Source organism: Procambarus clarkii, chromosome 45 (genome assembly GCF_040958095.1).
Source record: "Procambarus clarkii isolate CNS0578487 chromosome 45, FALCON_Pclarkii_2.0, whole genome shotgun sequence".
NCBI lineage: Eukaryota > Metazoa > Arthropoda > Malacostraca > Decapoda > Cambaridae > Procambarus > Procambarus clarkii.
The window spans coordinates 37,194,717-37,314,716 of record NC_091194.1 but is presented as its reverse complement, the minus strand read 5'-3'; the positions used below and the strand labels follow the sequence as shown (position 1 = coordinate 37,314,716).

At 44.9% G+C, this 120,000-nt stretch overlaps 2 protein-coding genes across 2 annotated transcripts; both read right to left on the bottom strand.

Moving 5' to 3' along the window:
* Positions 1-45,831: 45,831 nt before the first annotated feature.
* LOC138350348 (loricrin-like) lies at positions 45,832-95,617 on the bottom strand. The gene is made up of 8 exons (XM_069300974.1): positions 95,443-95,617; positions 95,251-95,355; positions 94,987-95,115; positions 94,315-94,443; positions 93,763-93,867; positions 92,808-93,099; positions 46,200-46,419; positions 45,832-46,065 (listed from the first exon to the last, which is right to left on the bottom strand). Exons 1-8 carry the CDS (start codon positions 95,615-95,617, stop codon positions 45,832-45,834), a joined length of 1,389 nt encoding a protein of 462 aa, XP_069157075.1.
* Positions 95,618-95,952: 335 nt separating this feature from the next.
* LOC138350347 (putative proline-rich protein 21) lies at positions 95,953-96,639 on the bottom strand. Its single transcript, XM_069300973.1, has one exon. The coding sequence runs from the start codon at positions 96,637-96,639 to the stop codon at positions 95,953-95,955; it is 687 nt and encodes a 228-aa protein (XP_069157074.1).
* Positions 96,640-120,000: the final 23,361 nt, after the last annotated feature.

The window sequence follows — 120,000 nt, the reverse complement described above, 5'->3', positions numbered from 1 at the left end:
TTAGTGCGCTCGTGTTTATATCAATTATATTTACAGGGGTTTGAATATCCCGCATAAAGAAATTGTCTGGATCTTCCACCTTCATTAGAAAAATATTTCAAACATCTTTCATTCAAACGATAGACATTCACACTGTTCCTCTTGCTTCCAATGCTGTTGGTGTCTACTCTATTTACTGTTTGTCTTCTCTTCTCCAATGCTTTAGTGAATTTGGCAGTACTCTACAGGACAAACGTAAGGAACAGAAAAGAAGTGTTAAGTCTGCAGACACAAACAATGCTCCCTTCTCTCACGTTAGGGACTCTAATCATCCTATAGATTGGTCTTCTTCTAACATAATCTTTTCTGCCTTCTCACTTCCCAGACGCTATCTTGTCGACTCTGCTATGATACACAACATACCCAAAACGAACCTTAGTTCTGGTTTGTTTAGTGTTGAGTTTTTCACAGTACATACTTAAATGTTCTCATCTTTTTGACCCACGTGATCTGACTTAAGCTTTGCCCCCCTCTGTCCACTCTTTTCCTTCTATCTCGTGTGTTATTAAGTTTTATCTATTTACCATTTGACCTCTTGCAGTTTGAATTTATTTATAATAACTTATTATCCACCCTTACTATATCCGATTCTCTCATTGTATCATTTTATCTTATTCCTTCCTTTTATCTTATTCTTATCTTCATCCTAAATCTTACCTTCATCTTACTCATACCTTTCAAAGTCAATTTCTTACCTTGCATAATATTTGTATTCTTACCTTTCATCTTACCCTTACATATTGCTTTCTCTTACATGCTTCTTACTTTGCGTCTCACTTTCTTGCCTTATTTATGTCTCTTTCACTCCATTTCGATTACCGGACTTGGTAGTGGTCCGGGGCTCACCGAAATGTCTTCGTTTCTGACTTTTCTGATGTGTGGTTTGGTCATCACGGTGCTGTTTAACATTGTCTTGAACATTGTTTAACAGTTCCTTGAAAAAAGCAGGTTTCATCTGTTTGTTTATATAATAAACTTACACAGGTATTGTGTATATTTTAAATAATAAAATGTAAGCTTAAATGATACACTTACACGAGTATTGTGACCAGTGTTAAACGGGTCACTTAATTAATTCAGGAAACCAATTCTTCAGTACTTCCGTTGGAATTAGCAGTATTGGGGTAAGCATGTAACTGAGGACCCTCGAGAGTGACTGAGGTTGACACTCAACCTCATCAAATGTTGACTATCTCTCAAGGGTGAGTCTGAGTGCTGCTCACCTCATACCTGAGAGCTGGAGGGTGAAGGCTCAAATCCAAGTTAAAACTTTGGGTCATTTTGCAGATCAAAGATTCTCTCTAATTAGATCCAGGTGACAATGGATGGTGTACGTCCTTGACAAGTAAAACACCAGCTGTGCTTTCCTGTCAGTGGATGAAGTTCCTCCAGAAACATGTAGTTAATTGTAAATTCACTCCAGATCTTCCTGAAAAGTTGTGGTCCAGCTTGGTGCTCACTGTCCCGAAGCAAGGGAGTGTGCTGCATCCTTCCCATTGAAGGATGAATTCATTAACCGAGTTTTCAACTAGTTTAGGGACCTAATTAACACTGCAAGCCATCCATATTAATCCTTCCATCACGCGTTATTTCATTTATAACGATACCCGATTAGGTCAAGGAGTGTATCTAATGATTTCAGAATTACGTTCGACACATTCCGGTCCACATGTATGTGGGTTCGTCTCTCGTACCACCTGGGAACTGCCACTTTCTCGCCATTCCAGGCGCTCATTTGTCTGTTTCCACGAAATTCAGTCAAATAAGTTCATTGTGTCACTGAATTGCTTACATGGACCTTGTCATTATATATATTTTTTAGAATTCGATACTAAAATAGTCAATTCATCAAATTATATCCTTGTCAAATCTTGACAGTTTGATCAAAGTGAGTTAAGTTGTCCATGCTTCTCATATTTTCTTCTTTAGTACTCTTTCCGTTGTCTTGTGTGAAGGCCTTAACAACATTTATTACCCCTTTTGGAGACGTACATATCTTATGTACTTATAATAAAATTAATAAAATAACTACTTACTAGAATTTGTATCAAAGTGTGTGAACAAACTATGAACTGCAAGTAATCAATATACACGTTTCATAATCGAATAGAAAAAAATAACTATATACAATTAATTTTGTTTATCTATATAAATAAAAATGTAAATGTTCGTTTGTTCAAAATGGCTAATCTCTGAAAGTTCTTCACCTATTGCTACGAAATTTTTACATACCATTCCATTCTCATCCGAGCGGGTTTTTATATACATACTATATAGATGTCGCGTCTTTGATGGGAAAAAACATGTATAAAAAAAATGTGTTTTTCATGTGAGGGAAATCTTCGAAACCTCAAAACCAAATGCTTTGAAATTTTGACACAACGTTGCATTCGAATAGGCGCATGTTTTTATATACCAACTATATATATGTGTTACGGCCCTATTGGGTCGCAACTGGGTTCTTCTCTGATGTTATTAGAGTGTGGGTATCTGGCTCCAAGCTAGTGGCTTTCAAGGGGTGCGTTCCGTAACACAAGTTAAATTAAAGGGGAAGGGATACAAATGCACTGCTTTTGTATATATATTGCTACCACCACCATAAATATATCACAGTCACACGCGGGGTTGCTATAACTACACTTATTATATACAAATTAGTCTTCCTCTGAAGACACAGAATGCTCCACGGTGCTCAAGATGAGTAGACCTGGTTCTCTTCGTCGTGGCCCACGATGAATCCTCTGATTCTCTAGGCAAATCTACCCTGGCCACAGGCCAGCCAAATCACAGTCCCACTGGGTGCACCGTCGTGGAGGCCTTCAACCACAAATCCAGCCTGTAGCTGGTAGGTTCCAATCAGCTCCGCTGTGTAGGCCACTCCACGATCGATACTAGGGTTGCGAGCCCTAGGCAGGAGCCTCGTGTGATTCTGCAGATCACTCTCCTCTCTCCACATCACAGTGGCTAGTCTCTTCCACCAGCCAGCCCCCAGATAAGACGATTCCTGGTACTGCCACGTCACAGGCAGGCTAACACACTCAACAGTGCCCCTCCGGGATGACTCACAGCTTCCTCAGAGCAAACTCGTGGAGAGACTATGGCTGCCTTGGGTAGACTGCCTCATCATCCAATACAGCAGTCCCAAGTCGACTCTGTAATCAGACATGTCATTAAAACTGATTACACTCTAGGGCACCTCACTTAGCAGCTCAAACCTCAAAGCAGACTTAGACACAAACGTCCACCTATCCACTCCATAGATGGCGTTGCTGTCTAAGCGCCACCTCACCAGAGGTCAGCAGTGGCTATGTTACGAGCTGATTAAGACGGGAAACCAGCCCCTGTGGCCGGTATATCCTGTCTTCACTAGATGGTGCTGTCACCTGTGACAGGAAAAAACTTTTTTTTTTAAATGGCGCCATCTGTTGCTCGAAAGTTGCAACATTCAATTATTTTTTTCTCAAAGGAGCAACACACACTATACTAAATATGTTACAATTCCATTTCAGTGTTTCCGATTGCATTGCCAAATTTAATTTTTCATATTTATTTTAATTTGTATTTAATTATTTTATGTGACATTGCATTGGAATTAAGCTGTGTTGTTTACCTTACCGATCATTTTGTGAGTATAAGTAAAATGCTATGCCCAAGATTACTATCCGAGTGCCGGTGGTGGGGTGGTTCAAATAGCCTCGGCTATCACCTCATTATGTCCAGTCGTGATGGTCAAGTGGATTAAGGTGTCTTGCACATACCAGTTGCGTTGATCCTGGGAGTATGGGTTCGAGTCACTTCTGGGGTGTGAGTTTTCAGTTGCATATTGTCCTGGGGACCATTCAGGCTTGTTCGCATTTGTGTTCCTCACGTGTGCCCCAAAGAATGAGGTGATTTGGTAAAATGCTATGCCCAAGATTACTATCCGAGTGCCGGCGGTGGGGTGGTTCAAATAGCCTCGGCTATCACCTCATTATGTCCGGTCGTGATGGTCAAGTGGATTAAGGCGTCTTGTACATACCAGTTGCGTTGCTCCTGGGAGTATGGGTTCGAGTCACTTCTGGGGTGTGAGTTTTCAGTTGCATATTGTCCTGGGGACCATTCAGGCTTGTTCGCATTTGTGTTCCTCACGTGTGCCCCAAAGAATGAGGTGATTTGGTAAAATGCTATGCCCAAGATTACTATCCGAGTGCCGGCGGTGGGGTGGTTCAAATAGCCTCGGCTATCACCTCATTATGTCCGGTCGTGATGGTCAAGTGGATTAAGGCGTCTTGTACATACCAGTTGCGTTGCTCCTGGGAGAATGGGTTCGAGTCACTTCTGGGGTGTGAGTTTTCAGTTGCATATTGTCCTTTACCATTCATGCTTGTTCGCATTTGTGTTCCTCACGTGTGCCCCAAAGAATGAGGTGATTTGGTAAAATGCTATGCCCAAGATTACTATCCGAGTGTCGGCGGTGGGGTGGTTCAAATAGCCTCGGCTATCACCTCATTATGTCTGGTCGTGATGGTCAAGTGGATTAAGGCGTCTTGTACATACCAGTTGCGTTGCTCCTGGGAGTATGGGTTCGAGTCACTTCTGGGGTGTGAGTTTTCAGTTGCATATTGTCCTGGGGACCATTCAGGCTTGTTCGCATTTGTGTTCCTCACGTGTGCCCCAAAGAATGAGGTGATTTGGTAAAATGCTATGCCCAAGATTACTATCCGAGTGTCGGCGGTGGGGTGGTTCAAATAGCCTCGGCTATCACCTCATTATGTCTGGTCGTGATGGTCAAGTGGATTAAGGCGTCTTGTACATACCAGTTGCGTTGCTCCTGGGAGTATGGGTTCGAGTCACTTCTGGGGTGTGAGTTTTCAGTTGCATATTGTCCTGGGGACCATTCAGGCTTGTTCGCATTTGTGTTCCTCACGTGTGCCCCAAAGAATGAGGTGATTTGGTAAAATGCTATACCCAAGATTACTATCCGAGTGCCGGCGGTGGGTTGGTTCAAATAGCCTCGGCTATCACTTCATTATGTCCGGTCGTGATTTAAGGCGTCTTGTACATACCAGTTGCGTTGCTCCTGGGAGTATGGGTTCGAGTCACTTCTGGGGTGTGAGTTTTCAGTTGCATATTGTCCTGGGGACCATTCAGGCTTGTTCGCATTTGTGTTCCTCACGTGTGCCCCAAAGAATGAGGTGATTTGGTAAAATGCTATGCCCAAGATTACTATCCGAGTGCCGGCGGTGGGGTGGTTCAAATAGCCTCGGCTATCACCTCATTATGTCCGGTCGTGATGGTCAAGTGGATTAAGGCGTCTTGTACATACCAGTTGCGTTGCTCCTGGGAGTATGGGTTCGAGTCACTTCTGGGGTGTGAGTTTTCAGTTGCATATTGTCCTGGGGACCATTCAGGCTTGTTCACATTTGTGTTCCTCACGTGTGCCCCAAAGAATGAGGTGATTTGGTAAAATGCTATACCCAAGATTACTATCCGAGTGCCGGCGGTGGGTTGGTTCAAATAGCCTCGGCTATCACCTCATTATGTCCGGTCGTGATTTAAGGCGTCTTGTACATACCAGTTGCGTTGCTCCTGGGAGTATGGGTTCGAGTCACTTCTGGGGTGTGAGTTTTCAGTTGCATATTGTCCTGGGGACCATTCAGGCTTGTTCGCATTTGTGTTCCTCACGTGTGCCCCAAAGAATGAGGTGATTTGGTAAAATGCTATGCCCAAGATTACTATCCGAGTGCCGGCGGTGGGGTGGTTCAAATAGCCTCGGCTATCACCTCATTATGTCCGGTCGTGATGGTCAAGTGGATTAAGGCGTCTTGTACATACCAGTTCCGTTGCTCCTGGGAGTATGGGTTCGAGTCACTTCTGGGGTGTGAGTTTTCAGTTGCATATTGTCCTGGGGACCATTCAGGCTTGTTCGCATTTGTGTTCCTCACGTGTGCCCCAAAGAATGAGGTGATTTGGTAAAATGCTATGCCCAAGATTACTATCCGAGTATATATATATATATATATATATATATATATATATATATATATATATATATATATATATATATATATATTTATATATATATATATATATATATATATATATATATATATATATATATATATATATTATATATATATATATATATATATCCACCTTCCTGCCCCAGTCCACAACATGTATAGGTATATGGTTGGCTAGGTGTTGGCTGCCAGGTCCGACCACCATGGCCTACTCTGCCAACTTATATTTATATTAATAAGCATATAAATTAACGTTAATGACCTCGTTGGAACATCGCTCGAGTAATTATTTTTCACTGAAAATCTCATATAATTCGCAGTCAGCTGTGAAACATAAATTTTCCAAAAAGCAGGTAAGATCAATGTATATTATGCATGTAACTAACAGAAGGAAAATATTCTTTTGTATTTTATAGAGAAGTTACTTCTTTTTAACAAAGGGGGAGTTATAGATGATTCAATGACCTCATCGCTGGTGAGGTCAAATTCCTCAAAGTTTGCTTGGTTTGCCTCCTCCTCATTTAGTGCAGGGGCTTCTCGTTCTATTGTGAAGACCTCCTGGAATCTCTTGTTGAGTTCTTCACACACCTCCTTGTCATTCTCTGTGTATCTGTTCTCCCCTTTTCACAGTTTCATCACTTGTTCCTTCACTGCTGTTTTCCTCCTGATGTGTCTGTGGAGCAGCTTTGGTTGGGTCTTGGCTTTACTCGCTATGTCATTTTCAAACTATCTCTCTGCTTTCCTCCTCACTCTGAGATACTCATTTCTGGCCCTCTGGTATCTGTCCCTGCTCTCCGGTGTTCTGTTATTTCTGTAGTTTCTCCATGTTCTTTTACTCAGTTGTTTCGCTACCTTGCATTCCTTGTTGAACCATTGGGTTTTTCTGTTGGTTTTCGTTTTTCTCCTATTGGACGGGGATAAACCTGTCTGCAGCTTCCTGGCACTTCTGGGTGACAAAATCCATCATGTCCTGCACATTCTTGTCTCTAAGTTCTGTTTCTGTTTCCCATGGTATTCCCCCCAGGAAGATCCTCATCTCGTCATATTTTCCTCTTCGGTAATTTAGTCTTTTTTCCCTCCGATCCCATCCTTGGATAGGTTATCCCTACCTCCACCAAGCACTCAAAAGTCAGTACACTGTGGTCACTCATTCCTATGAGGGCTTCAACTTTGACTTCCCTTATTTCTGACACATTCAGGGTGAATATCAAGTCGAGTCTAGCAGGTTCATCATTGCATCTCACTCTTTTGAGTTCCTTGATATGCTGGCTCAGAAAGTTTCTTGTTGCCACTTCCAAGAGTTTAGCTCTCCACGTATCTGCACCACCATGTGGGTTCCCATTATCCAAGTCTATCTTTCCATGGTTGAAATCGCTCATTACTAAGAGTCTTGAGCCATTCCTGCAGGCAACTGAAGCTGCTCTCTCTATTATATTAATGGTTGCCATGTTGTTCCTATCAAACTCCTGTCTAGGTCTTCTGTCATTTAGGGGAGGGTTGTAAATGACTGGCACTATCATCTTAGATCCACCCATTGTTATTGTTCCTGTTATGTAATCTCTGAACCCGTCACAGTCTGGAATTCCCATCACATCAAAACTCCAGTCCTTCCTTATTAGTAGGGCCACTCCTCCACATCCTCTCCCATCCCTCTCTTTCCTTACTATATAGTAGCCCTTTGGAAACACAGCATCAGTTATGACTCCTGACAATTTTGTTTCTGTGAGTCCTATTACATCAGGGTTTTCTTCTTGTGCTCTTTCTGCCAGTTCACTCGCTTAATTGGTAATCCCATCAATGTTTAAGTACATTACCTTGAAGCTCACTTTCTTATATCCAATTTCACCCTCACTCCCCACAAGTGTAGGAAGTTGTTCCATGGTCATTGCTACTTGGGTAGGCTCATCCTCCTGTGAGGTAGTTGCCAGGGGTTCAGGGGGAGGTGGAGTGGGGGATGGAAAGACTTAGGTTTTGCTCAGGCCTGCTTGGGGCAGGAAGAAGACTAGGGGCTGGGAAAGCAGGGGATACTCAGGGTAAGGGGAGAGGGAGGATTTAGGCTTCATGATAGGCATTGTGCAGGGGCAAAGAAGGGTTTGTGCTGGGGGATAAGGGGGGGGCCTTTTGGGTGGTGAGCTGGGGTGTTGCATTCCTCCCTGGGGTTCCTGAGTTGCTGGATTGGGGTTTCCCACTCCCCTCTGGGATTACCGGGTTGGAGGCTGAGGTTCCCTGGCTCTCTTCCTTCTCCTTGTGCCTTTTCCTTGCATCTGCTGCCCTTACTATCTCGTCTCTGGTCATGTCCCTCTGAACATATACCTCTTTGTAATTCCTTGCATGCCTCAGATTGCTCCTCTTTACTAGGATGTCCTCTTTGATGTCCTCGCTCTTGAATACTACCTTGATCAATCTCTTTTTGTCTCTGTTGTACTGGCCAATCCGGAAAAACTGTTCTATGTCTTGTTCAGCCCCTTACATTCCTAGGTCTTTTAATTAATATCCCTGCCTCTGCAACTTTGTCTTTAGTCCTCAATTCATCCCTTGTGGAACCCTTTTGTTCCTTCACACCTATCACTACTACAGCTCTTTTCCTGTCCAATAGCTGGCTTGTGCATCTAGCTGCCTCCTGTGAGGTTACTGGTTTCGTTACAACTTCCATGGCTGTTCACATAGCATTTGGGCTCTTCAGCATTTCAGCAAACGTTGGACCAATTGAAGGAGTCCCTGCCATTGCTAAATCTCCTGGCACCTGGGGGTTGGTTGCTTGGGCCAGAGTCTGAGGAGAGCCTGTTTTTAGGCTTTTTATCTCCTCTTGTGCTGCACTTAGTTCTTTCTGCAGCTTACATATAGTTTCCCTCAGGTCCTACAATTTCCCAATGATTTCCTTCCATGCCTTAGCAATCATCTCCATGAATGACTCGTCCAGTCCCTCTCTTCCAGTTTTGTTCTGTTGTCTTACCATCCCGCTTGTCCTGTACTCACCTATTTGTACTCACCTAGTTGTGCTTGCGGGGGATTGAGCTCTGGCTCTTTGGTCCCGCCTCTCAACCGTCAATGAACAGGTGTACAGGTTCCTAAGCCTAATGGGCTCTATCATATATACACTTGAAACTGTGTATGGAGTCAGCCTCCACCACATCACTTCTTAATGCATTCCATTTGTCAACCATTCTGACACTAAAAAAGTTCTTTCTAATATCTCTGTGGCTCATTTGGGCACTCAGTTTCCACCTGTGTCCCCTAGTGCGTGTGCCCGTTGTGTTAAATAACCTCTCTTTATCTATCCTGTCGATTCCCTTCAGAATCTTGAATGTGATGATCATGTCCCACCTAACTCTTCTGTCTTCCAACGAAGTGAGGCTTAATTCCCGTAGTCTCTCCTCGTAGCTCATACCTCTCAGCTCGGGTACTAGTCTGGTGGGTGACTTTTGAACCTTTTCCAGTTTAGTCTTATGCTTGACTAGATATGGACTCCATGCTGGAGCCGCATACTCCAGGATTGGTCTGAGCTATGTGGTATATAATGTTCTGAAAGATTCCTTACACAAGTTTCTAAATGCCGTTCTTATGTTAGCCAACCTGGCATATGCCGCTGATGTTATCCTCTTGATATGAGCTTCAGGGGGTAGGTCTGCCGTGATATCAATCCTCAGGTCTTTCTCTGTCTCTGACTCCTAAAGTATTTCGTCTACCAAATGATACCTTGTATCTGGTCTCCTGCTTCCTACCCCTATCTTCATTACATTACATTTGCTTAGGTTAAACTCTAACAACCATTTGTTCGACCATTCCTACAGCTTGTCCAGGTCTTCTAGAAGCCTCAAGCTGTCCTCCTCTGTCTTAATCCTTCGCATAATTTTGGCGTCGTCAGCAAACATTGAGAGGAATGAGTCTATACCCTCCGGGAGATCATTTACGTATATCAGGAACAAAATAGGTCCGAGTACAGAGCTCTGTGGGATTCCACTGGTCTTATCTTATCTTATCGAGGTCTTATCCCTCACTGTAACTCTCTGCTTCCTATTGCTTAGGTACTCTCTTATCCACTGGAGCGCCCTACCAGTTACTCCTGCCTGTTTCTCCAGCTTATGCATCAGCCTTTTATGGGGTACTGTGTCAAAGGCTTTCCGACAGTCCAAAAATATGCAGTCCGCCCATCCTTCTCTTTCTTGCTTAATCTTTGTCACCTGATCGTAGAATTCTATTAAGCCTGTAAGGCAAGATTTACCCTCCCTGAACCCATGTTGATGGGTTGTCACGAAGTCTCTTCTCTCCAGATGTGTTACTAGGTTTTTTCTCACGATCTTCTCCATCACCTTGCATGGTATACAAGTTAAGGACACTGGCCTGTAGTTCAGTACCTCTTGTCTGTCACCCATTTTGTATATTGGGACTACATTAGCCGTCTTCCATATTTCTGGTAGGTCTCCCGTTTCCAGTGACCTACTATACACAATGGAGAGTGGCAAACAAAGTGCTCCTGCACACTCTTTCAATTCCCATGGTGAGATTCCGTCCGGCCCAACAAATTTTCTCATGTCCAGCTCCAATAGGTGCTTCTTGACCTCATCTCTTGTAATTTCGAACCTTTCCAAGGTCGCCTGGTTTGCTGCCACCTCTCCTAGCGCCGTGACTTCTCTTTGTTCTATTGTAAAGACCTCCTGGAACCCTTTATTGAGTTCTTCACACACCTCTTTGTCATTCTCTGTGTACCTGTCCTAACCCACCCTAAGTTTCATCACCTGTTCCTTCACTGTTGTCTTCTTCCTGAGGTGACTGTGTAGTAGTTTTGGTTCGGTCTTGGCTTTGTTAGCTATATAATTTTCATACCTTTTCTCAGCTTCTCTTCTCACATTAACATACTTGTTCCTGGTTCTCTGGTATATCTCTCTACTTTCAGGTGTTCTGTTATTACGGAAGTTCCTCCACGCCCTTTTGTTCAGCTCCTTTGCTCTCATACATTACTTATTAAACCACGGATTCTTCTTTTGCTTCTCTGTTTTTTCCTTTCGGGCCGGGACAAACCTGCTTACGGCCTCCTGACACTTCTGGGTGACATAGTCCATCATGTCTTGTACGGACTTGGTTCTGTGTTCTGTGTCCCAGTGTATATCACTTAGGAATTTATTCATCTCCTCATAGTTTCCCTTTCGGTACGCCAGCCCTTTGTTTCCCAGTTCTTTTTTGGAGGAGATAATTCCTACCTCAACCAGGTACTCAAAGCTCAATACACTATGATCACTCATTCCCAGAGGGGCTTCCAACTTAACTTCCCTTATATCCAACTCATTTAGGGTAAATATCAGATCAAGCAAGACTGGTTCGTCCTCTCCCCTCATTCTTGTCAATCCCTTCACGTGTTGACTGAGAAAGTTTCTTGTTGCCACGTCCAGCAGCTTAGCTCTCCATGTGTCTTGTCCTATATGTGGGTCTCTGTTCTCCCAATCTATCTTCCCATGGTTGAAGTCTCCCATAATTAGTAGTCAGGATCCGTTCCTGCTAGCCACAGAAGCTGCTCTCTCTATTATATTGATGGTGGCCATATTGTTTCTATCATATTCCTGTCTGGGTCTTCTGTCGTTCGGTGGGGGTTATATATGACTACTATTATAATTTTCTTTCCTCCAGTTGCTATGGTGCCTGATATGTAGACGCTGAAACCTTCACAGTTCTGATTTACCATCTCTTGAAAACTCCAACCTTCCTCAATACATAGTAGTCCTGTGGAAACACTGAGTTTGTTATGGTTTTCATTAGGTTTGTTTCTGTGAGTGCTATTATGTCTGGGTTTTCTTCTAGTGCCCATTCTCCGAGTTCACTTATTTTATTTGTAATCCGATCTATGTTAGTGTACATTGCCTTGAAGCTCACTTTCTTCTGTTCATTTTCTAGTGTGTGTGTGTGTGTGTGTGTGTATGTACTCACCTAATTGTACTCACCTAATTGTGCTTGCGGGGGTTGAGCTTTGGCTCTTTGGTCCCGCCTCTCAACTGTCAATCAACTGGTGTTCAGATTCCTGAGCCTACTGGGCTCTATCATATCTACATTTGAAACTGTGTATGGAGTCAGCCTCCACCACATCACATCCTAGTGCATTCCATTTATTAACTACTCTGACACTGAAAAAATTCTTTCTAACGTCTCTGTGGCTCATCTGGGTACTAAGTTTCCACCTGTGTCCCCTTGTTCGTGTCCCACCCGTGCTGAAGAGTTTGTCTTTGTCCACCCTGTCAATTCCCCTGAGAATTTTGTAGGTGGTTATCATGTCTCCCCTTACTCTTCTGTTTTCCAGGGATGTAAGGTTCAGCTCCTTTAGCCTTTCCTCGTAGCTCAATCCTCTCAGTTCCGGGACGAACCTAGTGGCATACCGCTGAATCTTCTCTAACTTTGTCTTGTGTTTAACTAGGTATGGACTCCAGGATTGGTCTTACATAAGTGGTATACAGGGTTCTGAAAGATTCCTTACACAAGTTTCTGAAGGCAGTTCTTATGTTGGCCAGTCTAGCATATGCCGCTGATGATATTCTTTTGATGTGGGCCGATGTGTGTGTGTGTGTGTGTGTGTGTGTGTGTGTGTGTGTGTGTGTGTGTGTGTGTGTGTGTGTGTGCGTGTGTGTGTTTATTGTGGGGGTGGCACTGTGGGGGGGGGGGGGTTAATTGGTAGAGGGAAGGAGGGAGAGGGAGAGAGAAGAGAGCAAGAGAAGCCTAGCCATATCAGCAAGAGAAACCTAGATATATTTCACCATGTGAAATATGATGAAATATAATGAATGTTGGCTAGGCTTCTCTTGTAGATATGGATAGGCTTCTGTTGCTGATATGGCTAAAATTCTCCTGTTGATATAGCTAGGTTTCTCTTGTTGATATGGGTAAGCTTCTCTTAATGATATATTTTATCATTAAGAGAAGCCCAGCCAATATCAGCAGAAGCCCAACCATATCAGCAAGTGAAGCCTACCTACCATATCACAAAGAGAAACCTAGTTATTACGTAATCACCAGGTGTAGCGGATCCATATTATGATGAGAACACAATATCACGAGGAGAATCGTAGCTATTTCAACCACAGAAGGCTAGAAATATTATTTTGAAAAGCCTAACCAGTTCGAGAGAAGGCTAGTCATATCGTCAAGAGGAGCCTCCAGCTGCGGAGGCTGAGCTGTTGGGTTCCGCACCAAGACAACCACAGCCCAGTCGATAGAGCTTCCGCCTCACACACGTGGGGTCCTCGGTTCGAGTCTCCTAGAGTTAGGTGAATTGAATGTTTATTTCCACGGAAGTGTGGATGACAATTTATTATTATTAATAATATTTTTTCTTGACACAGTCTTGAATGTAAAGTTGAAATAAAAATAATAATTGTACTACATGTCAAAAATGCTTCAATAATATTAATTATTATATACGCATGGAGGCTCGCTCTGACGATTCAATTTCCAATCATTTTTTTGATTAGAATTACATTCCTAGAGGAAAAATATAAAACGCAGCTGGAAATTAATTCTGCAAATGAACACCAAAAAAACGTAATAGCACCTGCAACACCAACATCCATCAACAGGTGATCGACTTCTATAAAAACTCATACGTTTTCTCCTTGATATTTCGCTGGGCGTTCGCAGATAGGCTCTGCATGCCGAGTATATAATGGTGTCCCTAAATACCCGGAGTCACCGTCAGTATTGTAGCGGCGGTGTGATGCTCGCGGCTCCCTCTCTCATGCCTCCACTCTTCATACATATAAATATATGTTTTACATTTTGTTGTTGAACTACAATTACTCTGCAGCCAACAGTAAAAACACTGATCCAATTATGAGGAAAAACCATATGTGAAAAATAGAGAGAATGCTAAAATCGTTTTCGGCTCAATTTGCCTTCATAAGAGCATTTTAGAATGAAGGAAACGTAGATGGCAACCTTATATCCGCCAGGGCAGGTCACCTGACCACCAAGTTTGTAAGAATAAAGGCCTATTGACATATACAAGTAAAGAAAGGTGGATGAAACCTACGGATAACAACCTGTCCTCTTAAAAGTAACGTCGTTTTTCGCTCGAATGCGCGCTATGGCCAAAAATGGACGTAATTTGAAATCAAATCGGCTCACGAAAGTGATATACTGTCCCGTTTTCTGTTTGAGTCCTCCGGCTTACTCGGAAAGGTTAACAGATGAAATTTTCAATTAACGTTTTATTGACGTTTTGAAACTTTAGGACAATTTCCTGCCCTCCTAACCTACCAGAGGACCCTTTACTTGCTGTTGTGGAAACAAAAAAATAGAAAAATTTATTTTAATTTATTTTAAATTTTAAATTACGTCCATTTTCGGCTATACGAGCAAACGGCTAAATTTAGACGTAATTTAAATGAGGACAGGTTGTTTAACGAAAAAAGGGTTAAATGGATGCTATATTCAATTGACGTGCTATATTGAGGCTTATATGGGGATCTAATTTCTACATGCCAGAGCTTACATCAAGGCTGTTGTTACATTGTTTGATCAGAGCAGACAGACTCAGTCACATTTTATTCAACGAAACTCTTACTTTTAACAATACATTTCGTTCCTCTGAAGTCGATAGAATGATCATATAAACTGGAATGTAAACATAATGCACTGGAGTGCTGGGCTGTACGAATAGCATATGAATGTTGTTTTAAACGTGAGGAAAGAGATTTACCAGTCTAGTCGATGTAAACATGTTCACACTCATTACAAGTGATGGAGTACACACAACCTGCTACAGACGAGGGCGAGTTTTTAATTAACATGGACTTAACTATATTATTATTTTTGAAAAACATGGGTTTTCTGCATATATATATATATATATATATATATATATATATATATATATATATATATATATATATATATATATATATATATATATATATATATATATATAAGGGGGTACCACCACTGGTGTAATTATAGGGACCCACAGCCTCAGAGAAGGGAACACAGAGCACTCAGGGAAAAACTTGACATTTAACTCTGAATACGAAAGAGTGTTCACTTCTCCTACCACCCCCTTTTTTTTTTATTATGATGTACACTTTATTATGCAAGGTTATACAGTTACATATCTGATTTTATACAAAAAATGAACATTAAGAGGACACAAGAAAAAGTTCGCTTCCTAGAGGCTGTAGATTTCCTCGAACTCCTTCGACGCCGGGCAGGAACCGAGGATGCAGCGGGCATTTCCCCTCTGGATCGCGACACTGAGGCGCTGAAAGAGAAAACTTGCTGCTCTAGGGTCTCTTGTGGTGTCAATGAGCTTGGAACCAAGATCCTTAAGAAACCTTCTTGCACTCTCACCCCATGGGCCTAGGGTCTCAGACCCTATTGGAACGAAATTGTACCTTTGATCTAATTGCCTGTACTTGACTGACTTTTGTTTTTCTCTGTGTGTCGCTGCGGCTCCTGCCGTGCCGGCAGAGAGGGTGATGTATGTCGTTGCCAGGGTGGATACGCAAGTATAGTCCCATGCTAACTGCCTGCCACCCTTCCACGGACGCAGTGTGATTCCGTCTGGTCGGCCGGCAAAGCTAACAGAGTCACGGTTCAGTAGGTTGCGGGGCTCTCTCTCCGCTGGACACTGAGCAAAGGCAAGGCTTCTTTTAATGATGTCGTTGACTTCGTCGTGTCTAGTGTGCCAACCACCCGATTTTCCACAGTGCAGGCCATGCAATCCATATTCGTCAGCATCTGCCTCGCCGCAAATACACCTGTGAACAGTGTGGATAGGGGCAGCAAGGCGGAGAGCGACTGCAATACGGAGCTCCTGCGGATCAAGACGTGTGCCTGTCGCAGACATAGGGACTGCCAGAAGGAAGTCCCCTGTATGGGGAGCCTGCACAGCTGTGAGGCGTGCACGATCACTGGGGGTTGTTGCTGCCTCCAGCAAAGCTGTGGCTTCTTTGTCTACAATGGGGCTGTCCCAACTGGATTGTTTCTTGGCTTTCGGCATGGCTGGTCTGAGTGCTGGGTCTGTCATGGCACCCCATTTCGTGTCACATTCCGTGTAGTGGGGGTCCTGTATCCCCGCTACATCACTCAGGGTGTCAGGTAGAATTTCCTTAACCAGGTCATCTGATGCTGAGGAGGAAGACAGGAAGGCTGGGACTGCAATTTGGGTGGCGGTGCGGACACCCAAGCCACCGAGCCTGACAGGAAGAGTGGCTTGTTTCCACTGGCATTCGTTGAGAGAGAGGTTAACAACTTTTTCCAGCATGGTCTTCAGTAGGAGGTCATACTCGTCAAGCTTTGGGTTGTTGTAAGATGGGGCGCACCTCAGAAAGTAGGTTAGCCTCGGAAGGGATAGGCATTTGGTGAGGAGATAAAAAGCATCGTGGGCATCGATGTCACCTATTCTGTCTTCCATCCTCCTAAGGTCTGCGATTTTCTTGTCGAGGATCTCCTCAATGGCGTTAGACCCGAGGGGAGCTCCAAGGAGGGTGCTGTTCTCGGCCCTAATGACATGGGCTCCAGGCAAGGCAGACCTTATTCTAGCTACGATGTCTGGGTTGGAGGAGACTACTTCACACTTGGAAGGGTTCAGGACGAGACCCAGGCTTACTTCTTGCTCCCTTATTTTCCTGATATCTGACAAGAGGTGGTCTACGGTGCCAGCTATAGTGCCATCATCCAAAAACCAGATGTTGAACTCGCTGGACAAGCTTTCGGTGATTTCTTTTAAGACTAAGCAGAAAAGAAGGGGAGCAAGAGGATCACCTTGCTGAACACCTTCACATGATCTGATTTCATGTTCACCAAAGAGCAGTTTTGACTCGCCACTGTAGCACGATAGTATGAACGGGTAGAGGGGCCGGAAATGGCGATGTACGGCACAAAGTACTGCATCTCTTCTTACCATGTTGAAGGCATTCTTAAAGTCCAGTTTGAGCAGGGCCTTTTCATCAGAAATGTTTGTGATGTATGCTCGTGCTGCATGGGCAGCCGCTTCACAGCCTTGGGGGATTCCAAATCCTAGCTGGATTGTATATATAAAATATATATATATATATATGTATATATAAAATATATATATATATATATTTTTTTTTTTTTTTCAAAAGGGAAGGGAGTACCATCTCTGGCTGGAAGAAGGGGGACCCATAGCCTCGGAGGAAACCACACATAACGCATTGGAGGGAATGTAGGTCCCCTTCAATACAGTTTCTGTGTGCTTTTCTCCTACCACCCCCTTCCCTTTTTTTTTCCTTTATTGTGTATTTAAAATATATATATATATATATATATATATATATATATATATATATATATATATATATATATATATATATATATATATATATATATATATGTCGTACCTAATAGCCAGAACGCACTTCTCAGCCTACTATGCAAGGCCCGATTTCCATAATAAGCCAAGTTTTCCTGAATTAATATATTTTCTCTATTTTTTTTCTTATGAAATGATAAAGCTACCCATTTCATTACGTATGAGGTAAAAAAAAATTATTGGAGTTAAAATTAACCTAGATATATGACAGAACCTAACCAACCCTACCTAACCTAACCTAACCTATCTTTAAAGGTTAGGTTAGGTTAGGTAGCCGAAAAAGTTAGGTTAGGTTAGGTTAGGTAGGTTAGGTGGTCAAAAAATCATTAATTCATGAAAACTTGGCTTATTTGGCAAATCGGGCCTTGCATAGTAGGCTGAGAAGTGCGTTCTGGCTACTAGGTATGACATATATATATATATATATATATATATATATATATATATATATATATATATATATATATATATATATATATATATATATATATATATATATATGCACAACTCTCCTAAACACGAGAGTTAAGTATACAACTTTAGAACACTTTCCCACCAGGAGACTCGAACCCTAGCCAGCACAGAAGCCTTCCAGCAACTGGCATAACAGGTACGCCTTAACCCGCTCCACCACCCGCTCAGACCCTTAAAAGAGATGGTAATTTCGGAGTATTTAAATACCCCAAAGATCAACACCTCCCAAGAGCACCAGAGCAAGTGAGGGGTCATTTATACGTTAATTTCATCAAGTCCCTGTTAATATGGGAAGACACAGTGTCTCTGCTTAAGGCACAACTCTCCTAAACACGAGAGTTACGTATACAACTTTAGAACACTTTCCCACCAGGAGACTCGAACCCTAGCCAGCACAGAAGCCTTCCAGCAACTGGCATAACAGGTACGCCTTTACCCGCTCCACCACCCGCTCAGACCCTTAAAAGAGATGGTAATTTCGGAGTATTTAAATACCCCAAAGATCAACACCTCCCAAGAGCACCAGAGCAAGTGAGGGGTCATTTATACGTTAATTTCATCAAGTCCCTGTTAATATGGGAAGACACAGTGTCTCTGCTTAAGGCACAACTCTCCTAAACACGAGAGTTAAGTATACAACTTTAGAACACTTTCCCACCAGGAGACTCGAACCCTAGCCAGCACAGAAGCCTTCCAGCAACTGGCATAACAGGTACGCCTTAACCCGCTCCACCACCCGCTCAGACCCTTAAAAGAGATGGTAATTTCGGAGTATTTAAATACCCCAAAGATCAACACCTCCCAAGAGCACCAGAGCAAGTGAGGGGTCATTTATACGTTAATTTCATCAAGTCCCTGTTAATATGGGAAGACACAGTGTCTCTGCTTAAGGCACAACTCTCCTAAACACGAGAGTTAAGTATACAACTTTAGAACACTTTCCCACCAGGAGACTCGAACCCTAGCCAGCACAGAAGCCTTCCAGCAACTGGCATAACAGGTACGCCTTAACCCGCTCCACCACCCGCTCAGACCCTTAAAAGAGATGGTAATTTCGAAGTATTTAAATACCCCAAAGATCAACACCTCCCAAGAGCACCAGAGCAAGTGAGGGGTCATTTATACGTTAATTTCATCAAGTCCCTGTTAATATGGGAAGACACAGTGTCTCTGCTTAAGGCACAACTCTCCTAAACACGAGAGTTAAGTATACAACTTTAGAACACTTTCCCACCAGGAGACTCGAACCCTAGCCAGCACAGAAGCCTTCCAGCAACTGGCATAACAGGTACGCCTTAACCCGCTCCACCACCCGCTCAGACCCTTAAAAGAGATGGTAATTTCGGAGTATTTAAATACCCCAAAGATCAACACCTCCCAAGAGCACCAGAGCAAGTGAGGGGTCATTTATATGTTAATTTCATCAAGTCCCTGTTAATATGGGAAGACACAGTGTCTCTGCTTAAGGCACAACTCTCCTAAACACGAGAGTTAAGTATACAACTTTAGAACACTTTCCCACCAGGAGACTCGAACCCTAGCCAGCACAGAAGCCTTCCAGCAACTGGCATAACAGGTACGCCTTAACCCGCTCCACCACCCGCTCAGACCCTTAAAAGAGATGGTAATTTCGGAGTATTTAAATACCCCAAAGATCAACACCTCCCAAGAGCACCAGAGCAAGTGAGGGGTCATTTATACGTTAATTTCATCAAGTCGCTGTTAATATGGGAAGACACAGTGTCTCTGCTTAAGGCACAACTCTCCTAAACACGAGAGTTAAGTATACAACTTTAGCTCACTTTCCCACCAGGAGACTCGAACCCTAGCCAGCACAGAAGCCTTCCAGCAACTGGCATAACAGGTACGCCTTAACCCGCTCCACCACCCGCTCAGACCCTTAAAAGAGATGGTAATTTCGGAGTATTTAAATACCCCAAAGATCAACACCTCCCAAGAGCACCAGAGCAAGTGAGGGGTCATTTATACGTTAATTTCATCAAGTCCTTGTTAATATGGGAAGACACAGTGTCTCTGCTTAAGGCACAACTCTCCTAAACACGAGAGTTAAGTATACAACTTTAGAACACTTTCCCACCAGGAGACTCGAACCCTAGCCAGCACAGAAGCCTTCCAGCAACTGGCATAACAGGTACGCCTTAACCCGCTCCACCACCCGCTCAGACCCTTAAAAGAGATGGTAATTTGGGAGTATTTAAATACCCCAAAGATCAACACCTCCCAAGAGCACCAGAGCAAGTGAGGGGTCATTTATACGTTAATTTCATCAAGTCCCTGTTAATATGGGAAGACACAGTGTCTCTGCTTAAGGCACAACTCTCCTAAACACGAGAGTTAAGTATACAACTTTAGAACACTTTCCCACCAGGAGACTCGAACCCTAGCCAGCACAGAAGCCTTCCAGCAACTGGCATAACAGGTACGCCTTAACCCGCTCCACCACCCGCTCAGACCCTTAAAAGAGATGGTAATTTCGGAGTATTTAAATACCCCAAAGATCAACACCTCCCAAGAGCACCAGAGCAAGTGAGGGGTCATTTATACGTTAATTTCATCAAGTCCCTGTTAATATGGGAAGACACAGTGTCTCTGCTTAAGGCACAACTCTCCTAAACACGAGAGTTAAGTATACAACTTTAGAACACTTTCCCACCAGGAGACTCGAACCCTAGCCAGCACAGAAGCCTTCCAGCAACTGGCATAACAGGTACGCCTTAACCCGCTCCACCACCCGCTCAGACCCTTAAAAGAGATGGTAATTTCGGAGTATTTAAATACCCCAAAGATCAACACCTCCCAAGAGCACCAGAGCAAGTGAGGGGTCATTTATACGTTAATTTCATCAAGTCCCTGTTAATATGGGAAGACACAGTGTCTCTGCTTAAGGCACAACTCTCCTAAACACGAGAGTTAAGTATACAACTTTAGAACACTTTCCCACCAGGAGACTCGAACCCTAGCCAGCACAGAAGCCTTCCAGCAACTGGCATACAAGGTACGCCTTAACCCGCTCCACCACCCGCTCTGACCCTTAAAAGAGATGGTAATTTTGGAGTATTTAAATACCCCAAAGATCAACACCTCCCAAGAGCACCAGAGCAAGTGAGGGGTCATTTATACGTTAATTTCATCAAGTCCCTGTTAATATGGGAAGACACAGTGTCTCTGCTTAAGGCACAACTCTCCTAAACACGAGAGTTAAGTATACAACTTTAGAACACTTTCCCACCAGGAGACTCGAACCCTAGCCAGCACAGAAGCCTTCCAGCAACTGGCATAACAGGTACGCCTTAACCCGCTCCACCACCCGCTCAGACCCTTAAAAGAGATGGTAATTTCGGAGTATTTAAATACCCCAAAGATCAACACCTCCCAAGAGCACCAGAGCAAGTGAGGGTTCATTTATACGTTAATTTCATCAAGTCCCTGTTAATATGGGAAGACACAGTGTCTCTGTTTAAGGCACAACTCTCCTAAACACGAGAGTTAAGTATACAACTTTAGAACACTTTCCCACCAGGAGACTCGAACCCTAGCCAGCACAGAAGCCTTCCAGCAACTGGCATAACAGGTACGCCTTAACCCGCTCCACCACCCGCTCAGACCCTTAAAAGAGATGGTAATTTCGGAGTATTTAAATACCCCAAAGATCAACACCTCCCAAGAGCACCAGAGCAAGTGAGGGGTCATTTATACGTTAATTTCATCAAGTCCCTGTTAATATGGGAAGACACAGTGTCTCTGCTTAAGGCACAACTCTCCTAAACACGAGAGTTAAGTATACAACTTTAGAACACTTTCCCACCAGGAGACTCGAACCCTAGCCAGCACAGAAGCCTTCCAGCAACTGGCATAAGAGGTACGCCTTAACCCGCTCCACCACCCGCTCAGACCCTTAAAAGAGATGGTAATTTCGGAGTATTTAAATACCCCAAAGATCAACACCTCCCAAGAGCACCAGAGCAAGTGAGGGGTCATTTATACGTTAATTTCATCAAGTCCCTGTTAATATGGGAAGACACAGTGTCTCTGCTTAAGGCACAACTCTCCTAAACACGAGAGTTAAGTATACAACTTTAGAACACTTTCCCACCAGGAGACTCGAACCCTAGCCAGCACAGAAGCCTTCCAGCAACTGGCATAAGAGGTACGCCTTAACCCGCTCCACCACCCGCTCAGACCCTTAAAAGAGATGGTAATTTCGGAGTATTTAAATACCCCAAAGATCAACACCTCCCAAGAGCACCAGAGCAAGTGAGGGGTCATTTATACGTTAATTTCATCAAGTCCCTGTTAATATGGGAAGACACAGTGTCTCTGCTTAAGGCACAACTCTCCTAAACACGAGAGTTAAGTATACAACTTTAGAACACTTTCCCACCAGGAGACTCGAACCCTAGCCAGCACAGAAGCCTTCCAGCAACTGGCATAACAGGTACGCCTTAACCCGCTCCACCACCCGCTCAGACCCTTAAAAGAGATGGTAATTTCGGAGTATTTAAATACCCCAAAGATCAACACCTCCCAAGAGCACCAGAGCAAGTGAGGGGTCATTTATACGTTAATTTCATCAAGTCCCTGTTAATATGGGAAGACACAGTGTCTCTGCTTAAGGCACAACTCTCCTAAACACGAGAGTTAAGTATACAACTTTAGAACACTTTCCCACCAGGAGACTCGAACCCTAGCCAGCACAGAAGCCTTCCAGCAACTGGCATAACAGGTACGCCTTAACCCGCTCCACCACCCGCTCTGACCCTTAAAAGAGATGGTAATTTCGGAGTATTTAAATACCCCAAAGATCAACACCTCCCAAGAGCACCAGAGCAAGTGAGGGGTCATTTATACGTTAATTTCATCAAGTCCCTGTTAATATGGGAAGACACAGTGTCTCTGCTTAAGGCACAACTCTCCTAAACACGAGAGTTAAGTATACAACTTTAGAACACTTTCCCACCAGGAGACTCGAACCCTAGCCAGCACAGAAGCCTTCCAGCAACTGGCATAACAGGTACGCCTTAACCCGCTCCACCACCCGCTCAGACCCTTAAAAGAGATGGTAATTTCGGAGTATTTAAATACCCCAAAGATCAACACCTCCCAAGAGCACCAGAGCAAGTGAGGGGTCATTTATACGTTAATTTCATCAAGTCCCTGTTAATATGGGAAGACACAGTGTCTCTGCTTAAGGCACAACTCTCCTAAACACGAGAGTTAAGTATACAACTTTAGAACACTTTCCCACCAGGAGACTCGAACCCTAGCCAGCACAGAAGCCTTCCAGCAACTGGCATAACAGGTACGCCTTAACCCGCTCCACCACCCGCTCTGACCCTTAAAAGAGATGGTAATTTCGGAGTATTTAAATACCCCAAAGATCAACACCTCCCAAGAGCACCAGAGCAAGTGAGGGGTCATTTATACGTTAATTTCATCAAGTCCCTGTTAATATGGGAAGACACAGTGTCTCTGCTTAAGGCACAACTCTCCTAAACACGAGAGTTAAGTATACAACTTTAGAACACTTTCCCACCAGGAGACTCGAACCCTAGCCAGCACAGAAGCCTTCCAGCAACTGGCATAACAGGTACGCCTTAACCCGCTCCACCACCCGCTCAGACCCTTAAAAGAGATGGTAATTTTGGAGTATTTAAATACCCCAAAGATCAACACCTCCCAAGAGCACCAGAGCAAGTGAGGGGTCATTTATACGTTAATTTCATCAAGTCCCTGTTAATATGGGAAGACACAGTGTCTCTGCTTAAGGCACAACTCTCCTAAACACGAGAGTTAAGTATACAACTTTAGAACACTTTCCCACCAGGAGACTCGAACCCTAGCCAGCACAGAAGCCTTCCAGCAACTGGCATAACAGGTACGCCTTAACCCGCTCCACCACCCGCTCAGACCCTTAAAAGAGATGGTAATTTCGGAGTATTTAAATACCCCAAAGATCAACACCTCCCAAGAGCACCAGAGCAAGTGAGGGGTCATTTATACGTTAATTTCATCAAGTCCCTGTTAATATGGAAAGACACAGTGTCTCTGCTTAAGGCACAACTCTCCTAAACACGAGAGTTAAGTATACAACTTTAGAACACTTTCCCACCAGGAGACTCGAACCCTAGCCAGCACAGAAGCCTTCCAGCAACTGGCATAACACATACGCCTTAACCCGCTCCACCACCCGCTCAGACCCTTAAAAGAGATGGTAATTTCGGAGTATTTAAATACCCCAAAGATCAACACCTCCCAAGAGCACCAGAGCAAGTGAGGGGTCATTTATACGTTAATTTCATCAAGTCCCTGTTAATATGGGAAGACACAGTGTCTCTGCTTAAGGCACAACTTTCCTAAACACGAGAGTTAAGTATACAACTTTAGAACACTTTCCCACCAGGAGACTCGAACCCTAGCCAGCACAGAAGCCTTCCAGCAACTGGCATAACAGGTACGCCTTAACCCGCTCCACCACCCGCTCTGACCCTTAAAAGAGATGGTAATTTCGGAGTATTTAAATACCCCAAAGATCAACACCTCCCTAGAGCACCAGAGCAAGTGAGGGGTCATTTATATGTTAATTTCATCAAGTCCCTGTTAATATGGGAAGACACAGTGTCTCTGCTTAAGGCACAACTCTCCTAAACACGAGAGTTAAGTATACAACTTTAGAACACTTTCCCACCAGGAGACTCGAACCCTAGCCAGCACAGAAGCCTTCCAGCAACTGGCATAACAGGTACGCCTTAACCCGCTCCACCACCCGCTCTGACCCTTAAAAGAGATGGTAATTTCGGAGTATTTAAATACCCCAAAGATCAACACCTCCCTAGAGCACCAGAGCAAGTGAGGGGTCATTTATATGTTAATTTCATCAAGTCCCTGTTAATATGGGAAGACACAGTGTCTCTGCTTAAGGCACAACTCTCCTAAACACGAGAGTTAAGTATACAACTTTAGAACACTTTCCCACCAGGAGACTCGAACCCTAGCCAGCACAGAAGCATTCCAGCAACTGGCATAACAGGTACGCCTTAACCCGCTCCACCACCCGCTCAGACCCTTAAAAGAGATGGTAATTTCGGAGTATTTAAATACCCCAAAGATCAACACCTCCCAAGAGCACCAGAGCAAGTGAGGGGTCATTTATATGTTAATTTCATCAAGTCCCTGTTAATATGGGAAGACACAGTGTCTGTGCTTAAGGCACAACTCTCCTAAACACGAGAGTTAAGTATACAACTTTAGAACACTTTCCCACCAGGAGACTCGAACCCTAGCCAGCACAGAAGCCTTCCAGCAACTGGCATAACAGGTACGCCTTAACCCGCTCCACCACCCACTCAGACCCTTAAAAGAGATGGTAATTTCGGAGTATTTAAATACCCCAAAGATCAACACCTCCCAAGAGCACCAGAGCAAGTGAGGGGTCATTTATACGTTAATTTCATCAAGTCCCTGTTAATATGGGAAGACACAGTGTCTCTGCTTAAGGCACAACTCTCCTAAACACGAGAGTTAAGTATACAACTTTAGAACACTTTCCCACCAGGAGACTCGAACCCTAGCCAGCACAGAAGCCTTCCAGCAACTGGCATAACAGGTACGCCTTAACCCGCTCCACCACCCGCTCAGACCCTTAAAAGAGATGGTAATTTCGGAGTATTTAAATACCCCAAAGATCAACACCTCCCAAGAGCACCAGAGCAAGTGAGGGGTCATTTATACGTTAATTTCATCAAGTCCCTGTTAATATGGGAAGACACAGTGTCTCTGCTTAAGGCACAACTCTCCTAAACACGAGAGTTAAGTATACAACTTTAGAACACTTTCCCACCAGGAGACTCGAACCCTAGCCAGCACAGAAGCCTTCCAGCAACTGGCATAACAGGTACGCCTTAATCCGCTCCACCACCCGCTCAGACCCTTAAAAGAGATGGTAATTTCGGAGTATTTAAACACCCCAAAGATCAACACCTCCCAAGAGCACCAGAGCAAGTGAGGGGGGGTCATTTATACGTTAATTTCATCAAGTCCCTGTTAATATGGGAAGACACAGTGTCTCTGCTTAAGGCACAACTCTCCTAAACACGAGAGTTAAGTATACAACTTTAGAACACTTTCCCACCAGGAGACTCGAACCCTAGCCAGCACAGAAGCCTTCCAGCAACTGGCATAACAGGTACGCCTTAACCTGCTCCACCACCCGCTCAGACCCTTAAAAGAGATGGTAATTTCGGAGTATTTAAATACCCCAAAGATCAACACCTCCCAAGAGCACCAGAGCAAGTGAGGGGTCATTTATACGTTAATTTCATCAAGTCCCTGTTAATATGGGAAGACACAGTGTCTCTGCTTAAGGCACAACTCTCCTAAACACGAGAGTTAAGTATACAACTTTAGAACACTTTCCCACCAGGAGACTCGAACCCTAGCCAGCACAGAAGCCTTCCAGCAACTGGCATAACAGGTACGCCTTAACCCGCTCCACCACCCGCTCTGACCCTTAAAAGAGATGGTAATTTCGGAGTATTTAAATACCCCAAAGATCAACACCTCCCAAGAGCACCAGAGCAAGTGAGGGGTCATTTATACGTTAATTTCATCAAGTCCCTGTTAATATGGGAAGACACAGTGTCTCTGCTTAAGGCACAACTCTCCTAAACACGAGAGTTAAGTATACAACTTTAGAACACTTTCCCACCAGGAGACTCGAACCCTAGCCAGCACAGAAGCCTTCCAGCAACTGGCATAACAGGTACGCCTTAACCCGCTCCACCACCCGCTCAGACCCTTAAAAGAGATGGTAATTTCGGAGTATTTAAATACCCCAAAGATCAACACCTCCCAAGAGCACCAGAGCAAGTGAGGGGTCATTTATACGTTAATTTCATCAAGTCCCTGTTAATATGGAAAGACACAGTGTCTCTGCTTAAGGCACAACTCTCCTAAACATGAGAGTTAAGTATACAACTTTAGAACACTTTCCCACCAGGAGACTCGAACCCTAGCCAGCACAGAAGCCTTCCAGCAACTGGCATAACAGGTACGCCTTAACCCGCTCCACCACCCGCTCAGACCCTTAAAAGAGATGGTAATTTCGGAGTATTTAAATACCCCAAAGATCAACACCTCCCAAGAGCACCAGAGGAAGTGAGGGGTCATTTATACGTTAATTTCATCAAGTCCCCGTTAATATGGGAAGACACAGTGTCTCTGCTTAAGGCACAACTCTCCTAAACACGAGAGTTAAGTATACAACTTTAGAACACTTTCCCACCAGGAGACTCGAACCCTAGCCAGCACAGAAGCCTTCCAGCAACTGGCATAACAGGTACGCCTTAACCCGCTCCACCACCCGCTCTGACCCTTAAAAGAGATGGTAATTTCGGAGTATTTAAATACCCCAAAGATCAACACCTCCCTAGAGCACCAGAGCAAGTGAGGGGTCATTTATATGTTAATTTCATCAAGTCCCTGTTAATATGGGAAGACACAGTGTCTCTGCTTAAGGCACAACTCTCCTAAACACGAGAGTTAAGTATACAACTTTAGAACACTTTCCCACCAGGAGACTCGAACCCTAGCCAGCACAGAAGCCTTCCAGCAACTGGCATAACAGGTACGCCTTAACCTGCTCCACCACCCGCTCTGACCCTTAAAAGAGATGGTAATTTCGGAGTATTTAAATACCCCAAAGATCAACACCTCCCTAGAGCACCAGAGCAAGTGAGGGGTCATTTATATGTTAATTTCATCAAGTCCCTGTTAATATGGGAAGACACAGTGTCTCTGCTTAAGGCACAACTCTCCTAAACACGAGAGTTAAGTATACAACTTTAGAACACTTTCCCACCAGGAGACTCGAACCCTAGCCAGCACAGAAGCCTTCCAGCAACTGGCATAACAGGTACACCTTAACCCGCTCCACCACCCGCTCAGACCCTTAAAAGAGATGGTAATTTCGGAGTATTTAAATACCCCAAAGATCAACACCTCCCAAGAGCACCAGAGCAAGTGAGGGGTCATTTATATGTTAATTTCATCAAGTCCCTGTTAATATGGGAAGACACAGTGTCTGTGCTTAAGGCACAACTCTCCTAAACACGAGAGTTAAGTATACAACTTTAGAACACTTTCCCACCAGGAGACTCGAACCCTAGCCAGCACAGAAGCCTTCCAGCAACTGGCATAAGAGGTACGCCTTAACCCGCTCCACCACCCGCTCAGACCCTTAAAAGAGATGGTAATTTCGGAGTATTTAAATACCCCAAAGATCAACACCTCCCAAGAGCACCAGAGCAAGTGAGGGGTCATTTATACGTTAATTTCATCAAGTCCCTGTTAATATGGGAAGACACAGTGTCTCTGCTTAAGGCACAACTCTCCTAAACACGAGAGTTAAGTATACAACTTTAGAACACTTTCCCACCAGGAGACTCGAACCCTAGCCAGCACAGAAGCCTTCCAGCAACTGGCATAACAGGTACGCCTTAACCCGCTCCACCACCCGCTCAGACCCTTAAAAGAGATGGTAATTTCGGAGTATTTAAATACCCCAAAGATCAACACCTCCCAAGAGCACCAGAGCAAGTGTGGGGTCATTTATACGTTAATTTCATCAAGTCCCTGTTAATATGGGAAGACACAGTGTCTCTGCTTAAGGCACAACTCTCCTAAACACGAGAGTTAAGTATACAACTTTAGAACACTTTCCCACCAGGAGACTCGAACCCTAGCCAGCACAGAAGCCTTCCAGCAACTGGCATAACAGGTACGCCTTAACCCGCTCCACCACCCACTCAGACCCTTAAAAGAAATGGTAATTTCGGAGTATTTAAATACCCCAAAGATCAACACCTCCCAAGAGCACCAGAGCAAGTGAGGGGTCATTTATACGTTAATTTCATCAAGTCCCTGTTAATATGGGAAGACACAGTGTCTCTGCTTAAGGCACAACTCTCCTAAACACGAGAGTTAAGTATACAACTTTAGAACACTTTCCCACCAGGAGACTCGAACCCTAGCCAGCACAGAAGCCTTCCAGCAACTGGCATAACAGGTACGCCTTAACCCGCTCCACCACCCGCTCAGACCCTTAAAAGAGATGGTAATTTCGGAGTATTTAAATACCCCAAAGATCAACACCTCCCAAGAGCACCAGAGCAAGTGAGGGGTCATTTATACGTTAATTTCATCAAGTCCCTGTTAATATGGGAAGACACAGTGTCTCTGCTTAAGGCACAACTCTCCTAAACACGAGAGTTAAGTATACAACTTTAGAACACTTTCCCACCAGGAGACTCGAACCCTAGCCAGCACAGAAGCCTTCCAGCAACTGGCATAACAGGTACGCCTTAACCCGCTCCACCACCCGCTCTGACCCTTAAAAGAGATGGTAATTTCGGAGTATTTAAATACCCCAAAGATCAACACCTCCCAAGAGCACCAGAGCAAGTGAGGGGTCATTTATACGTTAATTTCATCAAGTCCCTGTTAATATGGGAAGACACAGTGTCTCTGCTTAAGAGACTGCAACACCTCCCAAGAGCACCTCTGGTGCTCTTGGGAGGTGTTGATCTTTGGGGTATTTAAATACTCCGAAATTACCATCTCTTTTAAGGGTCTGAGCGGGTGGTGGAGCGGGTTAAGGCGTACCTGTAATGGCAGTTGCTGGAAGGCTTCTGTGCTGGCTAGGGTTCGAGTCTCCTGGTGGGAAAGTGTTCTAAAGTTGTATACTTAACTCTCGTGTTTAGGAGAGTTGTGCCTTAAGCAGAGACACTGTGTCTTCCCATATAAACAGGGACTTGATGAAATTAACGTATAAATGACCCCTCACTTGCTCTGGTGCTCTTGGGAGGTGTTGATCTTTGGGGTATTTAAATACTCCGAAATTACCATCTCTTTTAAGGGTCTGAGCGGGTGGTGGAGCGGGTTAAGGCGTACCTGTTATGCCAGTTGCTGGAAGGCTTCTGTGCTGGCTAGGGTTCGAGTCTCCTGGTGGGAAAGTGTTCTAAAGTTGTATACTTAACTCTCGTGTTTAGGAGAGTTGTGCCTTAAGCAGAGACACTGTGTCTTCCCATATTAACAGGGACTTGATGAAATTAACATATAAATGACCCCTCACTTGCTCTGGTGCTCTTGGGAGGTGTTGATCTTTGGGGTATTTATATACTCCGAAATTACCATCTCTTTTAAGGGTCTGAGCGGGTTAAGGCGTACCTGTTATGCCAGTTGCTGGAAGGCTTCTGTGCTGGCTAGGGTTCGAGTCTCCTGGTGGGAAAGTGTTCTAAAGTTGTATACTTAACTCTCGTGTTTAGGAGAGTTGTGCCTTAAGCAGAGACACTGTGTCTTCCCATATTAACAGGGACTTGATGAAATTAACGTATAAATGACCCCTCACTTGCTCTGGTGCTCTTGGGAGGTGTTGATCTTTGGGGTATTTAAATACTCCGAAATTACCATCTCTTTTAAGGGTCTGAGCGGGTGGTGGAGCGGGTTAAGGCGTACCTGTTATGCCAGTTGCTGGAAGGCTTCTGTGCTGGCTAGGGTTCGAGTCTCCTGGTGGGAAAGTGTTCTAAAGTTGTATACTTAACTCTCGTGTTTAGGAGAGTTGTGCCTTAAGCAGAGACACTGTGTCTTCCCATATTAACAGGGACTTGATGAAATTAATGTATAAATGACCCCTCACTTGCTCTGGTGCTCTTGGGAGGTGTTGATCTTTGGGGTATTTAAATACTCCGAAATTACCATCTCTTTTAAGGGTCTGAGCGGGTGGTGGAGCGGGTTAAGGCGTACCTGTTATGCCAGTTGCTGGAAGGCTTCTGTGCTGGCTAGGGTTCGAATCTCTTGGTGGGAAAGTGTTCTAAAGTTGTATACTTAACTCTCGTGTTTAGGAGAGTTGTGCCTTAAGCAGAGACACTGTGTCTTCCCATATTAACAGGGACTTGATGAAATTAACGTATAATTGACCCCTCACTTGCTCTGGTGCTCTTGGGAGGTGTTGATCTTTGGGGTATTTAAATACTCCGAAATTACCATCTCTTTTAAGGGTCTGAGCGGGTGGTGGAGCGGGTTAAGGCGTACCTGTTATGCCAGTTGCTGGAAGGCTTCTGTGCTGGCTAGGGTTCGAGTCTCCTGGTGGGAAAGTGTTCTAAAGTTGTATACTTAACTCTCGTGTTTAGGAGAGTTGTGCCTTAAGCAGAGACACTGTGTCTTCCCATATTAACAGGGACTTGATGAAATTAACGTATAAATGACCCCTCACTTGCTCTGGTGCTCTTGGGAGGTGTTGATCTTTGGGGTATTTAAATACTCCAAAATTACCATCTCTTTTAAGGGTCTGAGCGGGTGGTTGAGCGGGTTAAGGCGTACCTGTTATGCCAGTTGCTGGAAGGCTTCTGTGCTGGCTAGGGTTCGAGTCTCCTGGTGGGAAAGTGTTCTAAAGTTGTATACTTAACTCTCGTGTTTAGGAGAGTTGTGCCTTAAGCAGAGACACTGTGTCTTCCCATATTAACAGGGACTTGATGAAATTAACGTATAAATGACCCCTCACTTGCTCTGGTGCTCTTGGGAGGTGTTGATCTTTGGGGTATTTAAATACTCCGAAATTACCATCTCTTTTAAGGGTCTGAGCGGGTGGTGGAGCGGGTTAAGGCGTACCTGTTATGCCAGTTGCTGGAAGGCTTCTGTGTTGGCTAGGGTTCGAGTCTCCTGGTGGGAAAGTGTTCTAAAGTTATATATATATATATATATATATATATATATATATATATATATATATATATATATATATATATATATATATATATATATATTAGTGTATTTTGGTAGCAGTCTTTTTTGTAAACATGTTGTTAAATATCACCGGAAAAAGTAAGGTTAATAATTCTAACACGAATTTTCTCAATATTTCTTATGTTTATTTTCACTGTCGATGGTAATTAAAAAATCAATTCTCAAAAATTCATTTTTATTTCTAGTCTGACGCGACACTTGAACTCGTTTGTAATAACTTACTACATTTTCAAAGACTTTAGTTTACACATACACAACTATAACCTGCAAACACTAAACAGAGTTATACTATGCTATCATTTAAACAGCTTTTATCATATATACTCGCATTTGGGTGAGGAGATATGTTACTACAGTTTTGGGTAAGGTGACTAAAACTTTCAACACAAGACAGAGCAAACTTTCAACACAAGACAGAACATGGTGCATTGGGTATAAATTGGATAAATTAACGGGAAGAATGGAAGTAACTGCAAAGGGCCTATTGGCCCATATTTCCTCTTGATGCTTCTATATTGGTGCGGAGTCATGAAGTGGGTAGAATATAGTTGTGCATTAATTGGCTGTTGACTGCTGGTGTTGACTTCTTGATGTGTCATGCCTCGCAGATGTCAAGCCGCCTGCTATCGCTGTATCTATCAATGATTTCTTTGTTTGTTAAGACTTCTCTGGAGATGGTCTGGTTGTGGGAAGAGATTATATGTTCCTTAATGGAGCCCTGTTGCTTATGCATCGTTAATAATCGCCTGGAAAGAAATGTTGTTGTCTTGCCTATATACTGAGTTGTTTGAGGCTTACAGTCCCCAAATGGTCATTTGAAGGCATAGACGACGTTGGTCTCTTTTAAAGCGTTCTGCTTTGTGTCTGGAGAGTTTTTCATGAGTAGGTTGGCCGTTTTTTTGGTTTTATAGTAAATCGTCAATTGTATGTTCTGATTATTGTCTGTAGGGATAACGTTCCTATTAGCAATATCTTTCAGGACCCTTTCCTCCGTTTTATGAGCTGTGGAAAAGAAGTTACTGTAAAATAGTCTAATAGGGGGTACAGGTGTTGTGTTAGTTGTCTCTTCAGAGGTTGCATGGCGTTTCACCTTCCTTCTTATGAGGTCTTCAACGAAACCATTGAACAAGCCATTGTTGACTAGGACCTGCCTTACCCTACAGAGTTCTTCATCGACTTGCTTCCATCCTGAGCTGTGGCTGAGAGCACGGTCGACATAAGCGTTAACAACACTCCTCTTGTATCTGTCTGGGCAGTCACTGTTGGCATTGAGGCACATTCCTATGTTTGTTTACCTAGTGTAGACTGCAGTGTGGAAACCTCCGCTCCTTTCCATGACTGTTACATCTAGAAAGGGCAGCTTCCCATCCTTCTCTATCTCGTAAGTGAAACACAACACAGAATTCCACTCAAACGCCTCCTTCAGCTCCTGCAGAATGTCTGACATCAGGTACCTGTGTAAAAATGTCGTCAACATACCTGCAGTATATGGCCGGTTTCAAGTTCATGTTGACTAAGACCTTCTGTTCGATGGTACCCATGTAGAAGTTCGCAAACAGGACACCTAGGGGAGAACCCATGGCGACCCCATCTACTTGCTTGTACATGTCCCCATCCGGGCTCAAGAAAGGTACAAGAAACAGGAATTTCCTTAAGTTCTTTCGTATATTAATATACGAAACTCCTTTATTAAAATACCACTCCTTCTGAAGATGTATTAATATACGAAAGTGTTTAAAGAAATTCCTGTTTCAATTTTCCTCCGTGGTCTGACAACCTATTATAGGTATAGGTTAAGTAATAATTGTAATTACGAAGCAATAAGATGTTTACCTTAACATACTAAGAAGGTTAGGTAAGGTCGGTGTTTTCTATGAAGCTTTTCAAGGTAAACTAGTATGTTTAGTTTCGTAATTACAATTATTACTTAACCTATTATAGGTATAGGTTAAGTAATAATTGTAATTACGAAGCAATAAGGTGCTTATCTTAACATACTAAGAAGGTTAGGTAAGGTCGGTGTTTCTATGAAGCTTTTCAAGGTAAACTAGTATGTTTAGTATGTCACATATGCACGTATTTAATTGTATATATACACCTCTAAAATCTGAAAGAGAGGATGGGAAATACATATTTTCATATAATTACTGGGAAATTCCTTAGGAGCCGTGATGAGGATTCGAACTTTTGCTGTGGGTTTTCCCAAGCACACGCCTTAGACAGTTAGGACAAAATCATGATAAAAAAGATTGCAACTATGGATTTAACTGATTCCATGAGGGTTCCTGAGGCTTCCACTGAAGCCGGACCAGGGGTTCACACAATTCCCCCCCCCCCATGCACTTTGGCTGTGTCGTCCAAAAATTCTACCTCTGACTCCCCTCTTGCAATTCAGCAATTCACACATAACTCTCACTAACGTGTTGTATCAACAAGAAATATGATTTATGGTTGTATTGAGAGAGGAAGCCTCGGAAGTACAACTCTTGGACGACAGAGTTGTCCAATCTCCCCCCCCCCCACAATGCCAGAGTTTATGGTGGGGGGGGGGGAGCGTTGTGTGAACCTCTGCCCGGCTTCAGTAGAAGCCTCAGGATCTCTCGTGAACTCAGTAGAATCCATGGTTTACAATCCTTTTGACCATGTCGTGGTGGCATAGTTGTCTAAGACGTGTGCTTGGGAACACCCAGCGCATGTTCGTATCCTCTACACGACTCCTAAAGGATTTCGCATTGATACATCACGTTCATGTGATTTATCTGTGCATTATAATTATTATTAATATTACATTTCCACGCGAGCCCTGTGACCAGAATCACCCAGCCACACAGGCCACAGTCTGGACCACAAAGTTAGGTAAACATTGGCTGTTCTGGATGGGGGGGGGGGGGGCGGTGTGCAGGACAAACATCAATTGTGACACTAGCTCTCCACACATGTCAGTTGCTTAATTTAGAAACTGTACTTGTGGTCGATCTCGAACCCATTGATGAACTGACGACGTATATTGAATTTTGCAACTAGCTCATCAAGATTGAAAATTGCGTAGCTAAATGAATTGTGGGGTTCAGTCCCTGAGCCCATTATGTGCCTCTGTAACCCTTTCCATCACCGTCCACAGGATGAAAATGGGGGTATAATAAATGAACTAAACTAGCTCCCATTTCCCCCCCCCCCTCTCTCTCTCTCTCTCTCTCTCTCTCTAACACTACTCTCTAAGCTCAGGAATTCCACTTGAGAGAGTCCTAATGGGGCGCGAAAATATTATCTCCAGCAAGTCTTTAAGGCTTTTATCGTGACTGAAAGCGGAAAGCCAAAGCCAGTTCGTTACCTTCCCGGGAAACTCGACCTTTATATTCTGAGTCTAGTTGGTGCGAACTTTGTATTTGCCTGATTTAGGAAGTTAGTGTGTATATTCACCTAGTTGTGATCACCTAGTTGTGCTTACGGGGGTTGAGCTCTGCTCTTTCAGCCTCCTCTCAACTGTCAATCAGTTCAACTTTTACTAACTACTAATTTCTTTTCCTCACACACACAACTCCAGGAAGCAGCCCGTAACAGCTGTCTAACTCCCAGGTACCTATTTACTGCTAGGTAACAGATGCATCAGGGTGAAGAAACTCTACCTATCTGTTTCCGTCGGCGCCGGGATCGAACCCAGACCTGAGGATTATGAGTCCTAAGCGCTGTCCTCTTAGCCACAGGCCCCTTTTGTGTGCGTGTGTGTGTGTGTGTGTACTAATCTATTTTTGCTTGCGTGGGTTGGGTTTTGGCTCTTTGGTCCCGCCTCTCAATTGTCAATCTACATTTAAAACTGTGTATGAAGTCAGCCTCCACCACATCACTTCCTAATGCATTCCACCTGTTAACTACTCTGACACTGAAAAAGTTCTTTCTAACGTCCCTGTGGCTCATGTGGGTACTCAGTTTCCACCAGTGTCCCTTTGTTTTGCGTACCACCAGTGTTGAATAGTTTATTCTTGTCTACCCTGTCAATTCCCCTGAAGATTTTGTAGGTGTGATCATGTCTCTCCTTACTCTTCTGTCGTCCAGTGTCGTAAGGTGCATTTCCCGCAGTTTTTCCTCGTAACTCATGCCTCTTAGTTCTGGGACTAGTCTAGTGGCATACCTCTGAACTTTTTCCAGCTTCGTCTTGTGTTTGACAAGGTACGTGTGTGTGTATCTGTATCTGTGCTTACCTGCGTGCGTGTGTGTGTTTATGTTATTATTAGTGATTTGTAGATAAACAAGTAGACTGGTGAGAGTTGAGGAACTGACAACGGCTTAATAGTGTAAAGGGTTGTGAACCATAGGAGCAGTTGAGTAGATTTCGTCGTCTTATACACACATGTGCAAAGCCCTTTAGTGTTTTTGTTTATGCCTCTGATATTTTTTGCTGCAGCTAAGAAACTTTGTGTTTGCTCTCATTGGTTAGATCACGACAGGAACATTCGATTGGTACTACAATGACAGTCTTGTGTACTGTGCTACCGTGATCAGAACCTCACTTATATGAACACTCATTGTTCAGCATGGCTACAGAGCAGGATTTTAAGAGAAGTTGTTTGTTGTAGTAAAGAGTGGTACTACAACACTTTTCTCCCCTGGGGACTACCTGAGGTTAGAAGTGAAGTCACCATTGACGTCATACGTGATGCCAATGCGACGCCTTCGTGATGTCATAAGACGCCTTCCCAGCTTCTAGAAAAACTCTGACTCCTTTCCAGTGTGGAATGGAATCTGCTCTGTGACAGACTCATTATGAGAGCTGTCGCGATATTGTCTTAGGTATGTCGTGATGACAATGAGATGGAGCTCTCCAGCCACGGTGTTGGTGGTGTGCTCGTCGTTCTGTGTATGGAGCCAGCACATACTGGACGTGCTACCACATACTAGACGTGCTAGCACATACTAGACGTGCTACCACATACTGGACGTGCTACCACATACTGGACGTGCTAGCACATACTAGACGTGCTACCACATACTGCACGTGCTACCACATACTGGACGTGCTAGCACATACTAGACGTGCTACCACATACTGGACGTGCTAGCACATACTGGACGTGCTAGCACATACTAGACGTGCTACCACATACTGGACGTGCTAGCACATACTGGACGTGCTAGCACATACTAGACGTGCCAGCACATACTGGACGTGCTACCACATACTGGACGTGCTAGCACATACTGGACGTGCTAGCACATACTGGACGTGCTAGCACATACTAGACGTGCTACCACATACTGGACGTGCTAGCACATACTGGACGTGCTAGCACATACTAGACGTACTAGCACATAATAGATGGGCTAAGCTAAGATGCGGCCAAAACATGTTAAGTCAAAAATCTCTGATCTCTGCGAAGGTTATTGTGCAATCACTTTCAGTGATTGTTGATATATCATTCTTGTGTACTCTGACGATAGCCCACTGCCAGAGATATATACTGAGCCATGATTACGTTGTTGTGCGACAGTGTCAAGTGCTCAGTGGTACACCAAGAGTTATCCCGGGTTTTGGCCGAGCCAAGAGAGCAGTTACTAGTGATAAGTTAACTCATTGTGTTGTCTTACATGTGACGGCCTTACTAAGGTTTGCTTAGCTTTTGGCAGTGATACTTTGTATTAAGGTCAAGAAACCGTGTATAATAGTGTTAATATATATTACTAATATTTAGTTACATACGCTTTCAATCATACCACTTTTCCCATTACAACGCTCTGCCTCGAGTCCCATTCGACTCCCTGGCTCTCTAAATACTTCCTAACACCATCTCAAGGGTAGAGCTGCTTCACAGCCTTGTACCTTACTAATGTGGTGTATCAACTCTCGTAATTTTCTAAGCTCTCTAGCGATTGTCATTTGGGTAGAGCGACGACCCATAACTCAAGATTACCATCACACAGTGCAGGAGATCATTACATTGTGTTATTATTTCGGCCCCCAAGAGTGCCAGTATCTTTGCCTCACTCAGCGTGAGCTGTTGCAACTGCAAGGTGTAATTGCAGGTCTTCTGTGTGAATGAAATCAATATATTTACGTAATTAGCATTTGTCTATCCAATTATAAAACTTATTTCAATACGAATAATTTAATTAAATAAAAAATGAATCGTTGTTGTTCTTAATGGTCATAATTATGTGGTTATTTAATATTTAGGACTTCGTTGTTCGTACTGAAAAAACACTGCGATTGGCTACTTTTTCACTAACATTTTCTTACTGAAATTCCTAAACGCTATAGATTAATACACTAACACTGTGATTTACGAGTATGCTCAAGATGCGATTATGAAAAGCCTTAACCCTTGAATTGTATTATATTCCAATGCTGTGATTATTCAATACACCACCGCTGTGGTTATTCACTACTCTAAGCCTATGATTATTGATTACCACCAATTTCATGATTAAATATTACTCCAACGCTGTGATTATTTAATTCAAAAACGCTGTGCTTATATACTACACCAATCCTATGATTATGCAATACAACCCCGCTGTGATTATATATTACTCCAATCTTATGATTATGTACGACACCACCGCTGTGATTATATAATACATCAATGCTGTACATATATAATACATCATTCCAATGACTGTGAAATACACCACCGGTGCGACTATGCAATACATCAACGTTGTGATTAAAAATTTATAAATCCTATACGTTATATAAAACACAAACGCTGTGGATATTTAATTCAAGAACGCTGTGATTATATACAACACCAACGCTGTGATGATATACTACACCAACGCTGTGATGATATACTACACCAACGCTGTCATGATATACAACACCAACGCTGTGATGATATACTACACCAACGCTGTCATGATATACTACACCAACGCTGTCATGATATACAACACCAACGCTGTGATGATATACTACACCAACGCTGTCATGATATACAACACCAACGCTGTGATGATATACTACACCAACGCTGTCATGATATACAACACCAACGCTGTGATGATATACTACACCAACGCTGTCATGATATACTACACCAACGCTGTCATGATATACTACACCAACGCTGTCATGATATACTACACCAACGCTGTCATGATATACAACACCAACGCTGTCATGATATACTACACCAACGCTGTCATGATATACTACACCAACGCTGTCATGATATACAACACCAACGCTGTCATGATATACTACACCAACGCTGTCATGATATACAACACCAACGCTGTGATGATATACAACACCAACGCTGTGATTGTATAATACACCAACGCTGTGATTGTATAATACACCAACACTAGTTATCAATACACAAAGCAGGTTGCGTGTCTCTGGACGATGAACAACAAGAGGATTATAAATGTTCTCACATGACCAATATATAAACAAGAACACTCGTATTGGTAGAGAATGTTATAGAGTAATTGTTCTAAGAGTCCAGGAGGAGTGCAGAGGACAGCCCACGGAGGCGTACTCTGGACGTATATATGTTGGGATTTACATTTATCGTTAAGTATTAAAACCAATTGGTTTATTTCATGCCCTGAGAGTTTTACCTAATTCGTTTTATATGTACGTTCCAGCTTACTCTTGTGTATTTAGTGACAAACGGAATGTAGGAACGATTCCCTTCACCATTCCCTTGGATTTCGAACCCAGGTCCACTCGTTTCGTACCCAGATCCACTCGTTTCGGACCCAGGTCCACTCGTCTCGAACCCCTGGTTCACTCGTTTCGGACCCAGGTCCACCAGTTTCGACCCCAGGTTCACTCGTTTCGTACCAAGTTCAACACGTTTCGGACAAAGGTAAACTCGTATCGGACCCAGGTCCACTCGTTTCGGACCCAGGTTCACTCGTTTCGAACCAAGGTCCACTTGTTTCGGATCCCAGTCCACTCGTTTCGAACCCAGATCCACTCGTTTCAGACCCAGGTCCACCAGTTTCGAACCCTGGTCCACTCGTTTCGTACCCAAATCATCTCGTTTCGTACCCAAATCATCTCGTTTCGAACCAAGGTAAACTCGTACCGGACCCAGGTCCACTCGTTTCAGACCCAGGTCCACAAGTCTAGTTTGTGGACTTGTTGACATATATATATATATATATATATATATATATATATATATATATTGTGACGGTAACGCGTTGGTGTTCGGCTGTTTAAGGCTAGGGGTATGGCCTCGTCACATAGTTATAAAAAAAAAATAGAAAAACTGGAACTTCGTCTGTGGTAAGGTAAGGAGAAGACACACAAAACACAAGTAAACTTTAACAATGAAATTTTAATTACGTTAAATAAATCAAAACATGAAAATAATGCACAAACAAATTCTTATAATAAAATCAATGAATCAAAATAATAAGAATACTTAAATGACACAATGAAAAGTTACGTTAAGGCAAAATAACAAGAAGTGCAACACAAAGGTAAGTGGGAGGTGCTGGAATATTGGCTTAAAGCCACCACCTCTCTCAGTACACGCTAGAGTCTAGCTGGGAGGAGTGCTGGCTACGAAAGCACGGAACATTCTGAGGACTGATGTTGGGGCGACCCCAGACATCAGGTAGTATTGGGGGGGGGCGAGGCAGGTGCAGCCAGACCGGCGACCAATCAGCGGAGCCGTAGCGATCAACGGGTAGTTTGGTGGTTGGAGTTCGAACAGGTGGCTGGTTGCATACGTTTCTGCTCACCCTGGCAAGCCTTGCTGGTGCTGGTGTTGTTGTCGTTGTTGGACATTTCTTCCATAGTCTTTTTATATAATTGTGAAGACGTAATTTTGGAGGGAAGAGCAGGCTCAATCTCTTGAAGGAGATTATCGTCACAATATATATATATATATATATATATATATTTATATATATATATATATATATATATATATTAGTATATTTTGGTAGCAGTCTTTCCTGTAGACATATATTATTAAATATGACCGAAAAAGTAAGATTAATAATTCTAACACGAATTTTCTCAATCTTTCGTACATTTCTTTTCACTGTTGGAGGTAATTCAAATATCAATTCTCCAAAATTCATTTTTATTTCTAGTCTGACGCGACACGAGCGCGTTTCGTAAAACTTATTACATTTTCAAAGACTTTAGTTTACAAATACACAACTGAATAGAACTTACACATCTTCGATTTTGTTTATATCTACTTTCTTGACATACCCGAAAATATTCTAAGGAAACTACTCCAAGCTTGTACTAAAGAGGCACCCTTCTTGAGCCCGGATGGGCACATGTATAAGCAAGTAGATGGGGTCGCCATGGGTTCTCCCCTAGGTGTCCTGTTTGCAAACTTCTACATGGGTACCATCGAGCAAAAAGTCTTAGTCGACATGAACTTGAAACCGGCCATATACTGCAGGTATGTTGACGACATTTTTACACAGGTACCTGATGTCAGACATCTGCTGGAGCTGAAGGAGGCATTTGAGCAGAGTTCCGTGCTGCGTTTCACTTACGAGATGGAAAAGGATGGGAAGCTGCCCTTTCTAGATGTAACAGTCATGGAAAAGAGCGGAGGTTTCCACACTGCAGTCTACACTAAGGAAACGAACATAGGAATGTGCCTAAATGCCAACAGCGACTGCCCAGACAGGTACAAGAGGAGTGTTGTTAACGCATATGTCGACCGTGCTCTAAGCCACAGCTCAGAATGGAAGCAAGTCGACGAAGAACTCTGTAGGGTAAGGCAGGTCCTAGTCAACAACGGCTTCTCCAATGGTTTCGTCGAAGACATCATAAGAAGGAAAGTGAAACGCCATGCAACCTCTGAAGAGACAACTAACACAACACCTATACCCCCTATTAGACTATTTTACAGGAACTTCTTTTCCACAGCTTATAAAACAGAGGAAAGGGTCCTGAAAGATATTGTTAATAGAAACGTTATCCCTACAGACAAAAATCAGAGGATACAACTGACGATTTACTATAAAACCAGAAAAACGGCCAGGCTACTCATGAGAAACTCTCCAGACACAAAGCAGAACGCTTTAAAAGAGACCAACGTCGTCTATGCCTTCAAATGCCCACTTGGGGACTGTAAGCTCCAAAAAAACCAGTATATAGGCAAGACAACAACATCTCTTTCTAGGCGTTTAACGATGCATAAACAACAGGGCTCCATTAAGGAACATATAATCTCTTCCCACAACCAAACCATCGCCAGAGAAATCCTAGTAAACAACACAGAAATCATCGATAGATAAAGCGATAGCAGGCGGCTTGACGTTTGCGAGGCACTACACATTAAGAAGTCAACACCAGCAATCAACAGCCAATTAATGCACAACTATATTCTACCCACCTCAAGACTCTGCTCCAGTATAGAAGCATCAAGAAATATGGACCAATAGGCTTTCTACAATCACTTCTGTTCAATACCCATTGTTTCGTGTTCTGTCTTGTGTTGATGAATTTAATACACTATTAATACCACCTCACCCTATCCACCTCACTCAAATGTAGGTATAAACAAATCGGAGATGTGTAAGTTCTATTCAGTTGTGTATGTGTAAACTAAAGTCTTTGAAAATGTAATAAGTTTTACGAAATGCGCTCAAGTGTCGCATCAGACTAGAAATAAAAATGAATTTTGGAGAATTGATTTTTGAATTACCACCAACAGTGAAAAGAAATGTACGAAAGATTGAGAAAATTCGTGTTAGAATTATTAATCTTACTTTTTCGGTCATATTTAATAATATATATATATATATATATATATATATATATATATATATATATATATATATATATATATATATATATATATATATATATATATATATATATATATATATATATATATATATATATATATATATATACAACTTTAGAACACTTTCCCACCAGGAGACTCGAACCCTAGCCAGCACAGAAGCCTTCCAGCAACTGGCATAACAGGTACGCCTTAACCCGCTCCACCACCCGCTCAGACCCTTAAAAGAGATGGTAATTTCGGAGTATTTAAATACACCAAAGGTCACCACCTCCCAAGAGCACTAGAGCAAGTGAGGGGTCATTTAGACGTTAATTTCATCAAGTCCCTGTAAATACTTAACTCTCGTGTTTAGGAGAGTTGTGCCTTAAGCATAGACACTGTGTCTTCCCATATTAACAGGGACTTGATGAAATTAACGTCTAAATGACCCCTCACTTGCTCTAGTGCTCTTGGGAGGTGGTGATCTTTGGTGTATTTAAATACTCCAAAATTACCATCTCTTTTAAGGGTCTGAGCGGGTGGTGGAGCGGGTTAAGGCGTACCTGTTATGCCAGTTGCTGGAAGGCTTCTGTGCTGGCTAGGGTTCGAGTCTCCTGGTGGGAAAGTGTTCTAAAGTTGTATACTTAACTCTCGTGTTTAGGAGAGTTGTGCCTTAAGCATAGACACTGTGTCTTCCCATATTAACAGGGACTTGATGAAATTAACGTCTAAATGACCCCTCACTTGCTCTAGTGCTCTTGGGAGGTGGTGATCTTTGGTGTATTTAAATACTCCGAAATTACCATCTCTTTTAAGGGTCTGAGCGGATGATGGAGCGGGTTAAGGCGTACCTGTTATGCCAGTTGCTGGAAGGCTTCTGTGCTGGCTAGGGTTCGAGTCTCCTGGTGGGAAAGTGTTCTAAAGTTGTATACTTAACTCTCGTGTTTAGGAGAGTTGTGCCTTAAGCATAGACACTGTGTCTTCCCATATTAACAGGGACTTGATGAAATTAACGTCTAAATGACCCCTCACTTGCTCTAGTGCTCTTGGGAGGTGGTGATCTTTGGTGTATTTAAATACTCCGAAATTACCATCTCTTTTAAGGGTCTGAGCGGGTGATGGAGCGGGTTAAGGCGTACCTGTTATGCCAGTTGCTGGAAGGCTTCTGTGCTGGCTAGGGTTCGAGTCTCCTGGTGGGAAAGTGTTCTAAAGTTGTATACTTAAGTCTCGTGTTTAGGAGAGTTGTGCCTTATATATATATATATATATATATATATATATATATATATATATATATATATATATATATATATATATATATATATATATATATATATATATATATATATATATATATATATATATATATATATATATATATGTCGTACCTAGTAGCCAGAACTCACTTCTCAGCCTACTATGCAAGGCCCGATTTGCCTAATAAGCCAAGTTTTCATGAATTAATGTTTTTTCGTCTACCTAACCTACCTAACCTAACCTAACCTAGCTTTTTTTGGCTACCTAACCTAACCTTACCTATAAAGATAGGTTAGGTTAGGTTAGGTAGGGCTGGTTAGGTTCGGTCATATATCTACGTTAATTTTAACTCCAATAAAAAAAAAATTGACCTCATACATAGTGAAAAGGGCAGCTTTATCATTTCATAAGAACAAAATTATAGAAAATATATTAATTCAGGAGAACTTGGCTTATTAGGCAAATCGGGCCTTGCATAGTAGGCTGAGAAGTGAGTTCTGGCTACTAGGTACGACATATATATACAAAAGAATGGGAGTGGTAGGAGAAGATAATATTAGTGTTCAGTGAGAAACCACAAGGTCTCCTCTGAATACTTTTTATTTTCTTCTCCGAGGCTATGGGTCCCCACATTGGCACCAGAGGTGGTACCCTCACAAACTATATATATAAATATATATATATATATATATATATATATATATATATATATATATATATATATATATGTATATATATATATATATATATATATATATATATATATATATATATATATATATATATTAGTTTATTTTGATAGCAGTCTTGTCGATGGTAATTGAAAAATCACTTCTCCAAAATTCATTTTTATTTCTAGTCTGACGCAACGCTTAAACGCGTTTCGTAATAACTTATTACATTTTCAAAGACTTTAGTTTACACACACACAACTGTAACCTGAAAACACTTAACAGAGTTTTGCTTATTCTAACACTAAACAGCTTGTCTTATATATACGCATTTGAGTGAGGTGATATGTTGCAACAGTTTTGGATGAGGTGAACAAACTTTTGACCAACACAAGACAGAACACGGAACAATGGGTATTATTTGGATAAATGAGAGGGAAGAATGGAAGTAACTGCAAAGGGCCTATTGGCCCATACTTCCTCTTGATGCTTCTATATTGGTACGGAGTCTTGAAGTGGGTAGAATATAGTTGTGTATTAATTGGCTGTTGATTGCTGGTGTTGACTTTTTGATGTGTAGTGCCTTGCAGATATCAAGCCGCCTGCTATCGCTGTATCTATCGATGATTTCTGTTTTGATTGTTAATACTTCTCTGGTGATGGTCTGGTTGTGGGAAGAGATTACAAGTTCCTTAATGGAGCTATATTGCTTATGCATTGTTAATTGCCAGAAAAGAGATGTTGTTGTCTTGCCTATATACTGAGTTCTTTGGGGCTTACAGTCCCCAAGTGGGCATTTGAAGGCATTGTGCTTTGTGTCTGGAGAGTTTTTCATGAGTAGGTTGGCCGTTTTTTTAAGTTTTATAGTAAATCGTCAGTTGTATCTTCTGATTTTTGTCTGTAGGGATAAAGTTCCTATTAACAATATCTTTCAGGACCCTTTCCTCCGTTTTATGAGCTGTGGAAAAGAAGTTCCTGTAAAATAGTCTAATAGGGGGTACAGGTGTTGTGTTAGTTGACTCTTCAGAGGTTGCATGGCGTTTCACCTTCCTTTTTATGATGTCTTCAACGAAACCATTGGAGAAGCCGTTGTTGACTAGGACCTGCCTTACCCTTCTGAGTTCGTCGTCGACTTGCTTCCATCCTGAGCTGTGGCTGAGGGCACGGTCGACGTAAGCGTTGAAAACACTTCTCTTGTACCTGTCTGGGCAGTCACTGTTGGCATTTAGGCACATTCCTATGTTTGTTTCCTTAGTGAAGACTGCAGTGTGGAAACCTCCGCTCCTTTCCATGACTGTTACATCTAGAAAGGGCAGCTTCCCATCCTTCTCCATCTCGTAAGTGAAACTCAACACAAAATTCTGCTCGAATGCCTCCTTCAGCTCCTGCAGATGTCTGACATCAGGTTCCTGTGTAAAAATGGCGTCAACGTTCCTGCAGTATATGGCCGGTTTCAAGTTCATGCCAACTAAGTTCTTGTCCTCCTCTGGCTTGACCTCCTCTGGCTTGACCCCCTCTGGCTTGACCCCTTCTGGCTTGACCTCTTACTTGATCTCCTCTGGCTTGACCTCCTCTTGCTTGACTTCCTGTGGCTTGACCTCCTCTGGCTTGACCTCCTCTTGCTTGATCTCCTCTGGCTTGATCTCCTCTGGCTTGACCTCCTCTGGCTTGACCTCTTCTGGCTTGACCTCTTCTGGTTTGACCTCTTCTGGCTTGACTTCCTCTGGCTTGACCTCCTCTGGCTTGACCTCTTCTGGCTTGACTTCATCTGGCTTGACCTACTCTGGCTTGACCTGTTCTGGCTTGACCTCTTCTGGCTTGACTTCCTCTGGCTTGACCTCCTCTGGCTTGACCTCCTCTGGCTTGACCTCTTCTGGCTTGACCTCCTCTGGCTTGACCTCCTCTGCTTGACCTCCTCTGGCTTGACCTCCTCTGGCTGGACCTCCTCTGGCTTGACCTCCTCTGGCTTGACCTCCTCTGGCTGGACCTTCTTTGGCTTGACCTCCTCTGGCTTGACCTCCTCTGGCTTGTCCTCCTCTGGCTTGACCTCCTCTGGCTTGTCCTCCTCTGGCTTGACCTCTTCTGGCTTGCCCTCCTCATTATAGGTAACAGTTCTACTGCGATAGCTCCACCTGTTGGTTGTAATTTCGCAAGAAGGATGCATATTACTGAGGCAGTGAGAGCTCTCTCTCAGCTACTTTCCAGTGTGAAAACCCGCGCTTATCTTCCTGTAATATCACGCAGAAAACGTTACAAACTGTCTACTTGACGCGCATGTGGGCAAGTTTCTATGGCTGATCCTGACATCCTTCAGTGATGTTAACTTTCACTTACAACTGGTTTTGCACGCTTGCACTGACCACACATCCTTGCCTCTGATCTGAAAGAAAGATAATGTTTCAGACGTCTGCACACAGTAAAGCAAGACATCTTTAGAAAACTATTGGCATAAATCCTCACGCTCATTCATCGGAAAGCTCTTTGAAAAATTCGTGATGAGATATTAGAAAAGTCCTCGAAGAAAAATATTCTCCAAGTAGCAAGCCGTTTGGTTCTGTAGGTAACAGAAGCATCGGATATTTTACAACAGTTGACTGCAAAATGGAACAAGAATCTCGACTGTGAAGAGGATAAATATGTCATTTCTTTGGAAAATGCTTGAGCATATGAGAAAGTGTGGCTCAGGTCACATAGAACTGGTGTACAGATTAAAGAAACTCGGAGATGATGGTAATCTTTTGTACCTCATTAAACCTACTTATGAAAACGAACTCTTTACGTTTTTGTAAACAATCTTTCCACCCGTGAGAGAGAGAAAGAGAATTATCAGAGGAAAGCGCCAAGTCACTAACCGCGAACTTAGCACAGAATGAAGTGTACTCCAGGCCAGTGTTACGGGGCCACTCCTGTGGAACATCTATTTCAATGACATGCTACAGTAAATAACATAGACCGCTACTATGCATTTGACTGTGCACCAACTCAATCAGAAGATATGAAGAAATCATATGAATACAACCATTACAACTAGTTCATCTTGTCACGACAGTGGCAAGTTATTTATGCACGGAAAAAATCTTACTGATGGCTTACTCATGGACGCACTCAATATGAACACTCACAGCTCAGGATGGAAGCAAGTCGAGGAAGGACTCTGTAGGGTTAGGCAGGTACTAGTCAACAACGGCTTCTCTAAAGCTTATATTGAAGACGTGCTTAAAAGAAAGGTGAAACGCCATGCAACCTCTGAAGAGTCAACTAACACAACACTTGTATCTCCAATTAAGCTGTTGTACAGGATCTTCTTTTCGACGGCTCATAAAACGGAGGAAAGTGTCCTGAAATATATTATTAATAGGAACGTTATCCCCACAGGCACAAATCAGAAGATACAATTGACAATTTAGTACAAAAACAAGAAAACGGCCAAACTACTCATGAAGAATTCTCCAGACACCCAACAGAACGCCTTGCAAGAAACCAACGTCGTCTATGCTTTCACATGCCCACTTGGGGACTGTCAGCCCCAAAGAACTCAGTATATAGGCAAGACAACATCATCTATTTCCAGGCGATTAACAATGCACGAACAACAGGGCTCCCTCAAGGAATATATAATCTCCTCACACAACCAGACCATCACCAGAGAAATCTTAACAAGCAATACATAAATTATCGATAGATACAGCGATAGCAGGAGAGTCGACATCAGCGAGGCACTACACATCAAAAAGTCAACACCAGCAGGCAACAGCTAATTAACACATAATTATATTATACCCACTTCATGACCCCGAACCAACACAGAAGTAAGAAGAGAAAATACGCAATGTACCCATTGATTTGTGTTATATATATATATATATATATATATATATATATATATATATATATATATATATATATATATATATATATATATATATATATATATGTCGTACCTAATAGCCAGAATGCACTTCTCAGCCTACTATGCAAGGCCCGATTTGCCTAATAAGCCCAGTTTTCATGAATTAATGTTTTTTCGACTACCTAACCTACCTAACCTAACCTAACCTAACTTATTTGGCTACCTAACCTAACCTAACCTATAAAGATAGGTTAGGTTAGGTTAGGTAGGGTTGGTTAGGTTCGGTCATATATCTACGTTAATTTTAACTAAAATAAAAAAAATTGACCTCATACATAATGAAATGGGTATCTTTATCATTTCATAAGAAAAAATTTAGAGAAAATATATTAATTCAGGAAAACTTGGCTTATTAGGCAAATCGGGCCTTGCATAGTAGGCTGAGAAGTGCGTTCTGGCTACTAGGTACGACATATATATATATATATATATATATATATATATATATATATATATATATATATATATATATATATATATATATATATATATATATATATATATATGTCGTACCTAGTAGCCAGAACTCACTTCTCAGCCTACTATTCAAGGCCCGATTTGCCTAATAAGCCAAGTTTTCCTGAATTAATATATTTACTATAATTTTTTTCTTATGAAATGATAAAGCAACCCTTTTCTCTATGTATGAGGTCAATTTATTTTTATTGGAGTTAAAATTAACGTAGATATATGACCGAGCCTAACCAACCCTACCTAACCTAACCTAACCTATATTTATAGGTAAGGTTAGGTTAGGTAGCCAAAAAAAGCTAGGTTAGGTTAGGTTAGGTAGGTTAGGTAGACGAAAAAACATTAATTCATGAAAACTTGGCTTATTAGGCAAATCGGGCCTTGAATAGTAGGCTGAGAGGTGCGTTCTGGCTACTAGGTACGACATATATATATATATATATATATATATATATATATATATATATATATATATATATATATATATATATATATATATATATATATATATATATATAAATATATATATATATATATATATATATATATATACATATATATATATATATATATATATATATATATGTATATATATATATATATATATATATATATATATATATATATATATATATATATATATATATATATATATATATATATATATATATAATGTCTTATTTGAATTCTTTTTCAGATTTCTCTGCAAAGAAAATAACGAAAGTCAAACAATTTATACGTGAAAGAAGATATTTACATACAATATAAAACTATTTTTCTTATTTATATATAAAACTACATATAACCCTATATAACTACATATATATATATATATATATATATATATATATATATATATATATATATATATATATATATATATATATATATATATTGTGACGGTAACGCGTTGGTGTTCGGCTGTTCAAAGCTAGGCGTATGGCCTCGTCACATAGTATAAAAAAAAATAGAAAATCTGGAACTTCGTCTGTGGTAAGGTAAGGAGAAGACACACAAAACACAAGTAAATTTTAACAATGAAATTTTAATTACGTTAAATAAATAAAACATGAATAAAATGGACAAACAAATTCGTATAATAAAATCAATCAATCAAAATAATAAGAATAATTAAATGACACAATGAAAAGTTACGTTAAGACAAGTGAGCAAAATAACAAGAAGTGCAATAGACAAGTAAATGAGAGGTGCGGGAATATTGGCTTTAAGCTATCACCTCTCTTAGTACACGTACGCCAAAGCATATGTCTAGCAGGGAGAAGTGTTAACTGTGTGAAAGCACTGAATATTCTGAGGACTGAGGTCGTGGCGGCCCCAGACATCAAGTAGTATGGTGGGCGAGTGCAGTTGCAGCCAGACCGGCGACCAATCAGCGAGGAGCCGGCAGCAAGACGGGTAGTTTGGCGGTTTGAGTCTGAGCAGGTGTCCCTGGCTGCATATGTTTTGCGCTCTGGCAAACCTTGCTGGTGTTGTTGTCATTGTTGGACATTTCTTCCATAGTAGTTTTATATAGAGGTAACGACGTATTTGTGGAGGGAAGAGCAGGCTCAATCTCTTGAAGGAGATTATTGTCACAACTCTCCCCCGAAGCCTGCGGTTCTGGAAGAAGTACGTCGTTATGTGGTGGAGTAATGGATGGAGTCGCTTCTACTTCATAAACTCTGGAGAGGGCATCGGCTATGGTGTTGTCAGAACCCTTGATATAGCGGATCTCCAGGTTGAAATCTTGTAAATACAGAGCCCATCGTAGAAGACGCTGGTTGGTGAATTGGGCTTGATGTAGGAAGCGGAGAGGGTTGTGGTCTGAGAAGATGGTGGTAGACCTGGCGCCTTGTAGGTACGGAGCGAAGTGTTGGAGGTTCAGGACGATGGATAGTAGCTCCTTTTCAATAGTGCTGTAGTTCCTCTGGTGTGGTTTCAGTTTGTAGCTGTAGTAGCTGACAGGTAGAACCTCCTCGCCTCGTTGTTGCATCAGGACACCACCAACGCCGGTACCACTGGCGTCGACATGAAGGACGAAAGGCTTGGTGATATCTGGAGAGGCGAGAATGGGATTAGAACAGAGGAGGAATTTGAGTTGTTCGAAAGCAACGGTTTGCTGCATGGTCCAATTATACCGTTGCTTGGGACTAGTTAATAGAATTAGAGGTGTGGCGACTGTACTGAAATTCCTCACAAACCTACGGTAGTAGGAGGCAAGACCAAGGAAGCGCAGGAGCTGCTTCCTGGTGGTAGGCTGTGGATACTGTTGGATGGCTTGAGTGTGTGAGTCTAACGGAGCTATGCTGCCACTCCCAATAACATGACCCAGATAACGCACTTTACCTTTTGCGAAAGTGGACTTGCCCAGGTTGATGGTGAGGCCGGCTGTCAGGAGCTTGGAGAACAGACGTCGCAGCTGGAGCAGATGTTCACTCCAGGTGTTGGAGGCTACGACGATATCGTCCAGGTAGGCGTATGTGTTATCCAAGCCCTGGATGACACGGTTGACAGCTCTCTGAAAGGTGGCCGGGGCATTACATAGTCCGAAAGGAAGGCGTTCATATCTGAAAAGTCCAAAAGGAGTGATGAAGGCAGATATCTCTTTAGCTCGCTCCGTTAGACACACTTGATAGTACCCCCTTAAGCAAGTCCACTTGGGACAAGTACTGGGCACTACCAATGGCATCAAGGATGTCATCTATCCTTGGCAAGGGGTAAGCATCCTTGACAGTTACATTGTTCAGTTTACGATAGTCGGTACATAACCGCACCTTACCTTGGGGTTTGGGCACCAAGATACAAGGTGAGGCCCAGGGGGACTCACAAGGTGTAGCCAGTCCATGATCCAAGAGGTACTGCACCTCAGCACGCATGACTTCCTTCTTGCTCGGGCTGATTCGGTAGAAGGGTTGACGAATCGGCCGGGTGTCGGGGAGCAGTTGGATGTCGTGCTGGGTAACATTACACTCTTGGGGGTCATCTCGGAACAACTCTTGATGTTCTCTGAAGATCTTGACGAGAGGTGCACTATGATTATCCTGAAAGTATTTGGGAAGATCATTAAGGATTTCGGAATTAGAAAGCGCTGACTCCTTGTCAGTGCTTTCGGGAGGAGAAGCTGGGAAGGTCTCACTGTGGATGTAGGGTTCTGTGAAGGTGGAATAGTTAATTAGGACAGTGGGAGGAGTACCATTATATTGCTTCAGGAGGTTGACGTGGCACAGCTGGGTCTTCCGCCGCCTATCTGGAGTCTCTATTACGTAGTTGTTGTTATTCCTGCACTCTTTGACGCGGTAGGGTCCTGAAAATCTGTTTTGTAAAGGTGAACCTGGGATAGGGAAGTATGCAAGGACGAAGTCTCCCGGCTTGAATTTTCTTACTTTGCTGGTCTGGTCGTAATGAGTCTTCATTCTCTCCTGGGCTTTCAATAGACTATCATGGGCAAAGCGGTGGACTCTCTCTAGAATGTGTTGAAGGTTTTGAGGAAACTGGGGCACATTCTGATGCTCACTGAAGGTGGCATCTCGGAGAGAGTCTTTGAAAGCCTTAAGGGGAGTACGGCACTTACGGCCGTAGAGCATCTCATAAGGAGATACTCCTAGGGACTCATTGGGGAGACTTGTGAAAATACACATTATAAGGTCAATCTGCTTATCCCAATCCTTAGAGGTTTCACTACAAAACTTTTTCAAGAGTGCTTTGATAGTCTGATGACTACGTTCAAGAGAACCCTGTGAAGCAGGATGATAGGGGCTGGACAATACCTGTTTGATGTTGAACTCCTCCAGTGTCCTTTTGAAGAGATCACTGGTGAAGTTGGTACCACAGTCGCTCTGAATCTCCCTGGGAAATCCGTATTGAGTGAAGATCTTCAATAGATGTTTTATAACCGTAGCAGCCGTGATGTTCTTCACTGGAACTGCTATGGGAAATCTGGTGGTAGGACACAGGATGGTTAGGATGTAGGCGTTACCCGAACTGGTCCGAGGTAAAGGACCAACACAGTCTATTATGAGTCTGTGGAAAGGTTCCGCAGGCACCTGTATGGGAATCAGTGGCGCTCTGGGAATGGAGATGTTCGGTTTGCCTGCCATCTGACATGTATGACACTGTTTTACGTACTGTTTGACGTTATTTACCATACCTGGCCAGTAGTAGTCTTGACGAATTCCATGGTAAGTCTTGTTGAAGCCGTAGTGGGAGAGTGCTCCGTGGGCCAGGTGTAGAATAGTGGGCCGCAGGCTGGTAGGAATCACAAGTTGTTCGATGTTGGCCCAATCGTCCTCCTCCTTCAGTTTACTGGGTCTATATCTGCGGTAGAGCAAGTCGTTCTCTAGGAAGAACCCAGGAATACTGTCGGGTTGAGTCTCAGCCTGGAAAAACAATGGTGTTAAAGTAAGATCTTCCCTCTGCAACTTACGGAACTCCAACTTGGTCAGATGCGGGGGTAGTTTCTGAGGGTCTTGAGGGACAGCAGTAGCAGTAGAGTCAGCTGGCTGTGGACGTGCGGCTTGTGCACGGGAGGTCACGAGAACCGGAGGAGAAACTTCATCACTCTCTTGAACCTCTACTGGAACATACTCTAGAATAGGGTTACTTGGCACAGAGTTACACACCTGGGGTTTGTCCATGACGATCAGGTTGGTCGGTTGCAGGTCTTCTGCCAAGTCGTTGCCTAGGAGAAGTTGCACTCCAGGCATGGGAAAAGGCTTTTCCCTGACGGCGACTTGGACTTCTCCGTTCACGTAGGGACAATCCAGGTGGACTCTGGCGAGAGGGTATGGAGTGGTAGCAGTGAGGTCAGTGATGAAGATAGTTTCTCCGGTATAGACGATGTTGGGCACAGCCGACTTCAAGATGATCGATTGAAGAGCCGCTGTGTCCCTCAAGATCTTCAATTTGAAACGTCCCTCCGGATTTGAACCGTTGGCAGAGACAGTTCCAGTATACAGGTGGTTACTGAAAAGAGAAAGATCATTAACATCAACACCAACATTCATCACAGGCTTACCGGACTTAGGAGGAGTTGGTTTGGGTTTTTGTTGGTCAGTGGTTCCCTTGTATTGAGACTTACCACACTTGTCTATGGTATGTCCATAGAGTCTACAATACTTGCAGTACAGTTGCGAACCAGCTTGATCGGGGCTCACTTTCTCGTAACTGTACCACGACTTCTTACTGGAGGATGGTTCGGGTGTCAGCCGGTGGATGAGGCTGTAAGTGTCAGCCGACTTAGCACACTTCAGGTAGTCGGTTTCTTCTTTATCTGCTAAGTAGAGGCGGACAGGAGGCGGCACACGTCTCAAGAATTCTTCAACAAGCATCAGGTTGACGAGTTCTGTAAAAGTAGAGACATGTGCTGCTTCCAGCCATTTCATGAAATATCTCCGTTTCGTGTTAGCAAACTCAAGGAAGGTAGTGGTACTTGCCTTCAGGTGGTCACGGAATTTCCTTCTATAACTTTCAGTAGAGAGGAGGTAGGCGTCCAACACTGCTTGTTTCAGAGTCGGGTAGTCATTCTCAGACGCCAGAGTACTGAGTGTGACTGCAGCTCTACCTGTAAGATGGACTCTGAGAAGTGTGGCTCATTGGTCGACAGGCCAACTGAGTTGATTAGCAAGGGTTTCAAAGGTGGTAAAGAACACATCAACTTCTGCTTCTACAAAGGATGGCATTAACTTACTTGCATGTGATATATTAAAACTGACGGGAAGATTGGCAGTAGCTTGTTGGCGTTGAGTGAAGTGTGAAGTTTCCAAGGCGATTTCTCGTTGACGACACTCTAGAGCCAGAGTCGCTTGTTGCTTGTCATGTTCGCTTTGCATCTCCAACTCGCGTTGTTTGGTTTCAAGCTGTACGCGTTCCCGCTCCTGGAGTGTTTCAAGCTGTACTCGTTTACGTTCATGGAGCAAGGCGACCTCACGTTCGTGGAGGGCGAGTCCACGTTCGTGTTCTTCTCTCCTCAAAGCAGCCTCACGTTCGTGTTCTTCCCTTCTTATGGCAGCTGCTTCTCTTTGCTGCTCGCATTCAATCTTGACCAGCTCTAGTTTGAGTTTCATCGTTGCCAAGTCAGTTTTATCTGCAATATAGTAAGTTTTATGAGTTCACCCTTCTTGAGCCCGGATGGACACATGTACAAGCAAGTAGATGGGGTCGCCATGGGTTCTCCCCTAGGTGTCCTGTTTGCAAACTTCTACATGGGTACCATCGAGCAAAAAGTCTTAGTCGACATGAACTAGAAACCGGTCATATACTGCAGGAATGTTGACGACATTTTTACACAGGTACCTGATGTCAGACATCTGCAGGAGCTGAAGGAGGCATTTGAGCAGAATTCTGTGTTGCGTTTCACTTACGAGATGGAGAAGGATGGGAAGCTACCCTTTCTAGATGTAACAGTCATGGAAAGGAGCGGAGTTTTCCACACTGCAGTCTACACTAAGGAAACAAACATAGGAATGTGCCAGAATGCCAACAGTGACTGCCCGGACAGGTACAAGAGGAGTGTTGTTAACGCTTATGTCGACTGTGCTCTCAGCCACAGCTCAGAATGGAAGCAAGTCGACGAAGAACTCTGTAGGGTAAGGCAGGCCCTAGTCAACAACGGCTTCTACAATGGTTTCGTGGAAGACATCATAAGAAGGAAAGTGAAACGCCATGCAACCTCTGAAGAGACAACTAACACAACACCTATACCCCCTATTAGACTATTTTACAGGAACTTCTTTTCCACAGCCCATAAAACGGAGGAAAGGGTCCTGAAAGATATTGTCAGTAGAAACGTTATCCCTACAGACAAAAATCAGAGAATACAACTGACAATTTACTATAAAACCAAAAAAACGGCCAGCCTACTCATGAGAAACTCTCCAGACACAAAGCAGAACGTTTTAAAAGAGACCAACGTCGTCAATGCCTTCAAATGCCCTCTTGGGGATTGTAAGCCTCAAAAAACTCAGTATATAGGCAAGACAACAACATCTCTTTCCAGGCGTTTAACGATGCATAAGCAACAGGGCTCCATTAAGGAACATATAGCCTTTTCCCACAACCAAACCATCACCAGAGAAATCTTAGCAAACAACACAGAAATCATCGATAGATACAGCGATAGCAGGCGGTTCGACATCTGCGAGGCACTACACATCAAGAAGTCAACACCAGCAATCAACAGCCAATTAATGCACAACTATATTCTACCCACTTCAAGACTCCGCTCCAATATAAAAGCATCAAGAAATATGGGCCAATAAAAATAGGCCTTCTGCAGTTACCTACTTTTAATACCTGTTTGTATTTCATTGTTTCGTGTTCTGTCTTGTGTTAAAAGTTTATTTTCACCTCATCCAAAACTATTGTAACATGTCACTTCACCCAAATGTAGGTATAAAAACTCGAAAGATGTTTAAGCTCTATTCAGTTAAAGTTGTGTGTGTTTGTGTAAACTAAAGTCTTTGAAAATGTAATAAGTTTTACCATACGCGCTCAAGTGTCGCGTCAGACTAGAAATAAAAATGACTTTTGGAGAATTGATTTTTGAATTACCATCAACAGTGAAAAGAAACGTAAGAAAGATCGAGAAAATTCGTGTTAGAATTATTAATCTTACTTTTTCGGTCATATTTAATAATATATGTCTACAGGAAAGACTGCTACCAAAATATACTAATATATATATATATATATATATATATATATATATATATATATATATATATATATATATATATATATATATATATATATATATATATATATATATATATATATATATAGCTTCCATGGTCTTTTGGTCACCATGTTCTTTTGGTCACCATGTTCTTTTGGTCACCATGTTCTTTTGGTCACCATGTTCTTTTGGTCACCATGTTCTTTTGGTCACCATGTTCTTTTGGTCACCATGTTCTTTTGGTCACCATGTTCTTTTGGTCACCATGTTCTTTTGGTCACCATGTTCTTTTGGTCACCATGTACTTTTGGTCACCATGTTCTTTTGGTCACCATGTTCTTTTGGTCACCATGTTCTTTTGGTCACCATGTTCTTTTGGTCACCATGTTCTTTTGGTCACCATGTTCTTTTGGTCACCATGTTCTTTTGGTCACCATGTTCTTTTGTTCACAATGCTCTTTTGGTCACCATGTTCTTTTGGTCACCATGTTCTTTTGTTCACAATGCTCTTTTGGTCACCATGTTCTTTTGGTCACCATGTTCTTTTGTTCACAATGCTCTTTTGGTCACCATGTTCTTTTGGTCACCATGTTCTTTTGTTCACAATGCTCTTTTGGTCACCATGTTCTTTTGGTCACCATGTTCTTTTGGTCACCATGTTCTTTTGGTCACCATGTTCTTTTGGTCACCATGTTCTTTTGTTCACAATGCTCTTTTGGTCACCATGTTCTTTTGGTCACCATGTTCTTTTGTTCACAATGCTCTTTTGGTCACCATGTTCTTTTGGTCACCATGTTCTTTTGGTCACCATGTTCTTTTGGACAAATCACCTTCCTGTTATGTTTTGTTGTGCCTTATTATATTTAAAGGTTACAAGATAAACATTGGTTAATACAATAAGTGTTTAAACGTTATGGAACTCTTGGAGCTCCTCTCATTCTGGACAGAAGGAAGGATCCAGTAGGTTGTTCTAATTATTATTATATGTACATTGCTTCTCTTATACCTTGACTTCTATTTGAGACTAAATTACCCATGTGTATTGTCACGTGGGGGTGGGCGGTCCGGGGCTCTGCTAACACTCGGCTGCTAGGGGCTCAAAGGGCCCAAATACTCAGCCCCTCCGACTCCCTGGATTCACCGGAGTCTCCTTGGTCACACAAGATAGGACCAACAATGCCCACCTCCGCAGGTCTTTGCTTCCACCACAAAGGGGTGCCACTGATTCACCCTGGAAGCCCTTCAGTCAACCACGGGGAAACTGCTGCTAACAGTTCCGGCCTAGACCCGTGGGGGAGTGAAGGAAGACTCAGGCTTACCTATAACCATAACCTCCCTGAGTCTTGCCTGCCAGACAAAAAAAAAGGTTGCGGGAACTCCTTTCCCGCCTGTCTTCTCTATCTTCCTCTTAGCAAGGTCGCCAGCTGGGTTATTATATCTGCACCCCAGCAATGCAGTTCAGTGGGTGTATCATATATCGTTTGTAGCCAGAAATGTATGCTCATAGAGAAATATCACAAATGGAGGCACACTCAAACACAGTAATAAAATGTGTGGATTTACTGACGCAAATTACATGAACACACACACACAATCACAAGTAATACATGAATATGGAATATTGATAATGAGTCTGGAGATCGTCAGCCTCTTCTTCCACGACCTCCAACACTCCTTCAAATGGGCAGGAAGACCGGAGTCTCACACTCTCACAGGAGGGCCTCTTCACCACGTCGGCACCTCTTCTTCACTGTCCTGCCATCCATACACACTGTCCTCTCTGACAGTCCTGGACACAAGCTGCCTTGCAGCCTATTCTACTATTAAAGTAATAAAGTCTTGCTGCCACATACACGAGTAAATATTGTGGCCTAACTAGCCTACTCATACAAGGGGTAATGGGAGGGAAAAATGATCTACCTTACACTCCTGGCTCACGACGCCTGTCCCTCGATGGTGTGAGGGTCCCACGCTTCCTTGGGTCGATCCTCGACGATCCAGGGCGTTCCACAGGTCCTCAGGTGTCGCGAAGCCTTCGCGTCGTCGCCGTTCCAATCCCTGAGGTTCAGCTGCCCCAATCCTGGTTCATCGATGGGCGCTGAGCTAATCACTATTTTTTTCCCCACACTCGCCTCTCCCACAGGGCGTCGCTCCTTGTCCTAGGCACTGTGTCGTCCTTCCAAGATTCTCAGTGGATATGACCCCAGTCACAGCAGCTTGCTCGCCCACCTTCCAGACCTCAACGTCCAGCCAGCGGCGCCGCCCAGCGTCGTCCCCGACCGTTTTCCAAGTTTGGCACTTCTCTGCTCACTGAACTTGGTTCCTCTTTGGCTCCCCAGAAGCGCAGGGTCTCCAATGACTGTGAGGGGCAGCGAAGGCCAGCTCAATCCACTGAACAAGGCTTGCAGAGCCTCCAATCTTTGAGAGCAGACCGAGGCGCGTCCTGTCGCTTCCACGGTCAGTACAACTCTGACGTTGGCGCCGCCCGGGGCACTCGGTGACGTCATGGCGGGCCCTGATTTGTCGCCCGCGACCTACGTCGGCCAATCCGCGATCGGCATAGTGTCCCTTCCACAAGGTCATATCTGCCGTAGGGGATACTGTTTCATTTTATATCAGGGCGCCAACTTTCCTTTATTTACAACATATAATATAACCTCATTCCATTAAATGGCAGCCGGTCTGGTCGCCACATATATCATTAGACTCCCTGAACCTCAGAGAATCAGTAGGGAGAGCTGATATGACTCTTTAAGCCGGCAAACGAAAGAAATAGGAGGGGGCACCGTAACAGTATATGAAAAGCTTATAGAGGCTGACCTTAATAATCGCATCAGACGATTGAACGTAGAACTCCGCTTTTAACAAAAAAAATCAGAATTTTTAAATAAATGCCAATGATAATCCAATTGAAACCAGGTCTTTCCGTGAATGGTTCATCCGAGCACCCGTCACCCCGTCACCCCGTCACACGCCAGCACACGCCGGCACCAATCCTCACATTCGTCACGTCGAGCTTAGCGTAAATGTTTGCCGAAGTGCGTGCCAAGTGGCTATGATCTGCCTGGACGCCATCTAAGTGATTCTGGAGCCATACTCAAGGCCAAGTTGATGCCTGAAGCTGATCCACGGGTTCATATCGATGATCCGCTGGCGTATGGTGGCGGAATAGGAAAGGTCTAGCAGTGTTAGGTGTGATCTGGCTGCCATTTTTGGAGGATTGCCTCCAGTATTATAGAAAACGGAAATGCGGAGTTAAAAAAAAATGCTAAAAATACACTATCTGGAAATATATACGTCAGTAACTAAACATTATAAATGAACATTTTCAATACTGGTTTATTATAAGTCAAACAACAAAAATTCATTCATATATTGATATGCTAGTTATCCATATAAATAATTTATAAAAACTTCTGTTGTGCAGGAATTTTTTTTACGAATAAAGCGATAAGTAAAACAAAATTTAACTGGGCCAACTCATATTCTAGTAATGGTGGGGATGAACACAGTTAATGATCCTGAGGAACTTTAAAGGCTGAACTGCTTAAGAACATCAAAAGTTGGGAGAAAGTTAATTTTAAAAAGTTTATTGATATAGAAAGTTAAAGGATGAGAAAGTTAATGCTTAGGATGCAGTGGTATAAAACTGAACAGACTGGAAGAAAGGTCTAGTGGTCGGGAGAGTGAGTTAAGGTCTAGTGGTTAGGACAGTGAATTAAGGTCTAGAGGCTGGGAGAGTGAGTTAAGGTCTAGTGGTTAGGACAGTGAATTAAGGTCTAGTGGCTGGGACAGTGAATTAAGGTCTAGTGGCTGGGAGAGTGAGTTAAGGTCTAGTGGCTGGGAGAGTGAGTTAAGGTCTAGTGGTTGGGAGAGTGAGTTAAGGTCTAGTGGTTGGGAGAGTGAGTTAAGGTCTAGTGGTTGGGAGAGTGAGTTAAGGTCTAGTGGTAGGGAGAGTGAGTTAAGGTCTAGTGGTTGGGAGAGTGAGTTAAGGTCTAATGGTTGGGAGAGTGAGTTAAGGTCTAGTGGTAGGGAGAGTGAGTTAAGGTCTAGTGGCTGGGAGAGTGAGTTAAGGTCTAGTGGTTGGGAGAGTGAGTTAAGGTCTAGTGGTTGGGAGAGTGAGTTAAGGTCTAGTGGTTGGGAGAGTGAGTTAAGGTCTAGTGGCTGGGAGAGTGGGCTAAGGTCTAGTGGTAGGGAGAGTGAGTTAAGGTCTAGTGGTTGGGAGAGTGAGTTAAGGTCTAGTGGTTGGTAGAGTGAGTTAAGGTCTAGTGGTTGGGAGAGTGAGTTAAGGTCTAGTGGCTGGGAGAGTGGGCAAAGGTCTAGTGGTTGGAAGAGTGAGTTAAGGTCAAGTGGTTGGGAGAGTGAGTTAAGGTCTAGTGGTTGAGAGAGTGAGTAAAGGTCTAGTGGTTGGGAGAGTGAGTTAAGGTCTAGTGGCTGGGAGAGTGGGCTAAGGTCTAGTGGTTGGGAAAGTGAGTTAAGGTCTAGTGGTTGGGAGAGTGAGTTAAGGTCTAGTGGTTGGGAGAGTGAGTTAAGGTCTAGTGGCTGGGAGAGTGGGCTAAGGTCTAGTGGTAGGGAGAGTGAGTTAAGGTCTAGTGGTTGGGAGAGTGAGTTAAGGTCTAGTGGTTGGGAGAGTGAGTTAAGGTCTAGTGGTTGGGAGACTGAGTTAAGGTCTAGTGGCTGGGAGAGTGGGCTAAGGTCTAGTGGTTGGGAGAGTGAGTTAAGGTCTAGTGGTTGGGAGAGTGAGTTAAGGTCTAGTGGCTGGGGCAGTGGGCTAAGGTCTAGTGGTTGGGAGAGTGAGTTAAGGTCCAGAGGTTGGGAGAGTGAGTTAAGGTCTAGTGGTTGGGAGAGTGAGTTAAGGTCTAGTGGTTGGGAGAGTGAGTTAAGGTCTAGTGGTTGGGAGAGTGAGTTAAGGTCTAGTGGCTGGGAGAGTGGGCTAAGGTCTAGTGGTTGGGAGAGTGAGTTAAGGTCTAGTGGTTGGGAGAGTGAGTTAAGGTCTAGTGGTTGGGAGAGTGAGTTAAGGTCTAGTGGTTGGGAGAGTGAGTTAAGGTCTAGTGGTTGGGAGAGTGAGTTAAGGTCTAGTGATTGGGAGAGTGAGTTAAGTTCTAGTGGCTGGGAGAGTGGGCTAAGGTCTAGTGGTAGAGAGAGTGAGTTAAGGTCTAGTGGTTAGGACAGTGAATTAAGGTCTAGTGGCTGGGACAGTGAATTAAGGTCTAGTGGTTGGGAGAGTGAGTTAAGGTCTAGTGGTTGGGAGAGTGAGTTACGGTCTAGTGGTTGGGAGAGTGAGTTAAGGTCTAGTGGTTGGGAGAGTGAGTTAAGGTCTAATGGTTGGGAGAGTGAGTTAAGGTCTAGTGGTAGGGAGAGTGAGTTAAGGTCTAGTGGCTGGGAGAGTGAGTTAAGGTCTAGTGGTTGGGAGAGTGAGTTAAGGTCTAGTGGTTGGGAGAGTGAGTTAAGTTCTAGTGGTTGGGAGAGTGAGTTAAGGTCTAGTAATTGGGAGAGTGAGATAAGGTCTAGTGGCTGGGAGAGTGGGCTAAGGTCTAGTGGTAGGGAGAGTGAGTTAAGGTCTAGTGGTTGGGAGAGTGAGTTAAGGTCTAGTGGTTGGGAGAGTGAGTTAAGGTCTAGTGGTTGGGAGAGTGAGTTAAGGTCTAGTGGTTGGGAGAGTGAGTTAAGGTCTAGTGGTAGGGAGAGTGAGTTAAGGTCTAGTGGCTGGGAGAGTGAGTTAAGGTCAAGTGGTTGGGAGAGTGAGTTAAGGTCTAATGGTTGGGAGAGTGAGTTAAGGTCTAGTGGTAGGGAGAGTGAGTTAAGGTCTAGTGGCTGGGAGAGTGAGTTAAGGTCTAGTGGTTGGGAGAGTGAGTTAAGGTCTAGTGGTTGGGAGAGTGAGTTAAGGTCAAGTGGTTGGGAGAGTGAGTTAAGGTCTAGTGGCTGGGAGAGTGGGCTAAGGTCTAGTAGTAGGGAGAGTGAGTTAAGGTCTAGTGGTTAGAAGAGTGAGTTAAGGTCTAGTGGTTGGGAGAGTGAGTTAAGGTCTAGTGGTTGGGAGAGTGAGTTAAGGTCTAGTGGCTGGGAGAGTGGGCAAAGGTCTAGTGGTTGGAAGAGTGAGTTAAGATCAAGTGGTTGGGAGAGTGAGTTAAGGTCTAGTGGTTGGGAGAGTGAGTAAAGGTCTAGTGGTTGGGAGAGTGAGTTAAGGTCTAGTGGCTGGGAGAGTGGGCTAAGGTCTAGTGGTTGGGAGAGTGAGTTAAGGTCTAGTGGTTGGGAGAGTGAGTTAAGGTCTAGTGGTTGGGAGAGTGAGTTAAGGTCTAGTGGTTGGGAGAGTGAGTTAAGGTCTAGTGGTTGGGAGAGTGAGTTAAGGTCTAGTGATTGGGAGAGTGAGTTAAGTTCTAGTGGCTGGGAGAGTGGGCTAAGGTCTAGTGGTAGAGAGAGTGAGTTAAGGTCTAGTGGTTAGGACAGTGAATTAAGGTCTAGTGGCTGGGACAGTGAATTAAGGTCTAGTGGTTGGGAGACTGAGTTAAGGTCTAGTGGTTGGGAGAGTGAGTTAAGGTCTAGTGGTTGGGAGAGTGAGTTAAGGTCTAGTGGTTGGGAGAGTGAGTTAAGGTCTAATGGTTGGGAGAGTGAGTTAAGGTCTAGTGGTAGGGAGAGTGAGTTAAGGTCTAGTGGCTGGGAGAGTGAGTTAAGGTCTAGTGGTTGGGAGAGTGAGTTAAGGTCTAGTGGTTGGGAGAGTGAGTTAAGGTCTAGTGGTTGGGAGAGTGAGTTAAGGTCTAGTGGTTGGGAGAGTGAGTTAAGGTCTAGTGGCTGGGAGAGTGGGCTAAGGTCTAGTGGTAGGGAGAGTGAGTTAAGGTCTAGTGGTTGGGAGAGTGAGTTAAGGTCTAGTGGTTGGGAGAGTGAGTTAAGGTCTAGTGGTTGGGAGAGTGAGTTAAGGTCTAGTGGTTGGGAGAGTGAGTTAAGGTCTAGTGGTAGGGAGAGTGAGTTAAGGTCTAGTGGCTGGGAGAGTGAGTTAAGGTCTAGTGGTTGGGAGAGTGAGTTAAGGTCTAATGGTTGGGAGAGTGAGTTAAGGTCTAGTGGTAGGGAGAGTGAGTTAAGGTCTAGTGGCTGGGAGAGTGAGTTAAGGTCTAGTGGTTGGGAGAGTGAGTTAAGGTCTAGTGGTTGGGAGAGTGAGTTAAGGTCAAGTGGTTGGGAGAGTGAGTTAAGGTCTAGTGGCTGGGAGAGTGGGCTAAGGTCTAGTGGTAGGGAGAGTGAGTTAAGGTCTAGTGGTTAGAAGAGTGAGTTAAGGTCTAGTGGTTGGCAGAGTGAGTTAAGGTCTAGTGGTTGGGAGAGTGAGTTAAGGTCTAGTGGCTGGGAGAGTGGGCAAAGGTCTAGTGGTTGGAAGAGTGAGTTAAGATCAAGTGGTTGGGAGAGTGAGTTAAGGTCTAGTGGTTGGGAGAGTGAGTAAAGGTCTAGTGGTTGGGAGAGTGAGTTAAGGTCTAGTGGCTGGGAGAGTGGGCTAAGGTCTAGTGGTTGGGAAAGTGAGTTAAGGTCTAGTGGTTGGGAGAGTGAGTTAAGGTCTAGTGGTTGGGAGAGTGAGTTAAGGTCTAGTGGCTGGGAGAGTGGGCTAAGGTCTAGTGGTAGGGAGAGTGAGTTAAGGTCTAGTGGTTGGGAGAGTGAGTTAAGGTCTAGTGGTTGGGAGAGTGAGTTAAGGTCTAGTGGTTGGGAGAGTGAGTTAAGGTCTAGTGGCTGGGAGAGTGGGCAAAGGTCTAGTGGTTGGAAGAGTGAGTTAAGGTCAAGTGGTTGGGAGAGTGAGTTAAGGTCTAGTGGTTGGGAGAGTGAGTAAAGGTCTAGTGGTTGGGAGAGTGAGTTAAGGTCTAGTGGCTGGGAGAGTGGGCTAAGGTCTAGTGGTTGGGAAAGTGAGTTAAGGTCTAGTGGTTGGGAGAGTGAGTTAAGGTCTAGTGTTTGGGAGAGTGAGTTAAGGTCTAGTGGCTGGGAGAGTGGGCTAAGGTCTAGTGGTAGGGAGAGTGAGTTAAGGTCTAGTGGTTGGGAGAGTGAGTTAAGGTCTAGTGGTTGGGAGAGTGAGTTAAGGTCTAGTGGTTGGGAGAGTGAGTTAAGGTCTAGTGGCTGGGAGAGTGGGCTAAGGTCTAGTGGTTGGGAGAGTGAGTTAAGGTCTAGTGGTTGGGAGAGTGAGTTAAGGTCTAGTGGCTGGGGCAGTGGGCTAAGGTCTAGTGGTTGGGAGAGTGAGTTAAGGTCTAGTGGCTGGGGCAGTGGGCTAAAGTCTAGTGGTTGGGAGAGTGAGTTAAGGTCTAGTGGTTGGAAGAGTGAGTTAAGGTCTAGTGGCTGGGGCAGTGGGCTAAGGTCTAGTGGTTGGGAGAGTGAGTTAAGGTCTAGTGGTTGGGAGAGTGAGTTAAGGTCTAGTGGTTGGGAGAGTGAGTTAAGGTCTAGTGGTTGAAAGAGTGAGTTAAGGTCTAGTGGTTGGGAGAGTGAGTTAAGGTCTAGTGGCTGGGAGAGTGGGCTAAGGTCTAGTGGTTGGGAGAGTGAGTTAAGGTCTAGTGGTAGGGAGAGTGAGTTAAGGTCTAGTGATTGGGAGAGTGAGTTAAGTTCTAGTGGCTGGGAGAGTGGGCTAAGGTCTAGTGGTAGAGAGAGTGAGTTAAGGTCTAGTGGTTAGGACAGTGAATTAAGGTCTAGTGGCTGGGACAGTGAATTAAGGTCTAGTGGTTGGGAGAGTGACTTAAGGTCTAGTGGTTGGGAGAGTGAGTTAAGGTCTAGTGGTTGGGAGAGTGAGTTAAGGTCTAGTGGTTGGGAGAGTGAGTTAAGGTCTAATGGTTGGGAGAGTGAGTTAAGGTCTAGTGGTAGGGAGAGTGAGTTAAGGTCTAGTGGCTGGGAGAGTGAGTTAAGGTCTAGTGGTTGGGAGAGTGAGTTAAGGTCTAGTGGTTGGGAAAGTGAGTTAAGGTCTAGTGGCTGGGAGAGTGGGCTAAGGTCTAGTGGTTGGGAGAGTGAGTTAAGGTCTCGTGGTAGGGAGAGTGAGTTAAGGTCTAGTGATTGGGAGAGTGAGTTAAGTTCTAGTGGCTGGGAGAGTGGGCTAAGGTCTAGTGGTAGAGAGAGTGAGTTAAGGTCTAGTGGTTAGGACAGTGAATTAAGGTCTAGTGGCTGGGACAGTGAATTAAGGTCTAGTGGTTGGGAGAGTGACTTAAGGTCTAGTGGTTGGGAGAGTGAGTTAGGGTCTAGTGGTTGGGAGAGTGAGTTAAGGTCTAGTGGTTGGGAGAGTGAGTTAAGGTCTAATGGTTGGGAGAGTGAGTTAAGGTCTAGTGGTAGGGAGAGTGAGTTAAGGTCTAGTGGCTGGGAGAGTGAGTTAAGGTCTAGTGGTTGGGAGAGTGAGTTAAGGTCTAGTGGTTGGGAGAGTGAGTTAAGGTCTAGTGGTTGGGAGAGTGAGTTAAGGTCTAGTGGCTGGGAGAGTGGGCTAAGGTCTAGTGGTAGGGAGAGTGAGTTAAGGTCTAGTGGTTGGGAGAGTGAGTTAAGGTCTAGTGGTTGGGAGAGTGAGTTAAGGTCTAGTGGTTGGGAGAGTGAGTTAAGGTCTAGTGGATGGGAGAGTGAGTTAAGGTCTAGTGGTAGGGAGAGTGAGTTAAGGTCTAGTGGCTGGGAGAGTGAGTTAAGGTCTAGTGGTTGGGAGAGTGAGTTAAGGTCTAATGGTTGGGAGAGTGAGTTAAGGTCTAGTGGTAGGGAGAGTGAGTTAAGGTCTAGTGGCTGGGAGAGTGAGTTAAGGTCTAGTGGTTGGGAGAGTGAGTTAAGGTCTAGTGGTTGGGAGAGTGAGTTAAGGTCTAGTGGTTGGGAGAGTGAGTTAAGGTCTAGTGGCTGGGAGAGTGGGCGAAGGTCTAGTGGTAGGGAGAGTGAGTTAAGGTCTAGTGGTTGGGAGAGTGAGTTAAGGTCTAGTGGTTGGGAGAGTGAGTTAAGGTCTAGTGGTTGGGAGAGTGAGTTAAGGTCTAGTGGCTGGGAGAGTGGGCAAAGGTCTAGTGGTTGGAAGAGTGACTTAAGGTCAAGTGGTTGGGAGAGTGAGTTAAGGTCTAGTGGTTGGGAGAGTGAGTAAAGGTCTAGTGGTTGGGAGAGTGAGTTAAGGTCTAGTGGCTGGGAGAGTGGGCTAAGGTCTAGTGGTTGGGAAAGTGAGTTAAGGTCTAGTGGTTGGGAGAGTGAGTTAAGGTCTAGTGGTTGGGAGAGTGAGTTAAGGTCTAGTGGCTGGGAGAGTGGGCTAAGGTCTAGTGGTAGGGAGAGTGAGTTAAGGTCTAGTGGTTGGGAGAGTGAGTTAAGGTCTAGTGGTTGGGAGAGTGAGTTAAGGTCTAGTGGTTGGGAGAGTGAGTTAAGGTCTAGTGGCTGGGAGAGTGGGCTAAGGTCTAGTGGTTGGGAGAGTGAGTTAAGGTCTAGTGGTTGGGAGAGTGAGTTAAGGTCTAGTGGCTGGTGCAGTGGGCTAAGGTCTAGTGGTTGGGAGAGTGAGTTAAGGTCTAGTGGTTGGAAGAGTGAGTTAAGGTCTAGTGGCTGGGGCAGTGGGCTAAGGTCTAGTGGTTGGGAGAGTGAGTTAAGGTCTAGTGGTTGGGAGAGTGAGTTAAGGTCTAGTGGTTGGGAGAGTGAGTTAAGGTCTAGTGGTTGGGAGAGTGAGTTAAGGTCTAGTGGTTGGGAGAGTGAGTTAAGGTCTAGTGGCTGGGAGAGTAAGCTAAGGTCTAGTGGTTGGGAGAGTGAGTTAAGGTCTAGTGGTTGGGAGAGTGAGTTAAGGTCTAGTGGTTGGGAGAGTGAGTTAAGGTCTAGTGGTTGGGAGAGTGAGTTAAGGTCTAGTGGTTGGGAGAGTGTGTTAAGGTCTAGTGATTGGGAGAGTGAGTTAAGTTCTAGTGGCTGGGAGAGTGGGCTAAGGTCTAGTGGTAGAGAGAGTGAGTTAAGGTCTAGTGGTTAGGACAGTGAATTAAGGTCTAGTGGCTGGGACAGTGAATTAAAGTCTAGTGGCTGGGAGAGTGAGTTAAGGTCTAGTGGCTGGGAGAGTGAGTTAAGGTCTAGTGGTTGGGAGAGTGAGTAAAGGTCTAGTGGTTGGGAGAGTGAGTTAAGGTCTAGTGGTTGGGAGAGTGAGTTAAGGTCTAGTGGTTGGGAGAGTGAGTTAAGGTCTAGTGGTTGGGAGAGTGAGTTAAGGTCTAGTGGTTGGGAGAGTGAGTTAAGGTCTAGTGGTTGGGAGAGTGAGTTAAGGTCTAATGGTTGGGAGAGTGAGTTAAGGTCTAGTGGTAGGGAGAGTGAGTTAAGGTCTAATGGTTGGGAGAGTGAGTTAAGGTCTAGTGGTAGGGAGAGTGAGTTAAGGTCTAGTGGCTGGGAGAGTGAGTTAAGGTCTAGTGGTTGGGAGAGTGAGTTAAGGTCTAGTGGTTGGGAGAGTGAGTTAAGGTCTAGTGGTTGGGAGAGTGAGTTAAGGTCTAGTGGCTGGGAGAGTGGGCTAAGGTCTAGTGGTAGGGAGAGTGAGTTAAGGTCTAGTGGTTGGGAGAGTGAGTTAAGGTCTAGTGGTTGGGAGAGTGAGTTAAGGTCTAGTGGTTGGGAGAGTGAGTTAAGGTCTAGTGGCTGGGAGAGTGGGCAAAGGTCTAGTGGTTGGAAGAGTGAGTTAAGGTCAAGTGGTTGGGAGAGTGAGTTAAGGTCTAGTGGTTGGGAGAGTATGTAAAGGTCTAGTGGTTGGGAGAGTGAGTTAAGGTCTAGTGGCTGGGAGAGTGGGCTAAGGTCTAGTGGTTGGGAAAGTGAGTTAAGGTCTAGTGGTTGGGAGAGTGAGTTAAGGTCTAGTGGTTGGGAGAGTGAGTTAAGGTCTAGTGGCTGGGAGAGTGGGCTAAGGTCTAGTGGTAGGGAGAGTGAGTTAAGGTCTAGTGGTTGGGAGAGTGAGTTAAGGTCTAGTGGTTGGGAGAGTGAGTTAAGGTCTAGTGGTTGGGAGAGTGAGTTAAGGTCTAGTGGCTGGGAGAGTGGGCTAAGGTCTAGTGGTTGGGAGAGTGAGTTAAGGTCTAGTGGTTGGGAGAGTGAGTTAAGGTCTAGTGGCTGGTGCAGTGGGCTAAGGTCTAGTGGTTGGGAGAGTGAGTTAAGGTCTAGTGGTTGGAAGAGTGAGTTAAGGTCTAGTGGCTGGGGCAGTGGGCTAAGGTCTAGTGGTTGGGAGAGTGAGTTAAGGTCTAGTGGTTGGGAGAGTGAGTTAAGGTCTAGTGGTTGGGAGAGTGAGTTAAGGTCTAGTGGTTGGGAGAGTGAGTTAAGGTCTAGTGGTTGGGAGAGTGAGTTAAGGTCTAGTGGCTGGGAGAGTGGGCAAAGGTCTAGTGGTTGGAAGAGTGAGTTAAGGTCTAGTGGTTGGGAGAGTGAGTTAAGGTCTAGTGGTTGGGAGAGTGAGTAAAGGTCTAGTGGTTGGGAGAGTGAGTTAAGGTCTAGTGGCTGGGAGAGTGGGCTAAGGTCTAGTGGTTGGGAAAGTGAGTTAAGGTCTAGTGGTTGAGAGAGAGAGTTAAGGTCTAGTGGTTGGGAGAGTGAGTTAAGGTCTAGTGGCTGGGAGAGTGGGCTAAGGTCTAGTGGTAGGGAGAGTGAGTTAAGGTCTAGTGGTTGGGAGAGTGAGTTAAGGTCTAGTGGTTGGGAGAGTGAGTTAAGGTCTAGTGGTTGGGAGAGTGAGTTAAGGTCTAGTGGCTGGGAGAGTGTGCTAAGGTCTAGTGGTTGGGAGAGTGAGTTAAGGTCTAGTGGTTGGGAGAGTGAGTTAAGGTCTAGTGGCTGGTGCAGTGGGCTAAGGTCTAGTGGTTGGGAGAGTGAGTTAAGGTCTAGTGGTTGGAAGAGTGAGTTAAGGTCTAGTGGCTGGGGCAGTGGGCTAAGGTCTAGTGGTTGGGAGAGTGAGTTAAGGTCTAGTGGTTGGGAGAGGGAGTTAAGGTCTAGTGGTTGGGAGAGTGAGTTAAGGTCTAGTGGTTGGGAGAGTGAGTTAAGGTCTAGTGGTTGGGAGAGTGAGTTAAGGTCTAGTGGCTGGGAGAGTAGGCTAAGGTCTAGTGTTTGGGAGAGTGAGTTAAGGTCTAGTGGTTGGGAGAGTGAGTTAAGGTCTAGTGGTTGGGAGAGTGAGTAAAGGTCTAGTGGTTGGGAGAGTGAGTTAAGTTCTAGTGGTTGGGAGAGTGAGTTAAGGTCTAGTGATTGGGAGAGTGAGTTAAGTTCTAGTGGCTGGGAGAGTGGGCTAAGGTCTAGTGGTAGAGAGAGTGAGTTAAGGTCTAGTGGTTAGGATAGTGAATTAAGGTCTAGTGGCTGGGACAGTGAATTAAGGTCTAGTGGCTGGGAGAGTGAGTTAAGGTCTAGTGGCTGGGAGAGTGAGTTAAGGTCTAGTGGTTGGGAGAGTGAGTTAAGGTCTAGTGGTTGGGAGAGTGAGTTAAGGTCTAGTGGTTGGGAGAGTGAGTTAAGGTCTAGTGGTTGGGAGAGTGAGTTAAGGTCTAGTGGTTGGGAGAGTGAGTTAAGGTCTAGTGGTTGGGAGAGTGAGTTAAGGTCTAGTGGTTGGGAGAGTGAGTTAAGGTCTAATGGTTGGGAGAGTGAGTTAAGGTCTAGTGGTAGGGAGAGTGAGTTAAGGTCTAGTGGCTGGGAGAGTGAGTTAAGGTCTAGTGGTTGGGAGAGTGAGTTAAGGTCTAGTGGTTGGGAAAGTGAGTTAAGGTCTAGTGGTTGGGAGAGTGAGTTAAGGTCTAGTGGCTGGGAGAGTGGGCAAAGGTCTAGTGGTTGGAAGAGTGAGTTAAGGTCAAGTGGTTGGGAGAGTGAGTTAAGGTCTAGTGGTTGGGAGAGTGAGTAAAGGTCTAGTGGTTGGGAGAGTGAGTTAAGGTCTAGTGGCTGGGAGAGTGGGCTAAGGTCTAGTGGTTGGGAAAGTGAGTTAAGGTCTAGTGGTTGGGAGAGTGAGTTAAGGTCTAGTGGTTGGGAGAGTGAGTTAAGGTCTAGTGGCTGGGAGAGTGGGCTAAGGTCTAGTGGTAGGGAGAGTGAGTTAAGGTCTAGTGGTTGGGAGAGTGAGTTAAGGTCTAGTGGTTGGGAGAGTGAGTTAAGGTCTAGTGGTTGGGAGAGTGAGTTAAGGTCTAGTGGCTGGGAGAGTGGGCTAAGGTCTAGTGGTTGGGAGAGTGAGTTAAGGTCTAGTGGTTGGGAGAGTGAGTTAAGGTCTAGTGGCTGGTGCAGTGGGCTAAGGTCTAGTGGTTGGGAGAGTGAGTTAAGGTCTAGTGGTTGGAAGAGTGAGTTAAGGTCTAGTGGTTGGGAGAGTGAGTTAAGGTCTAGTGGTTGGGAGAGTGAGTTAAGGTCTAGTGGTTGGGAGAGTGAGTTAGGGTCTAGTGGTTGGGAGAGTGAGTTAAGGTCTAGTGGCTGGGAGAGTAGGCTAAGGTCTAGTGTTTGAAAGAGTGAGTTAAGGTCTAGTGGTTGGGAGAGTGAGTTAAGGTCTAGTGGTTGGGAGAGTGAGTAAAGGTCTAGTGGTTGGGAGAGTGAGTTAAGGTCTAGTGGTTGGGAGAGTGAGTTAAGGTCTAGTGATTGGGAGAGTGAGTTAAGTTCTAGTGGCTGGGAGAGTGGGCTAAGGTCTAGTGGTAGAGAGAGTGAGTTAAGGTCTAGTGGTTAGGAGAGTGAATTAAGGTCTAGTGGCTGGGACAGTGAATTAAGGTCTAGTGGCTGGGAGAGTGAGTTAAGGTCTAGTGGCTGGGAGAGTGAGTTAAGGTCTAGTGGTTGGGAGAGTGAGTTAAGGTCTAGTGGTTGGGAGAGTGAGTTAAGGTCTAGTGGTTGGGAGAGTGAGTTAAGGTCTAGTGGTTGGGCGAGTGAGTTAAGGTCTAGTGGTTGGGAGAGTGAGTTAAGGTCTAGTGGTTGGGAGAGTGAGTTAAGGTCTAGTGGTTGGGAGAGTGAGTTAAGGTCCAATGGTTGGGAGAGTGAGTTAAGGTCTAGTGGTAGGGAGAGTGAGTTAAGGTCTAGTGGCTGGGAGAGTGAGTTAAGGTCTAGTGGTTGGGAGAGTGAGTTAAGGTCTAGTGGTTGGGAAAGTGAGTTAAGGTCTAGTGGTTGGGAGAGTGAGTTAAGGTCTAGTGGCTGGGAGAGTGGGCAAAGGTCTAGTGGTTGGAAGAGTGAGTTAAGGTCAAGTGGTTGGGAGAGTGAGTTAAGGTCTAGTGGTTGGGAGAGTGAGTAAAGGTCTAGTGGTTGGGAGAATGAGTTAAGGTCTAGTGGCTGGGAGAGTGGGCTAAGGTCTAGTGGTTGGGAAAGTGAGTTAAGGTCTAGTGGTTGGGAGAGTGAGTTAAGGTCTAGTGGTTGGGAGAGTGAGTTAAGGTCTAGTGGCTGGGAGAGTGGGCTAAGGTCTAGTGGTAGGGAGAGTGAGTTAAGGTCTAGTGGTTGGGAGAGTGAGTTAAGGTCTAGTGGTTGGGAGAGTGAGTTAAGGTCTAGTGGTTGGGAGAGTGAGTTAAGGTCTAGTGGCTGGGAGAGTGGGCTAAGGTCTAGTGGTTGGGAGAGTGAGTTAAGGTCTAGTGGTTGGGAGAGTGAGTTAAGGTCTAGTGGCTGGGGCAGTGGGCTAAGGTCTAGTGGTTGGGAGAGTGAGTTAAGGTCTAGTGGTTGGGAGAGTGAGTTAAGGTCTAGTGGTTGGGAGAGTGAGTTAAGGTCTAGTGGTTGGGAGAGTGAGTTAAGGTCTAGTGGCTGGGGCAGTGGGCTAAGGTCTAGTGGTTGGGAGAGTGAGTTAAGGTCTAGTGGTTGGGAGAGTGAGTTAAGGTCTAGTGGTTGGGAGAGTGAGTTAAGGTCTAGTGGTTGGGAGAGTGAGTTAAGGTCTAGTGGTTGGGAGAGTGAGTTAAGGTCTAGTGGTTGGGAGAGTGAGTTAAGGTCTAGTGGCTGGGAGAGTGGGCTAAGGTCTAGTGGTTGGGAGAGTGAGTTAAGGTCTAGTGGTTGGGAGAGTGAGTTAAGGTCTAGTGGCTGGGGCAGTGGGCTAAGGTCTAGTGGTTGGGAGAGTGAGTTAAGGTCTAGTGGTTGGGAGAGTGAGTTAAGATCTAGTGGTTGGGAGAGTGAGTTAAGGTCTAGTGGTTGGGAGAGTGAGTTAAGGTCTAGTGGTTGGGAGAGTGAGTTAAGGTCGAGTGGCTGGGAGAGTGGGCTAAGGTCTAGTGGTTGGGAGAGTGAGTTAAGGTCTAGTGGTTGGGAGAGTGAGTTAAGGTCTAGTGGTTGGGAGAGTGAGTTAAGGTCTAGTGGTTGGGAGAGTGAGTTAAGGTCTAGTGGTTGGGAGAGTGAGTAAAGGTCTAGTGGTTGGGAGAGTGAGTTAAGGTCTAGTGATTGGGAGAGTGAGTTAAGTTCTAGTGGCTGGGACAGTGGGCTAAGGTCTAGTGGTAGGGAGAGTGAGTTAAGGTCTAGTGGTTGGGAGAGTGAGTTAAGGTCTAGTGGCTGGGAGAGTGGGCTAAGGTCTAGTGGTTGGGAGAGTGAGTTAAGGTCTAGTGGTTGGGAGAGTGAGTTAAGGTCTAGTGGCTGGGGCAGTGGGCTAAGGTCTAGTGGTTGGGAGAGTGAGTTAAGGTCTAGTGGTTGGGAGAGTGAGTTAAGGTCTAGTGGTTGGGAGAGTGAGTTAAGGTCTAGTGGTTGGGAGAGTGAGTTAAGGTCTAGTGGCTGGGGCAGTGGGCTAAGGTCTAGTGGTTGGGAGAGTGAGTTAAGGTCTAGTGGTTGGGAGAGTGAGTTAAGGTCTAGTGGTTGGGAGAGTGAGTTAAGGTCTAGTGGTTGGGAGAGTGAGTTAAGGTCTAGTGGTTGGGAGAGTGAGTTAAGGTCTAGTGGTTGGGAGAGTGAGTTAAGGTCTAGTGGCTGGGAGAGTGGGCTAAGGTCTAGTGGTTGGGAGAGTGAGTTAAGGTCTAGTGGTTGGGAGAGTGAGTTAAGGTCTAGTGGCTGGGGCAGTGGGCTAAGGTCTAGTGGTTGGGAGAGTGAGTTAAGGTCTAGTGGTTGGGAGAGTGAGTTAAGATCTAGTGGTTGGGAGAGTGAGTTAAGGTCTAGTGGTTGGGAGAGTGAGTTAAGGTCTAGTGGTTGGGAGAGTGAGTTAAGGTCGAGTGGCTGGGAGAGTGGGCTAAGGTCTAGTGGTTGGGAGAGTGAGTTAAGGTCTAGTGGTTGGGAGAGTGAGTTAAGGTCTAGTGGTTGGGAGAGTGAGTTAAGGTCTAGTGGTTGGGAGAGTGAGTTAAGGTCTAGTGGTTGGGAGAGTGAGTAAAGGTCTAGTGGTTGGGAGAGTGAGTTAAGGTCTAGTGATTGGGAGAGTGAGTTAAGTTCTAGTGGCTGGGACAGTGGGCTAAGGTCTAGTGGTAGGGAGAGTGAGTTAAGGTCTAGTGGTTGGGAGAGTGAGTTAAGGTCTAATGGTTGGGAGAGTGAGTTAAGGTCTAGTAGTTGGGAGAGTGAGTTAAGGTCTAGTGGTTGGGAGAGTGAGTTAAGGTCTAGTGGTTGGGAGAGTGAGTTAAGGTCTAGTGGCTGGGAGAGTGAGTTAAGGTCTAGTGGTTGGGAGAGTGAGTTAAGGTCTAGTGGTTGGGAGAGTGGGCTAAGGTCTAGTGGTTGAGAGAGTGAGTTAAGGTCTAGTGGTTGGGAGAGTGAGTTAAGGTCTAGTGGCTGGGAGAGTGAGTTAAGGTCTAGTGGCTGGGAGAGTGAGTTAAGGTCTAGTGGTTGGGAGAGTGAGTTAAGGTCTAGTGGTTGGGAGAGTGAGTTAAGGTCTAGTGGTTGGGAGAGTGAGTTAAGGTCTAGTGGTTGGGAGAGTGAGTTAAGGTCTAGTGGTTGGGAGAGTGAGTTAAGGTCTAGTGGTTGGGAGAGTGAGTTAAGGTCTAGTGGTTGGGAGAGTGAGTTAAGGTCTAGTGGCTGGGAGAGTGGGCTAAGGTCTAGTGGTTGGGAAAGTGAGTTAAGGTCTAGTGGTTGAGAGAGAGAGTTAAGGTCTAGTGGTTGGGAGAGTGAGTTAAGGTCTAGTGGCTGGGAGAGTGGGCTAAGGTCTAGTGGTAGGGAGAGTGAGTTAAGGTCTAGTGGTTGGGAGAGTGAGTTAAGGTCTAGTGGTTGGGAGAGTGAGTTAAGGTCTAGTGGTTGGGAGAGTGAGTTAAGGTCTAGTGGCTGGGAGAGTGTGCTAAGGTCTAGTGGTTGGGAGAGTAAGTTAAGGTCTAGTGGTTGGGAGAGTGAGTTAAGGTCTAGTGGCTGGTGCAGTGGGCTAAGGTCTAGTGGTTGGGAGAGTGAGTTAAGGTCTAGTGGTTGGAAGAGTGAGTTAAGGTCTAGTGGCTGGGGCAGTGGGCTAAGGTCTAGTGGTTGGGAGAGTGAGTTAAGGTCTAGTGGTTGGGAGAGGGAGTTAAGGTCTAGTGGTTGGGAGAGTGAGTTAAGGTCTAGTGGTTGGGAGAGTGAGTTAAGGTCTAGTGGTTGGGAGAGTGAGTTAAGGTCTAGTGGCTGGGAGAGTAGGCTAAGGTCTAGTGTTTGGGAGAGTGAGTTAAGGTCTAGTGGTTGGGAGAGTGAGTTAAGGTCTAGTGGTTGGGAGAGTGAGTAAAGGTCTAGTGGTTGGGAGAGTGAGTTAAGTTCTAGTGGTTGGGAGAGTGAGTTAAGGTCTAGTGATTGGGAGAGTGAGTTAAGTTCTAGTGGCTGGGAGAGTGGGCTAAGGTCTAGTGGTAGAGAGAGTGAGTTAAGGTCTAGTGGTTAGGATAGTGAATTAAGGTCTAGTGGCTGGGACAGTGAATTAAGGTCTAGTGGCTGGGAGAGTGAGTTAAGGTCTAGTGGCTGGGAGAGTGAGTTAAGGTCTAGTGGTTGGGAGAGTGAGTTAAGGTCTAGTGGTTGGGAGAGTGAGTTAAGGTCTAGTGGTTGGGAGAGTGAGTTAAGGTCTAGTGGTTGGGAGAGTGAGTTAAGGTCTAGTGGTTGGGAGAGTGAGTTAAGGTCTAGTGGTTGGGAGAGTGAGTTAAGGTCTAGTGGTTGGGAGAGTGAGTTAAGGTCTAATGGTTGGGAGAGTGAGTTAAGGTCTAGTGGTAGGGAGAGTGAGTTAAGGTCTAGTGGCTGGGAGAGTGAGTTAAGGTCTAGTGGTTGGGAGAGTGAGTTAAGGTCTAGTGGTTGGGAAAGTGAGTTAAGGTCTAGTGGTTGGGAGAGTGAGTTAAGGTCTAGTGGCTGGGAGAGTGGGCAAAGGTCTAGTGGTTGGAAGAGTGAGTTAAGGTCAAGTGGTTGGGAGAGTGAGTTAAGGTCTAGTGGTTGGGAGAGTGAGTAAAGGTCTAGTGATTGGGAGAGTGAGTTAAGTTCTAGTGGCTGGGAGAGTGGGCTAAGGTCTAGTGGTAGAGAGAGTGAGTTAAGGTCTAGTGGTTAGGATAGTGAATTAAGGTCTAGTGGCTGGGACAGTGAATTAAGGTCTAGTGGCTGGGAGAGTGAGTTAAGGTCTAGTGGCTGGGAGAGTGAGTTAAGGTCTAGTGGTTGGGAGAGTGAGTTAAGGTCTAGTGGCTGGGAGAGTGGGCTAAGGTCTAGTGGTTGGGAAAGTGAGTTAAGGTCTAGTGGTTGGGAGAGTGAGTTAAGGTCTAGTGGTTGGGAGAGTGAGTTAAGGTCTAGTGGCTGGGAGAGTGGGCTAAGGTCTAGTGGTAGGGAGAGTGAGTTAAGGTCTAGTGGTTGGGAGAGTGAGTTAAGGTCTAGTGGTTGGGAGAGTGAGTTAAGGTCTAGTGGTTGGGAGAGTGAGTTAAGGTCTAGTGGCTGGGAGAGTGGGCTAAGGTCTAGTGGTTGGGAGAGTGAGTTAAGGTCTAGTGGTTGGGAGAGTGAGTTAAGGTCTAGTGGCTGGGAGAGTGGGCTAAGGTCTAGTGGTTGGGAGAGTGAGTTAAGGTCTAGTGGTTGGGAGAGTGAGTTAAGGTCTAGTGGCTGGTGCAGTGGGCTAAGGTCTAGTGGTTGGGAGAGTGAGTTAAGGTCTAGTGGTTGGAAGAGTGAGTTAAGGTCTAGTGGTTGGGAGAGTGAGTTAAGGTCTAGTGGTTGGGAGAGTGAGTTAAGGTCTAGTGGTTGGGAGAGTGAGTTAGGGTCTAGTGGTTGGGAGAGTGAGTTAAGGTCTAGTGGCTGGGAGAGTAGGCTAAGGTCTAGTGTTTGAAAGAGTGAGTTAAGGTCTAGTGGTTGGGAGAGTGAGTAAAGGTCTAGTGGTTGGGAGAGTGAGTTAAGGTCTAGTGGTTGGGAGAGTGAGTTAAGGTCTAGTGATTGGGAGAGTGAGTTAAGTTCTAGTGGCTGGGAGAGTGGGCTAAGGTCTAGTGGTAGAGAGAGTGAGTTAAGGTCTAGTGGTTAGGAGAGTGAATTAAGGTCTAGTGGCTGGGACAGTGAATTAAGGTCTAGTGGCTGGGAGAGTGAGTTAAGGTCTAGTGGCTGGGAGAGTGAGTTAAGGTCTAGTGGTTGGGAGAGTGAGTTAAGGTCTAGTGGTTGGGAGAGTGAGTTAAGGTCTAGTGGTTGGGAGAGTGAGTTAAGGTCTAGTGGTTGGGCGAGTGAGTTAAGGTCTAGTGGTTGGGAGAGTGAGTTAAGGTCTAGTGGTTGGGAGAGTGAGTTAAGGTCTAGTGGTTGGGAGAGTGAGTTAAGGTCCAATGGTTGGGAGAGTGAGTTAAGGTCTAGTGGTAGGGAGAGTGAGTTAAGGTCTAGTGGCTGGGAGAGTGAGTTAAGGTCTAGTGGTTGGGAGAGTGAGTTAAGGTCTAGTGGTTGGGAAAGTGAGTTAAGGTCTAGTGGTTGGGAGAGTGAGTTAAGGTCTAGTGGCTGGGAGAGTGGGCAAAGGTCTAGTGGTTGGAAGAGTGAGTTAAGGTCAAGTGGTTGGGAGAGTGAGTTAAGGTCTAGTGGTTGGGAGAGTGAGTAAAGGTCTAGTGGTTGGGAGAATGAGTTAAGGTCTAGTGGCTGGGAGAGTGGGCTAAGGTCTAGTGGTTGGGAAAGTGAGTTAAGGTCTAGTGGTTGGGAGAGTGAGTTAAGGTCTAGTGGTTGGGAGAGTGAGTTAAGGTCTAGTGGCTGGGAGAGTGGGCTAAGGTCTAGTGGTAGGGAGAGTGAGTTAAGGTCTAGTGGTTGGGAGAGTGAGTTAAGGTCTAGTGGTTGGGAGAGTGAGTTAAGGTCTAGTGGTTGGGAGAGTGAGTTAAGGTCTAGTGGCTGGGAGAGTGGGCTAAGGTCTAGTGGTTGGGAGAGTGAGTTAAGGTCTAGTGGTTGGGAGAGTGAGTTAAGGTCTAGTGGCTGGGGCAGTGGGCTAAGGTCTAGTGGTTGGGAGAGTGAGTTAAGGTCTAGTGGTTGGGAGAGTGAGTTAAGGTCTAGTGGTTGGGAGAGTGAGTTAAGGTCTAGTGGTTGGGAGAGTGAGTTAAGGTCTAGTGGCTGGGGCAGTGGGCTAAGGTCTAGTGGTTGGGAGAGTGAGTTAAGGTCTAGTGGTTGGGAGAGTGAGTTAAGGTCTAGTGGTTGGGAGAGTGAGTTAAGGTCTAGTGGTTGGGAGAGTGAGTTAAGGTCTAGTGGTTGGGAGAGTGAGTTAAGGTCTAGTGGTTGGGAGAGTGAGTTAAGGTCTAGTGGCTGGGAGAGTGGGCTAAGGTCTAGTGGTTGGGAGAGTGAGTTAAGGTCTAGTGGTTGGGAGAGTGAGTTAAGGTCTAGTGGCTGGGGCAGTGGGCTAAGGTCTAGTGGTTGGGAGAGTGAGTTAAGGTCTAGTGGTTGGGAGAGTGAGTTAAGATCTAGTGGTTGGGAGAGTGAGTTAAGGTCTAGTGGTTGGGAGAGTGAGTTAAGGTCTAGTGGTTGGGAGAGTGAGTTAAGGTCGAGTGGCTGGGAGAGTGGGCTAAGGTCTAGTGGTTGGGAGAGTGAGTTAAGGTCTAGTGGTTGGGAGAGTGAGTTAAGGTCTAGTGGTTGGGAGAGTGAGTTAAGGTCTAGTGGTTGGGAGAGTGAGTTAAGGTCTAGTGGTTGGGAGAGTGAGTAAAGGTCTAGTGGTTGGGAGAGTGAGTTAAGGTCTAGTGATTGGGAGAGTGAGTTAAGTTCTAGTGGCTGGGACAGTGGGCTAAGGTCTAGTGGTAGGGAGAGTGAGTTAAGGTCTAGTGGTTGGGAGAGTGAGTTAAGGTCTAATGGTTGGGAGAGTGAGTTAAGGTCTAGTAGTTGGGAGAGTGAGTTAAGGTCTAGTGGTTGGGAGAGTGAGTTAAGGTCTAGTGGTTGGGAGAGTGAGTTAAGGTCTAGTGGCTGGGAGAGTGAGTTAAGGTCTAGTGGTTGGGAGAGTGAGTTAAGGTCTAGTGGTTGGGAGAGTGGGCTAAGGTCTAGTGGTTGAGAGAGTGAGTTAAGGTCTAGTGGTTGGGAGAGTGAGTTAAGGTCTAGTGGCTGGGAGAGTGAGTTAAGGTCTAGTGGCTGGGAGAGTGAGTTAAGGTCTAGTGGTTGGGAGAGTGAGTTAAGGTCTAGTGGTTGGGAGAGTGAGTTAAGGTCTAGTGGTTGGGAGAGTGAGTTAAGGTCTAGTGGTTGGGAGAGTGAGTTAAGGTCTAGTGGTTGGGAGAGTGAGTTAAGGTCTAGTGGTTGGGAGAGTGAGTTAAGGTCTAGTGGTTGGGAGAGTGAGTTAAGGTCTAATGGTTGGGAGAGTGAGTTAAGGTCTAGTGGTAGGGAGAGTGAGTTAAGGTCTAGTGGCTGGGAGAGTGAGTTAAGGTCTAGTGGTTGGGAGAGTGAGTTAAGGTCTAGTGGTTGGGAGAGAGAGTTAAGGTCTAGTGGTTGGGAGAGTGAGTTAAGGTCTAGTGGTTGGGAGAGTGAGTTAAGGTCTAGTGGCTGGGAGAGTGAGTTAAGGTCTAGTGGCTGGGAGAGTGAGTTAAGGTCTAGTGGTTGGGAGAGTGAGTTAAGGTCTAGTGGTTGGGAGAGTGAGTTAAGGTCTAGTGGTTGGGAGAGTGAGTTAAGGTCTAGTGGTTGGGAGAGTGAGTTAAGGTCTAGTGGTTGGGAGAGTGAGTTAAGGTCTAGTGGTTGGGAGAGTGAGTTAAGGTCTAGTGGTTGGGAGAGTGAGTTAAGGTCTAATGGTTGGGAGAGTGAGTTAAGGTCTAGTGGTAGGGAGAGTGAGTTAAGGTCTAGTGGCTGGGAGAGTGAGTTAAGGTCTAGTGGTTGGGAGAGTGAGTTAAGGTCTAGTGGTTGGGAGAGTGAGTTAAAGTCTAGTGGTTGGGAGAGTGGGTTAAGGTCTAGTGGCTGGGAGAGTGGGCTAAGGTCTAGTGGTAGGGAGAGTGAGTTAAGGTCTAGTGGTTGGGAGAGTGAGTTAAGGTCTAGTGGTTGGGAGAGTGAGTTAAGATCTAGTGGTTGGGAGAGTGAGTTAAGGTCTAATGGCTGGGAGAGTGGGCAAAGGTCTAGTGGTTGGAAGAGTGAGTTAAGGTCAAGTAGTTGGGAGAGTGAGTTAAGGTCTAGTGGTTGGGAGAGTGAGTAAAGGTCTAGTGGTTGGGAGAGTGTGTTAAGGTCTAGTGGCTGGGAGAGTGGGCTAAGGTCTATTGGTTGGGAAAGTGAGTTAAGGTCTAGTGGTTGGGAGAGTGAGTTAAGGTCTAGTGGTTGGGAGAGTGAGTTAAGGTCTAGTGGCTGGGAGAGTGGGCTAAGGTCTAGTGGTAGGGAGAGTGAGTTAAGGTCTAGTGGTTGGGAGAGTGAGTTAAGGTCTAGTGGTTGGGAGAGTGAGTTAAGGTCTAGTGGTTGGGAGAGTGAGTTAAGGTCTAGTGGCTGGGAGAGTGGGCTAAGGTCTAGTGGTTGGGAGAGTGAGTTAAGGTCTAGTGGTTGGGAGAGTGAGTTAAGGTCTAGTGGCTGGGGCAGTGGGCTAAGGTCTAGTGGTTGGGAGAGTGAGTTAAGGTCTAGTGGTTGGGAGAGTGAGTTAAGGTCTAGTGGCTGGGGCAGTGGGCTAAGGTCTAGTGGTTGGGAGAGTGAGTTAAGGTCTAGTGGTTGGGAGAGTGAGTTAAGGTCTAGGGGCTGGGAGAGTGAGTTAAGGTCTAGTGGTTGGGAGAGTGAGCTAAGGTCTAGTAGTTGGGAGAGTGAGTTAAGGTCTAGTGGCTGGGAGAGTGGGCTAAGGTCTAGTGGTTGGGAGAGTGAGTTAAGGTCTATTGGTTGGGAGAGTGAGTTAAGGTCTAGTGGTTGGGAGAGTGAGTTAAGGTCTAGTGGTTGGGAGAGTGAGTTAAGGTCTAGTGGTTGGGAGAGTGAGTTAAGGTCTAGTGATTGGGAGAGTGAGTTAAGGCCTAGTGGCTGGGAGAGTGGGCTAAGGTCTAGTGGTTGGGAGAGTGAGTTAAGGTCTAGTGGTTGGGAGAGTGAGTTAAGGTCTAGTGGTTGGGAGAGTGGGCTAAGGTCTAGTGGTTGGGAGAGTGAGTTAAGGTCTAGTGGTTGGGAGAGTAAGTTAAGGTCTAGTGGTTGGGAGAGTGGGCTAAGGTCTAGTGGTTGGGAGAGTGAGTTAAGGTCTAGTGGTTGGGAGAGTGAGTTAAGGTCTAGTGGTTGGGAGAGTGAGTTAAGGTCTAGTGGTTGGGAGAGTGAGTTAAGGTCTAGTGGTTGGGAGAGTGAGTTAAGGTCTAGTGGTTGGGAGAGTGAGTTAAGGTCTAGTGGTTGGGAGAGTGAGTTAAGGTCTAGTGGTTGGGAGAGTGAGTTAAGGTCTAGTGGTTGGGAGAGTAAGTTAAGGTCTAGTGGTTGGGAGAGTGGGCTAAGGTCAAGTGGTTTTGAGAGTGAGTTAAGGTCTAGTGGTTGGGAGAGTGAGTTAAGGTCTAGTGGTTGGGAGAGTGAGTTAAGGTCTAGTGATTGGGAGAGTGAGTTAAGTTCTAGTGGCTGGGAGAGTGGGCTAAGGTCTAGTGGTAGGGAGAGTGAGTTAAGGTCTAGTGGTTGGGAGAGTGAGTTAAGGTCTAGTGGTTGGGAGAGTGAGTTAAGGTCTAGTGGTTGGGAGAGTGAGTTAAGGTCTAGTGCTTGGGAGAGTGAGTTAAGGTCTATAGTGGTTGGGAGAGTGAGTTAAGGTCTAGTGGTTGGGAGAGTGAGTTAAGGTCTAGTGGTTGGGAGAGTGAGTTAAGGTCTAGTGGCTGGGAGTGTGGGCTAAGGTCTAGTGGTTGGGAGAGTGAGTTAAGGTTTAGTGGTTGGGAGAGTGAGTTAAGGTCTAGTGGTTGGGAGAGTGAGTTAAGGTCTAGTGGTTGGGAGAGTGAGTTAAGGTCTAGTGGTTGGGAGAGTGAGTTAAGGTCTAGTGGTTGGGAGAGTGAGTTAAGGTCTAGTGGTTGGGAGAGTGAGTTAAGGTCTAGTGGTTGGGAGAGTGGGCTAAGGTCTAGTGGTAGGGAGAGTGAGTTAAGGTCTAGTGGTTGGGAGAGTGAGTTAAGGTCTAGTGGTTGGGAGAGTGAGTTAAGGTCTAGTGGTTGGGAGAGTGAGTTAAGGTCTAGTGGTTGGGAGAGTGAGTTAAGGTCTAGTGGTTGGGATAGCGAGTTAAGGTCTAGTGGTTGGGAAAGTGAGTTAAGGTCTAGTGGTTGGGAGAGTGAGTTAAGGTCTAGTGGTTGGGAGAGTGAGTTAAGGTCTAGTGGTTGGGAGAGTGAGTAAAGGTCTAGTGGTTGGGAGAGTGAGTTAAGGTCTAGTGGCTGGGAGAGTGGACTAAGGTCTATTGGTTGGGAAAGTGAGTTAAGGTCTAGTGGTTGGGAGAGTGAGTTAAGGTCTAGTGGTTGGGAGAGTGAGTTAAGGTCTAATGGCTGGGAGAGTGGGCTAAGGTCTAGTGGTAGGGAGAGTGAGTTAAGGTCTAGTGGTTGGGAGAGTGAGTTAAGGTCTAGTGGTTGGGAGAGTGAGTTAAGGTCTAGTGGTGGGGAGAGTGAGTTAAGGTCTAGTGGCTGGGAGAGTGGGCTAAGGTCTAGTGGTTGGGAGAGTGAGTTAAGGTCTAGTGGTTGGGAGAGTGAGTTAAGGTCTAGTGGCTGGGGCAGTGGGCTAAGGTCTAGTGGTTGGGAGAGTGAGTTAAGGTCTAGTGGTTGGGAGAGTGAGTTAAGGTCTAGTGGCTGGGGCAGTGGGCTAAGGTCTAGTGGTTGGGAGAGTGAGTTAAGGTCTAGTGGTTGGGAGAGTGAGTTAAGGTCTAGTGGCTGGGAGAGTGAGTTAAGGTCTAGTGGTTGGGAGAGTGAGCTAAGGTCTAGTAGTTGGGAGAGTGAGTTAAGGTCTAGTGGCTGGGAGAGTGGGCTAAGGTCTAGTGGTTGGGAGAGTGAGTTAAGGTCTAGTAGTTGGGAGAGTGAGTTAAGGTCTAGTGGTTGGGAGAGTGAGTTAAGGTCTAGTGGTTGGGAGAGTGAGTTAAGGTCTAGTGGTTGGGAGAGTGAGTTAAGGTCTAGTGATTGGGAGAGTGAGTTAAGTTCTAGTGGCTGGGAGAGTGGGCTAAGGTCTAGTGGTAGGGAGAGTGAGTTAAGGTCTAGTGGTTGGGAGAGTGAGTTAAGGTCTAATGGTTGGGAGAGTGAGTTAAGGTCTAGTGGTTGGGAGAGTGAGTTAAGGTCTAGTGGTTGGGAGAGTGAGTTAAGGTCTAGTGGTTGGGAGAGTGAGTTAAGGTCTAGTGGCTGGGAGAGTGAGTTAAGGTCTAGTGGTTGGGAGAGTGAGTTAAGGTCTAGTGGTTGGGAGAGTGAGTTAAGGTCTAGTGGTTGGGAGAGTGAGTTAAGGTCTAGTGGTTGGGAGAGTGAGTTAAGGTCTAGTGGTTGGGAGAGTGAGTTAAGGTCTAGTGGTTGGGAGAGTGGGCTAAGGTCTAGTGGTTGGGAGAGTGAGTTAAGGTCTAGTGGTTGGGAGAGTAAGTTAAGGTCTACTGGTTGGGAGAGTGGGCTAAGGTCTAGTGGTTGGGAGAGTGAGTTAAGGTCTAGTGGTTGGGAGAGTGAGTTAAGGTCTAGTGGTTGGGAGAGTGAGTTAAGGTCTAGTGATTGGGAGAGTGAGTTAAGTTCTAGTGGCTGGGAGAGTGGGCTAAGGTCTAGTGGTAGGGAGAGTGAGTTAAGGTCTAGTGGTTGGGAGAGTGAGTTAAGGTCTAGTGGTTGGGAGAGTGAGTTAAGGTCTAGTGGTTGGGAGAGTGAGTTAAGGTCTAGTGGTTGGGAGAGTGAGTTAAGGTCTAGTGGTTGGGAGAGTGAGTTAAGGTCTAGTGATTGGGAGAGTGAGTTAATGTCTATAGTGGTTGGGAGAGTGAGTTAAGGTCTAGTGGTTGGGAGAGTGAGTTAAGGTCTAGTGGTTGGGAGAGTGAGTTAAGGTCTAGTGGCTGGGAGTGTGGGCTAAGGTCTAGTGGTTGGGAGAGTGAGTTAAGGTTTAGTGGTTGGGAGAGTGAGTTAAGGTCTAGTGTTTGGGAGAGTGAGTTAAGGTCTAGTGGTTGGGAGAGTGAGTTAAGGTCTAGTGGTTGGGAGAGTGAGTTAAGGTCTAGTGGCTGGGAGAGTGGGCTAAGGTCTAGTGGTTGGGAGAGTGAGTTAAGGTCTAGTGGTTGGGAGAGTGAGTTAAGGTCTAGTGGCTGGGAGAGTGGGCTAAGGTCTAGTGGTTGGGAGAGTGAGTTAAGGTCTAGTAGTTGGGAGAGTGAGTTAAGGTCTAGTGGCTGGGAGAGTGGACAAAGGTCTAGTGGTTGGGAGAGTGAGTTTAGGTCTAGTGGTTGGGAGAGTGAGTTAAGGTCTAGTGGTTGGGAGAGTGAGTTAAGGTCTAGTGGTTTGGAGAGTGAGTTAAGGTCTAGTGGTTGGGAGAGTGAGTTAAGGTCTAGTGGCTGGGAGAGTGGGCTAAGGTCTAGTGGTAGGGAGAGTGAGTTAAGGTCTAGTGGTTGGGAGAGTGAGTTAAGGTCTAGTGGTTGGGAGAGTGAGTTAAGGTCTAGTGGTTGGGAGAGTGAGTTAAGGTCTAATGGCTGGGAGAGTGGGCAAAGGTCTAGTGGTTGGAAGAGTGAGTTAAGGTCAAGTGGTTGAGAGAGTGAGTTAAGGTCTAGTGGTTGGGAGAGTGAGTAAAGGTCTAGTGGTTGGGAGAGTGAGTTAGGGTCTAGTGGCTGGGAGAGTGGGCTAAGGTCTATTGGTTGGGAAAGTGAGTTAAGGTCTAGTGGTTGGGAGAGTGAGTTAAGGTCTAGTGGTTGGGAGAGTGAGTTAAGGTCTAGTGGCTGGGAGAGTGGGCTAAGGTCTAGTGGTAGGGAGAGTGAGTTAAGGTCTAGTGGTTGGGAGAGTGAGTTAAGGTCTAGTGGTTGGGAGAGTGAGTTAAGGTCTAGTGGTTGGGAGAGTGAGTTAAGGTCTAGTGGCTGGGAGAGTGGGCTAAGGTCTAGTGGTTGGGAGAGTGAGTTAAGGTCTAGTGGTTGGGAGAGTGAGTTAAGGTCTAGTGGCTGGATCAGTGGGCTAAGGTCTAGTGGTTGGGAGAGTGAGTTAAGGTCTAGTGGTTGGGAGAGTGAGTTAAGGTCTAGTGGCTGGGGCAGTGGGCTAAGGTCTAGTGGTTGGGAGAGTGAGTTAAGGTCTAGTGGTTGGGAGAGTGAGTTAAGGTCTAGTGGCTGGGAGAGTGAGTTAAGGTCTAGTGGTTGGGAGAGTGAGCTAAGGTCTAGTAGTTGGGAGAGTGAGTTAAGGTCTAGTGGCTGGGAGAGTGGGCTAAGGTCTAGTGGTTGGGAGAGTGAGTTAAGGTCTAGTGGTTGGGAGAGTGAGTTAAGGTCTAGTGGTTGGGAGAGTGAGTTAAGGTCTAGTGGTTGGGAGAGTGAGTTATGGTCTAGTGGTTGGGAGAGTGAGTTAAGGTCTAGTGATTGGGAGAGTGAGTTAAGTTCTAGTGGCTGGGAGAGTGGGCTAAGGTCTAGTGGTAGGGAGAGTGAGTTAAGGTCTAGTGGTTGGGAGAGTGAGTTAAGGTCTAATGGTTGGGAGAGTGAGTTAAGGTCTAGTGGTTGGGAGAGTGAGTTAAGGTCTAGTGGTTGGGAGAGTGAGTTAAGGTCTAGTGGTTGGGAGAGTGAGTTAAGGTCTAGTGGCTGGGAGAGTGAGTTAAGGTCTAGTGGTTTGGAGAGTGAGTTAAGGTCTAGTGGTTGGGAGAGTGAGTTAAGGTCTAGTGGTTGGGAGAGTGAGTTAAGGTCTAGTGGTTGGGAGAGTGAGTTAAGGTCTAGTGGTTGGGAGAGTGAGTTAAGGTCTAGTGGTTGGGAGAGTGGGCTAAGGTCTAGTGGTTGGGAGAGTGAGTTAAGGTCTAGTGGTTGGGAGAGTAAGTTAAGGTCTAGTGGTTGGGAGAGTGGGCTAAGGTCTAGTGGTTGGGAGAGTGAGTTAAGGTCTAGTGGTTGGGAGAGTGAGTTAAGGTCTAGTGGTTGGGAGAGTGAGTTAAGGTCTAGTGATTGGGAGAGTGAGTTAAGTTCTAGTGGCTGGGAGAGTGGGCTAAGGTCTAGTGGTAGGGAGAGTGAGTTAAGGTCTAGTGGTTGGGAGAGTGAGTTAAGGTCTAGTGGTTGGGAGAGTGAGTTAAGGTCTAGTGGTTAGGAGAGTGAGTTAAGGTCTAGTGGTTGGGAGAGTGAGTTAAGGTCTAGTGGTTGGGAGAGTGAGTTAAGGTCTAGTGGTTGGGAGAGTGAGTTAAGGTCTATAGTGGTTGGGAGAGTGAGTTAAGGTCTAGTGGTTGGGAGAGTGAGTTAAGGTCTAGTGGTTGGGAGAGTGAGTTAAGGTCTAGTGGCTGGGAGTGTGGGCTAAGGTCTAGTGGTTGGGAGAGTGAGTTAAGGTTTAGTGGTTGGGAGAGTGAGTTAAGGTCTAGTGGTTGGGAGAGTGAGTTAAGGTCTAGTGGTTGGGAGAGTGAGTTAAGGTCTAGTGGTTGGGAGAGTGAGTTAAGGTCTAGTGGCTGGGAGAGTGGGCTAAGGTCTAGTGGTTGGGAGAGTGAGTTAAGGTCTAGTGGTTGGGAGAGTGAGTTAAGGTCTAGTGGCTGGGAGAGTGGGCTAAGGTCCAGTGGTTGGGAGAGTGAGTTAAGGTCTAGTAGTTGGGAGAGTGAGTTAAGGTCTAGTGGCTGGGAGAGTGGGCAAAGGTCTAGTGGTTGGGAGAGTGAGTTAAGGTCTAGTGGTTGGGAGAGTGAGTTAAGGTCTAGTGGTTGGGAGAGTGAGTTAAGGTCTAGTGGTTGGGAGAGTGAGTTAAGGTCTAGTGGTTGGGAGAGTGAGTTAAGGTCTAGTGGCTGGGAGAGTGGGCTAAGGTCTAGTGGTAGGGAGAGTGAGTTAAGGTCTAGTGGTTGGGAGAGTGAGTTAAGGTCTAGTGGTTGGGAGAGTGAGTTAAGGTCTAGTGGTTGGGAGAGTGAGTTAAGGTCTAGTGGTTGGGAGAGTGAGTTAAGGTCTAGTGGTTGGGAGAGCGAGTTAAGGTCTAGTGGTTGGGAAAGTGAGTTAAGGTCTAGTGGTTGGGAGAGTGAGTTAAGGTCTAGTGGTTGGGAGAGTGAGTTAAGGTCTAGTGGTTGGGAGAGTGAGTAAAGGTCTAGTGGTTGGGAGAGTGAGTTAAGGTCTAGTGGCTGTGAGAGTGGGCTAAGGTCTATTGGTTGGGAAAGTGAGTTAAGGTCTAGTGGTTGGGAGAGTGAGTTAAGGTCTAGTGGTTGGGAGAGTGAGTTAAGGTCTAGTGGCTGGGAGAGTGGGCTAAGGTCTAGTGGTAGGGAGAGTGAGTTAAGGTCTAGTGGTTGGGAGAGTGAGTTAAGGTCTAGTGGTTGGGAGAGTAAGTTAAGGTCTAGTGGTTGGGAGAGTGAGTTAAGGTCTAGTGGCTGGGAGAGTGGGCTAAGGTCTAGTGGTTGGGAGAGTGAGTTAAGGTCTAGTGGTTGGGAGAGTGAGTTAAGGTCTAGTGGCTGGGGCAGTGGGCTAAGGTCTAGTGGTTGGGAGAGTGAGTTAAGGTCTAGTGGTTGGGAGAGTGAGTTAAGGTCTAGTGGCTGGGGCAGTGGGCTAAGGTCTAGTGGTTGGGAGAGTGAGTTAAGGTCTAGTGGTTGGGAGAGTGAGTTAAGGTCTAGTGGCTGGGAGAGTGAGTTAAGGTCTAGTGGTTGGGAGAGTGAGCTAAGGTCTAGTAGTTGGGAGAGTGAGTTAAGGTCTAGTGGCTGGGAGAGTGGGCTAAGGTCTAGTGGTTGGGAGAGTGAGTTAAGGTCTAGTGGTTGGGAGAGTGAGTTAAGGTCTAGTGGTTGGGAGAGTGAGTTAGGGTCTAATGGTTGGGAGAGTGAGTTAAGGTCTAGTGGTTGGGAGAGTGAGTTAAGGTCTAGTGATTGGGAGAGTGAGTTAAGTTCTAGTGGCTGGGAGAGTGGGCTAAGGTCTAGTGGTAGGGAGAGTGAGTTAAGGTCTAGTGGTTGGGAGAGTGAGTTAAGGTCTAATGGTTGGGAGAGTGAGTTAAGGTCTAGTGGTTGGGAGAGTGAGTTAAGGTCTAGTGGTTGGGAGAGTGAGTTAAGGTCTAGTGGTTGGGAGAGTGAGTTAAGGTCTAGTGGCTGGGAGAGTGAGTTAAGGTCTAGTGGTTGGGAGAGTGAGTTAAGGTCTAGTGGTTGGGAGAGTGAGTTAAGGTCTAGTGGTTGGGAGAGTGAGTTAAGGTCTAGTGGTTGGGAGAGTGAGTTAAGGTCTAGTGGTTGGGAGAGTGAGTTAAGGTCTAGTGGTTGGGAGAGTGGGCTAAGGTCTAGTGGTTGGGAGAGTGAGTTAAGGTCTAGTGGTTGGGAGAGTAAGTTAAGGTCTAGTGGTTGGGAGAGTGGGCTAAGGTCTAGTGGTTGGGAGAGTGAGTTAAGGTCTAGTGGTTGGGAGAGTGAGTTAAGGTCTAGTGGTTGGGAGAGTGAGTTAAGGTCTAGTGATTGGGAGAGTGAGTTAAGTTCTAGTGGCTGGGAGAGTGGGCTAAGGTCTAGTGGTAGGGAGAGTGAGTTAAGGTCTAGTGGTTGGGAGAGTGAGTTAAGGTCTAGTGTTTGGGAGAGTGAGTTAAGGTCTAGTGGTTGGGAGAGTGAGTTAAGGTCTAGTGGTTGGGAGAGTGAGTTAAGGTCTAGTGGTTGGGAGAGTGAGTTAAGGTCTAGTGGTTGGGAGAGTGAGTTAAGGTCTAGTGGTTGGGAGAGTGAGTTAAGGTCTAGTAGTTGGGAGAGTGAGTTAAGGTCTAGTGGTTGGGAGAGTGAGTTAAGGTCTATAGTGGTTGGGAGAGTGAGTTAAGGTCTAGTGGTTGGGAGAGTGAGTTAAGGTCTAGTGGTTGGGAGAGTGAGTTAAGGTCTAGTGGCTTGGAGTGTGGGCTAAGGTCTAGTGGTTGGGAGAGTGAGTTAAGGTTTAGTGGTTGGGAGAGTGAGTTAAGGTCTAGTGGTTGGGAGAGTGAGTTAAGGTCTAGTGGTTGGGAGAGTGAGTTAAGGTCTAGTGGTTGGGAGAGTGAGTTAAGGTCTAGTGGCTGGGAGAGTGGGCTAAGGTCTAGTGGTTGGGAGAGTGAGTTAAGGTCTAGTGGCTGGGAGAGTGAGTTAAGGTCTAGTGGCTGGGAGAGTGGGCTAAGGTCTAGTGGTTGGGAGAGTGAGTTAAGGTCTAGTAGTTGGGAGAGTGAGTTAAGGTCTAGTGGCTGGGAGAGTGGGCAAAGGTCTAGTGGTTGGGAGAGTGAGTTAAGGTCTAGTGGTTGGGAGAGTGAGTTAAGGTCTAGTGGTTGGGAGAGTGAGTTAAGGTCTAGTGGTTGGGAGAGTGAGTTAAGGTCTAGTGGTTGGGAGAGTGAGTTAAGGTCTAGTGGCTGGGAGAGTGGGCTAAGGTCTAGTGGTAGGGAGAGTGAGTTAAGGTCTAGTGGTTGGGAGAGTGAGTTAAGGTCTAGTGGTTGGGAGAGTGAGTTAAGGTCTAGTGGTTGGGAGAGTGAGTTAAGGTCTAGTGGTTGGGAGAGTGAGTTAAGGTCTAGTGGTTGGGAGAGCGAGTTAAGGTCTAGTGGTTGGGAAAGTGAGTTAAGGTCTAGTGGTTGGGAGAGTGAGTTAAGGTCTAGTGGTTGGGAGAGTGAGTTAAGGTCTAGTGGTTGGGAGAGTGAGTTAAGGTCTATTGGTTGGGAGAGTGAGTTAAGGTCTAGTGGTTGGGAGAGTGAGTTAAGGTCTAGTGGTTGGGAGAGTGAGTTAAGGTCTAGTGGCTGGGAGAGTGAGTTAAGGTCTAGTGGCTGGGAGAGTGAGTTAAGGTCTAGTAGTTGGGAGAGTGAGTTAAGGTCTAGTGGTTGGGAGAGTGAGTTAAGGTCTAGTGGTTGGGAGAGTGAGTTAAGGTCTAGTGGTTGGGAGAGTGAGTTAAGGTCTATTGGTTGGGAGAGTGAGTTAAGGTCTAGTGGTTGGGAGAGTGAGTTAAGGTCTAGTGGTTGGGAGAGTGAGTTAAGGTCTAGTGGCTGGGAGAGTGAGTTAAGGTCTAGTGGCTGGGAGAGTGAGTTAAGGTCTAGTGGTTGGGAGAGTGGGCTAAGAGTCAGGAGAAGTTGTGAAGTGGTGGGAGAAAGTGATGAGGGTTGAGACTATAAAATGACGACTGATAGGGAATGTTAAGGGTTGAGACCTAGAGGTAAAAGTTAAGAGAGAGTAAAAGTTAATTGTTTAGAGAAAGCAAAAGTTAAAGAAGGTAATGTTAAAAATTAAGAGAAAGCGAATGTTAAAAGTTAAGAGAAAGTAAATGTTAAAAGTTAAGAGAAAGTAAATGTTAAAAGTTAAGAGAAAGTAAACTTTAAAATATAAGAGAAAGTAAATGTTAAAAGTTAAGAAAAAGTAAATGTTAAAAGTTAAGAGAAAGTAAATGTTAAAAGTTAAGAGAAAGTAAACTTTAAAAGATAAGAGAAAGTAAATGTTAAAAGTTAAGAGAAAGTAAATGTTAAAAGTTACGAGGAAGTAAATGTTGAAAGCTGTGAAAGAGTTAATGACTGAAGGATGGCGATAACATATTTGTAATATTATTACGGGATAAAAAGCTTGATCTTTATGAGTGATCGTTAAACGTTTTTGGGAAAAATGGCAAAATAAAATAATGTTTAGATTAGAGACAAAAAGTTAATGCGTTATCAAGACGCTACTGAATCAAGAGAGAATGTTCAGGGTTAAGGATGAAAATTAGGAGTTGAGGAAGCAAACTGAAAGTATAAAAATGTGGAGATACGGAATAAATTGTTGATATGCAGAACGTTTTGGCGGATTGTTGAGGTCTGAGGAGAAACGTTAGGGGCTAAGAGGGGAGATTATTGGCTTAGGAAGAAAGTTAAGGGGGCTTATAGGATGTTGTTGACTGGGTAATAAATTTAACATCATACAGGGGAATTTTTCTTTTACTGGAGAAGAATGTTAAGAGCGTTGAGGAGAAGTCATTGGTTGAAATACATTTATAATGAAGAAATTCAAGATAGAAGAGAGTGTTAAAAGATAAGATACTGAAGTTGCACATGAGTTTAGAATTATAAATGAAAGTTATAGAAAGTTAATGATGGTGAACAAAATAATAGAAAGTTAAAGAAAACTTAAAGAAATAACTTAAAAGTTAAAGAAAACATCAGTTCCCAGGGCCGGGACAGTTCCCAGGGCCGGGACAGTTCCCAGGGCCGGGACAGTTCCCAGGGCCGGGACAGTTCCCAGGGCCGGGATAGTTCCCAGGGCCGGGACAGTTCCCAGCGCCTGGACCGCTGTGGCCACTCAGTCATCGTCATTTGCCAACTACATGCAAAAATAATTCCGCGTATTGGACTGGGTCTACCAACTCCAAAAGCGGCGGCAGCCACTCTCCACCAAATACCAATATATGAAAAAAATGACGCGTGTCTCAGTCAACTTCGCGCGCGTGAGAGAGAGAAAATTGGGAAATTGTCAAAAACCTGCAACACCTCAGTGGAGTGAAGCACACTGCTGGTGCTGTAAACACCATCAGATTGAGGTAACTGGGTGAGCAGCAGCACTGCGCTGCAGGGTGAAAGAAAGCACTGAGGCGGACCGCTGGCATGCAGGGAAGTGAAGCTGGCGGTCTGACCGTACACAAAGGTGTTTATTGGTCAGATGTATATGTATACAGGTGGAGGAAGGCGGCCGCCACTGTGAGCCAACAATACCTGAAGAGACGGGGTGAACACCGAGCCGGAGCTGGCCACTGACAAGGAGTTACGGTCACAACCACGGGGAGAGGGACAGGTTCACAGAGACGCTGTGGATAGGCACGAGGTGATTATCATGGGAGACGGAGGCTTCATGCTTCTCCAAGTTGTGGTATCTGTCATGGTCTGTCTGTCTGTCTTCTCTCCTGTCACTGACGCCCGTCAGAGTCTGTCTGCCTCCTCTGTTGTCACTGGCACCCCGCTAAATACTGACTACCGTCATTCACGTCTCATTAGAATTTTTTTATATACTGGTAAATTTTTGGACTGTTATTCAGCTTGTTAATGTGAGCCAGTCCATTAACATTTAAGTACACCGTTATGAGCATCATTTGCATCAAGTGCTGACGAATTACCCATTCTTCATTTTTTTATACATTTCTTTGTTACCAGATAAATGTTTTTATATTTGGATTACATTATTCAAGAATATTAACCTTGCAGAATCTTCCTCGTATTCCTGATGTTTTGACTTTGTGTGGAGGTCGTATTAGAAGACCCAACAACTCACTCTTTGTTTGTGTCATATTCTTTCTAGTTCATCCTCCTATGTTGGCTGTTTGCCGTCGTATTTATTTCCTGCAGTTAGCGCTCTTATTCCTCCAGCAGTCACCGCTATTATTCTAGTAGGAGTCATCGTTATCATACTTCCCTGATCCATCATTACCATACTTCCCTGATCCATCATTACCTCACTTCCCTGATCCATCATTACCATACTTCCCTGATCCATCATTACCATACTTCCCTGATCCATCATTACCATACTTCCCTGATCCATCATTACCATACTTCCCTGATCCATCATTACCACACTTCCCTGATCCATCATTACCATACTTCCCTGATCCATCATTACCATACTTCCCTGATCCATCGTTACCACACTTCCCTGATCCATCATTACCATACTTCCCTGATCCATCATTACCACACTTCCCTGATCCATCATTACCACACTTCCCTGATCCATCATTACCATACTTCCCTCATCCATCATTACCACACTTCCCTGATCCATCATTACCACACTTCCCTCATCCATCATTACCACACTTCCCTGATCCATCATTACCATACTTCCCTGATCCATCATTACCATACTTCCCTGATCCATCATTACCACACTTCCTTCATCCATCATTACCACACTTCCCTGATCCATCATTACCATACTTCCCTGATCCATCATTACCACACTTCCCTGATCCATCATTACCACACTTCCCTCATCCATCATTACCACACTTCCCTGATCCATCATTAACATACTTCCCTGATCCATCATTACCATACTTCCCTGATCCATCATTACCACACTTCCCTGATCCATCATTACCATACTTCCCTGATCCATCATTACCACACTTCCCTGATCCACCATTACCATACTTCCCTGATCCATCATTACCACACTTCCCTGATCCATCATTACCATACTCCCCTGATCCATCATTACCATACTTCCCTGATCCATCATTACCACACTTCCCTGATCCACCATTACCATACTTCCCTGATCCACCATTACCATACTTCCCTGATCCATCATTACCACACTTCCCTGATCCATCATTACCATACTCCCCTGATCCATCATTACCATACTTCCCTGATCCATCATTACCACACTTCCCTGATCCATCATTACCATACTCCCCTGATCCATCATTACCATACTTCCCTGATCCATCATTACCACACTTCCCTGATCCACCATTACCATACTTCCCTGATCCATCATTACCATACTTCCCTGATCCATCATTACCACACTTCCCTGATCCACCATTACCATACTTCCGTGATCCAGCAATACCACACTTCCCTGATCCATCATTACCACACTTCATTGATCCATCATTACCACACTTCATTGATCCATCATTTCCACACTTCATTGATCCACCATTACCACACTTCATTGATCCATCATTTCCACACTTCATTGATCCACCATTACCACACTTCCCTGATCCATCATTACCACACTTCCCTGATCCATCATTACCACACTTCCCTGATCCATCATTACCTCACTTCCCTGATCCATCATTACCACACTTCATTGATCCATCATTACCACACTTCATTGATTCATCATTTCCACACTTCATTGATCCACCATTACCACACTTCCCTGATCCATCATTACCTCACTTCCGTGATCCATCATTACCATACTTCCCTGATCCATCATTACCATACTCCCCTGATCCATCATTACCACACTTCCCTGATCCATCATTACCTGATTTCACTGATCCATCATTACCGTACTCCCCTGATCCATCATTACCATACTTCCATGATACATCATTACCACACTTCACTGATCCATCATTACCATACTCCCCTGATCCATCATTACCACACTTCCCTGATCCATCATTACCTGATTTCACTGATCCATCATTACCGTACTCCCCTGATCCATCATTACCACACTTCACTGATCCATCATTACCATACTCCCCTGATCCATCATTACCACACTTCCCTGATCCATCATTACCTGATTTCACTGATCCATCATTATCGTACTCCCCTGATCCATCATTACCACACTTCCCTGATCCATGATTACCTCACTTCCCTGATCCATCATTACCATACTCCCCTGATCCATCATTACCACACTTCTCTGATCCATCATTACCTCACTTCCCTGATCCATCATTACCATACTTCCCTGATCCACCATTACCATACTCCCCTGATCCATTATTACCATACTTCCCTGATCCATCATTACCACACTTCCCTGATCCATCATTACCACACTTCCCTGATCCATCATTACCACACTTCCCTGATCCATCATTACCATACTTCCCTGATCCATCATTACCTCACTTCACTGATCCATCATTACCACAATTCCCTGATCCATCATTACCACACTTCCCTGATCCATCATTACCATACTTCACTGATCCATCATTACCACACTTCTCTGATCCATCATTACCTCACTTCCCTGATCCATCATTACCACACTTCCCTGATCCATCATTACCTCACTTCACTGATCCATCATTACCACACTTCCCTGATCCATCATTACCACACTTCCTTGATCCACCATTACCACACTTCCCTGATCCATCATTACCACAATTCCCTGATCCATCATTACCACACTTCCCTGATCCATCATTACCACACTTCCCTGATCCATCATTACCATACTCCCCTGATCCATCATTACCACAGTTCCCTGATCCATCATTACCACACTTCCCTGATCCATCATTACCATACTTCCCTGATCCATCATTACCACACTTCCTTGATCCACCATTACCATACTCCCCTGATCCATCATTACCACACTTCCCTGATCCATCATTACCACACTTCCCTGATCCATCATTACCATACTTCACTGATCCATCATTACCACACTTCTCTGATCCATCATTACCACACTTCCCTGATCCATCATTACCATACTTCACTGATCCATCATTACCACACTTCACTGATCCATCATTACCTCACTTCCCTGATCCATCATTACCACACTTCCTTGATCCACCATTACCACACTTCCCTGATCCATCATTACCACAATTCCCTGATCCATCATTACCACACTTCCCTGATCCATCATTACCACACTTCCCTGATCCATCATTAGCACAATTCCCTGATCCATCATTACCACAATTCCCTGATCCATCATTACCACACTTCCTTGATCCACCATTACCGTACTTCCCTGATCCATCATTACCTCACTTCCCTGATCCATCATTACCATACTTCCCTGATCCATCATTACCACACTTCCCTGATCCATCATTACCACACTTCCCTGATCCATCATTACCACACTTCCCTGATCCATCATTACCATACTCCCCTGATCCATCATTACCACACTTCCCTGATCCATCATTACCATACTTCCCTGATCCATCGTTACCATACTTCCCTGATCCATCATTACCACACTTCCTTGATCCACAATTACCATACATCCCTGATCCATCATTACCATACTCCCCTGATCCATCATTACCACACTTCCCTGATCCATCATTACCACACTTCCTTGATCCACCATTACCACACTTCCCTGATCCATCATTACCACACTTCCCTGATCCATCATTACCACACTTCCCTGATCCATCATTAACATACTTCCCTGATCCATCATTACCATACTTCCCTGATCCATCATTAACATACTTCCCTGATCCATCATTACCACACTTCCTTGATCCACAATTATCATACTTCCCTGATCCATCATTACCACACTTCCCTGATCCATCATTACCACACTTCCCTGATCCATCATTACCACACTTCCCTGATCCATCATTACCATACTCCCCTGATCCATCATTACCACACTTCCCTGATCCATCATTACCATACTTCCCTGATCCATCATTACCACACTTCCTTGATCCACAATTATCATACTTCCCTGATCCATCATTACCATACTTCCCTGATCCATCGTTACCATACATCCCTGATCCATCATTCCTACACGTCAATTCATCACATTCCAGCCTCATCTGTTGGATGGTTGTTCATGACCACAACCATTATATTCCCTCGTGTTCTTACTCCTCCAGGGTTAGATCTTCCAGGCTTTCTCAAATTATTATATCTTTCTTTCACTTTCTCTTTTTGTGTTAACTGCTACTCTTTTATTTTCGTAATTAGGTGCGAAGCTTCATGGATATACTGCATCTGGGATAGCTAGTCAACAGTTATCACATCTGTTAAAACATCATAGTCTCTCTCACTTTCCCTTCACCCCTTGATATAGAGATTTGATCTTCTTTAGTGAATGTAATTGAGAAGCGTGTGTTGGTTGACCTTTTGGTTCTGGTTTCTCTACTGATTCTCATTGGTTGTTTGTTATGTCTGGCCGGATGTTCAGAGGGGGTGGGGGAGCATGTTGTAGATATGGGCGGGGTTCAGTAGAGATGGTGGGTGGAGCATGCTGTAGATATGGGCGGGGTTCAGTAGAGAGAGTGGGTGGAGCATGCTGTAGATATGGGCGGGGTTCAGTAGAGATGGTGGGTGGAGCATGCTGTAGATATGGGCGGGGTTCAGTAGAGAGAGTGGGTGGAGCATGCTGTAGATATGGGCGTGGTTCAGTAGAGATGGTGGGTGGAGCATGCTGTAGATATGGGCGGGGTTCAGTAGAGATGGTGGGTGGAGCATGCTGTAGATATGGGCGGGGTTCAGTAGAGATGGTGGGTGGAGCATGCTGTAGATATGGGCGGGGTTCAGTAGAGATGGTGGGTGGAGCATGCTGTAGATATGGGCGGGGTTCAGTAGAGATGGTGGGTGGAGCATGCTGTAGATATGGGCGGGGTTCAGTAGAGATGGTGGGTGGAGCATGCTGTAGATATGGGCGGGGTTCAGTAGAGATGGTGGGTGGAGCATGCTGTAGATATGGGCGGGGTTCAGTAGAGATGGTGGGTGGAGCATGCTGTAGATATGGGCGGGGTTCAGTGGAGATGTGATCAGTTAGGTACTTAACATAAGGCCAACCACCACAGATGGGTCGGTCACTGCCTGGCATATAGTTTTAAGAATAATGATGAATTGAGTCGCTCATAAGGATGTTTTTATCATTAGGTAAGGGTTAAGCTTTTTGAACAAGTTTCTCAGAAATAGTCACTGGCCTTTCACACACAAAAACAAAACTGTGTCTATAATAACGCCATGTTGGAGGGAGGTTGAAAGACTCACTCTTTAGTAACTCTGAACTTATACGTTAAAATATGACAGAAATATTACCTGTTGCGCCAAGTCCTCGCATATCAATATCGAGAAACGTCATTAAAATATATACTTTTTGACATTCATTAAATAAAAATCACTAAATGGCTATTGTTACAATATTCATACCTCAACAATTAGTTCAAAAAAATATCATTAAACAACACCACACACACACATAGCATATCTACTGACAACATATTATAAATACATTCATGAATATATATATATATATATGTATATATATATATATATATATATATATATATATATATATATATATATATATATATATATATATATACACATATATATATATATATATATATATATATATATATATATATATATATATATATATACATATATATATATATACATATATATATATATATATATATATATATATATATATATATATATATATATATATATATATATATATATATATATATATATATATATATATATATATATATGTCGTACCTAGTAGCCAGAACGCACTTCTCAGCCTACTATTCAAGGCCCGATTTGCCTAATAAGCCAAGTTTTCATGAACTAATGCTTTTTCGACTACCTAACCTACCTAACCTAACCTAACCTAACTTTTTCGGCTACCTAACCTAACATAACCTATAAAGATAGGTTAGGCTAGGTTAGGTAGGGTTGGTTAGGTTCTGTCATATTTCTACGTTAATTTTAACTCCAATAAAAAAAAATTGACCTCATTCATAATGAAATGTGTAGCTTTATCATTTTATAAGAAAAAAAATAGTGAAAATATATTAATTCAGGAAAACTTGGCTTATTAGGCAAATCGGGCCTTTCATAGTAGGCTGAGAAGTGCGTTCTGGCTACTAGGTACGACATATATATATATATATATATATATATATATATATATATATATATATATATATATATATATATATTGCATATGTCCTGGGGACCATTCAGGCTTGTTCGCATATATATATATATATATACATATATCACTGAAAACTCACACCCCAGAAGTGACTCGAACTCATACTGCCAGAAGCAATGCAAATGATGTACAGGATCCCTTAACCACTCGACCAACATGACCGAACAAAAGAGGATGGTAACCGAGGCAATTTCCATCCCCCCCCCCCATCCCCCCAGGCACTCGGTTGGTAATCTTGGGCATGGTATTTTATCAAATATTTTCATTCTTTGGGGCACACGTGAGGAACACAAATGCGAACAATCCTGAACGGTCTCCAGGTATATATGCCACTGAAAACTCACACCCCAGAAGTGACTCGAACCCATACTCCCAGAAGCAATGAGTGTTCTGGCAGTATGGGTTTTTGTGTTATTATTCCCATTTGCATAGGCAGGAGCTGCCTCGTATGGGCTAATAGGCCTTCTGCAGTTTCCTTTATTCATACGTTCTTATGATCTTATGTGCTTCATCCCGCATTTTCCCCTATGTATCCCTCTTGTTTTTACCTTTATTGTACTTGTCTTATCACCTGACCCCGTACGGGTATAAATCAACGAGTTTTGTAATTTCTTTTCACTTAATAATGACCCATTGAGGTTCGAAACGTTGTGCAAATTGTATAAATAAGTGTAATACATTCTATAGTAATTCACATTTTTCTTCACCTTGAAATAACGAAAATGAGTTTTGGAGAACTCCTCTTTCAGTTAAGGCCTGATGCTAGAAAAATAGTTAAAGGGACAGAAGCCCTAAATCAGAAGATAGTATATATATATATATATATATATATATATATATATATATATATATATATATATATATATATACATATATTAGTATATTTTGGTAGCAGTCTTTCCTGTAGACATATATTAATTAATATGACCGAAAAAGTAAGATTAATAGTTCTAACACGAATTTTCTATATTTATATTGTTATGATCTCAGCCTGCAGGAGAAACGAGTCTTCCCCCTTGAGAGTTATTTAGCAAGCCTGACCTAACCAGAAGGTCTAGGATATATTGAGGCGATAACACAGATGTAAAATAGCTGGTTGGATATGATGAACAATTTAAGATTATGGGCAGTGAAGAAGAAAACAGATAAATGACTGGCTAGGAGATGTGGACATTTTGCTGGAGGCGTGAGGTCTCGCTTCTGGAGGGCTTTGACCTCACTTGAGGCCAGACATCACAGGGGGAAAGCCGCGCTCCGTTGAGCTCCTGTCAGAAAGGAACCCCTAGTGATATATCTCGAAGAGAAGAGAAGTGTGCAGACATACCAGCTGTGGAATTGAGCTGGGGACGTGTGGTCTCAAGTCCTGGGCGACGAGGAGTGTTTATTAAACTGCCCAGAGGCATTATCGTGGGCCATGGCAGCGCCCTGAGCAAGCTCCGTCAGAGGGAGGAGCGCGCTCGACTAGACAATCTGTGGTAAGCACGATTTAAGCCAGTTCATAGTGATTGCTTGTAGTTGGTCGTGTGCCCAGCGACAGTAGCAATGTTTATTTATAAGTTTGACATGTTTTGATAAGGCAGAAAGCCTAAAATAAGAGAGTGGAGAGGGAGAAACACAGAGGGACGTCCGTCCCCTCTGAGCGCTGGCAGGTGACTGAGAGCTCCCGACGGCGGAGGCCCCTCCCGGAGTGAGTGAGGCCCACCAGGCAAGGTGGAGCATGGACCCGCCCAACGGGGGAGTCCACTCTCACAGTATGTAGAGGACAGATAGAGGTTCTAGGCAAACATATTGTGTGATTATTTTTGTTTATGTGTTAAAGGGGAAACATTTTTATTGGAGTGTCGATGGGTTGCAGGTTTGTCTTTGGGGAAGAAGTTGCTGAGAACTTCGAAGCCAGCATAGATGAAGTAGTTGATGAGACTCCAGGGTAGTGGAGCAGAGGACCTCAAGCTGTGAGGAGAAGCAGTGAAGAGGAGTGTCACGTGCTTCTGTAGAGGTGGTGAAGCACCATAATTGCTCGAGGAAACTTCATGGTGTAGCAGCCAAGAGAGCTGTGGAGGACCCTAGCAGAAGGGTGAAGCACCCTAGTTGCTCAAGGATACTTCATGGTAGCAGCCTGGAGGAGCTGCAGAGGATCCTGGTAGTGAAGCCCGGAAGAACCTAAAGATCAGGGTAGTGAACTTCTAGAGGTGGAAGGGAAGTTCTGGTGGATTACTTGTAGGAAAGTGACAGTGTTTGTTTGTCATTAGCGTGCAAGACGCAATGAGAGGTGAGTGATTGTTTGCATTCTTATGTCAAGGAGTATTTTATACTGAAGTTTAGAGTTCCAGTCGTAGGCTGGATTACCTACAGATGTATGTGTTCTAGGACTGATAGAGTGATCGATTGATCATTGTTGTGTATCAAGGAACATTTATACTGATATATATATATATATATATATATATATATATATATATATATATATATATATATATATATATATATATGTTATTGCATTCAATGCTGATTTTCCTTGTACATGTTTATAGATATATTCTCTTGTTGATCGTGCAACATTGTAGTATAAGACAATCTACTATTGTCTTATACTATATATAATCAATATGTATATTGATCTACTTGAAGAGGTAGACAGTATCAGGTGGGGAATCAGAAGATAGGATACCACTTGATAAACTGATAATAGAGTTCTGATGGTGTTGGAGTGCACCCTGATGGTAATAGTATAGAGTATAGGATTCATTATTATTATATGTGTATATGTATTGTGTATGTGCTCTGTCCAGTAAATGTATTCCAATTTGCTGGCATTTGACCTTGTCCTAGTGAGGCTTCCCATGAAATAGTACAGAAGGAGAGAGAGAGAAAGAACCAAAAACCACTGCTGTGGACAGGGTTGAAGGTAATACTAATAAGTCAAAAGGGGATTGAGGAGATCATATCACATAAGGAGAGAGTGGGGAGTCACAGCGGCTCGAGTGGGTGTGTGCACGTGACAACGAGGCTGAGTGTTGGAGCCGCATCCCCTAAACGTGTGACGTTGAGCCCCTCTCCAAGAGCCAGAAGCGCCCAAGGGTGATCTCCTAGAGAGGTATAAGCACTCATAAGCGAGTTGTGGGTTGGGTTGTCCGTAGAGAAGGATCAACGACGACAACAACACCAACCTACACTATAATAAATTGGGGGCCTGTGTCCGGGAGAGTGAACTGACACACCCACACCCTGTCCAAGAGTGGATTTGTATACCCCTTGCTGGAATAGATACACTGTGTGACTGCAGGTGTATATTTTCTCTCTTGGGAAGACTCACAGGACAAGATGGATAAGATGCAAGCGTTTGTGGAGTCAGGCAAGCCTGAGGACTTGGAAGGTTGCACGAGGGATCAATTGAAACAAATAGCAGAAAAATGTGACATTAGGTTGAAAGCATCTAAAGTAGCTGGGATGAAGGATGAGACCCTGAGGCAGTTAAGAGCCAAAAATGAAGTGGTAGAACAAGGAGCCCAGAAAGGAGCTGAAAGTGGAAAGGAGGATGATGGGCAGGATGAAGTGAGATCCCAGGGATCAAGTAGGAGCAGCAAGAGTAGCTGCAGTAGCAGGAGTAGCCGAAATAGGAGCTTGGAGAGATTCCAGTTAGAGCTCCAGATGCAGCAACAACGAGAGGACAAGGAGAGACAGTTCCAGCTGGAAAAGCTGAAATTAGAACTCCAGATAAAAAATGAAGCCGAGAAAGAAAAAGAGAAAACTAGACTGGAAATAGAAAAGGAGAAAGCAAGACTAGAGGTGGAAAAAGAAAAAGCCCAGGTCGAAAAAGAAAAAGAGAGAACCAAACAAATGCATATAGAAGCGAACAGAACCTTGGCTGAGCAAAGGATTGAACATGGGTTGCCAGAGAGCACCACCCAGGTATCACACTCACCAGATGTTAGGATTAGGGAGAAGGACATTCCCTTGTTTGTTCCCGAAGAGGCAGAGAGCTTCTTCGAGCATTTTGAAAAAGTAGCCAGCATCAAGGAGTGGCCACAGGAGGAATGGGCCCAGTTGGTCCAGTTAAGATTGACCGGTGCAGCCAGGGAGGCATACACCCAATTGTCACTGGAAGAGTGCCAGGATTATGCCACGGTAAAGAGCAGCATATTGCGCTCGTTTCAGTTAACCCCAGAAGCTTATAGGAAGCGCTTCAGAGAAATGATCAAAGTTGGAGCATGTACGTTTGCTGAGACAGCAAGGGATCTGGAAAGACGATTCCAAAAGTGGATTGAGGCTGCTGGAGTTGGATCTTACGCTGACCTGAAGCAACTGATGGTCATGGAGAAGTTCTTGGAGATGATGCATCCCGAAACAAAGTTCAAGATCCAAGAAGCAGGGATAAAGGAGGTGAAAGATGCCGCAGATAGGGCGGATACGATTACTGAAGCATATAAGAGCTTAAGGGAGAACAGAGTGAGAAGCGAGGTGAGACGCAGCAATGGCAGATCCAGTGGAGTCTGGGGAGGAAGAAATTATGAAAGACCCAGAAGAGTCTGGGGTGAAAAGAATTTTGATAAATGGGCAGATAAAAGTAAGTACCCTAAAACTCAGAAGAGTAGGTCGCGCACTTCGTCTGAAAGTGAAGATGGAGGAGCTAAACGAGAAACTGATCATTATCCAGGAAGTCAAGAGCCCAGTAAAGCCCCACAGAGTGCAGGTAGTGTGCCTGGCCCGAGGAACTCTCATGCGAGTGGACAAAGTCAGAGCCACTCTGGTACATATAGAAGAGACTTTTCCCAGGTGAGGTGTTACAATTGTAACGGATTGGGTCACGTGATGCGAGATTGTCGGCAGGGCAAAAGAGTTGTGACCCTGGCCATGTGTGACCCCCGAAGTAGATATACTAATGTGTTCCAAGACAAACCACAGAAGGTGAACTTAGTGAACGAGAGGTATAGGCCGTTCATGAGCAAAGGTTGGATCAGTATAGGAGGCCATCCTGAGGTAGAAGTTGGTATCTTAAGAGATACCGTAGCTAATCAGAGCTTGATTACGAGAAGCCTGATTGGGAATGTTCGACGGTTAGCTGGCAGGAGTAAGATGAGAGTATATGGGTTGTTGTCTGAGAGTGACATGCCCGTTTGTACTGTCCAGCTAAGGTCGGAATATGTGTCGGCAGAGATGATGTTGGGGGTATGCCCCGACATACCTGTTCCAGGAGTCCAAGTGATCCTGGAGAATGACTTGTGCGGGAGAAAGGTGTTGCCAAGAGTCATGGTGGAGACTGTGCCAGAGGAGTGCCCAGGAGGCCATGGCACGGGTGGGACACCTGAGAGTGTGAACCTGACTGACATCCGAGGAGATGAGTCAGGAGACCACCAAGCCATTGAGTACCCTGTCTCGGTAGTGATGAAGACAGAGGTGGCCGACAAGGAAGACGCTGGAGAAGATGAGACAGTGTCGATTAAACCGGTAGAAGATATCGATGTAGATATAGCATGGCTGTTTGATGAAGGTCCAGCCCAGGAAAATGAAGTCTCGGTGAGGTCAAAAGTGAAGATGACCCAGCCGAAGAAGAATCATGTGAAGAGAGCGAACCTGAACAGAGCCCAGTCCGCTGAAATTAAGAGTCGGAAGGCGAATGCAACTGTGCTGAGTAGAAATGAGAAAGGATGTGGACAGACTGAGGACGGGAGTAGAGCGTCAAGTTGTCAACGAGCACAGAGGCATATGGATAGTGGAGTTAAGTTGTGGGAGATGTCAAGAGTTGACATGTTTCACGGAAAACGTGGAGGAGAGATAGTGAAGAAGAGTAATAGCCGAGAAAATGAAAGGAGAAGAGTCAGTATGTGTGGAGAGAGGCTTATGAGCACTCTAGGAGAGGTAAAGCGACATGTACGGTCGAGTGCTGTTGGATGTAGTACAGTGCTCAAAGAAACTTTTAGGGAATGAAGAAGAGTTGAAGGAGAAGAAATGGAGTTGTATAGAAGTGAGAAGTGTGGGAAGAGGATGATGATACAAGCATGGAGGAGTAGACGAAAGCCGAGAACTCGATGGAAGTCAAACAGGATGAGGTCTCGGATAAACAAGAAGACGAAAGGGAGGATCGTCGGTGAAGACAAGGGAGTGAAGTATGATGACAGGAGACGGAAGTATAATGGCAGTAGATGGTAGTGTGAAGACGACAGAGGAGGTACAGAAACTAGATGTCTGACTCTGGACGTAAAGAGAAGAAGACGAGGAAACGGAGGGTGGAAACAGTAAGTAGAGTGGACCGATGGAGTGCAGGCGTCCAAGGAGGACAGCCTAGCCAAGAGGTGCAAGAGGAGCCAGATCGTTTGTGAGAGGATCATGTTTCTGGCGAGTTGTGAGCCAGATGTTACAAGGAGCAACGAACTAATTGTAGACTCCTAAGGGAGTACATAAGCAGATCAACCGGTCGAAAATATTGGTTGAAGAACGAGACAGTGTGGTGGCGGATGTATTATCCCGAGCTTTGCCACTGGAATAACTCTCAAAAATAAGGGGAGGGGAGTGTTATGATCTCAGCCTGCAGGAGAAACGAGTCTTCCCCCTTGAGAGTTATTCAGCAAGCCTGACCTAACCAGAAGGTCTAGGATATATAGAGGCGATAACACAGATGTAAAATAGCTGGTTGGATATGATGAACAATTTAAGATTATGGGCAGTGAAGAAGAAAACAGATAAATGACTGGCTAGGAGATGTGGACATTTTGCTGGAGGCGTGAGGCTCGCCTCTGGAGGGCTTTGACCTCACTTGAGGCCAGACATCGCAGGGGAAAAGCCGCGCTCTGTTGAGCTCCCGTCAGAAAGGAAACCCTAGTGATATATCTCGAAGAGAAGAGAAGTGTGCAGACGTACCAGCTGTGGAGGTGTGGTCTCAAGTCCTGGGCGACGAGGAGTGTTTATTAAACCGCCCAGAGGCATTATCGTGGGCCGTGGCAGCGCCCTGAGCAAGCTCCGTCAGAGGGAGGAGCGCCCTCGACTAGACAATCTGTTGTAAGCACGATTTAAGCCAGTTCATAGTGATTGCTTGTAGTTGGTCATGTACCCAGCGACAGTAGCAATGTTTATTTATATGTTAGACATGTTTTGATAAGGCAGAAAGCCTAAAATAAGAGAGTGGAGAGGGAGAAACATGGAGCGACGTCCGTCCCCTCTGAGCGCTGGCAGGTGACTGAGAGCTCCCGACGGCGGAGGCCCCTCCCGGAGTGAGTGAGGCCCACCGGGCAACATGGAGCATGGACCCGCCCAACGGGGGAGTCCACTCTCACAGTATGTAGAGGACAGATAGAGGTTCGAGGCAAACATATTGTGTGATTATTTTTGTTTATGTGTTAAAGGGGAAACATTTTTATTGGAGTGTCGATGGGTTGCAGGTTTGTCTTTGGGGAAGAAGTTGCTGAGAACTTCGAAGCCAGCACAGATGAATTAATGAGACTCCAAGGTAGTGGAGCAGAGGACCTCAAGCTGTGAGGAGAAGCAGTGAAGAGGAGTGTCACGTGCTTCTGTAGAGGTGGTGAAGCACCATAATTGCTCTAGGAAACTTCATGGTGTAGCAGCCAGGAGAGCTGTGGAGGACCCTAGCAGAAGGGTGAAGCACCGTAGTTGCTCAAGGAAAACTTCATGGTAGCAGCCTGGAGGAGCTGCAGAGGATCCTGGTAGTTAAGCCCGGAAGAACCTAAAGATCAGGGTAGTGAACTTCTAGAGGTGGAAGGGAAGTTCTGGTGGATTACTTGTAAGGAAGTGATAGTGTTTGTTTGTCATTAGCGTGCAAGACGCAATGAGAGGTGAGTGATTGTTTGCATTCTTATGTCAAGGAGTGTTTTATACTGAAGTTTAGAGTTCCAGTCGTAGGCTGGATTACCTACAGATGTATGTGTTCTAGGAATGATAGAGTGATCGATTGATCATTGTTGTGTATCAAGGAACATTTATACTGATATATATATATATATATATATATATATATATATATATATATATGTTATTGCATTCAATGCTGATTTTCCTTGTACATGTTTATAGATATATTCTCTTGAGTACAGAAGAAGAGAGAGAGAGAAAGAACCAAGAACCACTGCTGTGGACAGGGTTGAAGGTAATACTAATAAGTCAAAAGGGGATTGAGGAGATCATATCACATAAGGAGAGAGTGGGGAGTCACAGCGGCTCGAGTGGGTGTGTGCACGTGACAACGAGGCTAAGTGTTGGAGCCGCATCCCCTAAACGTGTGACGTTGAACCCCTCTCCAAGAGCCAGAAGCGCCCAAGGGTGATCTCCTAGAGAGGTATAAGCACTCATAAGCGAGTTGTGGGTTGGGTTGTCCGTAGAGAAGGATCAACGACGACAACACCACCAACCTACACTATAATAATATATACATACATATATATATATATATATATATATATATATATATATATATATATATATATATATATATATATATATATATATATATATATATATATTATTAAATATGACCGAAAAAGTAAGATTAATAATTCTAACACGAATTTTCTCAATCTTTCGTACATTTCTTTTCACTGTTAGTGGTAATTCAAAAATCAATTCTCCAAAATTCATTTTTATTTCTAGTCTGACGCGACACTTGAGCGCGTTTCGTAAAACTTATTACATTTTCAAAGACTTTAGTTACACATACACAACTGAATAGAACTTACACATCTGCGATTTGTTTATATCTACATTTGAGTGAGGTGGATGGGGTGAGGTGGTATTTAATAGGGTATTAAATTCATCAACACAAGACAGAACACGAAACAATGGGTATTGAATAGAAGTGATTGTAGAAAGCCTATTGGTCCATATTTCTTGATGCTTCTATATTGGAGCGGAGTCTTGAGGTGGGTAGAATATAGTTGTGCATTAATTGGCTGTTGATTGCTGGTGTTGACTTCTTGATGTGTAGTGCCTCGCAAACGTAAAGCCGTCTGCTATCGCTGTATCTATCGATGATTTCTGTGTTGTTTACTAGGATTTCTCTGGCGATGGTTTGGTTGTGGGAAGAGATTATATGTTCCTTAATGGAACATATAATCGGAAATGGAAATGTCAAGACACACAAGCCTGGAAACCCACTTCAGCCAATCATTAGCCAGATACTCACACCCATGTACAGACAGGCGAAGCGACTCAACGGCCTGCTAACTCTTTATGTCCCTTGCGCCTTCAGCCTGAAGTCTCCAAAAGAATTTGTTGACTTACTGTGGGGCACACGGGCCACAGGGATAAGAGCCTCGTTGGACATAGAATCACTGTTCACCAACGTACCTGTGGACGAGACAATCGGGATGATAGCCGACAGAGTGTATCGTGATCGTGCCTGTACTCCTCTTGACATACCAGAGAATATTCTAAGGAAACTACTCCAAGCTTGTACTAAAGAGGCACTCTTCTTGAGCCCGGATGGGCACATGTATAAGCAAGTAGATGGGGTCGCCATGGGTTCTCCCCTAGGTGTCCTGTTTGCAAACTTCTACATAGGTACCATCAAGCAAAATGTCTTAGTCGACGTGAACTTGAAACCGGCCATATACTGTAGGTATGTTGACGACATTTTTACACAGGTACCTGATGTCAGACATCTGCAGGAGCTGAAGGAGGCGTTTGAGCAGAGTTCCGTGCTGCGTTTCACTTACGACATGGAAAAGGATGGGAAGCTGCCCTCTCTAGATGTAACAGTCATGGAAAAGAGCGGAGGTTTCCACACTGCAGTCTACACTAAGGAAACGAACATAGGAATGTGCCTAAATGCCAACAGCGACTGCCCAGACAGGTACAAGAGGAGTGTTGTTAACGCATATGTCGGCCGTGCTCTCAGCCACAGCTCAGAATGGAAGCAAGTCGACAAAGAACTCTGTAGGGTAAGGCAGGTCCTAGTCAACAACGGCTTCTCCAATGGTTTCGTCGAAGACATCATAAGAAGGAAAGTGACACGCCATGCAACCTCTGAAGAGACAACTAACACAACACCTATACCCCCTATTAGACTATTTTACAGGAACTTCTTTTCCACAGCTCATAAAACGGAGGAAAGGGTCCTGAAAGATATTGTTAATAGAAACGTTATCCTACAAACAAAAATCAGAGGATACAACTGACGATTTACTATAAAACCAGAAAAACGACCAGCCTACTCATGAGAAACTCTCCAGACACAAAGCAGAACGCTTTAAAAGAGACCAACGTCGTCTATGCCTTCAAATGTCCTCTTGGGGATTGTAAGCTCCAAAAAACCCAGTATATAGGCAAGACAACAACATCTCTTTCTAGGCGTTTAACGATGCATAAGCAACAGGGCTCCATTAAGGAATATATAATCTCTTCCCACAACCAAACCATCGCCAGAGAAATCCTAGTAAACAACACAGAAATCATCGATAGATACAGCGATAGCAGACGGCTTGACGTTTGCGAGGCACTACACATCAAGAAGTCAACACCAGCAATCAACAGCCAATTAATGCACAACTATATTCTTCCCACCTCAAGACTCCGCTCCAATATAGAAGCATCAAGAAATATGGACCAATAGGCTTTCTACAATCACTTCTATTCAATACCCATTGTTTCGTGTTCTGTCTTGTGTTGATGAATTTAATACCCTATTAAATACCACCTCACCCCATCCACCTCACTCAAATGTAGATATAAACAAATCGGAGATGTGTAAGTTCTATTCAGTTGTGTATGTGTAACTAAAGTCTTTGAAAATGTAATAAGTTTTACGAAACGCGCTCAAGTGTCGCGTCAGACTAGAAATAAAAATGAATTTTGGAGAATTGATTTTTGAATTACCACCAACAGTGAAAAGAAATGTACGAAAGATTGAGAAAATTCGTGTTAGAATTATTAATCTTACTTTTTCGGTCATATTTAATAATATATGTCTACAGGAAAGACTGCTACCAAAATATACTAATATGTATATATATATATATATATATATATATATATATATATATATATATATATATATATATATATATAAATATATATATAAATATATATATATTTATATATATATATATATATATATATATATATATATATATATATATATATATATATATATATATATATGTCTCTGAAAACTCACACCCCAGAAGTGACTCGAACCCATACTCCCAGGAGCAACGCAACTGGTAACTACGGGGCGCCTTAATCCGCTTGACCATCAAGGCCGGACAAAAGGAAGTGATAGCCAAAGCTATTTGAACCACTTCCCCGCCGGCAACTCGGATGGTAATCTTGGGCATAGCATTTTATCAAATCACCTCATTCTTTGGGGCACACGTGAGGAACACAAATGCGAACAAGCCTGAATGGTCCCCAGGACTATATGCGTCTGAAAACTCACACCCCAGAAGTGACTCGAACCCATACTCCCAGGAGCAACGCAACTGGTAACTACGGGGCGCCTTAATCCGCTTGACCATCAAGGCCGGACAAAAGGAAGTGATAGCCAAAGCTATTTGAACCACTTCCCCGCCGGCAACTCGGATGGTAATCTTGGGCATAGCATTTTATCAAATCACCTCATTCTTTGGGGCACACGTGAGGAACACAAATGCGAACAAGCCTGAATGGTCCCCAGGACTATATGCGTCTGAAAACTCACACCCCAGAAGTGACTCGAACCCATACTCCCTGGAGCAACGCAACTGGTAACTACGGGGCGCCTTAATCCGCTTGACCATCACGGCCGGACAAAAGGAAGTGATAGCCAAAGCTATTTGAACCACTTCCCCGCCGGCAACTCGGATGGTAATCTTGGGCATAGCATTTTATCAAATCACCTCATTTTTGGGGCACACGTGAGGAACACAAATGCGAACAAGCCTGAATGGTCCCCAGGACTATATGCGTCTGAAAACTCCCACCCCAGAAGTGACTCGAACCCATACTCCCAGGAGCAACGCAACTGGTAACTACGGGGCGCCTTAATCCGCTTGACCATCATGGCCGGACAAAAGGAAGTGATAGCCAAAGCTATTTGAACCACTTCCCCGCCGGCAACTCGGATGGTAATCTTGGGCATAGCATTTTATCAAATCACCTCATTCTTTGGGGCACACGTGAGGAACACAAATGCGAACAAGCCTGAATGGTCCCCAGGACTATATGCGTCTGAAAACTCACACCCCAGAAGTGACTCGAACCCATACTCCCAGGAGCAACGCAACTGGTAACTACGGGGCGCCTTAATCCGCTTGACCATCAAGGCCGGACAAAAGGAAGTGATAGCCAAAGCTATTTGAACCACTTCCCCGCCGGCAACTCGGATGGTAATCTTGGGCATAGCATTTTATCAAATCACCTCATTCTTTGGGGCACACGTGAGGAACACAAATGCGAACAAGCCTGAATGGTCCCCAGGACTATATGCGTCTGAAAACTCACACCCCAGAAGTGACTCGAACCCATACTCCCTGGAGCAACGCAACTGGTAACTACGGGGCGCCTTAATCCGCTTGACCATCACGGCCGGACAAAAGGAAGTGATAGCCAAAGCTATTTGAACCACTTCCCCGCCGGCAACTCGGATGGTAATCTTGGGCATAGCATTTTATCAAATCACCTCATTTTTGGGGCACACGTGAGGAACACAAATGCGAACAAGCCTGAATGGTCCCCAGGACTATATGCGTCTGAAAACTCCCACCCCAGAAGTGACTCGAACCCATACTCCCAGGAGCAACGCAACTGGTAACTACGGGGCGCCTTAATCCGCTTGACCATCATGGCCGGACAAAAGGAAGTGATAGCCAAAGCTATTTGAACCACTTCCCCGCCGGCAACTCGGATGGTAATCTTGGGCATAGCATTTTATCAAATCACCTCATTCTTTGGGGCACACGTGAGGAACACAAATGTGAACAAGCCTGAATGGTCCCCAGGACTATATGCGTCTGAAAACTCACACCCCAGAAGTGACTCGAACCCATACTCCCAGGAGCAACGCAACTGGTAACTACGGGGCGCCTTAATCCGCTTGACCATCACGGCCGGACAAAAGGAAGTGATAGCCAAAGCTATTTGAACCACTTCCCCGCCGGCAACTCGGATGGTAATCTTGGGCATAGCATTTTATCAAATCACCTCATTCTTTGGGGCACACGTGAGGAACACAAATGCGAACAAGCCTGAATGGTCCCCAGGACTATATGCGTCTGAAAACTCACACCCCAGAAGTGACTCGAACCCATACTCCCAGGAAAACACAACTGGTAACTACGGGGCACCTTAATCCGCTTGACCATCACGGCCGGACAAAAGGAAGTGATAGCCAAAGCTATTTGAACCACTTCCCCGCCGGCAACTCGGATGGTAATCTTGGGCATAGCATTTTATCAAATCACCTCATTCTTTGGGGCACACGTGAGGAACACAAATGCGAACAAGGGATACGAGTGTTTAGTATATCTTGATTAAAATGATTATTTTGTTTCCAGGATAAGATGGTTTACAGCGTTGATACCACTAAAAATATATTTCAAATGTCCTATACACACACACACACACACACACACATGAAATTAAGGATAGGGGCGGAAAGATTCACTACAAATGACAAGGAAGTGTGTGAGGAATTGAATAAGAAATTCCAGGAGGTCTTCACCTTAGAGCAAGGAGAAATTCCAGAGGTAAGTGAGGGAATAGCTAACCAGGAAGCACTGGAAGAGTTTGAGATTACCAGTGGGGAAGTAAGGAAGTGTTTACTAGAGTTGGATGTGACAAAGGCTATAGGCCCAGATGGAATCTCCCCTTGGGTTCTAAAGGAAGGAGCAAGAGAACTGTGCCTACCACTCTCCATAGTGTATAACAAATCACTGGCAACATGGGAACTGCTAGATATTTGGAAAGCAGCTAACGTAGTCCCGATATACAAGAAAGGGGATAGACAGGAGGCACTGAACTACAGGCCAGTGTCCCTAACCTGCATACCATGCAAGCTGATGGAGAAGATTGTGCTAAAAAAAACTGGTGGAGCATCTGGAGCGATGGAACTTTGTAACACAGCATCAACATGGGTTCAGGGATGGCAGGTCCTGCCTCACAGGGTTACTTGAATTCTACGACCAGGCAACAAAAATAAGGCAAGAAAGCGAAGGGTGGGCAGACTGCATATTTTTGGATTGTCAGAAAGCCTTTGATACAGTGCCACACAAGAGGCTAGTGCGAAAGTTGGAGATGCAGGCTGGAGTGAAAGGGAAGGTACTCCGGTGGATAGAGGAGTACCTAAGCAACAGGAGACAACGAATTTGTGTGAGGGGTGAGGTCTCAGATTGGCGAGACGTCACAAGTGGAGTCCCGCAGGGGTCAATCCTTGGACCTATACTGTTTCTGGTATATGTAAATAATCTCCCAGAGGGTATAGATTCATTCCTCTCAATGTTTGCCGACGATGCAAAAATTATGAGGAGGATTGAAACAGAGGATGATAGTAGGAGGCAACAAGATGACTTGGATAGACTGAGTGAATGGTCCAACAAATGGCTGTTGAAGTTCAACCCGAGTAAATGCAAAGTAATGAAACTAGGCAGTGGAAACAGGAGGCCAGGCACAGGATACAGAATAGAAGATGAAGTACTTAATGAAACAGACAGAGAGAGAAAGATCTAGGAGTTGATATCACACCAAACCTGTCTCCTGAAGCCCACATAAAGAGAATAGCGTCTGCGGCATATGCGAGGCTGGCTAACATCAGAACGGCGTTCAGTAACCTGTGTAAGGAATCATTCAGAATCTTGTAAACCACATATGTAAGACCAATCCTGGAGTATGCAGCCCCAGCATGGAGCCCGTACCTTGTCAAGCACAAGACGAAGCTGGAAAAAGTCCAAAGGTATGCTACTAGACTAGTCCCAGAACTAAGAGGCATGAGTTATGAGGAAAGGCTGCGGGAAAAGCACCTTACGACACTGGAAGACAGAAGAGTAAGGGGGGACATGATCACAACCTACAAAATCCTCAGGGGAATCAACCGGGTAAACAAGGATGAACTATTCAACACTGGTGGGACGCGAAGAAGGGACACAGGTGGAAGCTGAGTACCCAAATGAGCCACAAAGACGTTAGAAAGAACTTTTTCACTGTCAGAGTAGTTAGTAAATGGAATGGACTAGGAAGTGATGTGGTGGAGGCTGACTCCATACACAGTTTCAAATGTAGATATGATGAGCCCATTAGGCTCAGGAATCTGTACACCAGTTGATTGACGGTTGAGAGGCGGGACCAAAGAGCCAGAGCTCAACCCCCGCAAACACAACTAGGTGAGTACAACTAGGTGAGTACACACACACACACACACACACACACACACACACACACACACACACACACACACTTAAGGGGCCTCGTAGCCTGGTGGATAGTGCGCAGGACTCGTAATTCTGTGGCGCGGGTTCGATTCCCGCACGAGGCAGAAACAAATGGGCAAAGTTTCTTTCACCCTAAGTGCCCCTGTTACCTAGCAGTAAATAGGTACCTGGGAGTTAGTCAGCTGTCACGGGCTGCTTCCTGGTGTGTGTGTGTGTGTGTGTGGTGTGAAAAAAAAAAATAAGTAGTTAGTAAACAGTTGATTGACAGTTGATAGGCGGGCCGAAAGAGCAAAGCTCAACCCCCCCAAAAACACAACTAGTAAACACAACTAGTAAACACACACACACACACACACACACACACACACACACACACACACACACAATTTGTGTTTGTGTGTGTCTGATCCCGTCTGTTGGTCCAGACGGGATCACACCATGGGTACTGAAAGAGTGTGCAGAGGCACTTTGCTTGCCACTCCCCATAGTGTATAGTAAGTCACTGGAGACGGGAGACCTACCAGAAATATGGAAGATGGCGAATGTAGTCCCAACATACAAAAAGGGCGACAGGCAAGAGACACTGAACTACAGGCCAGTGTCCTTGACTTGTTTACCATACAAGGTGATGGAGAAGATCGTGAGAAAAAACCTGGTAGTACATCTGGAGAGAAGGGACTTCTTGACAAATCGCCAACATGGGTTCAGGGAGGGTAAATCTTGCCTGACTGGCTTAATAGAATTTTACGATCAGGTGACAAAGATTAAGCAAGAAAGAGAGGGCTGGGCGGACTGCATTTTCTTAGATTGTCGGAAAGCCTTTGACACAGTACCGCATAAGAGGCTGGTACATAAGCTGGAGAGACAGGCAGGTGTAGCTGGTAAGGTGCTCCAGTGGATAAGGGAGTACCTAAGCAATAGGAAGCAGAGAGTTATGGTGAGGGGTGAGACCTCTGATTGGCGTGAAGTCACCATTGGAGTCCCACAGGGCTCTGTGCTCGGTCCTATCTTGTTTCTGATATAAGTAAATGATCTCCCGGAGGGTATAGATTCATTTCTTTCAAAGTTTGCGGACAATGCAAAAATTATGAGAAGGATTAAAGCAGAAGAGGACTGTTTGAGGCTTCAAGAAGACCTAGACAAGCTGAAGGAATAGTTGAACAAATGGTTGTTAGAGTTTAACCCAACCAAATCTAATGTAATGAAGATAGATGTAGGGAGCAGGAGGCCAAATACAAGGTATCATCTGAGAGAGGAAATTCTTCAGGACTCAGAGAAAGAAAAAGACTTGGGGGTTGATATCACGCCAGACCTGTCTCCTGCAGCACATATTAAGTGGATAACATCAGCGGCATATGCAAGGCTGGCCAACATACGAACGGCATTTAGAAACTTGTGTAAAGAATCATTCAGAACTTTGTATACCACATATGTCAGGCCAATCCTGGAGAATGCAGCCCCAGCATGGCGTCCATATCTAGTCAAGGATAAGACTAAACTGGAAAAGGTTCAAAGGTTTGCCACCAGACTAGTACCCAAGATGAGAGGTATGAGCTACGTGGAGAGACTACGGGAATTAAACCTCACTTTGCTGGAAGACAGAAGAATTAGGGGGGGGGACATGATCACCACATTCAAAATTCTGCAGGGAATTGATAGGGTAGATAAAGACAGTCTATTTAACACAAGGGGCACACGTACAAGGGGACACAGATGGAAACTGAGTGCCCAAATGAGCCACAGAGATATTAGAAAGAACTTTTTTAGTGTCAGAGTGGTTGACAAATGGAATGCATTAGGAAGTGATGTGGTGGAGGCAGACTCCATACACAGTTTCAAGTGTAGATATGATAGAGCCCAATAGGCTCAGGAATCTGTACACCTTTTGATTGACGGTTGAAAAGCGGGACCAAAGAGCCAGAGCTCAACCCCCGCCAACACAACAAGGTGAGTACAACTAGGTGAGTACACACACACACACACACACACACACACACACACACACACACACACACTCACGGGATGGGAGGACTGCATTTTTTTGGACTGTCGGAAAGCCTTTGACACAGTACCCCATAAAAGGCTGATGCATAAGCTAGAGAAACAGGCAGGAGTAACTGGTAGGGCGCTCCAGTGGATAAGGGAGTACCTAAACAATAGGAAGCAGAGAGTTACAGTGAGGGGTGAGACCTCAGATTGGCGTAAAGTCACCAGTGGAGTCCCACAGGGCTCTGTACTCTGCCCTATCCTGTTTCAGATATACGTAAATGATCTCCAAGAGGGTATAGACTCATTCCTCTCAATGTTTGCTGACGATGCCAAAATTATGAGAAGGATTAAGACAGAGGAGGACAGCTTGAGGCTTCAAGAAGACCTGGACAAGCTGCAGGAATGGTCGAACCAATGGTTGTTAGAGTTTAACCCAAGCAAATGTAATGTAATGAAGATGGGGGTAGGAAGCAGGAGATAAGATACTTGGTATCATTTGGGAGATGAAATACTTCAAGAGTCAGAGAGAGAGAAAGACCTGGGGGTTGATATCACGCCAGACCTATCCCCTGAAACTCATTTCAAGAGGATAACATCAGCGGCATATGCCAGGTTGGCCAACATAAGAACGGCATTTAGAAACTTGTGCAAGGAATCTTTCAGAACATTATCTACCACATATGTCAGACCAATCCTGGAGTTTGCGGCTCCAGCATTGAGTCCTTATCTAGTCAAGCATAAGACTAAACTGGAAAAGGCTCAAAGGTTTGCTACCAGACTAGTACCCGAGCTGAGAGGTATGAGCTACGAGGAGGGACTACGGGAATTAAACCTCACTTCGTTGAAAGACAGAAGAGTAAGGGGAGAGATGATCACCACATTCAAGATTCTCAAGGGAATCGACAGGGTAGATAAAGACAGGTTATTTAACACAAGGGGCACACGCACTAGGGGACACAGGTAGAAACTGAGTGCCCAAATGAGCCACAGAGATATTAGAAAGAATTTTTTTAGTGTCAGAGTGGTAGACAAATGGAATGCATTAGGAAGTGATGTGGTGGAGGCTGACTCCATACACAGTTTCAAGTGTAGATATGTTAGAGCCCAATATGCTTAGGAAACTGTACACCTTTTGATTGACGGTTGAGAGGCGGGACCAAAGAGCCAGAGCTCAACCCCCGCAAACACAACTAGGTGAGTACACACACACACACACACACACACACACACACTTGTCTTGACAAGACAAGAAAGGATAGAGACGGAAAATATGAATTGCATGAGATATTGAGATGTATTGGAACATTAATGACAGAAAACGAGGTTGATATCAGCTGCCGGGATAGACCTTACAATTGTACCAAGAATAGACCTGTTCTGGTGCAATTCTCCAATGAGGAGGCTGTGGAGTACATAATGAAGAACACGCATTTACTCAGAGGAAGTGAAACCCATTACAATGTGTTTATTGAAAAGTTTATGACGAAAGATGAGCAAATAGCCCACAACAATAGATGGCAAGCACGACACCGTACCCCTAGCCTCTCAGGTAGCCTCACCTCCCAGGTCACATCCCAGGCCACCTCCCAGGTCACCTCTCAGGTCACCTCCCAGGTCACCTCCCAGGCCACCTCCCTGGCCACCTCCCAGGTCACCTCCCAGGTCACCTCCCAGGGCACCTCCCAGGTCACCTCCCAGGCCACCTCTCAGGCCACATCCCAGGCCACCTCCCAGGCCACCTCTCAGGCCACCTCCCAGGTCACCTCCCAGGTCACCTCCCAGGCCACCTCCCAGGCCACATCCCAGGCCACCTCCCAGGTCACCTCCCAGGTCACCTCCCAGGCCACCTCCCAGGCCACATCCCAGGCCACCTCCCAGGTCACCTCTCAGGCCACCTCCCAGGTCACATCGTCCAAAACTCAGCCCTCCTATACCTCCCCCTGCCTCATCCCCCCAAACCCCTCCTGCCCCTTCCGCATTTGCACTTCCCCAACAACTCCCCTGCCCCTGCTACATCACACTTGTCAACGACAAGTGTGATGGGTCAAGCCCAGTGGGTCAAGCCATGCCCTCCCCAAACCCACCTTCCCATCCCCCCTCCCCAACTACCCCTCCTACTCCCCTGGCCCTTCTACTCCATTGCCTTCACTTCCATCTGCTCCATCCCAGCTTTCGCTGCACCCCTCTTCCACTCACCCCCAAACCCCACCCAACCATCACCCCTCCTATGCACCTCCAGCCCACATTTAACCCCCTCACCTGTGACCCCCTAATACCTTCCCCCATCACCCTCTTCTACCATAAAACCCCCACCTACCCCCGATTCCCCCCCCCCTAACTAATACACCTTCTCTTCCACCCCCCACTCCACCCCTCTTCCATCCATTCTCCATTCTCCTCTCAGCCCTCTGCCCTTATTATCCCTTCCCCCCCAACCTCTCAACCTCTATCTGACTCTCAGTCTCACTCTATTTCTCAACCCCCCTATGCCATTCAGACTCTCCCTAAGACCCATTATGCCCTTCCTATCTCCCTAGATGCCCAGACCCCATTTGCCTACCAGGCACTCCCAGGCACCCCCTAGCACTCCCCCCCAGACACCCCCACAGTCCCCACTCGCCCCCCAGACACCCCCCAGTACCCCCAGACCCCAGGCGAAAGTGGGAACTCTGGCACCAGAGTTTCCAAAAAGAGTCTCAAGGTTTGGTACACCAATGCTGATGGGGTATCCAATAAAGCAGAAGAGATAAAAGAAAGAGTTAGTGAGGCAGACCCAGACATAGTGGCAATAGTGGAAACTAAAATAAATGGCATGATCTCGGATGCAATCTTTCCAGAGGGGTACCAGGTGATAAGAAAAGAAAGGACACAGAGACAGGGAGGGGGAGTGGCACTCCTAATAAAGCGGAAATAGAAGTTTGATGAGCTGGAAAATCCGGGTACCAATGAAAGCATGAACTCCATATATGGAACTCTGACAGTAGATGGGAAGAAAATATTAATCTTGTTACTCTACAATCCCCCACCAAACAGTAGAAGGTCCAGGCAGGAGTATGATGATAGCTACAAGGCATGTATAGATGAACTGCAGAGGGCTGCAACTATAGCGCATAGAATGAGAGCGAAGCTGCTGGTCATGGGGGACCTAAATCATGGAGAGATAGATTGGGAAACGAGGAATCCCCATGGCGGGGAGGAGACCTGGGGAGCGAAGCTGGTAGACGTTATTGACAGGAATTTCCTAACACAGCATGTGAAGGAAGACACTAGGGAAAGAGGAGGGGATACGCCCAGCCTATTAGACCTCGTTTTCACCCAGAATGTAGAAGACATCGAGCATTTAGAACATGAAATACCACTAGGAGCCAGTGACCATTGTGTCCTAGTCTTTGACTACATCATGGAGCTTAAAATTGTGACCAAAGGACAAGAGGTCCGAGTAAGGAGACTTGATTACAGAAGAGGGGACTACAGAAGGATAAGGGACTACCTGGGAGAAGTGCAGTGGGAGGAAGAAATTACAGGGAAAAATAGTACAAGATATGATGAACCAAGTGATATGGAAATGCAAGGAGGCTGAAGAGAGATTTATTCCAACAGTAAAGGAAAAAAGCAGGAGGGAATATAATAACCAATGGTTTAATAGACAGTGTCAGGAAGCAAAAGTGAGAAGCAGGAGGGAGTGGAGGAAGTACAGAAGACAAAGGACAGAGGACAACAGGATTAGATATAAGAGAGCTAGGAACGATTACATTAACATAAGACGAGTGTCGGAAAGAAATTATGAGAATCATATTGCAATTAAAGCGAAAAAGCGACCTAAATCACTACATAGCCATATAAGAAGGAAGATGTCGGTAAATGACCAAGTGACAAGACTGAGGAAAACAAAAGGGGCATATACAGAAAGTGACAAGGAAATCTGTGAGGTACTGAATGCAAGTTTCCGTGGAGTGTTCACAACCGAGCCTGAGTAGCTCCCATTGTTAGAAGAGATTACCCTAGATGGAAGACTATCAGATATAGAGGTGACAGCAGAGGATGTAATGAAACAGTTGACAACACTGGATGCAACTAAGTGGTTGGACCAGACAAAGTATCACCGTGGATACTAAAAGAGGCAGCGCAGGCTCTCAGCGTGCCTCTAGCAATGATCTGTAATGAGTCACTTATGTCGGGAGAAATGCCCAGTTGCTGGAAGGAGGCAAATGTCGTACCGAATTTCAAGAAAGGTGATAGGGACGAGGCACTTAACTACAGACCCGTATCACTGACAAGCATCCCCTGCAAAATACTTGAAAGAATAATTAGGCTAAGACTTGTTGAGCACCTGGAGAGCATTGGGTTTGTAAACAAGCACCAACATGGGTTCTGGACAGGGAAATCATGCCTAACAAACCTTTTAGAATTCTATGACACAGTAACAAGGATAAGGCAGGACAGAGAAGGCTGGGCAGACTGCATATTTCTTGACTGCCAAAAGGCCTTTGATACAGTACAGCACATGAGACTGCTTTACAAACTTGAGAAGCACGCAGGAGTAAGCGGAAAGGCCCTAGCATGGGTGAGGAACTACCTAACAGGAAGGAGCCAGAGGGTAATGGTAAGGAGCGAGAAGTCTGACTGGCGAACAGTAACAAGTGGTGTACCTCAAGGATCGGTGCTGGGCCCAATCGTCTTTCTAATTTACGTAAATGATATGTTTACAGGAGTGGAATCATACTTGTCAATGTTTGCGGATGATGCAAAATTAATGAGAAGAGTTGTGACAGACGAGGATTGTAGGATCTTCCAAGAGGACTTAAACAGGTTACAGAGATGGCCAGGGAAATGGCTACTGGAGTTCAATACCAGTAAATGTAAAGTTATGGAAATGGGATCAGGTGATAAACGACCAAAA

Bases quoted from the DNA above. Each gene is read 5' to 3' on its own strand.
- LOC138350347 (XM_069300973.1), bottom strand. From the start codon at position 96,639: ATGCCAGGCAGTGACCGACCCATCTGTGGTGGTTGGCCTTATGTTAAG.
- LOC138350348 (XM_069300974.1), bottom strand. From the start codon at position 95,617: ATGAGGCTGGAATGTGATGAATTGACGTGTAGGAATGATGGATCAGGG. The intron at 95,356-95,442 runs GTAATGATGGAT...ATGATGGATCAG, and splicing joins TGATGGATCAGGGAAGTGTG to GGAAGTGTGGTAATGATGGA. The intron at 93,100-93,762 runs GTAATGATGGAT...ATGATGGATCAG, and splicing joins TGGTGGATCAGGGAAGTATG to GGAAGTGTGGTAATGATGGA.